Below are 144,179 nucleotides of genomic sequence, written 5' to 3' on the forward strand. Positions count from 1 at the left end.
ATTTAATGACCTGGGCAGATTTCGTCACCTTGTTGGGAAATTAATTTATCTCACTATTACTCGACCTGATATTTCATATGCAGTTAGTGTTGTAAGTCAATTCATGGGAGCTCCTAGAATGCCACATTGGATTGTTGTTCTTCGGATTATCCGATATCTCAAGCAAGCTCCAGGTTTTGGGTTACTATACAAATCAAATGGTCATCTCAGGGTGGAAGGTTTTATAGATGCTGACTGGGCTGGTTCTCCTTCAGATAGGAGATCTACTGCAGGCTACTGTACATTTGTAGGAGGAAATCTTGTTACATGGAAAAGTAAAAAGCAAACGGTGGTAGCTCGATTTAATGCTGAAGCTGAGTATAGGGCAATGGCCCATACCACTAGTGAGTTGACATGGATACAACATTTTCTAAAAGAACTTGGGTTGACAGTTGAAGCTCCTACTCCATTGTTCTGTGATAACCAAGCAGCTGTTCACATTGCATCGAATCCTGTGTTTCATGAGAGGACCAAACATATTGAGGTTGATTGTCACTTTGTTCGGGAAAAACTATTAAGTGGGAGCATCTTTACTCCATTTGTGAAGTCTGAAGATCAACTAGCTGATATGTTTACTAAAGCACTGGGTCATAACCGGTTAAGGACTCTCTATTTCAAGCTGGGATTATTTGATATATAACTCTAGCTTGAGGGGGAGTGTTAGAATGTTTATTTCCTCCATAATATTGGGTCCTTATGTAATTACCCATAGTAGTTAGGCTTATTATGTAATTAAGCAATATTGTGTAATTAGGGTGTATAACCCTTGTTCTTTATACAAGCCTCACAAGAGAAGGCTGAATAGAATACACAGAATATACATTACTCTCTCTCCCTCTATCTCTCATGAATTTGAACAGATGATAAGCATGATATGCAGGTTTAAGTGTGAGAAAAACCACTTTGATGGAATAATACTAAGTGCACCTCATATTGACAAGACCAACACTTGGTATTGGCATATTTAACTGGAACTAACAAAGGTTCTCAATCATGCTGATAACAATGAACAACTTAAAATAGAAAGAGTAAGCATATCTGTCATGCAAAAAACGGGGCCAGGTCAAAATGTTCTCTAATTGAAGTTAGTTAAGAATGTCCCATTACAAGATTTTTAGATATTTTAGAGCACGTCATTCTCAACCTTAACATCTCCAAGTACAACTTACTATATTTGAGAAACATACCAGTTCAAGAGTTATCTTTGATTTTTAGCGGTCTCAAATAATGTTTAGAAAATTTTGATCAATCTGAAAACTAATAGTTCCCCGTTGTACATCCCATATATGTCTGCTCCTAATTCATTCCATCTGACCAAAAAGTAGAATTCCTGACAATTGCCTAGAATTAGTAGAATGGGAGTAGAATGCAAAAGCATAAATCACTTAACAGAAGCATAAACCAGTTCAGCTTGGTATATATGATAAGACACCCATTTGCCGAACATTTCCCTCATTTCTTTCAATCTGGTGACAAGCTTCATCAACAAACTGCAATAAAGTTCACTACTTGATCAGGTAAAAGTTATTATTACAATAAGAATGCAAATGGCTGTAAATCGTTCAAGATAAAGGGTAACTCCTGACTGAACTGCATAGAAATTATACATTCTAGGTTATGAAGCAAGTTAAGGACAAATCCTGCTGCATGAGCTTTCTGACCAGAAATATAGCGTTCTGTAATCCCATGCATCGATATGTAGCGCAAAGGATCAATCTTGTATGCCCAGTCCACCACAACATAGAAGTCTTCCTAAAATTTAAATGAATAAATAATTGATGAACAGCCAAATACATTGCTGCTAAGCAACATTTGAAAATTTTAGAATGCAAAAAGAAATTGTTGCTGAAAAATCTAAATAAATGAGGCAAATATTAGGGGGGAGGGGAAAAGCAAAAATTAACACGAGTATAGTTAGAAACAACAGATATGATAACATGCGGTTGGACTGAAAGTATGGCATTCCATAATATAATAGAATGGGAAAATAGGATTCAAGTAGCCATCCTCAAATAGTTGAGAAAAGCCTTTGTTAAGTGTAACAAACCATATACATGAATAACTAACAATTCCTTCCATATAAAAACCTCAGTTCAATCCCAAGTTCAAACCAAAACACTGAAAAATAGTATGTATTCTTTCCAATTTTAAAGCAAGATAGATGATAGAATAGGTGTTACCAAGCTAATTGGTTCTAAACCAATGTGACCCTGCTTGTGCTGGCTCAACTATAGGTTGATACTGGTTGAACCTATCTACATTACAAAGTTGTCATCAAGTGGATGGTGATGCCAGAGAGTCTGAAGACAGTTTCTTCAGATGGTCAAGTGCACCAAACTCCAGCAACCTGACAATTTAACCATTAAGGTTTCATGAAGTCTACTCTAATCCAAGACATTAATAACATGAACAGAAAAAAAACAAAAACAAAAAAAAGTAACTGCAAGTCAATTATATAGAGGTTTATTGTCCTCAGACCTCCCGCGTAGAAGCAAGAAAATTGTGGCTCTAAATTAAGACTTGATTCAGAAAATTACATAATCACAATAAAATTACAAGATATATATTATATATTACCTGTATCCCGTCAAGCAAATCATGAAGTCAATCAACCTCTGCAGAATTTTTACCTATAAAATTAAATAAGCAGTGCTAAATCAACATTTAGTGGGATGAATAAGATCATGACATTTGGAAAAAAGAATTACAGTACCCCTATCATTCTCATCCATGTCCATGATGCCCAAATCATCATCATTGGCATCATTGTCACCATTGGCACGACCTCCTTGTGGGACAAGTGCAGGTACTTCAAAGCACATGAAATGAGCTAAAAGAGAACTCTGCAATTTGAGCAATCAAAGAACAAAAGCTTCAATACAAGAAGAAAACGTATCATTGAGATTTTTAAATTAATAAAGAAAAAGAAGAAGAGTAGATAATTAGGGTTTCAACCTTTTCTCCAAGGATAATTATTGTAAGCATTTTGGCATAGGCCTCTGAAACTATAGAAGTGTCTCCAAAATCAAGACGCAAAATTCGGCAACAATTTCATTGTGGACGAGAGTAATCGGTCCAATATAAAAACTAAAGAAGAGAAAAATCAAGACCTAGAGCGAGAAAAAAGGAAAAGAAAGACCTAGAAACAGAAAGAAAATTAAAGAAAATAAAAGAAAATTATCTTGTTCGACCGTGATTGTGAGCACGTTTCAAGTGGTCGATTAGATCTGGGTCACGTCACTAGCGAACCGTAATTTGCAGAACTCACAAATAAGCTCCATTTTCCGCTTGATGAGATAGCAAACCTTTAGTGTTGTAAAACGCCTTAGTACAGAGATTACAGAAGACTTCCCTAATTTTCGCCATGATCGCAGAGCTCTGCAGTTTGCTCTCTCTCAGAACCAAGGTGAATGGTTTTGCGCGGGCAAAATAATTTTAGGGATGTTTGGCTGCTCAGATATTGGGGCTGGGATCGTGTGCTGCAGGCCTCCTCTTGTGCCCTGCTCAGTTAAACCAAACCGCAGCGTTTGTTTTTATGAAACTTGCTGGTGTCGGTATGTTTCGATTATTGTATGATTTTTACTACAATTGCACTATTGTTGTATTATGTGGCTCAAAAATTGCCAACTCAAAGTTTTACATCACCAATGACTTCATCAGCAACTTGGCAGCCAAGGAGTGTGATAACCAAGTCTCCATGCGTGGTCACCAAGTAGCCTTAGTACTTGATCAGCAAGCTGTGGTGCCAGCTCCATACGTGATCGGCAAGTGTGGTTGTTGATTTTTGGTTATAAACAGTCTATGCTCTCCGTGGTGCTGAAGTATCTGAAATCAATTGAGTGAGTGTATCAATATCATTTGGAGTGAGAGACAATGGGCATATTTGGATTTTGGGTGTGAGCCACTTTGCCTTGTATCTCTTTATTTCTAAAGTGAAATATTATTTTGTCTTCTCCCCGTGCACGTAGGCATAGCCGAATCACGTGAATCCTTATCTTCTTTTGTGTGTGTGCCTATTTTATTTTCTTGTCATTAATTTTCTCTTGTTCTCATAACTCCTATTCAATCCTTATTTCATAACAAACTAGTATCAGAGCTTGGGTTTGTGTATTGTGTACAAATATTGTTCACGTGTACGGTACTATTCACTGGTACTGTTCATGCATACGGTATTGTTAACAAATACTATTCGGGTACTGTTCATAAATTCGATACTATTCACTGAGAAATTTTTTGGGGAGTTTTTTGAGATGTCGACCAGATACGAAATTGAGAAATTTGATGGCAAGATTAGCTTTAGTCTTTAGCGTATTAAAATGCAGACCCTGCTGACTCAGCAAGGTCTAAAGAAGGTATTGTTCAAAAAAGACAAGTTGCCAACAACTATGTCTAATGAAGACAAGGATAAGGTCGATGAAAAGGCGCGTAGTGCGATTATTTTGAATCTAGCTGATGAGATGTTACGTGAAGTTACTGATGAAGACACAGCGGCAAAGTTGTGGCTGAAATTAGAGAGTTTGAATATAATGAAGTCTCTCACCAACAAACTACACTTGAAACAAAGACTCTACACCCTTCATATGAATGAAGGTATACCTCTTAAGGAGCGTGTTGATAATTTTAATTCTATTATTATGGAAAAATACTGATATTAAAATTGATGACGAGGATCAAACCCTTATTTTGTTGTGTTCTTTTCCTCTTTCCTATGAGCATTTTGTTACTACATTTCTTTATGGAAAAGACACTATTAGTATGGAGGATATTAATCCTCATTAAACTCTCAGAAGTTAATGAAAAAGGTGTCTGGGAATATTGGAGATGAACAGGCGAATGGTCTATTTGTAAGAGGCAAAAATGAGATAAAGAGTTCTAGTAGTAGGGGCAAATATAGATTTCATAAAAATATAGAATGTTATTACTGTTACGAGATAGGGAACATCATCAAGCACCGTCCCAAACTAAAGGCAAAGAATGGGAATAGCAAAGAGAAGGTTCAAGAAGCAGCTTTTGTGGCAACTGCTATAACGAGTGATTCAGAAAGTGACGAATATGTTCTTGTGACAACCTTGTGTTCAGGTATGTCATTTAAAGATAGGTGGATTCTTGATTCTGGTTTTTCCGTTCATATATATCCCAGTAAGGATTCTTTTTTTTCCTATAAAGAGGTGAAAGGTGGTTCGATTTTGACAGTGGACAGGAGAGCTTTTAAAATTTTGAGAATTGGAACAATTAAGATCAAGACGCACAATGGGTTGGTGAGAACATTGTCAGATGTGCGACATGTACCGGATCTAAAGATGAATCTTATTTCAGTAGGTGTGCTAGACTCCAAAGGTTACAAGGTTGTAATAGAGGGTAAAGTAATGATAGTCGTGATGGATTCTCTTATGGTGATACAGGGCACCAAGGTGAAAATTTTGTATCTTCTCCAAGGGAATACAGTAACAGGTGGAGCTGCTATAGGATTTTCTACAGTTCACAGAAATCTACATTCAGGCCTTGGCAAAGGAAGAGTTAGAAAGAGGAGTGATGATCCTAGTTCTCAAAATGGTTGTGAGGGGACTACACAACATGGTGGGAGAATGAAATCCATTTTCAGATGGCAACCAAAATTATAGCAGTCCTTACAGGGAGGCAGACCTATGAGGACAGGTGTGATATTGACTTGCAATAGTCTTGGTGGCAATGATATAGTCCATTCGAGTGTCATTAAAATATGTATGAGGCAAGTAGTTGGTCACAATAGAGATGCGAGGAAAAGTCAACGACGTCCTATTCACCACAAGGTTAAAAATATGACTTTTCATTACCAACCAGTGGTTTGTGAGCGGTTGGAGAAGGTTGCTGAATGAGATGTCAAACTTAGAATTTCTGAAGGTGTTTTTGGTAAGCATTTAGAGTTTGACATAAATCCTGGAGGTATGCTTGTGGCTGCCCAAGACATGTATAGGTTGAAGAATGAGAGCCCAAGGGTTAAGTTTGAGGATGACTCAAACTTAACTAAAATTCTTAATTAATTTGTTTTGTAGAAAAGATAGGTTGTTTGGCAGAGATACAGTGGCTCATTTGGAATTTTTAGCTAAGGTGGAGATTTGTTGTATTATGTGGCTCAAAAATTGCCAACTCTAAGTTGTACATCATCAATAACTTTATAGTAACTTTGCAACCAAGGAGTGTGATCACCAAGTCTCCATGTGTGGTCACCAAGTAGCCTTAGTACTTGATTAGCAAGTTGTGGTGCCAGCTCCATACGTGATCAGTAAGTGTGGTTGTTGATTTTTGGCTATAAATAGCCTGTGCTCTCTATGGTACTGAAGTATCTGAAATTAGTTGAGTAAGTGTATCAATATCATTTGGAGTGAGGGGCCTTGGGTGTATTTGGGTTTTGGGTGTGAGCCACTTTTCCTTGTATCGCTTTATTTCTATAGTTAAATATTGTTCTGTCTCTCCCCATGGACGTAAGCATAGCCGAATCATGTAAATCCTTGTCTCCTTTTGTGTATGTGCCTATTTTATTTTCTTGTCATTAATTTTCTTTTGTTCTCATAACTCCTATTCAATCCTTATTTCATAACAACTATTAATACTGCGTTGTGCAAAAATGGAATGGAATGTAAGTGGGAATAGAATAGAATGAGAATGTAATAGAAAAATAAAATGGTTTGGCTGTAAATATAAAATGTGTAGGAATGAAATGATAATAACCATTCTAGTGTTTAACTGGACTAATTTAAAATTTAGAATGTAATATATTTTAAATTGAGTTCTCCAAAATATCACTCTTAGTAACAAACAAAATAAATTAACAAAATGACATTCTTCTATAATTTTTTTTTTTTTAAAAAAAATGGTGGCAGTGGTAGTGGCGGATAGTTATAACAACCCAAACTCGGCCAAAGGTCTAGATCACTAACCGGGCCATGACCCGATTCGGGAACACCTAAGGGTACAATGATCTTTTTGACTATTAAAGTGTACTATAGGTCATAGTAATGCTATAATAGTCGTTGCTAATCAATATGAGTCACTTGCGGGTGAACGAATCGACTTTAACCCCAAACCGGTCCAATTAAGGTTATAAGGGTACTCTAGTCTTTTTGGACCGTGCAGCGCATCAAAGGCCTCGAAATAGTCTTCTAAGTCATAAATAAACGTTTGGGGTCACTTAAAAAGGTGGGAAAACATTTTGAATCAAAGTTGTTTGTTTTAGAGCTAAAAAGGGTAAAAATGACATTTTAAACCAACTACCTCGCATTCGGACACGACCACGGTGTTTTGTGCATCCTATAGGTCATATAAGACCCACACTGTGAAGCTCGGAAGGATCGAAGAAGGTAAAAAAAAAATAATAGGTGGGATTCAATAACGAGCACTCGTCCACCCCCTTCAAGAGCTCGTGGGACATGCAAGGCGCCCCCCGTGCACACGCTGTGGCATGCCCCAATACTGGACAAGTGTTCATCCGCCCAAGTCGAGCACTCGACGCTACCCAAAAAATGGGCTCTTGCCCCTTTTTGCCTCCGAAGGTAATTTCAAACCACCTTTTGGTCATTTGACTTTCAACGCCCTGTCCTAACTCACAACATGTAAAAGTAGCCATTCATTGACATTAAATGTAATGACCCGGTCATTTTCCTTCTTTTCCTTTTCTCTGATTTTTACGGATATTTTTTTCCCGTTGATCTTTTCTTTTCTGAGTTTGGTTTCTCGTCACTTAGTGTTATCTTGAGTACTCGGGGATAGTTTTCGAGACTCTTTTCTTTGGATTGACAACTTCCTTTAGGGACCGAGTCATTTCCATATTTTCACTTTTTAGACACTATTCACTTTTCATCATTTTCCCTATTCTGTCTTTTCCTCGTTTGTCACTTTGTTGGCATAGCCTCACTTTTTATGTTCGAAGTTGGTTTTTGACTTTACGTATCTTCATTCTAAGTGGTTTTCACGAAATACGTATCTTTACTTTTGCAGAAAAGTACTCTAGTTGCTCCCGGAGTTTATAGGGGCATGGATGCATAATTCTTCAGAAACATTTTCTTTTCTTGGGATATTTTTCGTAAATATCTGTTGAAAATATTTTATTTCGGGAGTTTTTAAGAAAATATTTTTGGAAGATATTTTCATTCTAGGTCATTAGTGCAGTTATCACTTTTTATAAGGGCCATTGTGCAATTAATGAATGTTATTCCAAAAATGCCTTGTTTTGAGCCTGGATTCTCGTACGGGATTCATTTTCACTTTTTTTCGAATCACGTACTCTTAGAATTTCCTTCTGGTCGTTTCCCCAGTCTAAGGGTTTTTTACCCCAGTTGCCGCCAAACTTGTTTGGGGCATATCTCTCTGCTCGAGACTCAGTTTTTGACGTCGTTTCTTTTGTTTTTCATCTTTTCTCATTTGGGTTCTTTTTTGTTCAAGGAGTTTTGTCGTATGAGCGCGTCTGCGCGAATTCCACTTTTCTAGACCCGACGAGGCCCGTTCAGGGCACTTTTTGAGTTTTTCTATAAATAGGGGGTCTTAGAAAGAAAAATCAGATTTTTCTCTCTCTTTCTCCTCTCTCTTGGCCGGATTCCATGGCAGCCATGGGCTTCCAGCTTCTCTTTCCTCTTTTGAGCCTCCTCCCCTTAGTGAAAAGCCGTAGTGCCTTAATATTTTATGTTCGCCTTGGCGAGGCCTTCGATTCCACCGATTAGAATCTCGTTTTGGCCATTTTTTAAGTTCGAGTTTGAAGTCAAGTTGTGTTTTTGGTATGGCTTCCTTGGGGTTTATTGTTCACCGTGCTGTCCCCGACAAAACCCCGAAGTATCGTCGGATTCGGAGCGGTTTCATTTTAGTGGCTTTTGAGATTTTCATCTCAAATTGAGGTAAGGGATGTCTTTGGTTTATATTAATGTTATATTGATTGTTTTGGAAGCTTATACAACTTGTATGCATGCTTTAGTTCAAATTCTAGAATTTAATTTAATTATTTTCTATGTTTAAGATTTAATTCTCATGATGGTATTCAATTTAGAATTAAATGATGGCATACTAGTAAATTAAGCTTTAGTATGTTTGTTAACATATATTAAATTGGGATTATTTGAATAAGAATTGTAACTTTTATTTAATAATTTTCTTTTGTGAAAGTTTAATTCCCATAGTCGTACCTTGCATGGAATTAACTTGTGATATGTTTTTAAATTAAGTCTTGATATGTTCTTTAACATACTTTAATTTGAGAGCATTTAGATGAGTTTGAAAATCAAGAGATTTTAATTAAAAGAATTAATTAAAATCTATTTAATGGTTCCATTGGCCTAATTAAGATTTTGAATGAATATATGTAATGACCATGCTATGTTGTTTAACATATATTAATTGGGAACCATTTAATTGAGATTTGAAACCTAGAGAAATTAATTAGTTATTTAATTAATTTTCATTTCTATTGCATTACTGATTTAATCATGTGTTGACATTGGTAGTATGTTTAAAGCATGATTTTAGGCTTGTAATGGATTCATGAGTTATGTTTTCAATTTTGAATTATATTGTTATAGCATGTAACGAATTGCACACTGAAGATTCGACATGTAATTTAGAGTATGAGTTATGTGGTTATAACCTACTTATGGATGGAAGGTAGTTTCATGCGTTATTCAAATTCGTGTATAAGTTGTTAAACTTATTTGTTTTAGAGTCACTTGGGACATTGTTACGTTGAGATGGTTAGAGTTCGGCTCTAGTATGGGGACAAGAGTCCTCTAAGTTATTAGTGCGCACGGGGTGGTATTCCCAGCGGGTTAGTGCTTGGAATAACCATTTAGATCTTGGCTTTATCCTAAATTTGATGTCCAAGTATTCCACTATTTGTTTTTGCATTCAATTCCAAGTTGACAACCAATGTTTAATTATGACTTGTGGTTTTGGTTATTGGCGATTTAATGTTGTTAAGTACATTTAGGCATTATAATTTTTAATGAATCATTGCAAACTTTGATGTTGTTAAGTACATTTATGTTAAAATGTTCAAATATAGCTTAGGAATGATCATATAGATTCATTTAGAACATAGACGTTAGGTAGCATGACCTACTTTAATTGTTTTCGCATTCAATTCCAAGTTGACAACCAATGTTTAATTGTGACTTATGGTTTTGGTTATTGGCGATTTAATGTTTTTAAGTACATCTATGCATTATGATTTGTAAAGAATCATCGCATGTTTATAATGTTGTTAAGTACATTTATACATTTTGATTTTAATGAATCATCGCAGTTTTAATGTTATTAAGTACATTTAGGCATTATGATTTTTAATGAATCATTACAAACCTTGATATTGTTAAGTATATTTATATTAAAATGTTCAAATGTAGCTTAGGAATGATTCTATAGATTCATTTGGAACATAGACGTTAAGTGGCATGACCCACTTTAATTGTTTTCGCATTTTAGATTTCAAGTTGATAACTTTGAGAATTTATGTCTTGTTACTTTGTATAACATGCTTCTATGTTATTTAAATTGCATGAATGATGTGATTTATACTACAAATGATCTAAGGTAGCTTAGGATGCTCCCTGAGTCTTACCTTTGACATAGATGTTAGGTGGCATGACCTTCTGAATTATTTTATGTTAATGTAATAACGCTGTATAACGTTAGTTCTTTGCATACTTATCTCCTACGAGTAGTTTTATGTTACTCACCCTAAAGTTACTATTGACATTTTTCAGGTACAGGAATCCAGGTTGAGATTCTCATTATGCTTGGATGATTTGTGGACTTGAAGGTTTCCATTCTTGTAAAGATTGGCTTGAAATGCCACTTGTAGCCTTTTATGTCAAAATGTGTATATTTGATTTTAAACATGTAATGTGTGCATAAGCATACCTTTTGACATTCATTTTATGTGTATGTATAACATGAGGCCAAGGGCCATAAATTTTAAAGCTCACAAGTATGTTTTAAACTTGTTTTGGATCATTGGGAATGCATGCATAGCCTTAAGATTAGCCTTAAACTTGCTTCTATTTTGTCGTTCTGCAAATTTAGTTTGCTGTTTCGTCATTCGGCTATTTTGGTTCTCTGTTTTGTCATTCGATAGTTAGAACGCTTAACTCTTCTGTTAAAACGCCTGACCATGCCTAACCATGCAAGTCCGAATGCTTGAACCTTTTGTCAGAATGCCTGACCATGTAGGTCAGAACGTCTGACCTTGATGAGTGCCGAACAAGTGCTCAGCCTTTATAAGTGCCGAACCGGTGCTCAGCCTTGATGAGTGCTGAACCAATGCTCAGCCTTGATGAGTGTCGAACGAGTGCTCGGCACTGAAGAGTGCTAAACGGGCGCTCGGTGCTTTGGCTTTGGATAAACGCTCGCCATGCCTCAGAACCTTTCCTTCTTTCCATTTTGATTACTTTTGCTTCCGTATTTCGAATCCGTTAACGGGTCATCTTTTGGGTCATCACTGACGCACCGAGTTGTAAAACTTGGGCCGTCACATTAAACATCAATATAAATGTTATATGGTCATTTATACCTAAGTCATTAAAAATGTAATGACCCGGTCATTTTTCTTCATTTCTTTTTTCACCATTTTTACGGATTAATTTTTTTCGTTGAAATTTCCTTTCGCATAACCTAACTCTTCATACTCGGAGTTGGTTTTTGACTTCACGTACTTCCATCTTATTGGTTTCCTTGAAAGGTATAACTTTACTTTTGGAGAAAATCTCACCAGTCGTTTCTTTTTCCCGTAGGGGTGTGGATGAAAAGATTCTTCAGAAACATTTTCGTTTCTTGCAGTGTTTTTCATAAATATCTTTTCAAGATATTTTGATTTAGGGTTTTCTAAGAAAATATCTTTTGGAAGATATTTTCATTTGAGTCACTTACGTAGTTATCCTTTTGTGTAGGGGCATTTGTGCAATTAATAAAAGTTAATTGCTAAGTGTTTCCTTGGGGCTTAAACCCTCGTACAGGATTCATTTTCGCATTTCATCGAGTCGTGTACTCTTAGAATTGTCTTGCAATCGATGATAAGCGCTGAAAAGTGCGTATTTAAACCCCTTAAACTTAAGCATTCTAGTACCTTTATCTATCTTACTTTACCGTTTTAGATTGATTTCGTATTATTTCTATTTTCAGACACTTATCCCAAAAATAAGCTACTCAGCCAAATAAGAGCAGAAATGAAGCAATTCTAGGAAAAATCAAAAAAAGGAGCCAAGTGGAAGCAAAAGGGAAAAAAAGGTAGAAATCGACATCTTCGATCGATCTCAGATCAAAGTTCGATCGATCCAACATGATCGATCTCAGCACTTCAAGATGGATCAGAGTCATGATGACATTTTCAGAGATCTCAAAAGTTTGATCGATCCAACATTATTTTTCGATCGATCGAACTGTTTTGTCCTTATCCAAATGATTGATCTTATCTAGTTGTACCACCCTACCAACCACTTTTGTCCTTTTCCAAAAAATATCTTCAAAATATCTCAGATTTGTCTTTATCCAAAAAGCGCCACCAATGAAGATCGATCCAACCTAAGTTCGATGGATCTCAGCCATGTTCAATCGATCCAAGTCCAAGGTTCGATCGATCGAACTTCCACTAGTGCGAAAAAGTTAAATTTTCAGCTCATTGAAAGTTGTCATTTATCCAATCATTAGGGAATATTGTGTGCACGACCCCAGCTCATTTTTGGGTGTCAATATCATATCATATCATCTCTTGGAGAGCAAGCTTAGAGGAGGAGGAGGCTAGTGACACCATTGGAGTTCTTCATCAACAAGGAGCAAATTTCTTCCATGGAGTTAGTCCTTGAGGGTTGGAGTAACATCACCATGAGTGGCTAGACATCCTCTTGGGGCTAAAGTTAGCCCCAAACATGCTTTCTATATCTTAATCTTGTGTATTATTGGGGGATTAGTGTTGTAATTAATGTTTTGACACTTTGATATATATAGATCTTGATCGTTCAATGATTTATGTGGTTAAATACTTTCAATTGATCATTTCATTCTATCAATATGTCATATATGCTAGAATAGATGTTCATGTGCTTGTCTCTATTTCTTATGTTATTGATGCATGTCTATGTGTATTAATGCTATAGATCTAGAGATTGTCAAAACATTGTGCTTAAAAGAATGCTCTTATGATTTTCTAGATGGTCCATGCTCATTTCTTGATGGATTGTGCCTCTCCCTTAGCTTAATTAGTTTAATTTCATGTCATTAGCTTAATTGTAGTGTAGTGGTAGCATAGTTGTGAGATGGGAGGACAATTCATGCTTATTGTTTGATGTTCTATACTTTTGAATGCAAGTAGCATATGTCTCTAACCTTGTGGTGTATTTGGCTTGTGAGCTTAATGAAAGGATTAATGACTTGCTAGATATGTTGTGCTTTTCACATGCCATTTAGACAATATATACTTAATTGCTAGATATATTATGTTTTTCACATGTTGATTAGACAATGTATGCTTAATTGGTCACCCTTACTAATTGAATCAACCAAACGCACACACACATCAATACTGCAACACATATTACCCTCATTAGTCACTAGTTAAAGGTGTAGAAAAACTTTGTTTGGTGGTGACCTCTAAACCCCAAGAACTCTCTCTCTCTTACTTACTCTTTGTTGCATTCAATTATTTAGTTTAATTTGCCCTCTAGTTTAATTAACTAACCAACCATTTGTTTGATCACTCGACCTACTAACCCTAATTGTGATTTCATAAGCTAGGACAACTCCAATCCTTTGAGACGATCCCTACTCACCCTAACTATATTCTTAGTGAAGGTGGTAGTGGCTTCTATAAATGTAAAACTTGGCCCTCGCCTTAATGCACACTCTTTAAGTTTGATGGTACTGCGATAGACCAGTCAGTCGATCTCCTCAGTTTGAGGGTTTTTGGCCCCAGTTAGCGCCAAATTTGTTTGGGGTATATCTCTCTGCTCGGGACTCGATTTTTGACGCCATTTCTTCCGTGGTTCATTTTTTCTCATTTCAATTATTTTTCATTCACAGTGTTTTACCATCTGAGCGCGTCTTCTCAAATTCTACTTTTTCGGACCCGTTTGGGGCACTTTTAGGGTTTTTCTATAAATTGGGGGTTCTAAAATGAAAAATTAGAATTTCTCATCTCTTTCCCCTCTCTTGGCCAGATTCCTTGGGCTGCCACCTTCTCTCTCCTCCTTTAGACCCTTTCCTTTTAGCGAAATGTTATGATGCCTTAGTGTTTATCGCAGGCCATGGCAATGCGGTCCTTTCCCCCTTATGAGAAACCATTTACGATAATTTTTTGAGTTCGGATTTGAAGCCAAGTTAAGATTTTGGTATGACTTCCTTGGGGTTTAATGTTCACCATATTGTCCCCGACAAAACACCGAAGTATCGTCGAATTTGGGATGGTTTCCATTTGGTGGCTTTTGAGATTTTCTTCTCAAATTGAGGTAGGAGATGTCTTAGGTTTATATTAATGTTATATAGATTATTTTATAAGCTTATACAACTTGTATGCATGCCTTTGTATTAATCCTAGAATTTAATTTAATTATTTTCTTTGTATAGGATTTAATTCTCATTGATGTGTGTAGCTTAGAATTAAATTGTGGCATACTATTAAATTAGGTCTTGATATGTTTATTAACATATATTAAATTAGGAGCATTTGAATAAGAATTGCAACTTTTATTTACTAATTATCTTTTATGAAAGTTTAATTCACATAGTTATAAGAAGCATAAAATCAATTTGTAATGTGATATTAAAATAGGCCTTGGTATGTTCTTTAACCTATGTTAAATTGAGAGCATTGGGATAAGTTAAGAAATCTAGATATTTCAAATTAAATAAATTAATTAAAATCTATTTAATGGTTCCATTGATTTGATTGAGTTTTTAACTTGATAATTGTAATGCCTAGGACTCGTTCACTAGTATTTACCAATTTGGGGGCCATTTGGAGTTACTTTAGAATCTAGAGATTTAATTACCATATTTTAATTAAATCCTATATTATTTTTTCAATGACTTAATTTAGTTTTTGAGTTGGTTTATGTAATGATCTTACTATGTTGTTTAACATACATTAATTAGGGATTGTTTGGATGAGATTATGTTTTCAATGTTGAAATGATATTGTTATAGCGTGTAACGAATCACACATTGAAGATTCGACATTGTGAAGGCCATTGTAGACTTGAAACTCTAGGACATGGTTTATGTGGATTCAACTTTACTTGTGCCCAAAAATTGATTCATATGCATTATTTGAGTTTGTATAAGTTTAGTCTAACTTATTGATTTTTGCTTAAGTTTTGAACTTATTAATTTTGGAAGGCTTGTTAGGACAATTTCATGTGATGGCTAGAGTTTGGCTCTAGTACGGCGACAAGAGTTTCCTTAGTCATATGGAGTGCGCACCAGGTAGTACCTTGTGAGTTGTGAATTCCCAGAATAACTTGTAGACGCGCATACTAGGTAGTTCCTTGTGGGTTGTAGCGGCCCAGAATAACTTGCTTGGTCAGTAACCAAGTATCTTAGTCCTTCCACTATCTGACTTTGACATTAAATTCCAAGTAGCTAATCATGGATTACTTGTAGCTTATGAATTGGTGCTTACTTGTGCATTTAGATCTCATTTAGCATACTTGAAACTGTATACTTGCTTCATGTAATTGGATCTCATTTAGCATACTTGAACTTATAGTCTTGTTGGTGTATTTAAACTTTATCTTGTATACTTACGCCTTATATGTTCGTTTTGTGTAATCGAATTTTATTTAGTATACTTGTGTCGTGTATACTTGTCTTATGCGTAATTCATTTAGTTTAGTGTACTTGTGCTTATATACTTGATTTACAAGTTTTTCATGCTAGTTGTATAATTGTGTAAATATGCTCAGACATTGCATAACTTGTTTTAATATGGTTTAGAAACATGTAAATGTATGTTTGTATATCGTATATCATGTTTTAATATTGTTTAGTATAATTGAGTATGTATACTTGTATGCCGTACTTTATTTCAATTGTATGAGTAGCTTGAGATGATCCCTTAGTCCCACCTTTGACATAGACGTTAGGTGGCATGACCTTTGAATTATTTCACGTTAATGTAAAAACCTTGTAAAAAGTTAGGTCTATGTATGCTCATTTCATATAAGTAACTTGTTTACTCACCCCAAAGTTATCGGGCTATTTTTAAATACGGATGCCTTGGTTCGGGATGCATAATATCCCTAGGTCGTCTCGTTGGATTGAAGTTCTTTTAAATGTATTCTTGTTTACATGCAAGTGTTAGCATGTTTGAGTTTCACTTTTAAAGTTATAATGCATAGTTAGGTCAAAATGTCAATTTTACCTTGAAACTTGTAATGTGTGCCTAAGCACACTTTTTGACACTCATTTTATGTATATGATATGTGGCCAAGGGCCAAATTTCATTTGAAATCCATGTATACTCATAAATGTAGAAAATTGTCTTTAATGTGAATAATATGAAAAAATAGGGTTTTAGCATGTCATTTTTGCACCGGAGCGTGCATTGTATATGAAATTCATCCTTTGGCATTCATTTACTATATATAAGGTGTGGCCAAAGGCCAAGCACCATTTTGTTTTAGGTTTTACGTTTTAGTTTCGAATATTACATTTTTGGGCTAAAATAGGAAATTTCGAGTCTTTAAGGGTTCATTTCCAAATCGGGTAGCGTATAGTGTGCACGAGCACTTCCACTAGGACTCATTTAATATGCATGAAGTGTGGCCAAGGGCCAAATGGTCATTTGATTGCATTTAAGTCCGGTTCTTGCATTGTTTGTCTTTAAAGGGTAATTTTTCTGCTTTGGGGTTTGGATTGGTCAAATTTTGCATCAGTGGTATTTTTAAACCGTGGATCATTGTAGCACATTCTAATAGGTAATTTACATCTACGTGCATAATTATTTTCAAGAAAAACCCTTTCCTTGGTGATTTGAGCCTCCAATAGACTCATTTTAAAATTTTCTTGCACAATCCTATTTAAGAGCATTTTGGGGTTTTTCTTCGAGAAATAAATTCCAGTTTTGACCATTATATAGAAAATGTGATTTTAGGGGGGGTTTCTTCACGGCATTTTTCTAGAAAATGTCGTCTCGGTCTCAGAAATCCCGATTCCATTTCAATTTTCTGTTTTCTTCATTTTTTTCCAAGAAATTCTATTGCAGCATACTCCTGGCCTAAAGTAGTCGACTCGGTTATTAAAGGAGCCGACTCTTTCTTCAACTGAGCCAACTCGGTTCACAAGGGAGTCTAATTGGTTCATCTAGGCATCATTTTCTGCATTTTTGTTGCTCTTGGCCTAAGGGAGCCAACTCAGTTATCAACTGAGCCGACTCTTTTTGGCTGCCATTATGACCTATTTTCAAATGGTCATAACTTGCTCATAGTGTGATGTGCATGACTTGCTCTAGTTATACTCACAATACTTCCAATTGTCCTCTTAGACAAGTTTTTCTGAATGAGTATCAAGAACAAGTCAATGCCACTTTCATTCATCTGGGAAGTAATCTAAATTCTAACTCCTACAATTCCGGATGGAGTGATCCTAACTTTTCTTGGAGAAATCAAGGAGGAGGTATCATTCCTCCTCTTCATAAAAATTCCCAAGAAAAGTATATGCCTCTCCACCTCCGAAATGCAAAGTCTCAAGCATACCTCTCTCCATCTTATCCTCCTCTAAATGTGAATCAATACTCCAATTCTCAATCTTCAAATCGTCAATCTTACTCTCATCCACCTCAAGAGCCTCCTAGAAATTCCACTTTTGAGGACAAGGTTTTAGAAGCTTTGGGTGATCTTCAAAAAAGAAATCAAATGTTTTATTCACATTCTCAATCAATTGCAAAGCTTGAAGTCCAAATAGGGCAAATGGCTCAATCAATGAAAGGGAAAGGGCCTATTCATCCCAATCTTAACCAAAAGACATACTCCATTTCCACCTTAAGGAGTGGGAGAAAAATTGATAACAAAGTTGAGAGACCTAGTGAAATTAGTGTTCCAGTGTAACCAAGTGTTAGCCCATTTACCATTCCCAATTCCATTCCTACTTCACTAGAGACAAATGGTCACATTAAGGAGTAAATTCCATCATCACCATCTTCCTCACATGTAGAGAAGCCTTATGAGCCAAAAGCTCCATTTCCTCAAGCTTTAAACTCTACTCCATTTACAAGGCAAGAAGGAAAAATCCATGACATGATGGAAGCTTTTAAACAAGTTAAAATAAACCTTCCTCTTCTTGATGCTATTCAAAAAATTCCACCATATGCCAAGTTCTTGAAGGACTTGTGTACTCAAAAGAGGAAGAACAAGGGACCTGTGATACCCCTAGATTTTATAATACGGGTTGGCCAGGCCCATGCCCGAATACCCGAGGATATCAAAAACAAATGGCAATAATCGAACACAAAATACAAATATGATAAATAGGAATAAATAAAATTGCTGAAAGAAACTAAAACGATAAACCATTAACGAAATCCTCAAAATAAATTCTTATAAATAAATTCTTCTGAAACTAATAATCCTCTAACTTGTACAACTCGGGAATCCATACTCTGTGGACCCTTGGAAAATCAAAACTAAACAAATGACAAACATAACTATCTACATCAGAAAACTGAAACATAAAGAAAACTTCTAAGTAAATAATCCGGAAAAGTGAAGTAGTCGATCCCTGCTCAGCACGAACAATTCCTACTCCTAATAAATACCTGAAAAATAATGGTGGGTCAGGCCCACGAACAAGTTTTGCTCTAACTACAATCCAAGGAGAGACCCAATGCGCAGATACATCCTAGATAACTCAATAATAGCTAAATAGTCCATATATGTATAAATACACACTATAGGACGCTCGCTGGTCCATAAGTCTGTCTCAACCTGAATAGAAGGTAACATGCAAATCACACATCACATGGGCATATATACCTAGACCTACCAGGGAACAACATTTATGTCCAGTTATCCATCCTAGGCGATATACGCACCCTAACCATGATCTTGAGACTCAAACTCATATCACGGTACCATAATCATATATATATAATCCATCTAAAATAAGGTATGTCATTCAACTGTTTATTGACCTGACATATATATAAGTAAGACTTAACTTTTATAGTTAATCCATTTCTTATTTCATAATAAGTATGACTTAGTATTTTGAACTAATCCGTCCCTAGTATGCCACCGTCCCATACCGGTGCATACAATTTACAATTCACAAATCAAATAATTGATAAATTTAATCATCAATTTAAGTAGGACTTAACTTTTATAATTAATCCATTTCTTATTTATGAATAGGTAGGACTTAGTATTTTGAACTAATTCATCCTCAGTATGCCACCGTCCCATACCGGTGCATACAATCCACAAACTCCATTAATTGATAAACAGATATAAATATTTCATCAATTAAAATCCAAAGCTTACGCATAATAAAAATCTAATATACATAAGATCATATCATACATCTAATTCAAGATTTAGAAATCATGTCATAGTTATTTAAATCGCTGAAATAATATTAGGCAATTTAATCCTCCATGTCCACTAACAGCATACAAACTTATTTAAACTTCCATACTGTTCAAATCAATAGCATATAGATAAACAGTATGCATCACATGATCCTAATATGTCACGAAAATAATTTAGAATCCCATTTACCAACCCAAAACAGTCCTGAAATCTTAAAAAAATATCAAAACCTTGCTAAAAATTAAGTTCTAGTAAGTAACTATATAAGAGAGCTTGCTCTCAAAAATGAGAAAGCAAGCTCCCACACAAGGGAGCCGACTCCCCAACCTTGGGAGCCAACTCTGTGACCTAGGGAGCCGGCTCCCTAATTCCATGGAGCCGGCTCTCTCTCTCACTGAGAGCAGTGGACAAAAATATTTAGGGAGCCGGCTCTAACCCCTTGGGAACCGGTTCTGTCCCTGTTTCCTGTCGTCATTTTCATCTCTGACAATGTTTAATAACCCTTTATAATGTTTTGTTTAAGTTCCTAGAGGTCCAACAATGTCCCGTATCATCCAGAATAACACATAAACTAAGTATGCATCAATACAAGATGTAACATATAATATGAAACAATTTGATCAACAATTAAATTTTTAATTAATCAACACATAGAATACAGTTTAAAACCTTAATTAACATGCATACTAAATCATAATTAATATCCGTTTAGTTCCTAGAGACTACCTAGGCATGCACAGAACATAGGTCAAAGGAAAAGAGTAAGAAATAGAACTTGCCTCTAGGTTTGGAAGTGAAACCTTTAACTGTCCTCTGTCTAGACTTTTCGGCGACCTCTGATTGTCGTCAAATCATTTATTGCCCTAGGTTCAACCCATGAGCAAGCCTCAATAGCCTCCCCTTAGTTCAGCCCCTTTTTCCCAGCCAAACCCTAATTCTTCCTCTTAGTTTTCTCTCAAACCTCTATGTAATTCTCTCTGCCTCCACTGCTCCGTGAATAGGGTTCTAAACCCTTGGCAGATACATAAGGTTATATTTATATAAGCTTATTAAAACCCTAATCCTATTCAAAACCTACGTTTAATAAGTCGGCTAATCATAAAATAAAATAAAAATATAATTACATATACATATATAACCCTATACGTGCTAACCTAATATATACATATAATTTATAATTATATATATATATATAACCTATTAACATAATATTACTATTATTATCATACAAATAAATAATTAATAATAATAATATTCTATCCTCCTAAACATATATACTCAACTATATATACAACCAATCCTGTATGGATAATCATCCGTACCCATACTCAACCTCTATTCAAGTAGTCTATGAGACCTACTGTTGGTCCATTACTACTATCCAAATCCATCATTTTTAAAGTAAAAATAAAATAAAAACATATATTTAAATAAGCAACTAAAATTACATTTAAATCAACACATCATCTTTTAACAAGTAAACTCAAACAATAATTAATTTAAAACTTAAGCACACACTTATAATTAAACAAGTAATTCATTTAAACATATAACATGAAGCCACATAAACACATAGCCACGTAAACAATTAAAAATGCACAAGAAATAAAAATTTAAATTCCAGTTATATCCTTTTGAAAACTAGGGGTATTACAGGACCAAGCCCTAAGAAAGTGCTTCTCATGGAGCAAGTGAGCTCCATCATTAAGCTTAACACCCCACCTAAGTTTAAAGACCCTGGCGCTCCAACCATCTCTTGTACCATAGGGAACCATGAGGTCCATAGGACTCTTCTTGACTTAGGGGCTAGCGTTAACATTATTCCTTACTCCGTGTATCTTCAATAAGGTTTGGGAAACCTTAAGCCAACTTCTGTAATTATTCAACTTGCCGATAGGTCTATAAAACAACCAAGGGGAATTGTTGAGGATATCCTCATCAAAGTTGACAAATCCTATTTCTCGATTAATTTTGTTGTGCTTGACACTAAGTCGGTTCCCAATCCTACCACTTACATTCCCATAATCTTAGGAAGACCATTCCTTGCCACCGCTAATGCGACAATCAATTGTAGGTCCGGTATTATGGACATCTCTTTTGGCAATATGATGGTTAAGCTTAATGTGTTCAACACGGGCCAACATTCCATCAAGCAAGGCAAGTGTTTCCTTGTGGATGTTGTGGATGAAATTGTTGAAGAAGTCATTCCTTCCATTCCTTCCGAAGATCCTCTTGAGGTATGCCTCTCTCACTTCAATATGGACGCATTTGACATTGAAAGCTCCATATATGAAGTGAATTCTCTAATGAACTATATGGCCATCTTAGACTTCCTGCCATGGAAAAACTCAAAAGAACCTCTTCCTCCAATCGCAAGTACTCTTTCTTATCAAGAAGAGGAAGAAGTGGCAATTCCGCCAATGGCCAATCCAATTTATAAGGACATTCCTTGTAATATTGAGCATGAAGTCATTGAGGCGACCTTAGTGAATGAGGAGAAAGTGATCAATGTGGAAATTGACAAAAAGGATGAAGAGATTGAGTTTCCTAATAATTCAACCGAGTCTTTGAAAAACATTGCCTTGCCAAGTGTAAGGCCGCTCATTATGGACTTTATTTTCAAGACCGTGGATGAAAGGTAACAAATTGCATCTTCCATTATTTCTTTTCAAATCATTCTTTTGGGAGATGTATTTATTGTTGTGAGAGAAGATCCATTGGGGAAAATAGATAAAAGGATCAATGAGGATATTTCATATCCGGTTTTTTATTCTTTCAACTAGTGAGTCGCCCACTGTCTTGCTAGAGAGGTTAAACACTAGTTTTTCGTAGAATTTTTAGACTCTACTCCTCCCTCATTTCTCTTTATTTTATTTCTTGCGTCGTCTAGATAGTCCTATTGATGTTACATTGAGCTTCGTTTCAAAATTTTCATGCATTTAAAAAAAAAAAAAAAATTCAAGTAGTATTCTGTTTTGCTAAAGAAGTTAAAGTTAGCCCATTTGATTTTTGATTTTGTAAGTTGTATATACTATTTCTTTTTATTTGATTATTTAAAAAAAAAAATCAAAAATATGTTTCACCGTTATGCCCTTCTGCATAGTTATGCATGTTTTCATCTTTTACAAAGGGTTTGATCTCATATCTCTTTATATCTTGTTCTATATTGTTTTGGAGTGTATGCTTTGCTTATCCATTTGATATTTGATGTGAGTTGCTAGTGTGGCTTTTCCAGAAGGTTTTTGCATCCAAGTTTGGGGGAGACCTCTTTCATAATGGATCATTGCTGGGCATCATCGACTTTTGCCATCACTGTATACTCTTTTCATTTCTTTCATTGTTCTCATTGCACATTGAGGACAATGTGCAGTTTAAGTTTGGGGGTAAGGTAGTCTTGTTGCATTCTACTTTAAGTTGAGCTTTAAATGCATGATTGAGATTTGAGATTTATTTGATAATGATTTTGAACTTTTGAAGCATAGTGCCTTTGAAAATCAAGTTGTTAGAGTCTAATACTTTCTGTATGCTCTAGGATGCCATTTAAGGGTAAATTTTAGTTTTTGATATCATGTTTGCTCTTGTGGTACATATCATCTTGTTTATTGTAAATGCTTTAAGAGTTGATTTTATAATTCTACACTTGTACTTGCGCACACTAGCACTCTATTTGTGGGGTACATGTTTAGTTGATTAATGTTTTGGTTATATCACAATTGAGCTAGTAGACTTTGAAAGCTTTCATTCTTGACAAATGACCTTGTATGCTAAATAACAAACCCTTTACAAAGTAATCGGGATTCGTGCCTCATTAAGCACTGAACTCTTGCATGAAAAATGGAGGGCCATCACAAAAAGAACAAGGAAAAGATGAAAAGAAAAGAAAAGTGAGTGCTTGTCACCAATATGGGAAAGCAGGAAATGATAGGATGAGAGTCATTTTGATTTGTAGCCTAGTTGATTTGAGCTTGTAAGTCCTTAGGGGTGTCTCTACACCTAATGCCCTAAAACCTTCCGGTTTGGGAGTCATTGACCTAACGTTTGTTAATGGATCTTCTAGAGAGCTTAAAAGATCACTACATTGCACGATACTCTTATCTTAGATCCCATAAAAAAATAGAGAAAAAGTAAAACAAAGAGAGCATGCTACAAATAAATTGAATAACAAGGTTCATTCAATGTCTTGATGATTGGTACTATATTTGTGTGCTAGTTTGAGGGTAAAGCTATGACCATTTCATTGATTTGCTAAGATAACAACATATTTTGATGCCGGTTCACTCAAAAAGGATGATAGAATTGATTCAATTTGCATGATTAGCTTATTTGATGTGTGGAGGACCATATTTGCTTACATGATGTTGAAATGTTAAGAATAGCTTAGAAATGACAGAAATTTGCATACTTGAAATACTCTACTATCAACACTTGTTTGATATGTGTCGTTACTTCTCAAGTAAGAAAGAGCTGTTGATGTTTATGGGTACCATTTCTGGAAACCGTCACAAGACTTCACTCGTCCACTAGGAGTAACCTAGGGGTTTAAAAGGCTTGTTGCATATGCTAAATGCAACCGTGATCCTTACGAAAGTGGTGTTATCTTTATTTGCTTTATTAGTTCATAGTTGTATATATGTTTGTTTCATTTTCATACTGTAGTTTATTGCTAGGGACTAGCAATATCTAAGTTTGGAGTAGTGATAAGTGCTTAAATGTTACACATTTCAGCACCCAAGCTAGGGTATTTCAGTCTTTGCATTTATATTATTTTCATGTTTTAGTCCTAATTTATGTTTATTATGTGTATTTCAGGATAATAAAGTTTAAACGGGTTTAAATCGATTCATTAACGTATTTTTGGAGACAAGCAGAAAGTTCCAGAACACATCAGGACAAATTCAAAAGGGAAGCAAGAAAATGCAGCTAGCAGACACTGCATTGCGTCCGAATGCCAGATCCTGCGTTCGATCGCAAGCCTTTTATACACCGCGTCCGGACGCTAAGCTTCTGGCAGCAGTTTTAGTTACGAGTTTGACCTATTTTTATGGCTACGGGTTTTAACCTTTTGGGTTGATTTTTTGTAACCTATGGGCTTTATTAGGTTTTGTATTAAAGGGAAAATAAGCCCATTATTTTTAGGGTTAGTTTTTATTATTTTAAAAGGGAGTTTTTATTTATTTATTATTAAGTTTTATATTGGGGAATCAATATATTGTTCTCTCTGGAAAAAGGCGAAAGAGGAGAATAGAAGAAGAACAGGCTAGGGTTTTGAAAAAACTCAGAGATGAAGGGCCAAAAGATGGAGATGAAGCTTGTTGACACCATGATCCTCTCCTCCATAAGCTAGTTCTTCACTTAGGGCTTGGATGAGCCCTAAGTTCATGTAACCTAAACCTTTGTATTTCTTTTCTTGGGGAATTATTATGTTGTAATTAAATGTATGGTCTTGTGATTTATTTATATATGCATGCTTGATTTGATAAACTAGGGATTGTATTGATGAATTCTTCCATTGAAATCTCTAAGTTGATTGTATGTTTATATATGATTAATTAGGGATTTTATTCTTCATTAGATGATTAAAAATTAATTCTTTCATTATATATGTAATTTGCATGTCTATGTGTGATTACTTTAGAATTATATTCTACACTAGATACTTCTTATAATTGTGTTTAGTGATGGCCATAGCATGATACTTATTTGATACAATTGTCAATTAATTTTATGGATAAAGACTTAATCTTGATGGGCTGTTCTACAAATTAGCTTACTTGTCATTAGTTAATTATAGTTAAGTAGGCAATTTGTGCTTGATTATATTAATCCATACTTCTAATTACAATTAATATTATCCTCTTGATTGATGTGTGCTCTTATCGGATACATTTGTGAACGTGTATGGTGGGTTATGACGTAGTCTTGAATGGGTTCTATAGTTTAGTTTAAATGTCATTAGGTAGACAATTCATTCTTGATGTTGATAATCTATGCTTATAATTGTGATTTGTGATGATAATGTGACCACATCTATGATTACACTAATAATTTCCCCATTAATTGAAAGCATATGGTTAATTACATGAGCTTAGTGGTGAATCCTAACCCTAAGACTCTCTTCCTATCTCTTTAATTCTTAGTTTAATTTAGTTTAATTTATTTGCATTGTCATTTCCATTTCCATGCTTTCAATTGAATTATAGCTTAATCACTTCACCGAAATCTTTTTCGCTCAACTCTCTTTCTCTCTTTTACAATCTAATTAACTTTAAAACCAAGTTTAATCCCAACACGTGTTCAATCCCTTAGGAACGATCTCTTCTCACTGCATAAAATAATTTTTATTATTTATATATAAATATTTCCAACATTGGTGCCTCATGAAACATCAGGTCTCAGGATCTGGGAATACAAAAATTCAAAGAAACACAGATGTTTCCTTTATGAGGCACACCTCAAGAACTGCCATATAGTACTCTTGCCACTACATTTCATCTCACTTTTGATGTAGCAAACAATCAAGGCACCTTGATTGCACTTTTCAGTAGATCAGACACCAAATATGTGGTATTTCCAAGTTTAAGTTTTATATTAAGGAAAGGTTGGAGAGCTAGATTACATTATATAAGATAATTTTATTATAAAGCAATGTTTCAAGTGTTTCCAACCTTGTTTTAATGGAATATTATTAGGAAAAAGACATGCACTTTCATTTTACCAAAATAATAAATAAAAAATTAATGAATTTGATCTCAGATCATATATTATGACCATAAAAAAAAATATGAAACGCAACCACAAATATATACATATATATATATATATATATATATATTAAGTCTCACTAACATGATCTTACATTTTAATATAACTCACAAATGGAGGAGATGAAAATAGATTTGTTTAAAAGAAAAAGAACTAAACAAACTAGATTGGACCAAAAGACACTCAAGAAATTACTTCAGTACTCAATTTCCTAAATAGTTGGCATTACCCAAATTGAAGGCGGCATATGCTTATGTGAAGGATCAAGAATATAATACGTCCCAAAGCTTCCATTCTCTATATTGAAGATACCAATGTCGCAGTGCCTATGTGGGGGGTGAAATTTAATGTCAATATAATCATCCGTGTAGTATATGGAATTGGGTTGGCACCCAAACCATTTGGAAGCTGAAACACAAATTGAATGGTTATCTCCCAAAAACAAAGTGTCTCCATCCAAGCTTTTCATTTCAACCTGCTTAGGCCAACCATTTTCATTAGTTTTCTGTAAAAGCACCTTTAAAACCTTAAACTCAGAAGTTGTATGCTGTAAATCATTTTCATCATAATCTATAAACCTTTGCACAAGAAGTAAATCCTCGTTAGATGATTCGACAAGATACGTTCATTCAGAGCACACATTAGTCACAGGTACAATTACCTTCACTTGGGGAGCCATACTCTCCTCAACCCTTGTATTGAGATCAACCATTATGATTCTACTGCAGTAATCAACTGTAAAAATTTAGCCTTTATAATATATGACATCAAAGATGAGTTTAAATTCTTTATCTATGTAAGTCCAAGCTTTGTCTCCTAGCTGAATGAATGCCAAATTTTGGTAATCACCAAAGACAGCGCTAATTATATAATCATTAGGAGACAAAATAAGATTAGCAAACAATGTAGCCTTAATAAACCCAACCTCAATAGGCAAATGAGCTCTATATTTTGAGCGGTCCATAATTAGATGAAGCTCAATGGTAGCACCAAAGAATGGGTTAATTAGGGTTAAGCCAAAGGATTCTTCTACATTAAAAAAACCAACCACGTGATAAACCGCAAAGCCTCTTTTTGTAAGGTACCTGTAACTGAAAAACATATAATTTATTATGAGTGATGTTGTATAAGCTACGTCTTTCTTCGCTATTATCTTCAGTAGGGACCATCAAGAATGGAACTTGTTTACAATATTTATTTTCAAAGAATTCAACTTTCTTCTCCATTGCCATATAGTACTATGGTTTGCAAACAGCACCAACGCGAACATAGTCAGGAAGCAAAACCAAGTTGTCCAAAATCATATCTAATAAGTGATTCGAAAACTGTAATACCTTGATATTTTAAAGGATTTATTAATTGGAATTAATTACTTTTATTTTATTTTTAAATGATTTGTTTGATTTAGTTGAGATTAATTGCTTTTATTTTTTAAATGATTTTTTTATTTAATTGAGTGCTTATATTAATTGTCTTATTTTAATTTGATTATATTTCGTAATTATATTTGTTGAATTGATATGGTGTTTTGTTTTGTGGAATGCTATGATTGAATTGTTTACTTGATTTGTGTGTATTTAAGCTTGTGTGAATTGTTTGTTAATTATTTGTAATTTATTAGATTTATTTTAATTGTTTTATTTTAATTGGATTGGGCTTAAGAAGAGTGGGACCAATGGATGTAGTCTTGGGCTTAAAGGAAGCCTTGTTGGGTTAATTAATAAGGGCCCATGGTTATAAAGATATTTAAATAATTATTTTTGCATAATTAAATATATATATATATATAAATATATATAATTATATGTATATATATATAATTAATTAATAATTATTATGGAAGAAAAAATATATATATATATATATATTTATGATATATATATATATATATATATATATATGTATATAATTTAATTACTTAAGGATTAGCATGGAAGGAAATATGCATATATATATTATATAATTTATGTGTATATATATTATTTAAGATAATTATGTTTTTTTTTATTTAGTAGTCCTAGTAGGAATAGGATTTGAATTTTAATGTGTATAAATATACACATAGGGCTTTAGGGTTAAAAGTTTACATGTTAGAAAATAAGAAAGGTAGAGAGAGAGAAGAAGAAAAGAAGGCTGAGAAGGAGAAGGCCGAATCTGAGAACATGGATGTTGGGATTGGAAGAAACAATCAAAGCTTAAAGCATCAGTTTCGTTTCAAAACCTTCAGGCGAGTTCTTCTCTAACTTTCCTCTTAGAACTCATGAGGATTTCACCTTAAGTATCAATGTTTAGATTAATTTTATTTGCTTAAAATTGTGGTTAGATCGGAATAATTAAAAACATAAATTATTATATTTGATTTGTGGATTATTGGATTTTAATTGTATATATAAGTGTTGTATATACTTTAAAATCAATTTATAAGTTAATCTATGACCCAATAGGGTTATTTAGGGTTTATAGAATTTCTGGTAATTTTCTGTAATTTTCTAGAATTTTTCTAGTATTTTTCTATATTTTTAGGAATTTATTAGTTTTATTTTTTCCCTATATTTACTGGAAAATTATTTATATATATATTGTTTATATTATATACAATATATATTATATGAACTGGAGCGACGAGCGTACTGTTTTCTACGCCTCAATAGGGGGTGCTATCCAGTGTGGTTATGTGCAAGAGAAGATAGTGCACTTGCAGATCTACACCATTAAATAATTTTAATGAAGGTGGATTGATCTAGTGTTGGCGGTTCCATGGAGATTCGGTGTGCCACAGATCTGAGCCATAGATGTGGCTTGATCAAAGAGGATTTGATTTGGTGCAGTGCAATTGCATGGAGGACCATGTAGCTGCGAGAAAAGATTTAGTGCAACGTGCACCATCAGAGTTGATGCAGCGATAAATCAGAGTACGCCACATGTCGTCTTTAATCCGGTGCAGTCGCGCTCACATTAGCGATTGAGCTCAACCTATTATTCTGCTTATTTTGTTACTCGAAATTTAAACGGTCATAACTCAGTCTTTTTAGATCGCAATTGGGTCATTCTTGAGCTCAAATTTAAGGATTTTTCATCCTCTTTCCAATGGTGCCAATTTCATTATCAGATTCCCATTCTACTAGGAGATATTTACATTTTAGTAAGACGGTCTTGGAAAACTATTTAAACCGAGATGGAGTATTTATGGGAAACCATTTATGACGATATTTAGTAGCATTTAATTTGCATAAATATAATTAAATTAATATATTGGTGATGGAAGGAGGTATATATTTATATATACATATTTATTTATATATGTATATATCTGGTTTAATTAGTTTATGAGTTGTATGGATGGACATCTATATATATATATATATATATATATATATATATAATTATTGATATATATGTATATATGATTTTAAATAATCAAGAATTATTAAGAAATGTTATACACACATATATATATTAAATAATATATGTGTATATGTATATATTATTAAAATGATGATTATTATTATTCTTATTTGATATATTTGGATAGGCTGGTTTTTAAATTAGTGATATGCTTATAATCTGCATGAGATGCTTATGTATGAATTAACTATCGTTGAGTCTAAAATTGGTACATGGTTGAATTGTAGGCATAGATGAGTTGTCATAGGCGTAAATATATTTCCTAAGTATTTGTATGAATAAAATACATACGAGCATGAATGAGTTGCTAGTTTAAAAGTATAAATATATATGTTTGTTCAGGCATAGTTAAATTGCCAATGTATAAATAAATATACATACATAGAGGCATGGTTGAATTTTCAATGTATAAATAAATATATTTGTGAAGGCACAGTTGAATAGCTAATATATAAATAAATATATTTAAAATGGTATGGTTGATTTGCCAAAGCGTAATTAAATTGTTATATGTTAGATAATTAAAATTTCATCTATAGTTATTGTATGTGTAAGTTGGATTAGGATTATATATTCTTATATTAGAATAATCTAGTACTTACAAGTTAATTATTTATTTTATTATATTAATAAAATAATATTGGTGGAGACATGGATGATTTGTCAAAACTTGGATATTGAATATGTGATTTAAATAATTACAATTATTATTAGGGATGGAATTAAATGTATTATTCCATTAATTATGTTTTATTATTTAAATGGTTTAATAATCATTTAGGGTGGAATTAAGGTTTAAGGAACTTTTCTTTAAAAGAAATAGTGTATTAGTTTAGGTATGATTAATATTTAATCATTGTTTATGAGTTTTGAAAATTAATGAACCTAGTAATAGATGTGGTTTTTGTATTATATATAATTATTTATATATGCATATCATTGTATTTTAAAGATAAAAACTTCATAGGTTTGATTTTGGTCAGAGATCATCTCTTTATTGGTTTTCAGACGCTTGGTATAGAGAACTTACTCGTGGGTTTAACCCACAATTTATTTTTCAGGTTATTAGAAGTTCCAGTCTCGAGGTTGAGGATCCGTAGCTGGGAGACTGTCATTTATCTACTCATCTTGTTTACTTTTAAGTATATTATTTTTTATTAGATAATGTTTTTAGGGATCATTGAATTACGGGATTCCCGAGTTGTAACTATTGGAGAATTATTAATGGATTTATTATTTAATAGATTTTCCTTTAGCGAGTTATTTATTCTTTTTATTTTCTTTTTGTAATATGTGCTTGTTTGAAATACTTTAATTGTTTTGATATCCCCTAGTTTTGTGCGCGGACTTGATCAATTCGTGTTTCGAAATTAGGGAGTATCACAGAAGCCATGCCCAATTTGACTCCAACTCCGCTAATGAGCCCATAATTGCAATGTAAACAAATCAAAGAATCCAAATAATCAATTAATTGGCAAAAAAAATTGAACTTCATAATCTTAAACTTATGATGGCAACTGAAAAGAGATGAAAGTTTAATCAAAACAAAGAGCAAAACTTCTGAACTAAAAATTGAACGAAGCATTTACCTACAAAAACAAAATTTTCGCCTCTTGTTTTAGATATATAATTTTAATTATTTCTCTCATATTATATATCTATGCATTAGTTTGTTCTGGATTGTACTAGTCTACCAGATGAAGTGGAATGAATTTAAAAAGCTCGGCTCTTCACATCTTCAATACGAATCGAATTGAGAAAACCTACTGGAAAATAATTCTAACATTCTAGGGCACTTTCAGATTCCACGGCTCTTGTTGTTTGAGAAAACTCACCTTAAAAGAATTATCATATTTTAGGGTTCTTAGTTTCACAACACATCAATGACAAATAGATTGACCATACATTATCACCCAGATTCAAGATAAAAATATAGAAATTTATTTAAAACGTATAGCAGCGTCTGTCAACTTATATAAATAAAGAGAGATTAATATATCTATATAGATGAATTTATTCAAGAAAACATGATAGAATTATTATTGTATATAAATAGTATATGAATATGAATAATCACAACTCACCTGAAAGGTCTGCAATAATCTTTGACGATGTAGAGCAATAAGTAGGGAGAATCAAACTAAACAAAGTGATTCGATATTATGATCGGCCCAAGTGACCTATTTATAAACACACGTCTAAGGATAATTCTTTCCTAATCAGAAAGCTATTTCCTAATATAACAAGGATGATGTAACGACCCGAACTGGGGGTCCGTATCGCTACCGGGTCCTTAACCAAACCCGATAACACACTAGGGGTAAAATGATCATTTTACAATATGAAAGGATAATTTATCTTTAAAATAGTGAAATGAAATTTAAAACAATCATTCTAGTCATTCCATGATGTTTAAAGAGGTTTTACGGTTATTAGATATGATTTCCCAAAAGCGCCCTTACTCGGTTTAAGGGAAATTCCAACACTGTTCTGCTAAAACAACCATACCTCTCAACATTAATGGAATTTGAAGATGAGGTTGGTCTCATTAGAAAGCTAACTCAAAATCTTTGAACATGGACTCAACAATAACCTATTTCAGTTTAGAATGAAAAAGTTATGACCAAACAAAGTCAAGTGATCCAAGCTGACAAAATTGTGAAGGCCAAAAAGTCCACTGGAGGACTTGAACCGGTTCCCAAAACTTAGTACCGGTTCCAGATAGGCAGAATGCCCAAACATGAACCAATTACACCCTTGAACCGGTTCCAGATGGCCAGAACCTTGAAAATGCCCAGAAAAGCCTAAAACTAAGTACTTGTGCATATGGACACCCCATTGGCCCCTTGGTGACCCTATTTGTAATATTATCGATTTTTCCTATTTTCTTTTTTTCTAGATTATTTTAATCCTTGCCACGTTTTGTGTGCCACGCGGGCCTCGATGGGCGTTTTGGTCATTTTTTTTAGCTGAGGGTTTTAGAAGTGCATTTTTGATCATTTTAAGTCAATTAGAAGTGACGGTATCATTTTTAAAATTTTTAGGAAGTCGGGACGACTTCCGAATTCGGGAACTTCTCCCTGTTTTGTCATTTTAAGAAAGGGGCATAATGGACTTTTCTCACATATATGTATACATCTATATCTATATATTAGAGGTAGATATTTATGGGACAAAGGAGACAATGTATGGTTTGAAGAAGGACAAGATTGTAACTTTGCACAAAATTAGAAATCAACCAAAAGTTGACCCATAGCAAACCAATGACCATAAGTTGAGATTTTTATCATACCATCACCTTTCCTCCTCCCCATTTTTGTGCATCACCCCCTCTCTCTCTATCACTTTCTTTATCTCTCTATATTCATACACAAACACACATTTATGTCTTCTAAAGAAAAAGCTTTGATTTGGAGAGTTTAAGGTTGATTTTGAAGGAGAGGAAGAAGGGAGGTTGCAGAGCTTGGAGAGGCCTTCCATTTGGCACCCATATTGCTAGTGTTTGGAGAATTTCAAAGCTAGGGCTTGCTAAGGCCTTGTTTGGTTTGATATCTTGAGGTAGGGGAAGTCTAAATTATGAATTCCTATGATTTTAGTGAGATTCTATGTATTTTCTTACATGAAAATCTTGATATTGTGAAGCATGCTTAGTTTGTAGCTTTTTGGCTGTGATTTCAAGCATGAGATAGTGTAGATTTAATTGTTGTGGATTGAGAACATGATGGTTTCTTGTATTTGTGCCAAGCATGCTATTTTTTATGAGAAAATGTGAAAGTATGAATTATGTGACTAATTTTTATGCTTGGGTGTTTGATATGATAATCAAGATGTAAATAATGACTTGTATATTGATAAATGGTAGTATGATATGCATATTTTTGGCATGAGGTGAAATGAGAAGGTGAAGGTTTTATGTGGGATAAAAGGTTAAGAAGTGAGATGAAGGATGGTGTTTTAAGTTAAGGTGGTGGTTAAGAAGGTTTTAGTGATGTTAGGTTGGAAAGGAAGAAGAGAATATTTGCATTTTATGTTTGATGATATGGTTTGTGAATTTGTGAAATTCATATATGATTCATATGACTCATAATCCTATGATCCCTTTTCTTTGATTTCCCTTTCTTTGGTTGCAGCTTACGGGATTTTTAGGAATGTAAACTTTAGGCTTTTTTTACTGAGTTGTTGAGCTCACCCTATTATTATTAACATTTTTTAGGAATTCAGAAGTGAGCCGGTGAATGCTGTACATCCATGGATTGATGTAGCTATGATTTCATCTCATTTTTATTAAAGTTATGTGGTTTTCACCATGGAGGCCTCATTTTCTATATGTAATTCTTTACAAATTGAATAAAAACGGGATTTATATAATTTGATTTTTAAACAATGTATTGGACTCGTATTTAGTTTAATGGAAGGCATGGTAGTTTAATAATGTCGTACACAGTAATAAAATTCATGATTTGGGAGAGGTTTTAAATTTAATTAAGGTCATCAATGGACCTAAGGAGTGCCCACATGTATGTGTTTCAGTTTTAGGCCTTTCTGGGTAAAATTTTTAGGTTCTGGACTTGGGGAACCGGTATGTGATTCTGGAATCGGTTTAAGGGTGTTTTTGGTTTACATTGTGACATTCTGTCCATGTGGAATCGGTACCAAGATTGGGAGCCGGTTTCAGCCCTCCAGTGTATGTTTTTGCCATGAGAGTGTATTAGCTTCGGCTGCCTGACCTTGTTTGGTCATAACTTCTTCGTTCCAAAATCAAATAGGGTCATTCTTGAATCCATTTTCAAAGATTTTGAGTTAGATTTCCAATTAGACCAACCTAATCTTCATATTCCATTCATGTTGAGAGTTATGATTGTTTTAGTGCAATAGTGTCAGAATTTCCCTTGAACCAAGTAAGGGTACTTTTGGGAAATCATATCCAATGACCGTAGAACCTCATCAAACATCATGGAATGACTAGAATGGTTATTTTAAACTTCATTTGACTAGTTTAAAAGCAAATTACCCTCTCATATTGTAAAATGACCATTTTACTCCTAGTGTGTCTTCGGGTTTGGTTAAGGACTCAGTTAACGATTCGGACCCCCGGTTCGGGTTGTTACAAATTTGGTATCAGAGTTTTAAGTTCAGAAACCTAAGGACGACATGTAGGGTTGACCTAGAAGAGTTAGAATTGGGTTTGACAACATTAAGTGCTTATGTAGTTATTACTTTTTGGTTTAAAAGCATGACTTATTGTTATGTGCTTATGTGCTTAAATGTTACTATGTTTAGTATATATCTATGTGTCCATTACTCTTTGTGTTTATTAATTGTTGAATGTAAAAGCATGATCAACTGTTTAATGTTAAATGTATATGTGCAACTAATTATATGATTAAATTTGTTTAAAGCATGCTTGATTTGTTTCGTGGTTAATTTCTAGTTGTTTACTGTTAATGAAAACATGCTTAATTGATTACGTACCTAGTGGTTAAGTGTTTACTATTTATGAAAGCACAAATTATAGGATGTGATAACTTTTATTTGAGCACGATAGTTATGATCCTGTTTTGGGAAGTAGTTGTACGTTAGGTTTATGTTGTGGTTATTCATCCACTAAGGAGTGGATGTATGCATGACTAGTTGTTTCATTGTTAACGAGTTTGAGGTTTCATGGTAGTGTTGTGTTGGGTTACGAAGGGTTCTGACCCACGTATGTGAGGAGCTTAATCATTCCTATGTCTCTAAAGATTTTAGTTCTTATCGAACGAATAGTGTGATCACCGTAGCTTATGTATCCTTGTTTTGATCGTTTAGTTGCTTTTGTAGTACCGCGCTTAAAGACTACATGAAGTGATGGATCCGGATGAAGTTGGGGAGCGAGTAGGTGAAGGGCCATCCCAACCAGAAAGGGTTTTAATGGGACAGGGCCGAAATAGAGAGGTGGATGATAATCCACAAGTACCGGTGGACGATGTTTAATTAGCAAGGGTTGTAGCCTCAGCCTTTCAGAATTTAGCAAGTACTATAACTCCTCAAGTGGTACCACGACTGGCTGTTTAGCCACAGGAGATAGAAATGGAGCGGAGTCTTCGGTATCTTATTCAGTTTAATAAACTCATGAAAGTAACATTTGAGGGAGGCCCAGACCCGTTAGTTGCTAACGAATGGCTTGATGAAGTTGAAAAGCATCGTAGGGCAATAACCGTACCCGATGATCGGTTAAAGATCACCTTAGCCTCGTATAAGTTTGTTAGCGATGCGGTGGTATGGTGGAAGACCATGACCAGCGCACACGATATTGACAGTATGAGTTGGGATGCATTCAAAAGTCTTTTCTTTGATAAGTATTTTCTACAGACTAAGAGACAGGAATTGAGGACGCAGTTTGATGGACTTGAACAAAGTGATATGTCAGTAACAGAGTATGAGAATAAGTTCACTTCTCTTTCACGTTTCGCTACGGATGTGTTAGGGAATATAATACCCCTAATTTTAAAAGAATAGTCCTGGTATTTTAATTAATTATTTAATTTCATTTTTATTAATTTTAAAAGGATAGTCTTGGTATTTTAATTAATTATTTAATTTATTTTTATTGGTTTAATTGTTTAATTACTTGTTTGTTTGAATTAATTGAATTAATTATTATTATTTGACTTACTTGAATTAATTGATTAAATTGTTTTGTTTTATTATTATTTGTTTTTAATTGAATTATTGTAATTTTTTAATTATTTAAATAAGTTAATTGGATTTAATTAGGATTGTATTATTCTGTTATGTTTCACGTTGTGGCCGACTACAATTTAACTTAGGGTTTTCAATCTCTTATTCTAAGTGGACTAGGGTTTTTAGAGACGCATATATACATATATATATATATATATATATATATATATATATAATTTCTGTCTAGGGTTTACGACATAAACCACGAACAGAGAGTATTGAGAGGCAGAGAGGGAAATTTGAGAGATACACAGAGAGGTTCAAGGAGGACGGGACGGAGTGCTTCTGGATTGAACCAAGAGCAACAGGGGAGTGGAATGATAGTCTAGGAAGTGGTCGGAAAACTTGAGACAGAGGTTTAAGATTTCTAAACTGAAATCAGAGGCAAGTCTCTATTCTATCTCTTCCCCTTAAACCTGTGTTCTGTGCATGCCTAGGTAGACTCCAGGGGTTTAATTAATGCTAAAACATATCTGTGATACATGTTTAAACTAATTTTTGCTTCGTTGAATTGAACTGGTTTGAGAAATCTGAAAGCTTTTAATTGTAACTTATTGTCTTTAAGTTTAAGCTTGGTTTAATGATACCGTTGATGCATGTCGGTGTCTTATAAATATTCTGGGACATTAATTAAACACTGGAACATGTATTAAAAGTTTTACAGAGGGCCTGGGTATCGCCGGGGGCGAGGAAGACGAAGCAAAAAATGCAGAACGGCTTCAGGAGTGAGAAAGCAGGCTCCCAAAAGGAGGGAGCCAGCTCCCTCATCAATGGAGCCAGCTCCAAGGGGTGTGGAGCCAGCTCCTAGCTTCATAGAGCCTGCTCCCAAAGTTAGGGAGCCAGCTCCCATGCCAATGGAGCAGGCTCTCAAGTTGTGAGAGCCTGCTCTCGCCCCAAATTACGTTTTAACTATTTTTAGGGCATTGTTTGGACTGCGCAGGGTGTTTTTACTTGGTTTAAATTGTTTTAAATGATATTTATGATTTCTATAAACCTATAAAACAATGGGGAAACATTAATTCATAACTGGACTAAGGAATAGAGTAAGGTGAATATGAGGAAAAACCTGTAGGTTGTGCACTGTTTTGATTAATAAACTTACTTACTGGAACTTGGAGGTTATTTTATTTATGATTTAATACTGTTAATCATATTTTGATAAAGTTATAAGTATAGTGGATCACCTAAAATTAACTAGGCTTGGTTTGGAAAAAATTGATATTTCTTTGCTATTAACTGTATCAATTTCTGGATAGTTTGGAGAATGTAAATGCTTAGATTTACCTTAGCAATTTACATAGTTGGAACATGATTTTTAGGTTCTGTAATGAATGCCTAATATCGTTACATATGTATTAATTTATATTAATGCATATTTTGGAGAAAGGTTGATGAATATATAGTGTTGTTTTGTTAACTATGCTATTTGGAGAATTGTATGTACCAGTATAGGATCGTGGCATACTAGGGATGGATTAGTTCAAACACTAAGTCCTACCTATTCTGAATTGAAGTACAGATAACCATAAAGGTTAAGTCCTACTCATATTTGTGTCATGTCAATAAAATAATTGAATAACCTACTTTGGTTTCTGGATTGATTGTAATACATATATCAGGCCATTATACCAGATGGATGATATTGTGTATTAGGAGTATACAGATTTTATATATTTATATTATGATGCCATGATATGAGCTTGAGTCTCAGGATCATAGTTAGGATACGTAGATTGCCTAGGATAGATAACTGGACAGTAGTTGTTGTTCCCTGGTAGGTCTAGTTACACATGACCACGTTACGTGCGATTTGCATGGTATCTCTACTCAAGCTGAGACGGACCTATTGGGCTAGTGGGTGTCTTATAATATGTACTTATATATATATGGACTACTCTAGTTATTGTTAAGCTATCTAGGATGTATCTGCGTATCGGGTTTCTGTATGGGCTGTTGTAGGATAGGACTTGCATGTGGGCCTGACCTACTCTCTTATTTTTCAGGTGCTTATCAGTTCCCGGGTTAGAGCTTGGTTGTATAGAACAGATACAGACACTCATTCCTCCGACTACGTAGGACTACATTCTATATTTAGCTTTGGATTTTGATTATAGTTATTTCCTTTTTAGTTTGAGATATTTGATAGGGGTCCACTAGATGGATTCCCAAGTTGTTAAATTAATGGAGGTTTTGGATTATTGGATTTTAACATTAATACTTTGAGGATGTTAATTAATTAGAATTCTTTTTAGCTTATTATTTTATTCTTATTTCATATTTGTATTTTGTGCTTATTTACATATTAATTGTCCGGTATCCCTCGGATCTGTGCTCGGACTTGATCACCTGTGGCTCTAAAATCGAGGGGTATCATAGTTGGTATCAGAGCACTCTAGGTTTAGTGTCTCTAGGATTCTATCGTATAAGACTTCCGCGTAGCGTAGTCTATTATTTAGAGCTTAAGTTTAGGATTTGTTGTATTCTTTTGCGGTTCGGTTTAATCGTACTGATGTCTGTCTTTCTGTGTTAACAGAATGGTTAATGCTAGAACCAGAAGGAACAATCAGTGACGAAGGGAAGCGGCCTGTAGGCAATTTCAGGATAATGATGGTCAGTTCTATAGAGAGTAGAAGGACATTCAGCAGACTTAGGATTAGGGCAGAGATCCAAAGTATCCTCCTCATATCAATGACCTTATTGCTCGGGCTATAGAAGTAGGGATAACAGCTACACTTCAGAATCTACCACATGTTCAGCAGGCACCGATACCAGTACTAGTGGTTCCAACTGATTCTTAGGAGAAGGCCAGGGGTTCTTTCACAAAGGGAGCCCACCTGAGTTTACAGGCTCCACCAATGCGAAAACAGCTCATCAGTAGAAAAAGGATATCGAGTAACATCTTCGATTGGTTCAGTGCACAAAGGTTCAAAAGCAGATGCTTGCTACATTCAAACTGGTCAGAGATACACTTTAATGGTGGGAGTCAGCTACCACCATAGAGGAGAGGACTTCATTGACCTATGATCAGTTCAGTGCTCGCTTTGATGAGAAGTACTTCCCTTATGCAGTCAGGGCAGCTATGAAGACGGAGTTCCTTAATTTGCAACAGGGGAACATGACAGTGGCAGAGTATGAGCAGCAGTTCACGCGTTTGTCTCTTTTTGCTCTAGAGGAGGTGGATACAGATGAAAAGAAGTGTAATTGTTTCGTTAAGGGACTCATGTGGTCTATTAAACGATCTATTACCAGTTGTCTGGCTTATACTACATATGCTCAAGTGGTAGACACTGTTTTACAGTAGTATCAGTTGACTGTGGACTTCAGACAGGCTAAGGGGGAGAAGCGGGGAGACAAAGACTCTGCTAATCAGTTAATAGAGAAAGGAAATGGCAATGGACACCGACAGAATGACAAGGGTAAATTCTAGGGACAATAGCCTTGGAAGAAGCATAAGGGTGGTTCATATGCTCACAAAAATGGGGCACTTATTCAAAGGCAGTAGAATGGGAGACCACAGGCAGGACAGTGTCAGCCACAGGCTAATCGATAGAGGAAGCCATTTGGTACTTTTCAGGGGAGTTGCTACACTTGTGGAGAGTATGGTCATACCTCCAGGCACTGTCCTAAAGTAAGACAGGGACATGGATAGTATGTGCAGTAGGGAGAGAGGGCACCGGTATCTTTACCCGCTCCACAAGTTCCACGGATTCAGGGACAGACATATCCGACTTTACCAGCGCCGTCGCAATCTCAGGGACAGGCACCGTAGCAGTTGCATTACGACAGGATTTTCAACCCTATGCCACAGGACGTTCAGGCACCTCAAGCTGTTGAGGGTATGTTTCTTATTCATCGTTCAAAAGGTCATGTTTTATTTGATACGGATGTTATACACTCATTTGTAGCTAGATCTTTTGTTACTTTATTTGGGATGACGACGCGGGTATGCAATAGACCTCAGGGAATTTGACACCTTTAGACGATACTGCCATTTTACATGAGAGTGATGGGCCTATGACACTAGATATTTGTAAACTCAGATTCTTAGCCAATCTTTTGGTCCTAGACATGCACACTTATGACGTGATACTTGGGATGGATTGGTTATTTCATTACCATGCCCAAGTTAATTATTATGATAGGTCTATTTACCATCCCTGGTCAGGATTTGTACGTTGTTGCTATGCCATGTTCTAACAGGGTTACTAGCACTTATTTATTCCATATGGAGGAGGAAATGGAGGAGGGGACTACTGTATCATTGGATAATATACCAGTTATACAGGACTTTTTGGATGTATTTCAGGAGATTCCAGGGTTACCACCTAGTCGCGAGATAGACTTTGTGATTGACTTAGCTCTGGGCACTACGCCTATTGCTAGGGAACCATACAGGATGGCACCAGTGGAGATGCGAGAGCTGAGGGATTAGATTTAGCAATTACTCAGCCAAGGTTTTATTCGTATGAGTACTTCACCCTGGGGAGCACCGGTTCTGTTTGTAAAGAAGAAGGATGGTTCGCTTCGCCTGTGTATAGATTACAGGGAATTGAACAAAGTTACTATTCATAACAAGTATCATTTGCCCAGGATTGATGATCTTTTTGATCAGTTGAAGGGAGCTACATACTTCTCTAAGATTGATCTTCGTTCTGGATATCATCAACTTCGTGTTTGGGAGTAGGATGTTCTGAGGACAGTGTTTCTCACTAGATATGGTTCTTATGAGTTTCGTATCATGCCTTTCGGACTGACTAATGTACCTGCGATTTTCATGGATTTAATGAACAGAGTCTTCAGGGCTTATTTAGATCAATTTGTCGTTGTCTTCATAGATGACATTTTAATTTATTCAAAATCAGAAGACGATCATGTTAGACATCTTCGCATAGTCTTGCAGACGCTTCGTGAGCACCAGTTATATGCCAAGTTCAAGAAGTGTGAATTTTGGCAGTGGGAGGTGAAGTTTCTAAGTCACGTGGTGTCAGAAAGAGAAATAGCGGTAGATCTAACCAAGGTTTCAGCAGTGGTAGAGTGGAGACAGCCTATTTCACCTACCGAGATTCAGAGTTTTCTCAGATTGGCAGGATATTATCGTAGGTTCATCCAGGGGTTCTCAAAGATAGCGGGGCCACTCACTCATCTGACTAAAGTGTGGGATGAACATTGTCAGAAAGCTTTTGATGAGCTAAAGCGCAAGTTAACTTTTACACCTGTTTTGTCTACTACACAGAGCGGGATTAAGTATTTTGTCTACACAGATACTTCATTGCAAAGTCTTGGGCGTGTTTTAATGCAGGAGAAGTGACTGATTTCGTATGGGTCTCGTAAGCTTAAGACTCATGAGCTTAATTATCCAACACATGATTTGGAGTTAACAGCTGTGGTCTTTGCCTTACGCATTTTGAGGCATTATCTGTTGGGAAAATCCTTCAGATTATTTAGTGATCACAAGAGTTTGCAGTACTTGTTCACTCAGCGGGAGCTGAATATGAGACAGCGTCAATGGTTAAAGTTTGTAAAAGACTATTAATTCTCTATACAGTATCATCCAGGGAAAGCGAATGTGGTGGCCGATGCACTCAGTTGCCGACCTATTGGTAGTCTTTTTGCTCTATTCACTACTGAATGGAATGCTTTGAAGACGGTGGATGAGTTATCGAATGCTTTCATGGCTTGTATGGTAGTTACACCTTCTATCATTCATAAGGTTTTAAAGGTACAACTCACGGATCAGCAGTGCATTGACAAAATTGTAGGGATAACTTCTGATGAGGTCCCATTTTATTATGTTAGGACTGATGGAGGTTTGAGGTACAAAGGACGTTTAGTGGTACCTTCTGCTGATGATTTGAGGAAGGATGTGATGACAGAGACTCGTCATTCTGAGTTTTCTGTTCATCCAGGAGGTGACAAGATGTATCAGGTTATGAAGCGGCAATTTTGGTGGGCAGGTATGAAAAAGGACATTGCTATTTTTGTTTCTCAGTGTAATACTTGTCAGATGGTCAAAATTGACCATCAGCGACCGCCAGGAGCTCTACAGCCACTACCTATACTGGAGTGGAAATGGGAAAACATTTCTATTGATTTTGTCGAGGGATTGCTTAATTTTTCTAAGGATCACAATTCCATTTGGGTCATCGTGGATAGGTTGACTAAATCAGCTCATTTCTTGCCTATTCGCACTAACTTCACTTCAGAGCAGTTGGCGAGACTTTACATTTCAGAGATTATGAAGTTGCATGACATTCCATTGTCTATTATATCAGACAGGAATTTGAGCTTTGTGTTAGGATTTTGGAAGAGTTTTTAGCAGGCTTTGGGTACATAATTGCATCTTAGCACTGCTTATCATCCTCAGACTGATAGACAGACTGAGAGGGTTAATCAGATCATGGCGGATATGCTTCGTTCGTGTGTTCTTGATTTCAAGGGCCACTAGGAGAATTATTTGCCACTGGTGGAGTTTGCATATAACAATAGTTTCCAGAAGATTATTGGTATGGCCCCATTTGAGGCATTGTACGGCCTACCGTGTCGATCGCCTGTTTGTTGGATGGAGGTTGGCAAGAGCAGATTCTTGGTTCCTGAGTTCATTAAGGATACTTCTGAAAAAATTGCTCTTATTAGGGATCGCATGCGCACTGCCCAGAGTAGGCAGAACAGTTATGCAGATCGTCATACTCGTGCTTTGGAGTTTCAGGTTGGAGATCAAGTTCTACTCAAAGTGTCTCCTATGAAAGGTGTAATGCGTTTTGGGAAGAAAGGGAAGTTATCACTGAGGTTCGTTGGTCCATTCATAATTACGGATCGAGTTGGCGCTGTAGCTTATCGGTTGGCACTTCTAGATAATTTGGATCTCGTACACAATGTGTTCTATGTTTCCATGTTGCGGAAATTTCTGCGAGATGAAGATTGGTATCAGCATATCGATGTTGGGGTGATTGAGTTACAACCGGATGCCACATATTTGGAGCTACCGTGTCGAATTGTCGACCGACGGGATCAAATCCTTCGTAATAAGGTTATTCCTTTGGTGTGTGTTCAGTGGAGTCATCACAATGAGGTTGAGTCTACTTGGGAACGGGAGGATGTCATTCGCTCGCAGTTTCCTGAAATATTGGAAGAAGGTAAGAGCGAATTCCGAGGATGGAATTCATTTTGTTAGAGGGGAAGAATGTAATACCCATAATTTTAAAAGGATAGTCCTGGTATTTTAATAAATTATTTAATTTAATTTTTACTAATTTAAAATAATAGTCCTGATATTTTTATTAATTATTTAATTTAATTTTTATTGGTTTAATTGTTTAATTGCTTGTTTGTTTGAATTAATTGTTATTATTTGACTTACTTGAATTAATTGATTAAATTGTTTTCTTTTATTATTATTTGTTTTTAATTGAATTATTGTAATTGTTTAATTATTTAAATAAGTTAATTGGATTTAATTAGGATTGTATTATTCTGTTATGTTTCACGTTGTGGCCGACTAGAATTTAACGTAGGGTTTTCAATCTCTAATTTTAAGTGGACTAGGGTTTTAAGAGACGCCTATATATATATATATATGTGATATCTATCTAGGGTTTACGACATAAACCACGAATAGAGAGTATTAAGAGGCAGAGAGGGAAATTTGAGAGATACACAGAGAGGTTCAAGGAGGACGGGACGGAGTGCTTCTGGATTGAACCAAGAGCAACAGGGGAGTGGAACGACAGTCTAGGAAGTGGTCGGAAAACTTAGAGACGGAGGTTTAAGATTTCTAAATTGAAATCAGACGCAAGTCTCTATTCTATCTCTTCCCCTTAAACCTATGTTCTATGCATGCCTAGGTAGACTCCAGGGATTTAATTAATGCTAAAACATATCTGTGATGCATGTTTAAACTAATTTTAGCTTCGTTGAATTGAACTGGTCTGAGAAATCTGAAAGCTTTTAATTGTAACTTACTGTCTTTAAGTTTAAGCTTGGTTTAATGATACCGTTGATGCATGTCGATGTCTTATAAATATTCTGGGACATTGATTAAACAGTGGAACATGTATTAAAAGTTTTACAGAGGGCCTGGGTATCACCGGAGGCGAGGAAGACGAAGCAGAAAACGCAAAACGGCTTCAGGGAGTGAGAAAGCAGGCTCCCAAAAGGAGGGAGCCAGCTTCCTCATCAATGGAGCGGGCTCCAAGGGGTGTGGAGTCCGCTCCTAGCTTCATAGAGCCTGCTCCCAAAGTTAAGGAGCCGGCTCCCATCCCAATGGAGTAGGCTCTCGCCCCAAATTATGTTTTAACTATTTTTAGGGCGTTGTTTGGACTCTGCAGGGTGTTTCTACTTGGTTGAAATTTTTTTAAATGATGTATATGATTTTTATAAACCTATAAAACAATGGGGAAACATTAATTCATAATTGGACTAAGGAATAGAACAAGGTGAATGTGAGGAAAGACTTGTAGGTTGTGCACTTTTTGATTAATAAACTTATTTACTGGAACTTGGAGGTTATTTTATTTATGGTTTAATACTGTTAATCATATTTAGACAGAGTTATAAGTATAGTGGATCACCTGAAATTAACTAGGCTTGGTTTGGAATAAATTGATATTTGTTTGCTATTAACTATATCAATTTTTGGAGAGTTTGGAGAATGTAAATGCTTAGATTTACTTTAGCAACTTACAAGTTGGAACATGATTTTTAGGTTCTATAATAAATGCCTAATATCATTACATATGTATTAATTTATATTGATGCATATTTTGAAGAAAGGTTGATGAATATATAGTGTTGTTTTATTAAATATGCTATTTGGAAGATTGTATGCACCGGTATAGGACGGTGACATACTAGGGATGGATTAGTTCAAACACTAAGTCCTACCTATTCTAGATTGAAGTATGGATAACCATAAAGGTTAAGTCCTACTCATATTTGTGTCATGTCAATAAAATAATTGAATGACCTACTTTGGTTTCTGGATGGATTGTAATACATATATCAGGCCACTATACCAGATAGATGATATTGTGTATTAAGAGTATACGGATTTTATATATCTATGTTATGGTGCCATAATATGAGCTTGAGTCTCAGGATCATGGTTAGGGTGCGTATATCGCCTAGGATGGATAACTGGACTATAGTTGCTGTTCCCTGGTAGGTCTAGGTACACATGACCATGTTACGTGCGATTTGCATGGTACCTCTACTCAGGCTGAGACAAACCTATTGGGCTAGTGGGTGTCCTATAGTGTGTACTTATACATTTATGGACTACTCTAGTTATTGTTGAGCTATCTAGGATGTATCTGCGTATCGGGTTTCTGTATGGGTCGTAGTAGGATAGGACTTGCATGTGGGCCTAACCTATTCTCTTATTTTTCATGTGCTCGTCAGTTCCAGGGTTAGAGCTTGGTCGTGCAGAGCAGATACAGACACTCATTCTTTCGACTACGTAGGACTGCTTTCTGTATTTAGCTTTGGATTTTGATTATAGTTATTTCCTTTTCAGTTTGAGATATTTGATAGGGGTCCATTAGATGCCGAGTTGTTAAATTAATGAGGTTTTGGATTATTGGATTTTAACATTAATACTTTGAGAATGTTATTTAATTAGAATTCTTTTCAGCTTATTATTTTATTCTTATTTCATATTTGTATTCTATGCTTATTTACATATTGATTGTCTGGTATCCCTCAGATTTGTGCTCGGACTTGATCACCCGTGGCTCTAGAATCAAGGGGTATCCCAGGGAACGAGGAGGAGAAAACATGGCATTTTGTGTACGGCCTAAATCGTTCTATTAGGCTGGGGGTGACACTTTTGGGATTAAAGAGTTATTCTGAAGCGGAGGCAGAAGCCAAAGATTGGCAAGAAAGGAATGGTATTGTGGGTTCTCAGAAACGAGGTATGAGTATGGGTACTTCTTCCGGGAACTAGGACAGGAAGAGGCACATTGGTGCTTCATTATTTTCTTAGGAGCAGCGGACAGTATATGCTACTCCTACTATTGGTGGGTCTTCAGGGTTCTCTAGGGCAAGTATGGTGTGTTACCATTGTAGATAGCCAGAACACCGCAAGGTGGAGTGTCATTTTGATAAACCTAGTTCCGGAGTTTGTTTTCGGTGTGGTCAGCAAAGTCACATGCAGAGGGATTGTCCACAGAAGAAATGAGACATCACTGTGATTGATTCTTGATGTAACGGGAGATACCTGTGAGATTGGGCAGATGCCTGTGCACTATTGTACTAGATGTAACTGGGGTTACTTGTGAGTTTTGTAATGGGGGGTTACCTGTGACTGTGTCGTAATAGGGGATGCATGTGAGTCGTGTTAGTTGGAATGGGGGATGCATGTGAGCCGGCTTGTGTTGTAACGAAGGATACCTATTGTAATACCCCTAATTTTAAAATGATAGTCTCGGCATTTTTTATTTTGGTTTTATTGCATTTTTGTTTAACTAATTGATTGTTTGTTAATTTGTTTGGTTATTTTTTTATTAATGTTATTTGATTGTTTAATTGTGTATTTAATTGCATTTTTGTTTAAGTGGTTGTTTAATTGCATTAATTGTGTTTTTATTTTCTTTAATAGAATAATTGTAGTTTTATTTTTCTTTATTGAAAATTACTTGTTTTAATTGGATTAAATTTGTGTAATAGTTATAATGTTAAAATTTAGGTTTTATTCTTTTAGAAATCACGTATGGGCAGATTCAGGTTCTGTCTCTTATTGTAGTAGACTTAGGTTTTGTCTAAAGCCTATATATATAGAAAAGTATACGTCTGCTAGGGTTAGAAAAACCCTATTCACGTATCAGAGAAATAGAGAGAAACAGAGAGGTTGTGAGAAAAATAGAGCAATTTGGTAAGGGTTTTGGCTGTGGATTAAAAGTCGGACCTAAGAGAAGGGAAGGCTGAGCAGTAGGAGGTTGAGTTAACAGTAAATGAACGTCGTCGAAAAGCTTAGGAAGATGACGACAAGGTTTTAATTCCAAAACTGCAAAGGCAAGTTCTATTCTGTTTCTCTCCCCTTGGCCTGTGTTCTGTGCATACCTAGATGATCTCTAGGAATTTAATGGGACGTTAATTGAATCTTGCATGTGTAATATATGTCAAATTGATCATCTGTATGTGTTTAATTTTGTCTGAAATAATTCTTGCAAGTTTGGTGTTCGTCGTTTGTTTTTTTAAAAGCATAATAAATTGGTACTGTTTTAATTCTTACTATCGTAAATAAAGGACTGGGATGATACTGGATATATATTAGACTATTTAAATCAGTATTAATGAAGAACAGAAAGGTTGGAAGAGGCCGGAGACGAAGTAGACGGTCAAAGCCAATCCGGGCTCTCAGAGAGGGAGAGAGCCAGCTCCATGGAAGAGGGAACCGGCTACCTCAAAGTACAGAGCTGGTTCTATGGGGTTCAGAGCTGGTTCCCACCCCTTTAGAGCCAGCTCCAAGAGGAATGGAGCTGGCTCCATGCTTTAGGGAGCCTGCTTCCAAGTTCTGAGAGCAGGCTCTATCATGTTTGCGCGTTCTAGAATATTTAACGGGTATTGTTTGAGCGCTTGGTTCTTCTCGATCAGTTTTGAGACTTCACTTAGGGTTTTAATATTTAACTCAGGTGTTATTAAGACCTCTAATTGCATAAGTTACCCCGTTATATTAATTGAATGAACAGTATGAAATAAAACAACTTTGCATGCTGTTAACGGTTGGAGGGAAATTAATTGCTTAGTTTTAATTTGGTGATTTAACGGATAATAGCATGATTTTAAATCTTGTTTTGATGCATGGTTAGGGTCATTTATTTATCAGATTTGACCTATGCATACTCTGGATTTTAATTGCTGAAATATTTGTCGTTTTTTTACAATTACATGAGCTAAGGATTGGATTTAATTGCTGAAATATTATACACTATTCTGTAATTACCTGGATTATGGTCTCGGACTTTAGTTGCTGAACTTCTTTTTATGTTCTGTAGTTTACATGGTTTTAGACTTAAATTACTGAACTGTTACGTAGGTTCTGTAATTTACATGGAAGATAACCTGGATTTTAATTGAGGAATTAATAGCTTATATTCTATCAATTATATGGATTAATGTGTTGAATTTTAATTGCTAAATTAATATATTAAATTCTGTCAATTATCTGGATATTGTGGATTATATGCACCGGTATGAGACGGTAGTATACTAGGGATGGTTTAGCTCAAAAAGCTAAGACCTACCCTATTAGAATAAAGGAATGGATTGTAAAAATTGAATCCTACTTATATTTAGGTCAAATTAACTAAGTAAGTTGAGTGATCACATGGATTAACTGTTGTTTGTAGTTAGGTCAGATCAACTGAATAAGTTGAGTGACTAACTGGATTATAAATCTTATGTCAGATCAACAAAGAATTGAATGATATACTCTGGTTTTGGATGGAGTTTAAATATATGATTGAGTCTCATAGTTGATGGTTAGGGCGCGTATATGCAGTGGATGCGTAACTGGCTATGATAGGTTGATGTGTACCCTGTTAGGTTTAGGTAGTCATGTCCACCTTTGGGTGCGTTTTTGCATGTTGCCTTCTATTCAGGTTGAGACCCCTTTGTAGTCCAGTGAATGTCCCTTAGTGTGGATATATATATACTTATGGACTAGATAGATATTGTGAGATATCTAGGATGTATTTGCATATCGGGTCACTGTATGAATTGCAGTTAGAATAGAACTTGTTCGTGGGCCTGACCCACTCTTATATTTTTCAGGTATCGGATGGTTCCAGTCTTAGGGCTTGATCGGGCTGAGTAAAGACGGTCATTCACTCTACTGACGACGTAGGATTTCATTCCATGTTTTAGATTTGGATTTTATCTTCAGTCGTTTACTTTTCATTTGGGATTTTGTTAAGGGATCCACTAGATGGATTCCCGAGTTGTACTCTTGGAGGTTTTGGAGAGTTAGATTATTTTTAATCTTTAACTTTGGAGGATTTTATATTTAATAATTCTTTCAGCTTTATTATTTATTTTCTTAAATTTTTTTGTATTCCTGCTTGTTTATATATTAATTGTCTGATACTCCCTTGGATTTGGGCTTGGGCTTGATCAACCTATGTCTTGGATCCGAGGGGTATCACACCTACGAGTAGTGTCGGTTGTAACGGAGGATACCTGTGAGTCAGTTTGTATTGTAACGGGGGACACCTATGAGTTGTGTTGCATGGTTGTCTGTGAGTCGTGTTGCATGGTTGTCTGTAAGTCATGTTGCATGGTTGTTTATGAGTCGTGTTGTATAGTTATCTGGGAGTCGTGTCGTATTGTCATATGCGCGTCTTGTCATATTGTTGCTAGTGCGTCATGTCGTGTTGTAACGGGTGCTACCTATGAGTTGTGTTATGTTGTAATGGGGGATACCTGTGAGTCTGGTGTAGTAACGGGGGTTACCTGTGACTGTGTAATGGGGGATACCTGTGAGTTCTGTAACGGGGGAATACCTGTGAGATTGGGTGTGACAGGAGATGCCTGCACACTGTTGTTCTGGTAACAGGGGCTACCCGTGAGTTTGGACAGATGCCTATGTACTTTGTGCAGTGTCGGGTTCATCTGTGCTAGGATGGTGGATATATCCCGTAGTGTGGTTTCGGATTGGAGTGATACTGATGGTTGTTAATGTGTGAGCCCTTGGGGCAGGATATAAATCGAGATGTTTTGTATGGATTCTATGTTGCAATGTGGTACTGGTTGCGACCATTATGTATTAAAGCAATGACGTATTTGTATGACTATGTGTGTATTCACAGACAGTTGTATTAGAGAATGATGTGTATTTTATGAGTAGTTGAACTCTTATGTGTTGGTTTTATTGATAAATTGATGGCAAAATAGTTATTAGCCATGTTACTCTAAAAGTTAATGATAAGGTTGTTTAGTGTCACATAATTGTTTCTATGAATGGAAGGTCTAGATTACCGCTTGTTAGGTTCTTTTTTAGGCAGGATAAGATGCAATGTCCTAGGATTTGTTGTCTAGCCCTGGCATTTCTGGAAGGGGCACTGTTCTCTTTTACGTATGGATGTTGGGTGTACGAGTTACAAATCAGGCTGTTTCGCCTCTGTCAGGGGTGGAGCCAGGATTCTATGGTAGGGGGGACCAAAACTATTAGCAATATTACCAACTAATATACAACTATTTTAAGCCAAAAACTTTCTATTATAAATAACGTTCATACAAAAATATATCTAGTCAAACTTTAGCCAATTTGTTTAGAAAAACAAAAAAAATTAGCTATATCTAGTCAAATATGACATAGATATGAACAAAAATAAACCAAACATACCAAATATCTACTACAAAAGCTGAGCTCGACGATGTTTCAAAGAACAAAAATCATCTATTATCGAATCTGAACTAAAAGTCTCAGCAATTTCTTTTTCAATATTGATACTCAAGTAATCAGCAAGAAACTCGTCCTCCATCTTGTTGCGAAGTTTGGTTTTGACATTTTTTCATAGTTGAAAATGCCCTTTCCGTTGGAAATTGGAAGAGTCAAGACAAGATGAATCAATCTATCAATCAAATAATACACATCTAATTTCTTTGTTTCCACTAATCCTCTACATAGTTCAAAAATTATTGTCATATTTCAGAAATATGGATGGCGAGGTACTTCAATCTCATAATGTTGCAATTGAAATCTCAACATAATCCTCTCTTGGTTTGTGAAATCTTGAGAATAAAAATTATTAGCAAGCTTGCAAATGTCATTAATTTTCAATAACTTGTAACCATCTCTAGGATCCAACACTGAACTTAGGACAATTAGTTCCACTGCCTTTTCGCTAAATCTGTTATTCAACTCGTGCAATTGTGAATCAATTGTGCCATTGAATATATTAATCCAATAGTGGTGCTCAAGTGTAATATTTTCTTGTGGGTGACGTGGTCGACCCTTACCTTTTGTATAAGGAGCACTCATATCAGGCACATCTATTTTATGACGCTCACAAAAATAATTTAACAGCCCTAAGTAGGTTATTCTATCCATCTTCTCTCAATTTTAGAATGATGTTTTTAGTAGTCAAAAACAAATGCATAGCATTTAGGATGTCTTGAGATTTTTGTTGCAAAGCTTCGCAAAGGATAATACTTGCTCCTATAATATCTTTCAACAAACGTAAAACAAACACAAACTCAAATGATGTAATAATATCAAAAGCAGAATCAACATCCCCCCATTGGAAGCAAGTGGATCCATCTTTAAAGATACTTCGAAGAACTGAACATGTAAAACCAAACAACCTGATCAAGCTACAAATAGAATCAAAATGAGAGCTTCAACGAGTATTTCCAGGTCGTTACAAGGTACCAATCTGATTAGCTCCTCTACCAATCTCAATTTCATTAAAAACTATCAAATGGGCAATTTCAGCAGCTTGAGCAGATTGTAATTCATCATTTCGTTTGCAAGAAGCTCCAATGATATTGATAATGAAGTTCAACTTTGAAAAGAATTGATGGATAGGGATAACTTCTCTAGATGATGCAACTAATGTTAGTTATAGTCAGTGAGCCAAATAATGCACATAATATGCATAAGGGCAATTATTAAGAAATAATGTTTGCAAGCCATTCCATGCTCTGCGCATATTGCTAGCACCATCATAACCTTGACCTCGAAGATCCTGAACACTAAGATTATAATGCGAGAGAACTGCAAAAAGCGCATTTTTCAAAGTTAATGAAGTTGTATCTTTAACATGCACAATATCAAAGAAACGCTCTTGTAAAAAACCATCTCTGTCAATAAATCTTAGAACAAGAGCCATTTGTTCTCTCTTAGATTCATTACTTGCTTCATTAACAAGAATACAAAACTTGGCATTTCCAATATCTTTACGAATCTTACTTCTCACTTTTCTAGCAAGAACATGCAAAATTTCCTTTTGAATTTGTGGTGAGGTATACTTGGCATTTTTTTGGAGCATTTTCTAGAACAAGTTTAGCAACATCATCATTATATGTTGCCAAAATCTTTACCATTTCAATGAAATTGCCCCTATTTCTTGATTCAGGGCATTCATCATGCCCTCTAAAAGCACAAGCTTGAAATGTAAGCCACCGAACCACATCAACTGAAGTTTTTAGTCTTAATCAGTTATTTGAAATTTGTTATAAATTTTGTTTTTCCATCACTTTATCAATATGACAAGGTTGATACATTAAATCTTTGCACGATCTCTCGGCAATGTTGTGACGTGAACAAGGACCTTCTCCAATATGATTTAAGAAAGCACAATTCTTTCCAACGTTAACTTTCTTCCAATTTTGAAATCCTTCAAGGGTGAATGCATTGGTTCCGGGATGCCCCGTTGGTTTCTTTCCAAGAAGAAAGCAAGGTAAACAAAATGCAGCATCCTTTGTAAGAGAATACTCTAACCAAGAACGAAATAATTTGAACCAAGATGATTGAAACCGACAGAGATGTGTTGTCGATCCAAAATGAGAATACTCTTAAAGAATAATTTGGTATAGTTTTGCATTGATATAAGCTCGACAAATTTCATCTTATTGGTCAATTGGATATTCCCATATTTGACGACGCAATCCCGGATCACGTTCTAAAATGGAAGAATCAACCTATGTATGTTCAACTCGAGGATATTTTGGAGGATATGGGTTCTCAAGAACTGAAACATTAAGATTAGAAGTGGAAGGTACATCATCATTTGATTTATCGATGTTTTTTCTTTTAAAGAACGTGTCAATAGTTTTTGGTGGCTTGCCCATTGTATAACACTATACCTAGGCCTACACTTCCAAAGTAACCAATTGACCTGAAAATTAATCTAACAATTAGTTATTTTAAAAATCTTTTTATCAAACTTCCCTAACAAACACAAGAATGATTTAAGCTAAAATTTAAATCACTTTTAATTAAACAATTAAAATTTTAATTTATAAACAAAAAAATATAATTAATAGTCAAGTAAAAACTGAAACACAACATGTCTAATATTGTAATAACATTATTACTATCAATCTTTCATTTTTTTCAATTATCCATTAATAGTATAATTGTATAAAGAGAAAAATTCAGAAGTGGTACCTGATTCAGCGGTCCTTTACAACAATATTCTCTAACCACCAATATATGAGTAAGAGTGTAAGACTTCAATTGAACCAATCCTTCCAAGTTTCCAACTACACAATTAAGTAAGCATTACAGCATTAGAATAAATGTTGATTTTTTTTAATATATATATATATATATATATATATATATATATACATACATACATGTACGGAATTCAAGACTGTAACTTATTCTTTACTCACATTTGATTTCAAGAGTCCGAGATTTTATGATTTTGCAATTAAATTAATGAACCATGATAGACTTAAGTCACTTGATTATTTATAGTTCATAGACTCATAGTTTTAAAATTTTAGAAACACTGCAAAAATTGAAGTATTGGGGGGAAATTGGAAAATATAAATTCAAAAATGACAAAATGAAATTTTGTTTAATAATTTTAATTGATTGATAATATTACATTGTTACATAACTAATAATTTATATTACCATTAGAAATAATGCATAGAATAGTATTTGAAAAAAAATAATTAGGGTTTTCAATAATAAAAAATGCTGAAAAGATTAAAGTTAAAACAAAAATAGAGGGGAAATTAATAACTTACATATTCTGATATTTAGTTACTTTAATTGATCTATTGATGAATTGTTGACGGTTGATGGATCAAAGATTCAAGTCTTTCAAGATGAGTTGCAAACTTGCCGCTGCTGCCTTTTTTTTCCACTTCCTCTTGTATTTGTTCTCTACTTTTCATGGTCTCTCTCTATTTGACTCTTCTTATCTTTCAAGATGAGTAAAAAGTTGTTTCATTTCATGCTTTTATCTTTCCATTATAAAAATGAAGCTTATTATTTGATTCCCGATATATGCTACATCAATCATTATCAGCTTATATATATATATATATTTATATATTTATATATATCATATATGTATATTAAATTTGTAAAGTCAACATTTTCTTTTTTTTGGTGGGACCGTGGGGGGGCCAAATATAGAATTACCTATGCTCCTTTTTTTCTAAGCCTTATTCAACATACACTAATTTTTTTTTCTTTTTTTTGGGGGGGGGGGGGGGGGGGGGGGGGGCATGGCACCCCCGCTCCACCTCTGGCCTCCGTATAGTTCATCTTTCTTAGTATTTCATATAGTTGCTCTCCTTTCGTTTTGTTTCGGTCCTTGCAAGGACATTATTGCCTGTAAGTTTCATATCTCCACATAAGGTGTTGTGCGTGTTAGCGAATGGAAGGTGTGATACCCTTCGGATCCGAGACACGGGTTGATCAGGCCCAGGCCCAAATCCGAGGGAATATCAAACAATTAATATTTTATAATGAACACGGAATACAAAATAAATTAAGAAATAAAATTAAAGCTGGAAGGAACTAAAAATAGAATCCGCAAAATATTATAATTATTAAAATCCATCAAACCCAAACTCCAAAACTCCATCAGTTTACAACTTGGGAATCCATCTTTAGTGGACTCCTATTAAACATCCAAACGGAAGATAGAACAACTGTAATAAACGTCCAGAAATAAAACTATAGAGAGAGCCCTACATCGTTGGAAGAGTGAATAGAGACCTCTGCTCAGCACGAACACGTCTAAGCCTGGAACTGTTGTGTACCTGAAAAATAGAAGTGGGTCAGGCCCACGCGCAAGTTCTATACTACTACAATCCAAATAGAGGCCCGATATGCATGTACATCCTAAACAATTCAACAATAGCTAATAGTCCGTAAATATATATATAGTCACACTAAATGACTCTCACTGGACTACAGGCCGGTCTCAACCTGAATAGAGGTAACATGCTAAAACGCACACGAAGTGGGCATATGTACCTATACCTAAATAGGGTACACCTCCAACCATCGTAGCCAACTACACATCCCGATGCATATACGCTCCCTAGCCATCGGTCCTGAGGCTCAAGCTCATACCGAGGCACCATAACAGTACATATATAAAATCCATCCAAAATCCCTGGTATTGCCGCTCAACAAGTAGTTGCCATGACAATACAAATCCACGGGACTTAACTTTTAGTTAATCCCATCCTTATTCCAAGTAGGTGGGTAATGGTATTGTTTTAAAAACCAAACCCATCCTTAGTATGCCACCGTCCCATACCGGTGCCTACTTTCCAATCCTCCAGTAGTCAATAATACCAATAAATCAAGTATATATCAACTAAATTCCAACATCCAACATTCAATGTTAGCAGTGATAAAATAAGTATTGATAGACAGGGTCACAACAACAACATATACATGCCCAATTTAAGTTATTCCCTTTAGTCTGATATAAAGACAGAATTAATTAAAACTTCCATTTAACACCTTACAAATGACATACAGATATGTAGGGTATGTATCACAAAATCCTAACCTCCATAGTTGATACTAACTGTGATAATGTAAGCATCAAAATAATATTCACAGTATGTATGTAGATATGCTCAAATTATAGTGTTCCACAAAACCGATCTAGTGTTAAACTCAAATCCTCCTAGTATTTAAGTTCCAACAGTTGCTATTATAGAAGTTAAGATAGCTATCATCTAGACCCATCCTTCCAATAATTTATACTAGCAGTGGTAAGGAAAAACGTGAACCACAGAACCACAAAGTATCCACAAACATGCTTAGTCTAGGTTGAACAAGCATACAACACTACTGTAACTACCAGTTTCATAGCAAAACAGATATCATTTTAGTTTGGTTTAATCTTCATTAATCCTGAAATCATTTAAGAGTGCAAAGAGTATGAAGCCTAAGGGAAAGAGTAAGGATAGAATCTTGCCTCAGAAACTTTTGTTCAAAGTTTCAACGTCGTCTTCTTAAAAATCCCGGCGAGTTCCAAAACCCGGTTACTGTTCACGGGTACGAAACACTATTCCCGAACTCAAAATCTGATCACCACTGTTCAAATTGTGCGACACTGAGTCATAAACCTATCCTCCAATTTTCAGCTCGATCGGACCACAGAAGAAGCGGAATCGGATGTTTGATGAAATCTGGGCAGAATGGAAAAAACCTGTGCGACCCAGTTACTGTTCACGAGTACGAATCACTGTTCCTGAAGTCAAACTCTGATCTCCACCGTTCAGATTGTGCGTCACTGAGTCGTGAACCTCTCCTCCAAAATTCAGCTCGATCGGACCACGGACGAAGTAGAATCAGATGTTTGATGAAATCTGGGCAGAATGGAAAAAACCTGTGCGACCCAGTTACTGTTCATGAGTACGAATCACTGTTCCCGAGGTCAAACTCTGATCTTCACCGTTCAGATTGTGTGTCACTGAGTCACGAACCTCTCTTCCAAAATTCAGCTCGATCGGACCATTGACGAAGCGGGATCGGATGTTTGATGAAATCTGGGCAGAATGAAAAAAAACCTGTGCGACGCAGTTACTGTTCACGAGTACGAATCACTGTTCCCGAGGTCAAACTCTGATATACACCGTTCAGATTGTGCGTCACTGAGTTGTCAACCTCTCCTCTAAAATTTAGCTCGATCGGACCACGGACGAAGTGGGATCGGAGCTTTGATCAAACCTTGGCAGAATGTGAAAAATTGCGTTTTTCCTTCTCCACTTCCACAAAATGTGTGATTTGTTTAAAAAAACCCTACACAGACATCTACCTTATACTTATATAGTTCTCCTAAACCCTAGGTTCATTTAAGTCCAACTCACAATCCTAACCGGCCCATCCAATTAACGTAGAAACCTACGACGGCTATAATATAAAACCCTAATTGATACTGTAATTAAAACCCTAGTTAGATGTATTTACCTAGTTACCCTATTCACCATTAAATACTTAACAAATAATCTAATTGAACAAAATAATAATTAGTAAACCCAATTAAACCAAATAAGACACACATAAAATAAGACACACATAGAATAATTAAACCAATTACACTTAAACCATTAATGCCAATTAAATAATTAAAATACTAACAAGTAATTCCAAGCAAATAACTAAACCAATTACACTTAAACCATTAATGCCAATTAAATAATTAAAACACTAATAAGTAATTCCAATCAAATAACTAAACCAATTACACTTAAACTATTAATGCCAATTAAATAATTAAAACACTAACAAGTAATTCTAATCAAATAACGAAAAATAAATATCATTTAAATAAAGTAAATCACCACAAAAGGAATCAATTAAGCACCTAATAAAAAAAAATAATGACACATAATCAAATAAAATGCACTTAAATAATAAATTAAATACCATTAAATACCAGGAATATCCTTTTTAAAATTAGGGGTATTATAGAAGGACTTTATAAAGTTCCCTCTTTTATTAGGGATCCCAAGTGGCGGTTTGATCTTGATCGTTCGACTTACCTCCACGGTAGGAGGTGAAGTCTTTGGTTTTGTACGATTCATTCCGAGAGGTCGTGACCGATGCAACGTTAGATGCGACTTATTGACCGCTTTGTACATTTTCTTAGGGTCTTGGAGCTAGCAGTGGCGCCTAGTATCTGTGATTTAACTCCTGTGTTGAGAATGGTTAGACCGTGTGTCTAGAGTAGACATAGAGATTGATGTGTGTGTGCGCTTAAGGATTAGACCTGAGGATAAGAACGACGTCGGTGTCACTACAACAAATTTGGTCTTTGGCGACAAAAACTATAGCGACAAGGTGAATTTGTCGCAATAAAATGACCTTTCGTAGCAAAAAGTAACTTTGCCGCCTTAAGCTAACTTTACTCGACAAAAACCAAATTTGTCACAAAAAGTTGTCGCAATGTCTACCCCGGGAATTTCCTCAAGTCCCACCATATGGTGGGAAAGGGTATGGCGACAAAATTGATTTTAATGACAAATATATTATCGCAACTAATTACAATATAGTGACAAATATAACTTTGTCGCGATTAACTAACTTTTAGTGACAAATATAGCTTTGTCACAATTGATAACATTTTAACGACAAAACTTGTTGTTGCTACAAACAAACTTTTAGTAACAAATGATGCATTGTCGCAAAAGGTTGAGTTATTGTGACAAATATAGCTTTGTCACAATTGGTGACATTTTAACGACAAAAATTGTTGTCACTACAAACATCCTTCTAGTAACAAATGATGCATTGTTGCTAAAGGTTGAGTTATTGTGACAAATATAGCTTTGTCACAATTGATGGCATTTTAACGACAAAAATCATTATCGCCACAAATAACCTTCTAGTGACAAATGATGTATTGTCGCAAAAGATTGAGTTATTGTGACAAATATAACTTTGTCACAATTGATGGCATTTTAACAACAAAAATCATTGTCGCTACAAATAACCTTCTAGTAACAAATGATGTATTGTCGCAAAAGGTTGAGTTATTGTGACAAATATAGCTTTGTCACAATTGATGGCATTTTAACGACAAAAGTTGTTGTCGCTACAAACAACCTCCTAGTGACAAATGATGCATTGTCGCAAAAGGTTGAGTTATTGTGACAAATATAGCTTTGTCACAATTGGTGACATTTTAACGACAAAAATTGTTGTCGCTACAAACAACCTTCTAGTGACAAATGATGCATTGTCGCAAAAGGTTAAGTTATTGTGACAAATATAGCTTTGTCACAATTGATGGCATTTTAACGACAAAAATTGTTGTCGCTACAAACAACATTTTAGTGACAAAGATGCGTTGTCGCAAAAGGTTGAGTTATTGTGACAAATATAGCTTTGTCACAATTGATGGCATTTGAACGACAAAAATTGTTATCGCTACAAACAACCTTCTAGTGACAAATGATTCATTGTCGCAAAAGATTAAGTTATTGTGACAAATTTAGCTTTGTCACAATTGATGGTATTTTAGCGACAAAAATTGTTGTCGCTACAAACAACCTTGTAGTGACAAATGATGCATTGTCGCAAAAGATTGAGTTATTGTGACAAAACTCACTTTGTCACAATTAATAGACTTTTAGTGACAAATTATTTGTCGCCAATTTCTATCTTTTACCAACAAAAGATATTTCGTCACAAAAGAATAAATTCTTGTCACAAATTAGCTTTCTGTCACCATATACTTGTTTGAGAAATAATAAAAAAAATTAAAACTTATCATAAGGTATATTTTTAATATAAAAAAGTGTGTGTATATATAAAAATATATGGTAAAGTGCAAAAAACTCTCTAAACTATACTTGAATTTGCAAATAACCCCCTTGAATTATATTTTGTGCCTAATACCACCTATTGCCAAAAATGCCCCAATGTTCTAATAATAAGTTAATCATTTTATAAAATGGTAGTTATAAATATTTTTTTTAATGATAAATTAATTCTAATAATAAAGTTAAGGGGTAATTTGTATAATTCATATTTAAATTTAAATAAGAGAATATATATATATATATATAATATACAATTTGTTCAGGGTTTGAGGTCCTTTAAGATCAAACTCGACCAAATCGAACAGTTAAGTTGTATATATGTATATGTATCAAATTATATATATAATATGGAGTAATATAATTCTATAGTGGCTAAATATTGTTAGTTAATTTTCTGAGCTAAGATGTTAATTTCTTGTTGAATTAGTAGTTCTAAAAATGTATTAGGCTATTAGCAATTCTAAAGGTATTCACTAATTCACTTCAATTACGAATATGTTAGCAGAATAATGAATTAGAAGTTTTGAATATATTAGCGGTACTTTTGAATGTTGATGCGACTTTGGTATATACCACAAAAATGTGTTATATTTGATATGTCAAATGTGTATCAACTTTTACATTTGTAAAAGCCACTTAACACGTATATGTAAGTATAGTGAGAAGGGATCGTCCACTAGGATATATGACTTAGAATCTAACTTGACATAGTGAACGTGAGATTGAAAGAAAGTTTGTTTGTTTGATTAAACTAATGTTGAATTAAATGAACATGCAATAGAATACATTTATTTACCTATTTAATTAGATTTCCTTTTTAATAAAAAGAAATCTAATTAGAAAATTATATATTTAAAGAAAATAAAATAATTTCTATAAAACTCTACCACAAATTACTTATTTCTATAAACTCTACCACAAATTCCCTATTTTATTTTCTATAAAACTCTATCACATATAACCTGTATTTATCTATTTATTATGAGTTTTTTTTTTTTAATAAAAGGATATCTAATTAGACAATAATATATTTAAAGAAAGTAAAATAATTTCTATAAAACTCTGCCATAAAAAAATATTTATTAATTGATGTAAAAAAAGTTTTTATAAAACTCTAACACAAATTAGCTATTTATCTATTTTATTAGACAAGAATATATTTAAAGAAAATAAAATAATTTCTATAAAACTCTATCACAAATTACATATTTCTATAAAACTCTACCACAAATTACCATTCTGACACAAATTATCTATTTATCTATTTATTAGACAAGAATACATTTATATGAGTTTTTTTTTAAATAAAAGGATATCTTATTAGACAAGGATATATTTAATAAAAATAAAATAATTTATATAAAACTCCACCACAAAAAAAAAAATTATAAATTAAAACCGTAAAGATACAGTTTTGTTTGCTAATGGTTTGGTTCGGTAATATTTCTAAATTTTTAAAACCGTAAAGATACGATTTTGTCACGGTTTGAGATCCTTTAGGACCGAACTAGACCGAATCGTTTTGTTTTATATATATATATATATATATGTGTGTGTGTGTGTGTGTGTGTGTGTTAAATCATAGTATATAAAAATATAATATTATCCTACAATCCAAATCACTTAGAAGTTTGTAGTAACTATCAATCCTATGGTCCACTCTTAATTGTCTCAAGTCTTATCAATTTATTAGATGATTCTTTATATATATATATATATAGTTGCTGAATTTTGAATTGTGGTTGATTGTTTGTTGTTGATTAATTAGTAATTATAAATGTATTAGGTTATTAGTAATTATGAATTTATTTGCTTCAGTTCCAAAAGTAATAGAGAATATGAATTGAAATTTCTGAATATATTAATAGTTCTGAATGTGTTAGATGCGGGATAAAAAAATACAACTCAAAACCAATAGACATAACATATTCAATGTGAACCATTCCAACCTATTGCACTGAGTGTGTCTGGTAATAAATAAACACATATAAATGGTTGTGTCCATTGATGAAGAGACACATATAAATATAATTTTACCGAGCCATTTTTAATTTGGTTTGAACCATTTGGTTTGAGCTGCACCAATTTTTATCATTTTATAGTATAGATGCATTTTTTGAGTCAGAGGAGGTTCTCCGTATCCACGAGTTTATAGTGCTGCTACGGGTGGATGTAAACCGTTGTATCTTGGGAGACAAGCACCATAGAGTCCGTTAGCCCATGCGAGGCGTAAATTGTCTTTAGGACATAGTATTCAATACTAGCCTTTATCCAGGTTATTTATTTATTATTATTATTTTATTGCTTTAATTTGCATGTTTAATTAAATGTCTAGTTACATATATAATTAATTAGTTTTTAGCATATTAATAATTATCTCATGACATATTAGTATAAAATTAGTTATAACTTAAATGTCATTCCAAATATATATTTTACAACAAAACTTTTTCATGATTTTTGCAAGTAATATTAACTAGAAAAAATTACCATCAAGTCCAAATTTTCACATTGAAAAACAAACGTCTCTTAAAATTTATTTTTAGGACAACTAAGTCCTACTTTGAGATTGTTTTTTTCATTTAAGTCCAAAATGACTAAATCTTCCATTTATACCTATACAAATTAGATCTACTCTTGCTAAATTAGATATGTATTTAGACTCAAACTTTCATACATATTCTTAGACATAAAATTTGAATAAAAATAAAATAAAATAAATTTTTGGACTTAAATGAGTAAATCTTCCATTTATACCTATACAAATTAGATCTACTCTTGCTAAATTAGATATGCATTTAGACTCAAACTTTCATACATATCCTTAGACATAAAATTTGAATAAAAAGAAAATAAAATAAATTTTATTGGGTATTTTATAGAATAAATTTGAAATGACAATTATAAAAATAAAAAAATTTGCTATTTTATTTTATAAATAGAAGAATACTAATGTTTTTTTTTTATTAAATTAAGAACAAATCTATTTTAGACTTAAATGGAAAAAAAACTCAAAACTAGGATTTGTTAGTACTAAAGAATATTTTTTCGGAATTTACTTGTCTTTCAATGAAAAAAGTACTGTATAATTTATTTAAATATTTATTTTAAAAATATGTGTAACAAACAATATTCTGATGGGCCGCTAAAATTTTCAACCTATTTTGAATTTTCGCGTTAGGCTTTTGTTAATTTATTTCTTCCCACCAAAACAAATGGCGCGCCTTCCAGCTCCAGGTATTTAATTATTATTATACCCTAATTATATGTGAGTGTAACGTCACTATTTCAAGACCATTTTCCTTTTCTAAAACTCCTCTTTCTCATCGACGTCTTCAAACGCCCAAACCTTCCTATCGTACAAATCTGTCAGCTTCAAACCCCTCAAATCCTTCCTCTCGCCAACCGATCGACTAGCCAAATCTGCCCCCTCTGTGAGTCCAAATTTTTTCAGTTTTCTCAACTTATCTAGCGTCCGCATCGTCTTCATCCTGCCGTCGTTGACATTGATCCAGCCAAGGTCATGCCGTCTTCGTCCGATTGAGGTATTCTTTTTTCATTATTCAAAAACCCTTTTTTATTTTCTAAACGCTTCCTCTATGCGCTATTAGAGACTATATATGTGTGTCTAGGTTAGGCTCATTAAACAAAGAATTTGAACTTCGCCTAATCTTGACAAATTTTCTTTGTATTTCAATGTTCCAAATCTTGTTTTATGCTTTTTAATATATATATATATATATTGTAGGTGCAAAATTTCGCTCAACCAATAATGACTGAGAAAAATAAAACAACTCACTCAAAAACAATAAAAATAAATAAGAACAATGTATAGAGAAGTGTCGAATTGCTTGATCCTTTATTGGAGGTCTTAGCCTCTATTTATATACAAAAGATTGCAAAATTATGGTAGGACTCGCGTTGCTTGCCCTCCAATTCTTTCTATATAACCATTCTTTTCTAATAGAGTTCTTTCCATTGTCGAATCTTCCATACATAGAAATTGCCTTGTATAGAACTTCCTATCCGAATTTTCCTTCTACAGTAAATCCTTCAAATGGTAGGATTTGCGCATTCTTGGGCTGAATATATTTTGATCCGGCTGGGCTTGGGTAACAGGCCGGATGTTAAATACTCATACGCTGGGCTGACGACAAGCTAGGCTGATGACTTCTTGATTCGGCCTTGATGGAAGTTGGAGGATAACTAACAATGGTCTTGGGCTGTAAATACCCTCAATTTGGGCTTGAGCATGATGGGCCTTATATGTCCTTGGAATGTAGATATGGGTAGTGGTGACGTGTGCGCTTCTTATTGGAGGGAGTTTTTTTCCCTCCACACTTTGCCCCAAATTCCATTTTTAATTGAGTGACGGCTCCTATTAAAGAGGGAATTGAAACCGGTTTTTACTTTACTTCAGAAACGGTTCGTGGTCTTTCATTATTAATCCGTCACACAAGACTTTGCAAGAGTTACATTTGCCCTCGCTGCACTTCTGCGTCCTTCATTCCATCGCTTCCATCGCTTTGTCAGGTTAGTTTCGCATCTTTTTCTTCAATCTTTCATTATGAGTACTTCATCTACTCCCGAATGTGTAGACCTTGGCGATTCTAAATCCACACCTTCATCTTCCCCCATTCGCATTAGGGCTCCCCCTCCTAGGGTTTCTACAGATCGCCCTTCGTTGAATCCATCAGGTACTTCCCCTCTTCCAACCGAAACATCCACCTCAGGCTCTGATTACGTTCTTACCCATGAAGAGAAGAAAGCAATCATCTCTATTCGCCGCATCAAATTCTCTATTGCTTCGGTAATGGAAGAATTTGATGTTCCTGAAGGAGTAAACATTGCAGAATATCCCGAGAGTGCCGATTTCACCTCCGGCGAGGGAATTGAGGAGGATGAGTTGCTTCTTTTGGTAGGGCACCTTAACGCCCTCCGATTCCCTCTTCATCCCTTCTATCAGTTAGTTTTCAATAAGCTAGGTCTTGCCCCCCTTCAAGTAAATCCCAATTTCTTTCGCATCCTTTCGGCGTTGTTGGTGCGCCGGAAATTAGAGGCTCTGGATTTGACCCTTGCCGACCTTCTGCTTACTTACAATATATCTAAACATGGGACCGAGCCTGGTCACTTCTTTTTTACCTCTCCCCTTCATCAAAGGATATGCACGAACCTTCCTTCATTCGAGAAGAAATGGAAAGAAAGGATGGTTGTAGTTAAAGGAAAATGGTTTGTGTCCCAATCAATTGCGCTTCCCATTTCGCGCAAATTCGGGAAATTAGGTATAGAATATTTAACCTCCATTCATACCAAGTGTTCTGGCTGTTTTCCTTGCCAAGTCTTAATATTTCGCCGTATTTATGAATTTCTTGGTGTTTTTTCAGCTACATTCCCAGCCTCCGCAGCAAGGAACAGACTTTCTTTTCTTGAGGAACGAGTCTGGAGTGACCCCTCGCCTATCGAGGACCTGCTAACTTCCTCCAACCTCAAGGACATTGCTTCCAGTGCCGTTGCTGCAGACCTCATGGATTTGGCTTTACCATCCTTTGATAGTTTCCCTATGACCGAGGAGGAGATACGGCGGGCTAAGGCTTTAAAAAAGAAAGCCGGAGACGCCTAACCCTTGGTCGTCATTGGCTCAACTGAGGATGAGGTGGAGGTTGAGGAACCACCATTGAAGAAATCTCGCCTCAACCCCTCTTCCTCTGGCAAGGGCAAAGTCCCCTCTAAAAGCAGAGGGAAAAAAACTGGAGAGGCCGAACCTGAAGATGAAGTCAGGGCCTTTGTTCTTGCTGAGACTGGGGCTCCTTGGACTCCTTCCTTCACCAGGGCTGACAAGTCAGTCCTACACTCAGGGGATTCTGTGGTTACAGACCCTTCAGCTGCACTGGCGGTGGCTCGAGGAATGTGGCTCCCAAAGGACGAGGAAGCCATCAGCCAAATGGGGTTGGAGCAACTACTCCCCTCTGCCCCAGTCCGGGCCATAGAGGTTCGCATTGCACCTTCAGAATTATATTACTCTTACTTGCTTGTGTTTCTATTTGTGCTTATATTTGCTTCCCTGTTAAATAGAGTCTATACCACACCATGGCCCTCTGCGCCACTGCTGAAGCTCAATCCCTCTCCATCAAGAAGTTGGAGAAGGATCTTGACAATGCAGAGAAGAGAGCCACTACTGCCTCTACCAATCTGAAGATAGCTTCTAAAGCCAAGGATGCGTATAAGAGGCAGTTGTCAGCCTCTGAGGCTAAGGTGGATTCTCTTCAGGCCGAGGTTCAACGCCTGATCGAGGCTCTTACTACTTGCTTCAAGGTGGGGAAGCAAATGCAGGGGCGCTACTCCTGTCTGGCGCACCTGGCTAGTGCTAAAGCGTTCCGGTCTGGCTATAATCAGGGTTCAGGCCCTAAGACGACGGATCCGGACGCCTTTGACAAGCAGGTGGGGGTGCACTTCCCATACGATGAAGGGCCAGAGGCTTTGGAAGTTGAAATTCGCTTTGCCGAGATGGTGAAGGCACACCTGAAGGGTACTCCTAGCTCCCCTGCGCCTGCGGCTACCTCAAGTCATAATGTAGTGGATGCTTTTGAATCTACTCCCTTCGATCCAAAGAGGAAGTAGAACTATGTATTTTGTTTTTATGAACAGCCTGTTTTGGGATAATGAATATAACTTTTCATTTTAGGCTTGCTTGACTTGTTTTTACTGTATGTTCTTGATACTGTTCATATTTCTCTGATTTAACTGTTAAATGAACCCTCCTCGCCTTCTACTTGCCTTCAGTAGACGTATACATACTCTTTCCTTCTCATGTGTTCCTGATGTGGGGTGGAATATGATGAACTTATGACATATCCGCATACACAAGGTATTAAACACTTGGAGTCCGGAGGAAAGAGTTCTGATCTGAGTATCAGACGTCTAAAGCGAATTACTCCTGGGCACTGAGTGTGGAGGAATATTGCTGAATAGGATACTTAGGGTCCGAAGCTGTCTCGGATACTCAGGATCCGAGGCGAATTATTCCTCGGCACTGAGTGTGGAGGACTAGTGCTGAATAGGACACTTAGGGTCCGAAGCTGTCTCGGATACTCAGGATCCGAGGCGAGGAGTATTGCTGAATAGGACACTTAGGGTCCGAAGCTGTCTCGGATACTCAGGATCCGAGGCAAATTATACATTCCTTGGCATGGAGCCGGAGGGGGGTTTTGCCGAGCCGAACACTTAGGGTCCGAGGCGAATGACTTACTCTCCGGCGCTGAGCCTGAGGGGAGGTTTAAATGAATCACTCCCCGGCGCTGAGCCAGAGGGGAGGTTTTGCCGAGCCGGACACTTAGGGTCCGAGGCGAGAGAACTACTCCCCGACGCTGAGCCTGAGGGGAGGTTGTGCCGAACCGGACACTTAAGGTCCGAGGCGAATGGATTACTCCCCGGCACTGAGCCTGAGGGGAGGTTTATCTCATATTTTTCCTCAAATCACTTATTATGAGGCCGAAGACTCAAAAATGATAGGAGGCCAAGAAAGCGAGTAACAGTGGCTGTGAAGTTCTCCATTTGTTGACTTTAGAGACCTGCCTCCACTGATAATCCCTTCTTGGCAGCCAAATGTTATGGACCACGCATATATGAACCGCATTTCTTTTCTATTTCTATCCGATGTGGGACATAGACTAAATGTTGTCAAAAAAGTCGGTGTAAGGAATGCCTCTGGTATTGAGCCTGACAGCCTTAAATACCAGTGGGCCCTCCTTACACCGTAATTAACTATTTGAATATTCCCATATATAACAAAATATGGCACATACTATTTCGTCGATGTGGGATAGCTTGTGTTGTGTAAGCATGCTGGGCCATAATTCATGTGTTTTGTGTCTTGTGTGCATGTTGGTTTTTGTGTTTGTGTTTTTGTTCTTTTTGTGTAAAAATCATTGTAAATGCTTTGCTTCTAACGCATAGTGCGACTTGGCATGCGCATAAAAGTTGCGTAATCATAGAGTTCGTATGCCCCCATTTTTATAAAAAGAAACAAAAATAGAGGAGAGTTGTATTGAATATAGAAGCAAAATAAAGAAAAGTTTGGTTGACTGTGGACATATTCAGCCTTATTTGTGAAAAACTTGTAACAAAATTGACAAACTTAACTAATGAAAATACCTTTTCAGGTGTATTGCGTTCCAAGGACGCGCAATGGGACGTCCGCCATCTTCGGCCAAACGATATGCTCCTTTCCCCACTACTCCGGTAACTTTGTAGGGTCCGGTCCAATTAGGTTCCAGTTTCTTTACATGAGCTGTCTCCTGCTTCAAAACCCAATCGCCTACCACAAAACTCCTGAACCTGACGCGTTTGTTATAACTGTTACACACCTGTTGTTGGTATGCCGCGAGTCGAATTGCTGCTGCATCTCTCCTTTCGTCCACCAAATCAAGGCTATGTTTGAGTTGTTGCTCGTTGTTCCGTTCCAGTACCAAGGATGTCCGAAGGGTTGGGATTATGGACTCAGTGGGAATGACAACTTCGGATCCATATGCCATAGCAAATGGGCTTTCTCCCGTGGGTCGTCTTGGAGTGGTTCGATAGGCCCAAAGCACTTGAGGGAGATTCTCGTACCACTTTGTCTTCAATTTCTCCAATTTTTTCTTTAAGCACCCGAATATCGTGCGATTAGTTATTTCAGCTTGCCCATTGCCTTGTGGATGACTAACTGCAGCCAACTTTTGCAAGATTCCATGTTCGCTAAAGAATTTCCTTGTACTTCTGTTATCGAGGTTCTTACCATTGTCCATTACGATAACTTTTGGTACCCCAAACCGGCAAATAATGTTGCTCCAAATGAAATGCTTTACTTCTTCGTGGGTGATGCTAGAGAAGGCTTCAGCTTCCACCCACTTGGTGAAGTAATCCGTAGCTAGAAGCACATGCTCCTTTTTGTCCATGGTTTTGGGCAATGGTCCTACTATATCAATCCCCCATTGGGCGAACGGCCATGGATTAGCCATGGCGTGCAAACCCTCGGCAGGTTGGTGCTTTAATGGACCATGGCGCTGACACTTGTCACATCGTCTTGAGTATTCCTCGGTATTCCGAGCCAAGTATGGCCAGAAATAACCTTGGGTTAGAATTTTGTGTGCAAGGGATCTTCCTCCGGAGTGGTTTCCACAATCTCCTTCATGAACTTGTTTTAGAATTGTGAGAGCCTCAGTAGGGGTTACACACTTGAGATAGGGGCCGGAGAATGACCTTCGATACAACTGGTTATTGATGATGGAGTACTTAGCCGCGGTAAGCCTAAGCTTCCTTGCCTCAGCTTTTTGATTCGGGAGAACCCCTTCCTTGAGGTAGGCTTCGATTGGATCAATCCAGCAGGGCTCACGTGGTACTTCCGGGATCACCATCACCTCTTGCTGGGGATTAATGCTAGGTCCTTCGAGAACATCGATTGGAACAGGCCGAATCAATTCTGCATCTGAAGATGATGCGGCTGCGGCCAATCGATCTGCTTCGGCATTTTCATCTCGTGGTACCTGATGGAACTCGATTTGATCGAATTCTCGGATAGCACTCTCTACAGCATCTTTGTACGACTTCATACATTTCTCCTTGGGAGAATATTGCCCTGTCACTTGATTGATCACAAGCTGTGAGTCACTAAAAACTTTTAAACATCGTACCTGTAGCTGTTTAGCTAGCCGAAGTCCGGCGAGCATTGCCTCATACTCGGCCTCGTTATTAGTAGATGGGAAATCTAGCAAAATTGACTACTGCAGCTTGGTACCCTCGGGTGTTGTGATGTCAATACCGGCCCCTGCCCTTTTCCGGTTGGACGAGCCATCAACTCGCAACTCCCAGTATGGCTCTGGAAGTGTCGGTTCCTCAGGTTGATCTTCGTACTCTAGTAGGAAATCCGCTACCGACTGCCCCTTGTGAGATACCTTCGGTGCATAGGTGATGTCAAAAGAGCTAAGTTCAATAGCCCATTTTGTGATTCGACCAGACAGGTCTGGTTTAGCTAGGATAGCCCGTATAGGGAAACTTGTAAGTACCACTATGCTGTGAGACTCAAAGTAATGTCGAAGTTTCCTCTTGGCATAAATTAACGCCAGGATTACCTTTTCTGTCTTGCTGTACCATGTCTCGGCATCCGTCATCATTTTGCTTGTGTAAAAGATTGGGTGCTGAACCTTGTCTTCTTCTTTGATCAACACTGCACTTATTGCTACAGCCGATACTGCCAGGTACAGGATGAGAGTGTCTCCGGGCGTTGGAGCAGAAAGGATTGGGGGTTTTGTCATGTAGCTTTTCAATTGATTGAGAGCTTCCTGCTGCTGAGGTCCTCACATATCTTTGTTTTTGGATCGAATAGCATCAAAGAAAGGTTTATACTTATCAGATAATCGGGATATGAACCGGCTGAGAGCCGCAATTCGGCCGGTTAGAACTTGCACTTCCCTGCGGGTTTTCGGCTCCTGGTTCTGTATGAGTGCCTTTGCCTGAGCTGGGCTTACTTCTATTCCTCTTTTATTTACGACGTGCCCAAGGAACTGTCCTGACGAAACGGCGAAGGAGCACTTGGTGGGGTTCAGCTTCATATTGTATCTCTTGAGAGTATCAAAGACCTCCTGGAGGTGCTTCGGGTGGTCCTCTTTCCGTATACTTTTAACCACCATATCATCGATATAGGCTTCAACTGTATCACCCAGCAGATTACTGAAGATTTTATTGACAAGTCGCTGGTAGGTGGCTCCGGCATTCTTTAGACCGAAGGGCATCACTCCGTAGCAGTAAGTGCCCGTTTCTGTGATGAAAGCAGTTTTCTCCTCATCTTCAGGATTCATGGGAATCTGATTATAGCCGGAGTATGCGTCGAGGAATGTGAGCCTTTCATAACCCGTCGTGGCATCCACCATTTGATCAATCTTGGGCAGAGGAAAGCTATCTTTTGGGCAAGCTTTGTTAAGGTTGGTATAATCTACGCATACCCTCCATTTCCCATTCTTCTTTTGAACGACTACTACATTTGAGAGCCATTATGGGTATTGCACCTCTCGAATGAATCCTGCTTGTAACAGTTTATTTACCTCCTCGGCTATTATGCGATTCCGTTCAGGTGCGAATCGTCGGTGCCTTTGCTTGACTGGCCTGAATTCTGGGTTAACCCTCAGACTATGGCATGAGACTGTAGGATTGATCCCCACCATATCCGAGTGATCCCAGGCAAAGACATCCGAATTGCACCGAATAACCCCGATCAATGCTCCTTTCTCTTCGGCTGTGCAAGATGAGCCAATGTAGGTGATCTTCTGAGGGTCTCCGAGGACTACCTCTATAGCTTCGAGGGACTCCTCGGTAGGCGCTTCAGCTTCAGATTTTTCCTCTGCCCTGAGATACTTGGGCAGAGGATACTGTAACTGCTATTTGATTGCATCTTTGGGACTCGCCTCTGACTGAGGTGATTTCGACACTTTCTTTGCTTCGTGTAGCGTTAGCATGTAACATTCTTTGGCAGCAACCTGGTCTCCCCAGAGGTCGATGACCTCCCTGCCATCCGGGGATAAACACCTCATTACTTGATGAAGTGTAGAAGGGACTCCGTTCATATGATGGATCCAACCTCTTCCCATAATGAGGTTATAAGATGGATGAATCTCTGTCACGACGAAGTTTTCCTTCAGAGTTCTCTTTGCTGCAGTAACGGAGAGATCGATCACCCCAAGCGGATTCACCTTAGTACCATCAAATCCCATTAGGGGGCCGGAAGTTGGCCTGATGGATGACAGTGAAATCCCCAACTGATCAAAAGCTGTTTTTGTAATGATGTTGGTGCTACTTCCCAGATCTATCAGCACTCTCCTGATCATGTAATTCGCTACCAGGAGGCTGATGACCAAGGGGTCCTCATGTGGGCGTTGGACTCTAGAAAGATCGTTGTTACCGAATCCAATGTTGATACTGCCTGGTGCAACCGTGTTTACCGAAGACAACCTTCGTAACTTATGAGCCTCTCGCAGCCTGGATCTGTACAACTCTTCAGACTCTTCATCATCCTTCGACCTTCCATGAATAGCATGGATAACCTTTACCTGACTGCCCTCTACCCGTCGAGGGTTAACCTCCTGAGGTTTTACATGCTCCTTCGTGGCGAGATACTCCACCAATTCTCCTCTTACTATCATGCTTTCTACCTGTCGCTGTAGGGACCTGCAGTCATTGGTGGTAGGCCCATAATCTCTATGGTAGGCACAATGTTTGTTTTTGTCCCTCTGCTCCAAGGGTTGTTTCATGGGCTGAGGAGTCGCGAACCTCGTCTTATTCTCTTGGAATAGGCGCGCCAAGGTAGTACGAAGAGGGGTAAGCCTGTCCTCTGTCCTTCGCCTTTTCTCAGACGCTTGGGTGGCTTGTGTGGCGGTATGAGGAACCTTTTGCATCCTTGTGCTCGCAGCTTTCTCTCGAGACTTGTTTTCCACTGTGGCGAGGGTAGCGTGCTACGCACGGTGAGCTATGTTTTCCTCCAATCGAATGTAGATTTGTGCCCTAGCATTCAAAGTTTGCATATCCGGGGGGGAGGGGGGGGGGAATATTTGACCAAGGATGTGTGAAACTTGGTTCCCTGGATCATTGCCAACTTAAATGTTTCGATTGTCGTGGCAGGATGGCAATCTGCTATCTCCGAGGCCTCCATGTTAAATCTGGATAAAAAATCTTGCAGAGTTTCTCCCTTCCTTTGCCTTATGGTAAAAAGGCTGGCTATACTTTTCTTCTGCTTCTTATTTCCGTAATACTGGGCTAAGAACATAGTGCACAAGGTCTCATAGTCAGGGATAGACTTGTGTGGCCTATTCCTGAACCATTCTAACGCTGCTCCGGTTAAACTGGTAGGAAAAACCTTACACATCCACGGATCGTTATGATCGTCCAATGCCATCTTTTGCGCATAATGATCAAGATGCCGAGAAGGGTCGCCTGCCCCATCGAACTGGGTGAAGGATGGCATAGTGAACTTCTTCGGCCTCTCCACAAGGTACACCTCGTCAGTAAAGGGGGTCTTGACCAAGGAGTTCTTGTGCTCTCTAGCCATCTCGGCTGGTGTCTGGACTCTCAAGAGCTTTTTTTCATCGAATGCATCTTGTACACGTGCGCCATCTGGAACGCCATTGGACCATACCGTAAGCCTATGGCTGGACTCGGCCTGTTCGTCCTGTGTGCGATGCGGGAGATTATCCGAAGCAACCGCCTCGGACCTCGTCCCTTGCTTTTGCTGTGCCTCACTAGGTCAAGCCCCGTTGGGTGGTGTCTCGTTGGCTGGAGGCTCGTGAACCGGAGGTAAATTCCGGGTGGGAGGTGGTGCCGCAGCATCGCCTGGTGGTGGTTGTGGTGTTAGCCTGGCCATGGCCATGTGCAGCGTATGAGTCTGCTGCTGAAGCGCAGCTATCTGGGCGACACTCGTATCGTTTGCTTGCCGGAGTGTCTCAAATTGGTGCAAGAACTCTTCTCGCATCTTTTGCATCAGTTCTATCTGTTGATTCATTACTAAATCTCCGTTTGACATTCCAGACACGACTAAAAGATTTAATTTGAAGAACAAGTGGGAGTATATTTATATACGCTTCCCACAGACGGCGCCAAAGTGTAGGTGCAAAATTTCGCTTAACCAATAATGACTGAGAAAAATAAAACAACTCACTCAAAAACAATAAAAATAAATAAGAACAATGTATAGAGAAGTGTGGAATTGCTTGATCCTTTATTGGAGGTCTTAGCCTCTATTTATATACAAAAGATTGCAAAATTATGGTAGGACTCGCGTTGCTTGCCCTCCAATTCTTTCTATATAACCATTCTTTTCTAATAGAGTTCTTTCCATTGTCGAATCTTCCATACATAGAAATTGCCTTGTACAGAACTTCCTATCCGAATTTTCCTTCTACAGTAAATCCTTCAAATGGTAGGATTTGCGCATTCTTGGGCTGAATATATTTTGATCCGGCTGGGCTTGGGTAACAGGCCGGATGTTAAATACTCATACGTTGGGCTGACGACAAGCTGGGCTGATGACTTCTTGATTCGGCCTTGATGGAAGTTGGAGGATAACTAACAATGGTCTTGGGCTGTAAATACCCTCAATTTGGGCTTGAGCATGATGGGCCTTATATGTCCTTGGAATGTAGATATGGGTAGTGGTGACGTGTGCGCTTCTTATTGGAGGGAGTTTTTTTCCCTCCACATATATATATATATATATATATATATATATATAAAATTCTGAATATATCTACAAATCTTAGGGTTTTTAATTTCAATATTTTTTTTCAGATTTGCAATTTACTGAAGATTTGCCTATAGGTGTACGATTTTCATCATTCAAATGTATTATTTCTCTCTTTATATTATAACTTCTGAATTCATTAGGTTTGGTTGATCTATTTATTGTTTCTATTTATTTTTTATTTTTTATTTTATATGTATGAACTTATCTCAACTAGTAAAATTGAAAAATCTGCTATTTTAGCTGGGTTCAAGAAAATCTGCTATAAATTTCCGAATTTCACGTCTAATGCTTATAAATTTATGGATTCGTGAGGCACATACAATACAGGATTATGTTCCTTTGCATACATTTCTCTGTTCATACCAACATGATTATGTTCCTTTGCATTTGCGTTTTTGTCTGACGAATTAAATTGCTGTATTACAGGATTCAAGATGTTAAAGTCCCACAGAATGGCCAAACCCGAGAACAGTTCTTATACTTGATGAAATGTGAAAATGTGTGCCAATCTAGGATGGTTTAGCTGTTCGTCTTGAGGTATTTTCTTCCGCATCAGACAAATTGATGTTTTCTGTTCTTGTTATTCAGGGTGACTATTGTTTCTGTCTTGTTTTCTTTTTCACAATTACCAACCTCAATGATTATTTTGCTTAAATGGTTGTTCAATTGAATTCGAGAGGTGAAATTTATTTCTCACATTGTTCCCATAAAATTGTACTTATAGAAACTGCTCTTGGCTACTAAAATATATGCAGTTTTTCCTGGTTGGACAGGATTACAACATTGTTAAAACATGATCATTACAAAGACTTTGATGTGAAAAGGATTGAGAAAAACAATTCTATCTATTTCACAAGACAATTTTGAATATACTATCTTATTTATCTTTGGTTGCTGTAGACATTAAAAATCTGCTCAATCGAACCATCAAAGTTGTCCTTAATTGGAAGTGTTGAATTATTCTTCCCTCCCTATTTAGCTATATTAACTTCAACATTCCTGTTTATCAAGTATCACACTGAGCATTGACTTGTCTTGGAAGAGTAGGAGTTCTTCTTTAAATGATAAAAAAAAGGACTAAAATTCATAAATAATGAAGTGTCAAAAGCTGGTTGTGCATAAAATAATAAATAAAGAAAGAAAAAGCTAACTGAACAGTGTCCTGTTTAGCAACATTTGGTGAGGATAATATTGAAGCTATATTTTAATGACTGATTTGTTATTAAATTAACCTAATTATATGTAGATATATTGTACCAAGCATAGATGCAAATCTGTTATATTGGATAGATTCATGTTTATTAATTTAATAGAAGTGGAGAATCTTTAGTAAGTTCTTTAAGGAGAAAATTTAGGAAATGTACAGGTTTTTGCTAGTGGATATAAATAGTTTAAAGGACAATCACTACTAGAAATGATTCTCTCTATCTATTAAGAATTATCAAATTTAAATTTTGAAGATTCAACTTTAATTATATCCAACATTCATATGAAAAAATGGAAGTTCAATGCCTGTCTAAGTACTCTGTTCATGTCCCTTAGTGCATCCAGAGACATAAATTAAGATTTAGTCTAGCACTTCCCTTAGGAAGATATCACAACAGATATTTATTTGTTAATAAGGCACTTTAATTGTAATTACAAGGGACATTAATTTTTCTCCAATGAATAATAGACGAACTCATATTTTAAAGGCACATCTGATTGTAATATCACAATAACTAACTGGTCTTAAATTAAAACAATTATAAGAAATATTTAATGGTAGTTATCTAATTTCTCTTTATATTTTTGTTTTTGGGTGTTGTCCTTAACCCCATCTCTCTTTTTAAGAATATTGCATTAGATACATGGTTATTTGTTAAGAACTAGAAGCGTTAGCAGTTGGTGTAAAATATCAGAATAACGCATATGATGGTACTGCTGAGAAAGATATCATTGAAGAATTTAGAAAAGATAATTCACAAATGGAAGATCCTGATTTAGGGAATAAGTTTATTGAACGAGAATCAAAACAAAATTGCGAAAATGGAGGAAATTTTGTTCGCATTACCAAGGTCACGGTTTGCCGGTGGCCGTGAATGACGTGGGTTAGATAACCGGCGAGGAGGCTTTAAGTAATTGTGGTGGTGGACTTGGACATTTTCTGGTACTCAATGGTGGTCGTGGGTGGGATAACCAGTGAGGTTTTTTATTTAAAACATCAATTTTGGATGAATCATGAATAATTTTTAAGAACCAGAACAGTTAAAAAAGAAAAAAGAAAAAGAAAAAGGCATGAATTTACTTGAACAATCTTAGGCTTATGTACAAGGACCATTTGTAAGCCAAAACCCAAGATCATACCACTAAATATTGCAAAAATGTTTTGAATGCGGAAGTTTTTATAATGTGATCTTAAAGAGAATTAGTCATGGCAATATAATCTACAGAATACCAGACTATAAGATTTTATATGGCGATCATTTCTTTTTATCTTAGTAACCAATTGACTCTTGTATATTAAAGTTTCTCATTATTTTTTTCTCTTGGCTTTTGCAATTGTCATATGCACTCAAGTCATTTTCAGGATGTTTATTTATTTGTAAAGATTTGGCAAATTCAAAAATCTAACCCTAGCTTGTCCATTAATATTCTTATATACACTATAAAGTCCTGTTGTTCAACTCTTCATTTGTCTATAAATTGCTTGATATGATAAGAAAAGCCAAGTCACTTAATTTCGAAGGAAAATCTTATTCTCATTATGATATCAAGTTTTCTAAAATAGTTTTTAAAAAAATTATTTCAATGTTCAAATTCTAATCTCATTTTTTCTTTTTCTTATTCTTATTTATTTTAATTTTTTTGCAGGTTTCACATTGATTGCAATCTAGCTCCCCTTATGGATTCAGAATTCTTTTGGCATTTTGATATGTATGCGATTAGCATTGTGTAATATTAGATTCAGATATTAGCATTTTGATATATGTTGGAATTATCATTTTAGATTTTGGATGATTTGCACATTTTAATTTCTAAATTCTTAATGGAATGTGTTTTATATTCTATGATTGATTATCAAATATATTTATTTTGAGTGAGATGTTTGGATCTTAGTTTAGATTGTTTAGTCTATTAATATTTTAATTTAAGTTACAGGTTCCAAATTTTATGTTTCAAATAGGTGAAAACAAAATTATATTATTGTATTTGTTATAGGACATGTTATTCTGTTATAAGAAAATAGCTTATAGTGACAATAATTTTGTCATAACATGGTAAATATATTGTGACAAGATTTTGTCACAATAAAACAGTTTATAGTGATATTATTGTGACAAAATATTTTGTCACAATATAGAACATATATTGTGACAAAAGATTTTGTCATAATAAAATAACTTATAGGGACAATATTTTTGTCGCAACATGGTATGTTTATTGCGACAAAACATTTTGTCACAATAAAGCTGCTTATAACGATAATATTTTGGTTACAATATGGTATATTTAATGCAACAAAATATTTTGTCACAATAAAGCAGCTTATAATGACAAGATTTTTGTCACAACATGGTATATTTATTGCGACAAAACATTTTGTCACAATAAAGTAGCTTATAGCGACAATATTTTTGTCGCAAGATGGTACTTTTATTGTGACCAAACATTTTGTCACAATAAAGCAGCTTATAGCGACAATTATTGTCATAAAAGAGTACACAAATAGTGACAAAAATTCTTTTCGTCACAAAAGAGTGATGAATAGCGACAAATTTCATAAGTTTTGGAGGTTATAAGGCGACAATTTTTGAATATTTTACGACAAATGTTTTGTCACAATTTTTACTCATTTTGTGACGAAAAGTAATTTGTCACAATATATCATGCCTCTAGCGAAAAATCAAAATTTGTCACGAAAAACATATTGTGACCGGCTTCTAGCGACGAGCTGGCGATAAAATTTTTTTTGTCGCGATAATCTTTTCGCGACAAAATATGGACTTTTAGCGACAAACTCTTTTGTCACCAAAGACCAAATTAATTGTAGTGTGTTGAGGTCAGATCGACGATGAGAATGGCCTGGCCAACCATTTCTCTGAGTCAATCTTTCCTTAACATAATATTGGGTCAAAGGTCAATGATAATTGATTTTAGTATGTTTAGTGACAGTCGGAGTACGGTGTTGTGCGTTGCGTACGTGTGGTAGTATAATCCCATTTTAGAGTGAGTCTCGCTTGGGATTGATGGTATTCTTTGTACTTGTTCAGGTCACTTGTCGTGGATGGTGGTGTACTCGGTAAGGGACTACGTGTCTAAGGAGTTCAATTGTTGGATCAGTTGATCCTTGAACTATGTTGATGGGTTGTTTTCTGGGTACCTGATGGTACATTTGACAGGTTAGATGGTTTTCTCGTTTTCAATTGTAGGTGTTCAGCTATGATATAGCTATTAAAGGTAGAGTCACCAGAGATGGTTTTAAAGAGTATCCTTGGGATCGCGAGTGAACTCGCATGCTGGTTCGTCGAGCAGTTTTGTAACCATTGTTCTTATTAGCCTTAGGGTGTTTAGCGCGGATGGTGTGAAGCACTGCTAGTTGAACCTACCTCGAATAGGGTCCAACAATGTCTGGTGGGATGTCTCATGTGGACCGTGTTAGTGCGATTTTATGTATCAAATTGGCTTTGACCCAGGTTGACTGTTTTCTCTTGAGCTCACGTGCGGGAGTGGATGATTGAGTGTTGTGACGACTTAGATCAAAGGATTCTTTTTGTGATGCATGTCTTCGTGTGGGTTAACTGAAGCCGTTGTTTGTGGATTTAGTACCAACTAATGGTATGTGCTGGTTAGAAAGATGGCAATCCTAATGGTTTTCAATGGTCAGGACTCAGTGGAGTCACGGAGTTGGTTGGGGGCTTGTGCCTCGTGTGCTTCGCATGTGGCGGTAGAGAATTTTGTTCGACATAGGGTGTACCCTTATGCCCAGTTAGTATTATGGGGGAAAGGTTGCGTGTGACTGTGGTTGCTGTTCGGTTATTGTTGCGCTAGGTCATTAGCACAGGGTGGCGAGTGACGCAGGATGTGAGACTCTTCTTGTTGTGATTCTGAGGTATAGCGTGTTGCCTGGGGTACTCGAAAACATACTTCGTTTTTGTATCTTTTCGTCTTTCTCTTCTGAGGTGGGTTGATTTCGGGGACGAAATCTTTTAAAGTTAGGGAGATTGTAATGTTACCGATTTTTCTTATTTTTTTTTTTTTTGGGAATTTATTTTATTTTTCTGGATTATTTTAATTCTTGCCTCGTTTTGTATGCCATGCGGGCCCCGAGGGGTGTTTTGGTCAGTTTTTGGAACCGAGGGTTTTAAAAGTGTATTTTTGATCATTTTAAGTTTATTAGAAGTGACGGTATCATTTTTAAAATTTTTGGGAAGTCAAGACGATTTTCGAACTCAGAAACTTCTCCCGGTTTTGTCATTTTAAGAAAGGGGCATAATGGACTTTTCTCACATATATGTATACATCTATATCTATATATTAGAGGTATATATTTATGGGAGAAAGGAGACAATGTATGGTTTGAAAAAGGGCAAGATTGTAACTTTGCACAAAATTAGAAATCAACTAAAAGTTGACACATGACAAACCAATGACCATAAGTTGAGATTTTTATCATACCATCACCTTTCCTCCTCCCTATTTTCGTGCATCACCCCCTCTCTCTCTATCACTTTCTCCATCTCTGTCTATATTCATACATAAGCACACATTTATGTCTTCTAAAGAAAAAGCTTTGATTTGGAGAGTTTAAGGTGGACTTTGAAGGAGATAAAGAAGGGAGGTTGGAGAGCTTGGAAAGGCCTTCCATTTGGCACCCATATTGCTAGGGTTTGGAGAATTTCAAAGCTAGGGCTTGCTAAGGCCTTGTTTGGTTTGCTATCTTGGAGTAGGGGAAGTCTAAATTACGAATTCCTATGATTTTAGTGAGATTCTATGTATTTTCTTACATGAAAATCTTGATATTGTGAAGCATGCTTAGCTTGTAGCTTTTTGGTTGTGATGTTAAGCATGAGATAGTGTAGATTTAATTGTTGTGGATTGAGAACATGATGGTTTCTTGTATTTGTGCCAAGTATGCTATTTTTTATGAGAAAATGTGAAACTATGAATTATGTGATTAATTTTTATGTTTGGGTGTTTGATATGATAATCATGATGTAAATAATAACTTGTATATTGATAAATGGTAGTATGATATGCATATTTTTGGCATGGGGTGAAATGAGAGGGTGAAGGTTTGATGTGGGAGAAAAGGTTAGGAAGTGGATGAAGGATGGTGTTGTAAGTTAAAGTGGTGGTTAAGAAGGTTTTAGTGAGGTTAGGTTGGAAAGGAAGAAGAGAATATTTGAATTTCATGTTTAATGGTATGGTTTGTGAATTTGTGAAATTCATGTATGATTGATATGACTCATAATCCCATGATCCATTTTTTTTTATTTCCCTTTCTTTGGTTGCGGCTCACGGGATTTTTAGGAATGTACTTTAGACTTTTTCGACTGAGTTGTTAAGCTCACCCTATTATTATTAACATTTTTCAGGAATTCGGAGGTGAGCCGGTGAATGATGTACATCCATGAATATTGATGTAGTTATGATTTCATCTCATTTTTATTAAAGTTATGTGGTTTTGGCCATGGAGGCCTCATTTTCTGTTGTAATTCTTTAGAAATTGTATAAAAACAGGATTTGTACAATTCGATTTTTAAACGATGTATTGGACTCGTATTTAATTTAATGGAAGGCAGGGTAGTTTAATTATGTCATACACACTAAATAAATTCATGATTTGGGACAGGTTTTAAATTTAATTAAGGTCATTAATGGACCTAAGGAGTGCCCACATATATGTGTTTCAGTTTTAGGCCTTTCTGGGTAAAATTTTTAGGTTTTGCACTTGGGGAACTAGTACGTGATTCTAGAACTAGTTCAAGGGTGTTTTTGGTTCGCATTATGACATTCTATCCATGTGGAATAGGTACCAAGGTTGGGAACCGGTTCCAGCCCTCCAGTGTATGTTTTTGCCATGATAGTGTATCAGCTTCGGCTGCTTGACTTTGTTTGGTCATAACTTTTTCGTTCCAAACCCAAATAGGGTCATTCTTGAGTCCATTTTCAAGGATTTTGAGTTAGATTTCCAATGAGACCAACCTCATATTCAAATTCCATTCATGTTGAGAGTTTTGATTATTTTAGTAGAATAGTGTCAGAATTTCTCTTGAACTGGTAAGGGTACTTTTGGGAAATCTTATCCAAAGACTGTAGAACCTCATCAAACATCATGAAATGACTAGAATGCTTATTTTAAACTTCATTTGACTACTTTAAAAGCAAATTACCATTTTAAATTGTAAAATGACTATTTTACCCCTAGTGCGTCGTCGAGTTTGGTTAAGAATCCGGTTAGCGATTCAGACTCCCGGTTTGGGTCATTACACTATTCCAAGCCCAAACCTATCCCAAATCATGTATCTAATAGTGTAAAACATGAATAGACAACATATATTGAATTATACAAAAAATGTGTTTGATACACCAGTTTAAGTCAAAATGAGTCCCATCACATTGAAATACTTAATTTTATAAGTCATTTTTCATTTCAAATTCTCAATATATAAACATAAGTTCGTTACATGCCTTAAAGATCCTTACAAAATAATTCAAGTTACTACAAAATAACATAGTTTCAATTACAATCACTGAATATACAAAGTTATATAAAATGGGACTCGGTTACAAAAGCTGACAAAATATATCTTCTAAATCCTGTCTAAGCCTGAGGTGGAACATCATCCGCTACTTCCCTTCCAAAACCTAAAAAATGTTAATGATAAAGGGATGAGCCAGCTGTTCAATAGGAGGTGCCTAAGACACACTTTTTGTGACCCCGTGAATCTAACTAAAGAATAGGAAAAAGAAAATCGGGATCATGCCATTTTCGGGAAAAATATAATCACAATATCAACAACAATAACCCAAGTCATAAATTAACCATGCCATGTTATGGAATGCAATGTAATACAATTTTGCTCCCCATTTCCAAAACCCCATTTTCAAATTGTTAGTGTAACCTGTCCCATGGCAACTCCATGGCGGCACGAGAGAAGGGTTGGCTAACTATCCCTGACCCATGGCAACTCCATGGCATCATTTGGGGCCAAAGTAACTCAACCACACTAGGACAGTCTCCCTATATCCCTCTAGGTCGCACTAACGCCACGGACCCTATGCAACTCCTAAGCGACCGGGTTTTTTTGCAAACCTTTCATCAAAAACTTTTCCTCGAAGCCATTTTCTTTCCAAGGCAATTTTCCCATATCTTGTCGAATGATAATGCATGAATGATTCATGTTTTTCATGCCATGTCAATATTAAAATCTTACACATCATAACGACATCAAGCTTGTATAAAAAAAATTAACTAGTACATAACCATTCACAAAATCAACCTCAAATTCATAGGACATAGCATATTAGGCATACTAATTCAACTTTAGCATGTCATTTCATACAATTCAAATAGGCAATACACATATGCTCAATTATCACATGATATATAATTATCATATTAAATACACAAAACCCATATAAACATAAACAATTTTCATGAAATTAAAACATGCTATAGTTAAATTTTAAGGAGAAAATTCACTAAAATCAAAGAATGTGGGTATTAGAGACCCCTACCTCCATAGAGCAAGCCAAACAAGCCCTAAGGCCTCCTAAATTTGAAATTATTCCAAACTCTAGAAACCATGGTCTCAAATGAAAGCTCTCACCAAGTAAAACAACTCACTCTTCTATAGCTTTACCAAATTCATACTCTAAACCTCCCAAAGTAGAGTTTGAAATATAGAAGATGTAAATGTGTGTAGATATAGAAAGAGAATGAGAAAGGTTAAAGGGAGAGAGAGCTTGGCCGAAAATATGAAGAAGAATGAGGTGTAGGCTTGGTCTTGCAAATACATGTGTGGCCTTTCTTGTGCCACTTGTCACCATCCTATGATTACTAACTTTTTGTCAAGTTACCATCATGTCCTTGCCCTTCCTCTACAATTCCAACCTTGTCCCACAAAATATATTTCTAATATGAAGATACACACACACACACACACACACACACACATATATGCTAGTGAAAAGTCCATAATGACCTTAAGGCAAAACGAGGCAACCGAGAGGGGCTTCCGAATTTGGAAGTCGTCCTGATTCCCAGAAAATTCTAGAAATGACTTTGTTAACTTTAATTGACTTAAAATAATTAAAAATGAACCTTTAAAACCCTCAGCTCAACAAAATGATTAAAACGGCCCTCAGGACCAACGTGGCACGCAAAATGAGGTAAGACGAAAATACCCTTAAAAAATTAGAAAAATTTCAAAAAATGGAAAATGATGAAAATCAAGATCATTACAATCTACCATTCTTAAATAGATTTCATCCTCAAAATCTACCTTCCTTAAAGAGAGAGGCCCACAGCCACACACCTTTCCGAGAACACCTCACAAAACTGTAAGACTAAGAACTCACAGACCTTATTGCTTTTGATAACGAATGCCAATAAGCGAATACACACCACCGCCACTAACTATACAATGCTCATCACCTTATAAGGGTACTCATCACTCATAACATCATACACAAAACCCGCTGGATTCTACTTAAAACCAACGTTGGTCCCCTTTACACAGCTACACAAGGCTTCGGAGCCCGAAAGAAGAAAGTTCATCAGACCACCGAATCTGACAACATCTAATCTCAGCTCATCTCCTAAAGAACACACAAGCCCCCAAACGAGGAACCCCGTTCATCTCACAATCAAGCTCAAGCTCAAATCTATACATCCCTATTAGACCAAGCACCCGTTATCCACCGCATAGCTACACCATCGCATAATCACTTCGGCGACTAGTAACTGCATTATACGAAAATCATCATACTAAGTAACTTCAAGATGACTAATCAATAGATTTCCCAACAACTACATAATCATGAACCACCAGAATAATGAAACGTATTATTTTGTACCCAAGACACAAATTCTCAAGACAAGATCTTTAACGATCAAATAATCGAACCACAACCTTTATCGGACACTTGGTCTTACCTAGCACACTTCGTCACCCGAGACAAACCATCTGAATCCACACTATCACGCTGACACATCATGCAATACTGTACTCTCACCGTTCTTGACAAATCGAAACAATTAATGACCTTTGACTTGACATCGTGCTAAAGAGGGACTGATTTAAGAGAAATGGTTGGCCAAGCCATTCTTATCATCAATCTGGTCTCAACGCAGACGTTGTTCCTAACCTCAACTCCAAACCTCAAACACAATTTCACACAGTCCACAAGACAACCATGAGAACCATTCCTTGTCTATCCATCGCTCTATATAACCTCAACAACTATACAGTCCTATATATATTCTCAAAATCCCAATCATTCCTCAATCATACAACTCGTAAAGAGCCAAAAGCAATACGACATCAAAGACCACAATCATCGACTAGCCTAAAACCTTTCTAATCCGTTCCTAACAATCTATACTAGAGATTAACTCCATGATATCATCCAATCCAATTCTTGTCTCATTAAAATACTTTATAAGGCTATCTCATGTCTGAAGTCTCAAAACTAAAGTCAATCATTCTTATTATTCCTTAATGGAATCACACATTCACTTTCTCAAATCACAAAATTCTAAGGCGACACTGACACTTATCCTCAAGACACTGCTTGAATCAAATACCTATAAAAATATCCAAATGCATGACTTACATCACATCACTAATCATCCTCGAACTCCCAGTTCACGGCGCATCCCCTAGCCATCACCGCTAGTACTAGACACTGGAAACATTCAATCTCTATTCGATAACTTGTGCCTTACACATCACCTGTCAAGACCACTCCCAGAACAAGCACTACAAAAACCAAAGACTCCACCCCCTTCATGGGAGTGAGTCAACCCATTCCACCTCAACCCTTCAAGGTGACACTCCCCCGAACACCATGCATACAAGACCCATGACCTCAGTCACAATAACCTACTGACTCGTCAAAAGGGAAAAAAAAAAGTGCCTATATGGTAACATCGCTCTCACTAGCTCTAAAGATTAAACCCTCCACAATCGCCTCAACTAGCGCATAATCTTATCATATATCCGACAAGACATAACAAACAACTCATAGTTCCTAATCCTTCCTTGGACCATACCTTAAACTATTCCACTCATCAGCACTAAATATCACACCATAACACCTTTATTGCCACTAATTCCAAGCAACAGCTTAAACCTATCATCCCACCGGACCATCAAGCCACTACCAAAGGATTCTTCCTCAAACATCCTTAAGATAACACCAGCATAATAAGAGAATAAGCATTACTCTCGATACTCCTCGCAACGACCACTACTTATCACTAGAAAAGAACCTCCATAAAGCAATGCCATGCCGGCAAATCCCCAAAGGAAAAATAAGCACAAAAACCAAAATGCTTATTACTCGTTTAACCTTCAAATACTTTCTCTCTGGCTCGGTTAGCATTTTGCTGACATAGAAAACTGGGAACTGCTTACCTTCTTCACATCGTATCAGAACACCACTAGTTACAATGTTGGAAACTCTAAGGTACAGGAAAAGCTTCTCACCTAGTTTTGGGGCAGTCAAGACTGGTGGGTTTCGCATATACTCTTTCAACTTTGTCAGTGTTTGCCTCTGCTCATCCCCCCAGGATTGTTTTCTGTGACTTCTTATTGTATCAAAGAATGGCTTGCATCGGTCTGATAACTTAGAGATTAATCGACTTAGTGCCGCTATGCGTCCGGTGAGAGATTGGACTTCCTTGACAGTGCTTAGTTCTGCATTTTTTAGTAAAGCTTCCACTTGGGCTGGGCTGATTTCAATCCCTTTGTTGTTGACCACGTGGCTAAGGAATTGCCCGGATCCCACGCCGAACGAGCACTTGGTTGGGTTTAGCCTCATTCCATACATTTTCAGTACATCGAACACCTCTTGCAAATGTTGCAACTAATGGTCCTTTTATTTACTCTTCACTGCCATGTCATCGATGTAAGCTTCAACAGTCTTGTCCATTTGATTCTTGTAATAGTAGGTCCCTCGTTCAGTGACAAAAGAGGTCTTTTCCTCATCGTTCGGATCCATTGGGATTTGATTGTAACCTGAATAGGCATCTAGAAAGGTTAATTGTTCATACCCCGTTGTAACATCCACCATTTGATCAATCTTTGGAAGAGGAAAGCTATCCTTCGGGCAGACTTTATTCAGATTGGTGAAGTCAATGCAAACCTTCCACTTTCTATTCATCTTTTGCACTACAACCACGTTCGATAGCCAGATCGGGTACTGAACCTCTCTAATGAACCCAGCCTCTAAAAATCTATCAACTTCATCCGCAATGATCTGGTTGCGCTCCGGGGCGAACCTTCTTTGCTTCTGCCGTACAGGTTTAACGTTCGGATATACATGAAGGGAATGACAAGAGACTGAGAGGTCGATTCCCGGCATGTCAGAATGGCTCGAAGCGAACACATCCACGTTCTGGGAAAAGAAATCAATCAACTGGCGTTTCTCTTCTTTACCAAGCCCTGAACCTATTTTTGTGGTTCGGTCTGGCCTCAAATGATTAATTTGAACATCAGCTAGAGGTTCCTCGGTCAACACCGGAGGCTCTTCCTCCCCATTCGTGCTGGGAGGAGGCTTCTGTAGTTGCTATTGTGGGCTATCAGATCGAATGGGAGTTTTTTCCTTCCCTACGGCTTTCAGAGTCACCGAGTAACATTCCTTTGCTGCAACCTGGTCCCCATAGATATCAATCACCTTATTTCTATCCGGACTCAGACATCTCATCACTTGGTGCAGGGTCGATGGGACTCCCTGGACTCTATGAATCCATCCTTTCCCCATCGGCAGATTATAAGATGGGTAAATCTCCATTACCACAAAGCTTTCGAAAAGTTCTCTCTCGGCAGCTTGAACAAGCAATTCTACTGTGCCGATCGGTTCGACTCGCTTTCCATCGAATCCTAACAATGGATTCCCAGTATATTTAAGTGCCTTTGGCTTAATTTCTAGCCGATCGAAGGTGACCCTTGGCATGACATTCGCATTGCTCCCTGGATTAATTAGCACCCCTCGTACTAACCACTCCGCCACTATCAAACTAACAATCAAAGGTCTTCATGAGGAATCTGAACTTACAACAGGTCTATTTTGTCAAACCTTATCTACGTTAATGCACTCTGCTGGTGTAGAGTGTTGACACTGCCTATTCGCCTCTTTATTTGCACTTGGCGGAGGCGCGTTTGGAGCAATTCTTTAGATTCTGTTGTCTGTTCAGGTCGGCCATGAATTACATTTATAATCTGAATGGGCTGAGCGTTATGGTGATTCGAATTTTGATTTCTCTTAACTTGCTAAGCTGGTCGATTCTGGTCTTGCGCTGGCCCTTGAACATATCTTGTAAATTCTCCCCTTGCGATCATCATCTCCACTTGCCTCCTTAAGTTCCTGCATTTATTAGTCTAGTGACCAAAATCACTATGAAAAACACAATGTTTAGATTGATCTCTCTATTCGAGAGGTTGTCTAATTGGTAAGGGGGGACGAAACTTATCTGTGTTTTTTTGGTACAACCTTACCAAAGTGACTTTGAGTGGAGTAAACGACTACTCCTCTCGGGGCCTTTTCTCTGCCTTCCAGGAGGTCTGACACTGCGGAGCTTGCTTTTGCCGAATCTTGGCTTTGGACTTCTCCTCTGTGGAGATAATAGATGTCTTCCTTGCATTAGTTGTTTCTTCTTCTTCCAAACGCACGAAACTGTCAGCTCTCTCATTCAGCTCATCCATGGTCTTTGGTGTATTCACCACCAGACTTGTGTGGATTGGTGTCCCTCGGTTCATTGCTAACTTGAATGCTTGAACTGCTGTTGATGGATGACACTCCATAACCATACTCTTGATAAGGTTAAACCTGGTGAGAAAAGCCTAGAGTCATTCATCTTTATGCTGCTTCATTGTAAATAGGCTTGACACATCTTTAGCCGGGCATTTATTTCCATAGTATTGGCTGATAAACTTATCATACAAGTCTTGGAAGCTAGCGATTGAACCTTGAGTCAGATTCTTGAACCAGTTGAGGGCTGGCCCTGACAAGCTTGTAGGGAAGCATTTGCACATCAAAGGGTCATTGTTTGTATTCAAAGCCATTTTCAACTGAATGTGGTCAATGTGATTGATCGGATCGGTCGTTCCATCGAACAAAATGAATACTGGCATGGAAAATTTCCTCGAATTCAGAGCGTTCAGGATTTCATTACTGAACGGTGATGCAGCCGTTCTTGCGGAGGAACGGAGTGCTTCATTCTCCCTTGAAAACCGTGGTGGAATCCTTGGATCTGCAGATCTTCCTTCTGAACTCCTGTAATCATACATCGCCATTGAAGGCTGGTAGGGTGGATCAAATGATCTATCATCTGTGAATTCCTTATGCCACGGCGATGGAGCTCCATGATGGCCAAACTCCATTGCTTCATCACATCGTAACCTTCCCTGAGTTGGATCAAAAGCGGTGGCTTCTTCTCGCATGATCCGTATGTGGATCTAAGTTGATAGATCCTTTTCGCTCCTCCACCTGACGGACATTTGGAGGTAAATCGTTTGGCACAATCTCCTCGTGATGAAGATCCATACGATTGTTTCCTTCCAGATCATTGTGATGAGCAGCACTGGATGGCACAACTCCCTCTCCTACTGGAGGTGGCCTTGGAAGAGCAGGAGCCTCACGACGCTCTATTCCAACTCGCAATTCTGCATTCTCTCTTTTTAGTGATTCGATTACACTCATCAATTCATCGAGCTTCGACTGCTGGCCATTATCCAATGGATTTGAGCTCTCACCTCTGATCATCATTCCTGATTGGAGCAAAGTCATTAACCACAATTTTCCGGACAAATTTCAGTTTCGCTAATGCAATCACACTAGATCTAGACTTGAATTGGCTGAATTCTAACCTTACAAGACCAGATCTGAATCTCTTCCATCGTGGACCTGTCAAATCTAACTCTAGCAAACAAAATACAATCCCATAGATCGATTGAACATGAACAAACCAGAACTACGTAGATCGAATGCAAATCTCTTCAAAATCAACCAGAATCAAAATTCAGCAAGACGAACAATGAATCACTCACGATCCTGATTCACTTTTCAGAGATCAAGCTTCTTCCTCATGAATCACTTTTGACCTATCATAAATCAGTCTTCTTCGTTTCCTACAGACAGCGCCATTGAAAATGCAAGAAATTCCTTTTTCTATTTTGACAGAGTAACTATGCACTTCAAGGATTTTTTCCTCTTCTTTTCCCTCTATTTTCAGCCTATTTAAATGTTGTTGCCTGCTTTTTAGAAGCTTCTCACCTAACTATTGGTGTTGGGCCTCCTCCTGGGCTTCTTGAGCTACGGGTCTAATTCCGTTTAGTGGATCCTCAGTTGTTTCTTCAATTTTGGGCCTGTTTTGTTGAGAGCCTGGTTCGGATCTAGGTTAACTATCAGGCCCATTGCTCTTCATGTGGACTGTACCTGGCTCGAGCCATTTTTGGTATCCTCACCTACTGATATATATATTGCGAGAATTCTTTTTCTAATCAGAAAGCTATTTCATTTCCTAAACAAGAAGGATGAGTCGATCAGAAAGCTATTTCCTTTCCTAATACAAGAAGGATGAGTTGAGGGGTTTTATTTCCTCCTCTCGTCAACCGTTTATACGAAGCCCTAATATAATATGAAAAATTACAACTACAAGAACTTTTGAAGTTTAATTGACAAATATATGAAGTCAAAGTCACCTAAATGCAAAGCAAACATTGTAGAAAAAACACTTTGCATATGTATGTATTCTTTTCGATGGGACAACTTTGAACAATATTCAGATTAAATAATTAATTAAAATAATATTTAATTTAATTAGGCATTACCTATGGCCTAGTCAGTAGAGTTATGGTCTATAGGATTAGGCATCAAACCTATATATTGGATCGAATTGAATTAGGCATCAAACTTAATCCGTTCGGGTCATAACGGGTTATAATTTTTTGAATCTGCCACCAATCCGTGGCAAGACCTAATCCGATCTAATTTAATTTGTGAGATATCAGATTAGATTGGATCAATTACATGGATTAGACTTTTTCGAATAGCTCAATATTACTAATTTTAATCATGGTTCGCAGACTAAAATTTTAATTTATTAACATTAGTTCATGTAGTTAAATGATCACTAACTAATTTTAACTTAGTCTGATTTTTATAAACATAAACAAATTTCATTATACACTGAAATGATTCAATAAACTAATGAAAATTAAGAAAGAGTAAATTAGGTGGGTGGTCCCATCTTTAGGGTTAGAAGTTACAATGTAATAAATAAAAGACTAAAATGTACATATTATTAATATATATATATATATATATATATATATATATATAATTTTTTATCCCAATCTGATCAGTAAACTATATAGATTCAATTTTCTTTATTCGCCACTGTTTCGTGAGTCAAAGAATCTGATCTGATGTGCACGAATCAAATTAGATTGGATTTGTGTGTTATTTCTAAAGGGGGAAAAAAAAAATTTAACATAACTAAATTTTTATTTCTCAATCGCTACTTCACAATCCTAACGGCTAGGATCAACTACAAGGTCACAAGTAGACTAGAGTAATGCTAATAAAATTCTAGATTTGTATCTCCAATAAGATGTGGCCCTAATTTAAAAGATGGATATGTCCTCAATTTTAATAAATAATACACTTTCTCTCTCTTTTTGTTAAACTATAACATATTTAAGTTATAGTTAAATTAAGAAAGCATGCGTAGATGATTCCAATCATATATATATATGTATATAGTCGCGTTCAATTATTTCCTGGTGAGCATAGAGTAGTATACTCACTTTTAATCCTGACCTTAGAATCAAATCTTACAGTAATTAATTAATCAGGGTTTCCTTAAGGCAATTGCTTATTTTTTTATTACCATTATATATTATTAATAGGAAATGACAAAACTAGACATGTTTTTAACAGAAACAAATTAAAACCAAATTGGTTAGGATTTTCTTTTATACGAATTCCATCCCATCCGAATTCTCAAAGCATACCAATTAAAAATAAAAAAAATTAATTATTTTTTTTTCGATAATTTAAAAAAATCAATCATTTCCAATTCCTTTCATTCATATCCGTTCAGCCAGGGAATTCTCAAAGTATACTAGTTGAAAAATTAACGCACAATCGTCCTCTTTTCAACCTTACAATTAATTTATGTCTGTCAAACAACTACTTACTAAATAATCCAATTACAAAGGAATGTTGTACTCTCAAAATATGTTTATTTGTATGTGTCTACATAAAAATGAATTCAAAGACAAACAAAATCATCAAATCATATAACCCAATATATAATATGAAAGAAAAAGGGAATGGACCACTTCCACCACCTACCCTAGCATTGCCGCCACCTCTACCGCCACTACCGCTGCCACCTCCACCACCATTGCCGCCGCTACCACCGCCGCCGGTGGTGGTGGAGGTGGCGGGGTAGGTGGTGGTGGCGGCGGTGGAGGTGGTGATGGAGGTGGAATGCGTCGTGGCAATTAAAAGTTAATGGGATTGGAAATTTCATTATTTTTATTTTTTTTTCAGATGTGCTTGCCTTCTATGTTTTAACCTCCTATCATCAAAAGAATTGGAAATAATTAAATTTTTATTTTTAATTTAAGAATTCGGATGGGAAGGAATTCGTATAAAAGAAAATCCTAACCAGTTTGGTTTTAATTTGTTTCCATTAAAAACATGTCTACTTTTGTCATTTCCTATTAATAATATATAATGGTAATAAAAAAAAAGAAGCAAATGCCTTAAATATAAAAAGAAAACACTGATTAATTAATTACAGAATAATTAGATTCTAAGGTCAGGATTAAAAGTAAGTACTACTCTATGTCACCAAGGAGATATATATATTTTCTTTCCAATTTTACGTTTCTCTATCTAATTTTATGTTTCTCTCTCTACTTTTATTTTTTGTTATATATATGTGTGTGTATAAATATATATATATATATATATATATATATATATATATATATATTCTCATCTGCACTCTCAACTTTATAATTATGATAAACATGAAGTTGATTATCTATTAATCAAATTATTCAAACATATAGATTATTGAGAAAATTAGGGTTTTTACCTAAGTCAAATAATTCGCTCAAATCATTGGCTCTCCATCGCTCCACATGCGAATTGGCGTTTTGAAAGCAAATTCGTCAAAAATTCACGCTCTCATGTTTTTGAATTCGCGAATTCATAATTTTGAATTCGCAAATTCAATTTAAGAATTCACTAGTTTTTAAAGTTCAATTCGACGAATTGTGTAAGGTAAAATCATGTATTTTGTTCAAGAATTCGACGACTTTTGACAATAAATTCATGAATTTAGTGTGAATCTTGAGAAATTTTGATTTTACCCCCAACTTAAATAGACCAAATAAGGTTAATTATGTCAAAAAGTAATCAATTTAATTTAATTAAGTAAATTCTGTCCTTTATCGGTAAAAATCAAATAATATAACAATATACTTAATATTTAATAATACTTATTTATTAGTAAAGAAATAAATGAATGAATAACTTTTCATATTCTGATTGTGATTTCTTAATTTTCTCTCTGCTATTAAGTGTTGGGTTCGTGATTCTTGAACTTCTTTCACTAATAATTGACTCTTGATTCACTCCTATAGTCTTATTCTCGTTCCATTATTTCATATTCTCTCTGCTATTTCATATACTTTTCATATACTTTTGAACATTATTATTTTAAAGACAATGATTGTCATCTTGAGAGTTTAAAGCAGGTTAAATGTATAAAAGATAATGTTTTTGAACATTGCTTTTTCTATTATGCCCTACTCACTGTTATGTTTTTATTTTTATAAAGCAGCTTGTTTGATTGTCATGTTTGTTAATTTATGCAATTTTATAAAGCAGCTTGTTTGGTTGTAATGGACTCATATTTGATTCACTATTTTGTCTTTTTAATTACATGAAATTTATTTAAAACATATATTTACTATTATAAATTAATATTTTATATATTTATAATGCGACGCTCCTGCTCTAAGATTTTTTGGGATATGCCACTCTCCCGCTCCCGCTTTCGTTCCTGCTCTATGTGACTTAGGTTCTTACTTTTTTCTATAAATATTTAATGATGGTAGTCATTGTCTTGGATCATGTGTAACCTTGGAATTATGAGTCGAGCTCGGTGTCGATGAGTCGAGTGGTCTCGCGACCACTATCCATGTGGGTTTTTGGGATACTTTGTATGGTTGTGTAAGGTGTGTTAGATGTCAGATCCAACCCTAGTGTGGGATCCAATAGCCTTTAAGGTGATGTGTCATACGAGGAGTACTTGGATGGGACGTTGAGCATTAGGTTGCTAGTGTCCTTGGGAATTTTTTAACGTGTCCTTTGAGGAGGATTGGTTGGAGCCTCTTCTCTTAAGGAGGGTAAATTTTGATAGTGAAATTGTAATAACCCAGTCATTTCCTTCATTTCCTTTTTCCTCAGAATTTTACAGATGAATTTTTTTCGTTAAAATTTCTTTTATGAGTTCAGTTTCTCATCGCTTAGTGTGGTATCGAGTGCTCGGAAATGATTTCTGAGACTTTTTCCTTTGGATTGACAACTTCCTTTGAGGACCGAGTCATTTCCACAATTTTCGTTTTTCGAGACTATTCACTTTTTTTGTCCTTATTCCTATTTTGTCTTTTCCCTGTTTGTCACTTTGTTGGCAAAACCTCACTTCTTATGCCCAGAGTTGGTTTTTGACTTCACGTATCTTCATTCTAAGTGGTTTCCATGAAATACGTATCTTTACTTTTGCAAGAAAGTACTCTGGTTGCTCCCGGTGTCCATAAGGGCATGGATGCAAAGTTCTCTGGAATTATTTTCTTTTCTTGGGGTGTTTTTCATAAATATATTTTGGAGATATTTTATTTCAGGGGTTTTTAAGAAATATTTTTGGAAGATATTTTCATTCTGGGTCATTAGTGCAGTTTTCACTTTTTGGAGGTGTCATTATGTAATTAATGAAAGTTATTGCAAAAATGCCTTATTTTGAGCCTAGATCCTTGTACGGGATTCATTTTCACTTTTCGTCGATTCATGTACTCATAGAATTCCGTTCTAGTCATTTTTCTCCAGTTTCAGAGTTTTTGACCCCGGTTGCCGCTGAACTTGTTTGGGGCATAACTTTCTGCTCGGAACTCGGTTTCCGATGCTGTTTCTTCCGTTGTTCATATTTTCTCATTTTGAATCTTTTTTGTTCATAGAGTTCCATCATTTGAGCACGTCTGCTCAAATTTCACTTTTCCGGACCCGGCGAGGCCCGTTCGGGGCACTTTTTGAGATTTCTATAAAAGGGGGTGAGATATTTTATTTTTTCATCTTCCCCACTCTCTTGCATGACCTGAAGCTTCCATGGCAGCCCAAGGGAGGCTTCCACCTTCTCTCTCCTCATTTGAGCTTCATTTCTTTGTCAGAACATAATAGGGCATTTGCGTTTTGTGTTATTGTTGACTACGCGCTTCTTTCACCCTTATTAGAACTCGTTTTTGGCCAAATTTTGAGTTCGGGTTTTAAGTCAAGTTGTGATTTTGATGGGGCTTCTTGTGGGTTCATGTAGATCGTGTTGTCCCCGACAAAACCCTTCGGTATCGTCGGATTTGGAGCACTTTTTTTTCGGTGGACTTTTGAGATTTTCATCTCAAATTAAGGTAGGGGATGTTTTAGGGTTATATTGATGTTGTATTGATTGTTATATGAGCATATAAAATTTGTGAGCATGCCTTGTTCAAGTTATAGAATTTGATTTAATTATTTTCTTTATTTAATATTTAATTCTCATGATGGTAGGCAACTTAGAATTATATTATGGCATGCTAGAAATTTAGGCCTTGGTATGGTGGTTGATATATATTAAATTGGGATTATTTGAATAAGAATTGCAAATTTTATTTAATATTCATCTTTTATTAAAGTTTAATTCACCTAGTTGTATCAAGTATGGAATCAATTTGTAATGTGATATTAAAGTCGGCCTTGGTGAGTTCTTTAACATATATTAAATTGAGGACATTTAGATATGTTTGAAAATCTAGAGAAAATTAATTAATTAGCTTAATTAATTTTATTTTTAAGTGTTGTAGTCACTTAAATTGATTTTAGGTATAGTATATGTGAAGACTATGCTATGTCCTTTAACATATATTAATTTGAGTTTATTTGGGGTTAATATGAAATCTAGAGACTTTTCATGTTAGGTTGAAAATCCCTTTTAATGTAGTGAAATTAATTACCTTGTGAGCATATTACTAATTGGATGTAGAATTAGTACTTGGTGCCTCTTAAAATGGTAATTGGACTTAACATGATATAGAATATCATTGATTTATAAAGCTTGTTGAAATATATCTTGTGTATGTATATAGCTTGTTAGAATATTACAATTGTTTACCTCGAAAGTTTGTTACTAAATTGAAGCTTATTTAGTACTTGTGACTTAAGATGGTAATGTGATTCAATTGTTGTAAAAATATTCTTGCTTTGTGTATAATTGTATATTGGAGACTTGACATGTCATATGCTATTTAGACTTGAATCTTAGGACATGGTTTGTGTGGATTCAACCTTATTTGTGCATGAAAGATGGTTTTATGCATTATTGATTTTGATATAAGTTTGGTCTAACTTATTGATTTTGGTATAAGTTTTGAACTTATTGATTTTGGGAAGCTTATAAGGACATATTTCACGTGATGGCTAGGGTTTGGCTCTAGTATGGAGACAAGAGTCTTCTAAGTCATAAGTGCGCATTAGGTATTACCTTGTGGGTTATAATTGCCCGGAATAACTTATACATGTGCGCACTCGGTAGTGCCTTGTGGGTCGTAATTGCCCGGAAACACTTGCTTGGTCTAGCGACCGCATGTCCTAGTCTTTCCACTATTTGATTTCACATGCAATTTCAACTTGTTAATCATAGATTACTTGTAGCTTGAGAATTGATGTTTGCTTTGGATATTTGAATCCTATTTAGTATACTTGAACTTGTATACTTACTTTGTGAGTTTAAATTTCATTTAGTATGCTTGTGCCGTGTATACTTGTTTTGGGCGTATCTCTTTTAGCTTAGTATACTTATGTTCGTATACTTGATTTACGAGATTTTCATATAAAATGTATACTTGTGTACATATGGTTAGACATTGCATGACTTGTCTTAATATGGTTTAGTATATGTGACGACCCTAGATTTTTCAACCCAGTGTGTCCTTTGATGAACCAAAAGAATGACCCGATAATGGATTCGAAATGCGGAAACGAAGGAAACTAAGTGGCCACTAGAGATGTACGTCATCCCTAAGGCATCAAAATGACTCCCCATGGCATGATCAAATTGTATTATATGCTATTGTGTGATGATGTGAACATACACGTAAGTGTAAAATGGTATTTTAAACATGCTACAATGGCCCATGGCCTTATTACAACTCATTTACAACATTTGACAATTCAGACCTCCAAGTTAGAAAAATTACATTTCATAGACAAATCATGAACATGCTAACACTTGCATGTGAACAAGAATGTTTCTAAAGAAGCTCAACTCAGCAAATCACCCAAGCAATTGCAATCTCCAATCTTGTATCCTGTACCTGAAATATGCCCCAGTATCGTAGGGGTGAGTAACATAAAGCTACTCGTAAGAAATGAGCATGCATCGACCTACGTTTTACAAGTGTACATGATTTAATCATTGTGGTTCATTCCACCTAACGTCTATGTCAAAGGTGAGACTTAGGGAACATCCTAACTACCTAAGATCATTTCTAGCATAAAACACATCCTTTATGCAATTTCAACAATACAAGAGAATGCTACACATAGCAACAAGATATAACATGCTTACACAAAGCAACTAGTTAGAAACATGCTTACACAAAGCAACCAGATAGAAACATGCTTACACAAAGCAACTAGATATAGATTCTCAAAGTTATCAACTTGAAATCTAAATGCTAAATCAACTAAATATAGCAATTTAGTATGGATATACTTAACAACATCAAATCGCCAATAGCCAAAACCACAGTCACAATATAAACATGATTGATAACTTGGAATTGAATGCGAAAACAAATAGTGGAAGACTTGGACATCACGTCTCGGACTAAACCAAGAACAAATTGGTTATTCCGGGAATTAACCCGCTGGGAAGACCACCCTAGTGCGCACTATCTCAATTAGGGAGAACTCATACCTCCCGCACTAAAGTCGAACTTTAGTCATATCACAGTAACAATGTCCCAAGACTCCAAAATAATCAAATAAGTTCACAACTTATACGTAATTTATATAATGCACTAAGTCACCTTCCATGCACAAGTAGATTGTATCCACACAACACATGCTCTAAATCCCCAACTACTATAGGATGACAATGTCGAATCTTCAAAGTGCGATTCGTTACACACTATAACAATATAATCCAATATTGAAAACATAAACTCATAAATTCATTATAAGTCAAAAGTCATGCTTTAAATATACTATCAATGTCAAATACATGAGTTAATCAATAATACCATAGAAACGGAATTTAATCTATAAACTAATTAAATTCCTTAGGTTTCAAATCTCAATTAAATGGCCTCCAATTACTACATGATAAACAATATAGCATGGTCATTACATACACCACATCAAAACTCGATTAGGCTATAAGAACAATAAAGTGGAATTTAATTAAATCATGATAATCAAATCCCTAACTTCTAAAACAATATCAAATGGTTTCAAATTAACATATGCTAGAACATAAGTCATAGTTATCACAAATATCAAGTTAAACACTTAATTAGGCCAATGGAACCCTTAATTAGATTTTAATTAAACTCTCTAGATTTTCATACTTGTCCAAATGCTCTCAAATTAAAGTATGTTAAACAACATGTCAAGACATAATTTAAAAGCATATCACAAGTCAATTTCATGCAAGGTACGGCTATGGGATTTAATCTTTCACAAAAGATAAATATTAAATAAAATATGCAATTTTTGTTCAATCAATACCAATTTAATATATGTTAACAAACATATTAAAATATGATTTTCTAGCATGCCACAATTCAAATCAAAGTTATATATCATCATGAATTTTAAATCTTATACAAAGAAATAAAAATTACTAACTTTCTAAATTTGATACAAGGCATACATATAAGTTGTATAATCATGAGAAACACTCAATACAACACATATAAATCCTAAAACATTTCCTATCTCAATTGGAATGAAAATCCCAATTACCACCGAAATGAAATCGCCCTAAATTTTTGGTCCGCAAGACAGATATTTCAGCTTGTTACCTTCAACTTGGGAAATTCATAAAAAATTCAATTCTAATCCAAATTGAATGAATCCAAAGCCCAATGAAAGTTTAAGCACTGTAATTTGATAATATCAATTTAGATTAACAAAATATTTTCCCAATTGAAACAGTTTTTACCCACAACTTTGAAACAAATTCTGCCCAGAAAACACATTTTCAGCCTATAGCTTCCAACTTTGAAAATTCATGAAAAATTTATTTAATATCCAAATTAGGGAAACCTAATTTATTTTGGAAGTAAACATATGAGAGTGTAAAACGAAAAATTAAAGCCATGATCCAATGTCAAAAGGTTAGTGAAATAAATTATCTAAAAATATATTTTCCAGCTGCAATAAAAACATGGACAGCAGATAGTCTCGGATTTTAAAAAAAAATTAGAAATGCTCTAAAATTGTGAAAAAATTCTGAGTAGTGTAAAATCCATAGAGAAAGTTTCAGTAAAAATTTCAAGGTAATTGAAGCACCACAGCTCCGTATAAAAATTTCAAGGTAATTGAAGCACCACAGCTTCATATAAAAATTCATTTCCGGACCGGATAAGAAAAGATTTAAATTTTCAGCAACTAGCTTGCAACTTCAAAAATTCATAACTAATCCATTTTAATGAAACCAAAACTAAATGGAAGCTAATTGATTATATTTTCATGTTATATATTTATTTCAAGTTAAAACAGTTTAAGGGCAGAATACAAGTCCTTCTCTTCTATGCATGTAACACACTCAATAATAACATAAAAATGCTTCAAAATAATAGATCAATACCTCACTAGAGAATTGAATCCCTAGATACCAAAGCAAAACTAAGAGTTAGGCTAGATCCTTCAAGGGTTTTGAAGAGGAGGATGAGGGGAACAAAAAGTATTCCAAGCTTTATGGTCTAAAGTAAGTGGAAGGGCCTCAAAGATCAAGGTCAATGCTTAAAGCTTCAAGCTTCATCCATAGAGGCTAGGGTTTTGTAGTGAGGAAGAAAGAGATGAAATGTGAAAATGTATGAGTGGAGGAAGTAGAAATCTTCCACTCACTATGTGATCCTACACCATGGTCAACACACACATCTATGGTCAATTGCACAAAAACCCTCCTTTAAAACTATAATGCCAAAGTGGCCCAAAGATATTTACAAGACTAAATTGTGAACCTACACCTGTCACCAATCCATGGCTCATTCCTAGGCTTAATCCCACACCTACACTTGTCAACCATCCAACCCAACAAGTGCACCAATCCTAGGCCAACAAGTGGGTGAATCCTCACTCTCCAAATGTCATCATCTAATGCATCAAAGTGTTTCCACACAAATGTCAACAAGTGGATCAATGAGAGTGTGACACTTGTCAGACTTTTCAAAAATTGCAAAAAGGTCCTTTTTGAAAATATCTTTCAAATTTATTTGCAAAATGGTCCCAAGATGAAAAATAATTACTTTATTTAATACGCCTTTATGAAGGAAGTAAGCAATCAACATGATTTTCTAGAAAAGTAAAGATACCACTATCATGGAAATCAAATATCATGAATGCATGCAAAACCGGAATCAAATCCGAGCACAAAAAGTAAGGTTGTGAAAGAAAAAAAGATAAACAAGAAAAAGACAAAATGTGAATAGTGTTCGGAAAAATAAAATATGGAAATGACACAATCTCCAAAGGAAGTTGTCAATCCAAGGAAAAGAGTTTCGGAAATCATTCCAGAGCACTCGAGACGACATCAAGTGATGAAAAACTGAATCCAAAAAGGAAAAGACAACGGAAAAAAATTATCCGTGAAAATCCGGGTTATTACAACCTTCCCACCTTAAAGGGATTTCGTCCCCGAAATCTAGCCCTAACCAACAAAAAGCGAAACCAGGATAACTACAGAGTACATCTCCGAGTATCTCACACAACACGCCACACTAGTGACCTCAAAGCTGAAAGGAACACACAAACCAGTGTCATTTGCACCCACGTGCTCATGATAAGACGACTTCTCAAAGGAAAAGTGACCACATGGCCACACGATAAGTCTAAACTTACACATAGAACCCAAGGTCAAACAAAAGAATGGAAAACAACAACCGTAAGCATTTCTCCTGATGAACCTCCAAACCGATCAATAAACAACCACCAATTGAACTCCAAGATCATCATAGATCAAATCAAAGTACCGAACAAAGACGACATGGTAGTACGAATAGCAACCAGAACCCACCCACGACGTACTCAAATGTGTGGTAGCAATGACAGTGCTTAGTGCTGGCCTACACTTACTCATTAGTAAGGTAGCATCGACGGCAACTAGTACTCGCCCACAACACACAACTTCGTACGGTAGTATGACAGTATAAGGCACTAAACCTGCCCCCCACTAGGTCTACCCATGAAACCTCTCGATACCAATGACATCAATGTCACAAAACGATCATAGCCAAAAGCAATATGGGAACCAGGCATCTGTGAGAGTTAGAATATGGTCCAAAGATGTTCCGGACCATCTCGGCCAATCCCAAACTCTGACAACAATGTCATAGGAACCATTATGCTTAAGGCCTCAAATCCTCAATACAACAAAACCGACTACTCTAATGTCTCAAAATGCTACTACCAACAACATCAATTGAGAATCCAAAGCCTGAGAAGTGAATCAAGACCTCCAAAAATTAAAATGGAACTCACCACAAGACATTCCATCGAAAGTCCTACATTTCTCCCTGAAACTAATCAACTACATGACCAATCACCATGATCAAACATCAGATCCACAACCTTATCACGGATAACTAAATCATCAAAATACAAGTCCACTAAGTGGCACTCACATTAAATTGCTAACAACCAAGGTCACAAAATGAATCTCTCAAAACCGTGCTTGGCATCACCAAGCTAAATCAAAATTCCTCAATTTCAATCCAAAAACCATCACTGGAACAACAATTCCTCAAAACTACGCCTAGTCATAACTAGGACGAGAAAACTCCTCAACAAGCTATATCTAACAGTGATCCTCCAAAACTTTTCCTAAGAGTTAACCACATCAAGGCCTCCAAAATGAAAACAAGTCTCCGAAAGATATTCTCAAAAGTGCATCGAGCTCACCTCACGAATCAAACAAATCCTCAATGATATGGACATAAGTCCCCAAAAAAGAATCTCACATCAATCAACTCACTTTGAGCACCACAACCGCTAACAACCACGGTAGGAACTTCCCAAGGGAAGACACGAAAGAAAGGGGACCACTAGTCCTAAAAAGGACAACACCACGACTCCATCTCTAAAATGAAAGACAACAAGGTCAAAGACTTCACCCCCTACATGGAAGTAAGTCGACCAAAATCTATCAAATCCTTACCAAGGACTCAAGACAACAACGATGATCCTTATGGACCAACCAACCCCAAAACAGTGCACAACGCAATGGAGGGAAGAGACTCACTCCTTGTGAAGTCCCTAACACAAACCAACACAAAACCATTATGGAAACCCGCATACAGACTACGTGCGACCAAGAGAAATAAATGGGAAAACCAAACTTGGAAGTCATGCATATGACAAGGAATGCAACTACCAGAAAGAAAATCTACTCACTTAGATGAAAATCAAAAGCACATGTTGCACGTCTCCACATAAACGCAAAAGTATGTCATTAAAGCGCAGTAACAACATGGCATCTCAAAGCATATAAGAAAGGCATGCTATCGCCACACAACAAGAAGGCAAATGTGGATAGACCTCCACCTACTCATGTATCACAATATCATAAATCATACTACTAACATGGTAGTAAATGAAACTGCAGAAAACAAAAGTGATGCAACACTGAACACTATGGACATCGTGTCCTAGAGTGCCTAGGTAAAAAGGAAGGACCAGTCCTAGCCATACACTAACTCTAAAAACCAATGCAACAACAACCTGTCTCAAAACAAACGTAAGCCCTTACCACAATGGTAAGACACTTACAATCCATCTCTGAATCTAAGGGTGACACTACAAGTGACACTAACAATGCAATGCTTTCTTTACCCGAAACATCTATCAATCGACTTGATCCTAAAAGTGTCATCGCGCAAGGAGAACTTAAAGAAAATGGCAACTATAGCCATACCAACAACAACCAAATCAATCACCACGAATGATCTCCAAAACAACCCTCATCATCACCGATCAAAGGACAACGCCTATCAAAACAAAACCAACACTGATTCCATCCGAACTGCGCTTGTAGCTAGCCAGCACGGTAGCATGACAGTGCCATGCACCTGCCCACAAACGTACCCGCCCACGAAAAATGCAAGTTCTAGTGAAATATTCCTGGACAATCAAGGATCCTAAGAGGTCCATAACTTCATAATGGCCCAAAACCAACAAATCCACCACTACAGTAACACCAAATGACTCATCTCACAAGAGCCTAAACAAAAGGTGACCATCTACCTACCTCAAAACCAATACTTGGTCAACAATAACCTATATTACCACGAAACTGTGACTACAATCACCATCAACCTCAACTTGTGCCTCAATGACCAATCCCATGTCATGCCAAATATGCAACACAATTATGCATATATAATTCGAATCTAGCATACATCACATGTCATACTCTTTATATTACAATAAAACAATGTTAAACAAACGGCATACAACATGTAGCACGTAAGCACATAAACATGTTATCAACCAAAACATGTTATCACAAAGCATATAAACACATAGAGCATGGCAACAAAAGCATGATATGCACCCAAAACCCATCGTCCTAAGGTTTTCGAACCTAGGAGCTCTGATACCACCTGTAACGACTCTAGATTTTTCAACCCAGTGTGTCCTGTGATGAACCAAAAGAATGACCCGATAACGGATCCGAAATGCAAAAATGTAGGAAACTAAGTGGCCACTAGAGATGTACGTCATCCCTAAGGCATCAAAATGACTCCCCATAGCATGATCAAATTGCATTATATGCTATTATGTGATGATGTGAACATACACGCAAGTGTAAAATGGTATTTTAAACATGCTACAATGGCCCATGGTCTTATTAAAACTCATTTACAACATTTGACATGTCAGACCTCCAAGTTAGAAAAATTACATTTCATAGACAAATCATGAACATGCTAACACTTGCATGTGAACAAGAATGTTTCTAAAGAAGCTCAACTCAGCAAATCACCCAAACAATTGCAATCTCTAATCTTGTATACTAACGACTCAGGGAGCATCCTAGCTACCTAAGATCATTTCTAGCATAAAACACATCCTTTATGCAATTTCAACAACACAAGAGCATGCTACACATAGCAACAAGATATAACATGCTTACACAAAGCAACTAGTTAGAAACATGCTTACATAAAGCAACCAGATAGAAACATGCTTACACAAAGCAACTAGATATAGATTCTCAAAGTTATTAACTTGAAATCTAAATGCTAAATCAACTAAATATAGCAATTTAGTATGGATGTACTTAACAACATCAAATCGCCAATAGCCAAAACCACAGTCACAATATAAACCTGATTGATAACTTGGAATTGAATGCGAAAACAAATAGTGGAAAACTTGGACATCACGTCTCTGACTAAACCAAGAATAAATTGGTTATTCTGGGCATTAACCTGCTGGGAAGACCACCCTAGTGCGCACTATCTCAATTGGGGAGAACTCATACCTCCCGCACTAAAGTCGAACTTTAGCCATATCATTGTAACAATGTTCCAAGACTCCAAAATAATCCAATAAGTTCATAACTTATACGTAATTTATATAATGTACTAAGTCACCTTCCATGCACAAGTAGATTGTATCCACACAACACATGCTCTAAATCCACAACTACTATAGGATGACAATGTCGAATCTTCAAAGTGCGGTTCGTTACACGCTATAACAATATAATCCAATATTAAAAACAAAAAAATTATAAATTCCTTATAAGTCAAAAGTCATGATGTAAACATACTATCAATGTCAAATACATGAGTTAATCAATAATACCATAGAAACGGAATTTAATCTATAAACTAATTAAATTCCCTAGGTTTCAAATCTCAATGAAATGGCCTCCAATTAATACATGATAAACAATATAGCATGGTCATTACATACACCACATCAAAACTCGATTAGGCCATAAGAACAATAAAGTAGAATTTAATTAAATCATGATAATCAAATCCCTAACTTCTAAAACAACATCAAATGGTTTCAAATTAACATATGCTAGAACATAAGTTATAGTTATCACAAATATCAAGTTAAACACTTAATTAGGCCAATGGAACCCTTAATTAGATTTTAATTAATCATTTTAATTAAAATCTCTAGATTTTCATACTTGTCCAAATGCTCTCAAATTAAAGTATGTTAAACAACATGCCAAGACATAATTTAAAAGCATATCACAAGTCAATTCCATGCAAGGTACGGCTATGGGATTTAATCTTTCACAAAAGATAAATATTAAATGAAATATGCAATTTTTGTTCAATAAATACCAATTTAATATATGTTAACAAATATATTAAAATATGATTTTTTTGCATGCCACAATTCAAATCAAAGTTATATATAATCATGAATTTTAAATCTTATACAAAGAAATAAAAATTACCAACTTTCTAAATTTGATATAAGGCATACATATAAGTTGTATAATCATGAGAAACACTCAATACAACACATATAAATCCTAAAACATTTCTTACCTCAATTGGAATGAAAATCCCAATTACCACCGATATGAAATCGCCTTAAATTTTTGGTCCGCAAGACAGATATTTCAGCTTGTTACCTTCAATTTGGGAAATTCATAAAAAATTCAATTCTAATCCAAATTGAATGAATCCAAAGCCCAATGAAAGCTTAAGCACTGTAATTTGATAATATCAATTTAGTTTAACAAAATATTTTCCCAATTGAAACAGTTTTGACCCACAACTCTGAAACAAATTCTGCCCAGAAAACACATTTTCAGCCTATAGCTTCCAACTTTGAAAATTCATGAAAAATTTATTTGACATCCAAATTGGGCAAACCTAATTTATTTTGGAAGTAAGCATATGAGAGTGTAAAACTGAAAATTTAAGCCATGATCCAATGTCAAAAGGTTAGTGAAATAAATTATGTAAAAAAATGTTTTCCAACTGCAATAAAAACATGGAAAGCAGATAGTCACGGATTTTTAAAAAAATTGAGAAATGATCTAAAATCGTGAACAAATTTTGAGTAGTGTAAAATCTATGGAGAAAGTTTCAGTAAAAATTTTAAGGTAATTGAAGCACCACAGCTCCATATAAAAATTCGTTTCCGGACCGGATAAGAAAAGATCCAAATTTTCAGCAACTAGCTTGCAACTTCAAAAATTCATAACTAATTCATTTTAATGAAACCAAAACTAAATGGAAGCTAATTGATTATATTTTCATGTTATATATTTAATTTGACAAAATTTATTTCAAGTTAAAATAGTTTAAGGGGCAGAATACAAGTCCTTCTCTTCTATGCATGTAAAACACTCAATGATGACATAAAAATACTTCAAAATAATAGATCAATACCTCACTAGAGAATTGAATCCCTAGATACCAAAGCAAAATTAAGAGTTACGCTAGATCCTTCAAGGGTTTTGAAGAGGAGGATAAGGGGAACAAAAAGTATTCCAAGCTTTATGGTCTAAAGTAAGTGGAAGGGCCTCAAAGATCAAGGTCAATGCTTAAAGTTTCAAGCTTCATCCATAGAGGCTAGGGTTTTGTGGTGAGGAAGAAAGAGATGAAATGTGAAAATGTGTGAGTGGAGGAAATAGAAACTCTCCACTCACTATGTGATCCTACACCATGGTCAACACACACATCTATGGTCAATTGCACAAAAACCCTCCTTTAAAACCATAATCCCAAAGTGACCCAAAGATATTCGCAAGACTAAATTGTGAACCTACACTTGTCACCAATCCATGACTCACTCCTAGGCTTAATCCCACACCTACACTTGTCAATCATCCAAGCCAACAAGTGCACCAATCCTAGGGCAACAAGTGGGTGAATCCTCATCCTCCAAATGTCATCATCCAATGCATCAAAGTGTTTCCACACAAATGTCAACAAGTGGACCAATGAGAGTGTGACACTTGTCAGACTTTTCAAAAATTGCAAAAAGGTCCTTTTTGAAAATATTTTCCAAATTTAATTACAAAATGGTCCCCAAGATGAAAAATAATTACTTTATTTAATTACACTAAAACCCCAAAAGTGAAGAAGAATTACACTAAAGTATGCATTAATACCCCTTTATGAAGGAAATAAGCAATCAACATGCTTTTCTAGAAAAGTAAAAATGACACTATCATGGAAATCAAATATCATGAATGCATGCAAAATCGGAATCAAATCCGGGCACAAAAAGTGAGGTTGTGAAAGGAAAAAGGATAAACAAGAAAAAGATAAAATGTGAATAGTGTTCGGAAAAATAAAATATGGAAATGACACAATCCCTAAAGCTAGTTGTCAATCCAAGGAAAAGAGTCTCGGAAATCATTCCAGAGCACTCGAGACGGCATCAAGTGATGAAAAACCGAACCCAAAAAAGAAAAGACAACGGAAAAAAATTATCCGTGAAAATCCGGGTTGTTACAACCTTCCCACCTTAAAAGGATTTCGTCCCCGAAATCCAGCCCCAACCAACAAAAAGCGAAACCAGGATAACTACAGAGTACATCACCGAGTATCCCACACAACACGCCACACTAGTGACCTCAAAGCTGAAAGGAACACACAAACTAGTGTCATTTGCACCCACGTGCTCATGACAAGACGACCTCTTAAAGGAAAAGTGACCACATGGCCACACGATAAGTCTAAACTTACACACAGGACCCAAGGTCAAACAAAAGAATGGAAAACAACAACCGTAAGCATTCCTCCTGATGAACCTCCAAACCGATCCATAAACAACCACCAATTGAACTCCAAGATCATCACAGATCAAATCAAAGTACCGAACAAAGACGACATGGCAGTACGAATAGCGACCAGAACCCGCCCACGACGTACTCAAATGTGTGGTAGCAATGACAGTGCTTAGTGCTGGCCCACACTTACTCGTCAGTAAGGTAGCATCGACGGCAACTAGTACTCGCCCACAACACACAACTTCGTACGGTAGTATGACAGTATAAGGCACTAATTCATAACCTGTCCCCCACTAGGTCTACCCATGAAACCTCTCAATACCAATGACATCAATGTCACAAAACGATCATAACCAAAAGCAATATGGGAACTAGGTATCTGTGAGAGTTAGAATATGGTCCAAAGATGTTCCGGACCATCTCAGCCAATCCCAAACTCTGACAACAATGTCATAGGCACCATTATGCTTAAGGCCTCAAATCCTCAATACAACAAAACCGACTACTCTAATGTCTCAAAATGCTACTACCAACAACATCAATCGAGAATCCAAAGCCTGAGAAGTGAATCAAGACCTCCAAAAATTAAAACGGAACTCACCACAAGACATTCCATCGAAAGTCCTACATTTCTCCCTAAAACAGATCAATTACATGACCAATCACCATGATCAAACATCAAATCCACAACCTTATCACGGATAACTAAGTCATCAAAATACAAGTCCACTAAGTGGCACTCACATCAAAATGCCAACAACCAAGGTCACCAAATGAATCTCTCAAAACCGTGCTTGGCATCACCAAGCTAAATCAAAATTCCTCAATTTCAATCCAAGAACCATCACTGGAACAACAATTCCTCAAAACTACGCCTAGTCATAACTAGGACGAGAAAACTCCTCAACAAGCCATATCTAACAGTGATCCTCCAAAACTTTTCCTAAGAGTCAACCACATCAAGGCCTCCAAAATGAAAACAAGTCTCCGAAAGATATTCTCAAAAGTGCATCGAGCTCACCTCACGAATCAAACAAATCCTCAATGATTTGGACATAAGTCCCCAAAAAAGAATCTCACATCAATCAACTTACTTTGAGCACCACAACCGTCAACAACCACGGTAGGAACTCCCCAAGGGAAGACACGAAAGAAAGGGGACCATTAGTCCTAAAAAGGATAACACCACGACTCCATCTCTAAAATGGAAGACAACAAGGTCAAAGACTTCACCCCCTACATGGAATTAAATCGACCAAAATCTATCAAATCCTCACCAAGGACTCAAGACAACAACGATGATCCTCATGGACCAACCAACCCCAAAACAGTGCGCAACGCAACGGAGGGAAGAGACTCACTCTTTGTGAAGTCCCTAACACAAACCAACACAAAACCATTGTGGAAACCCGCATACAGACTACGTGCAACCAAGGGAAACGAATGGGAAAACCAAACCTGGAAGTCATGCATATGACAAGGAATACAACTACCAGAAAGAAAATCTACTCACTTAGATGAAAATCAAAAGCACATGTTACACGTCTCCACATAAACACAAAAGCATGTCATTAAAGCGCAGTAGCAACATGGCATCTCGAAGCATATAAGAAAGGCATGCTATCGCCACACAACAAGAAGGCAAATGTGGATAGACCTCCACATACTCATGTATCACAATATCATAAATCATACTACTAATATGGTAGAAAATGAAACTGCAGAAAACAAAAGTGATGCAACAATGAACCCTATGGACATCGTGTCCTAGAGTGCCTAGGTAAAAAGGAAGGACCAGTCCTAGCCATACACTGACTCTAAAAACCAATGCAATAATAACCTGTCTTAAAACAAACGTGAGCCCTTACCACAATGGTAAGACACTTACAATCCATCTCTGAATCTAAGGGTAACACTACAAGTGACACTAACAATGCAATGCTCTCTTTACCTGAAGCATCTATCAATCGACTTGATCCCAAAACCGTCATCGCACAAGGAGAACTCAAAGAAAATGACAACTATAGCCATACCAACAACAACCAAATCAATCACCACGAATGATCTCCAAAACAATCATCATCATCACTGATCAAAGGACAACGCCTATCAAAACAAAACCAACACTGATTCCATCCGAACTGCGCTTGTAGCTAGCCAGCACGGTAGCATGACAGTGCCATGCACCTGCCCACAAACGTACTCGCCCACGAAAAATGCAAGTTCTAGTGAAATATTACTGGATAATCAAGGATCCTAAGAGGTCCATAACCTCATAATGGCCCAAAACCAACAAATCGACCACTACGGTAACGCCAAATGACTCATCTCACAAGAGCCTAAACAAAAGGTGACCATCCACCTACCTCAAAACCAATACTAGGTCGACAATAACCTATACTACCACGAAACTGTGACTACAATCACCATCAACCTCAACTCGTGCCTCAATGACCATTCCCATGTCATGCCAAATATGCAACACAATTATGCATATACAATTCTAATCTAGCATACGTCACATGTCATACTCTTTATATTACAATAAAACAATGCTAAACAAACGGCATACAACATGTAGCCCGTAAACACATAAACATATTATCACAAAGCATATAAATACATAGAGCATGGCAACAAAAGCATGATATGCACCCAAAACCCATCGTCTTAAGGTTTTCGAACCTAGGAGCTCTGATACCACCTGTGACGACCCTAGATTTTTCAACCCAGTGTGTCTTGTGATGAACTAAAAGAATGACCTGATAACGGATCCAAAATACGGAAATGTAGGAAAGTAAGTGGCCACTAGAGATGTACGTCATCCCTAAGGCATCAAAATAACTCCCCATGGCGTGATCAAATTGCATTATATGTTATTGTGTGATGATGTGAACATACACGCAAGTGTAAAATGGTATTTTAAACATGCTACAATGGCCCATGGCCTTATTAAAACTCATTTACAACATTTGACATGTCAGACCTCCAAGTTAGAAAAATTACATTTCATAGACAAATCATGAACATGCTAACACTTGCATGTGAACAAGAATGTTTCTAAAGAAGCTCAACTCAGCAAATCACCCAAACAATTGCAATCTCCAATCTTGTATCCTGTACCTGAAATATGCCCCAGTATCGTAGGGGTGAGTAACATAAAGCTACTCGTAGGAAATGAGCATGCATCGACCTACGTTTTATAAGTGTACATGATTTAATCATTGTGGTTCATTCCACCTAACGTCTATGTCAAATGTGAGACTCAGGGAGCATCCTAGCTACCTAAGATCATTTCTAGCATAAAACACATCCTTTATGCAATTTCAACAACACAAGAGCATGCTACACATAGCAACAAGATATAACATGCTTACACAAAGCAACTAGTTAGAAACATGCTTACACAAAGCAACCAGATAGAAACATGCTTACACAAAGCAACTAGATATAGATTCTCAAAGTTATCAACTTGAAATCTAAATGCTAAATCAACTAAATATAGCAATTTAGTATGGATGTACTTAACAACATCAAATCGCCAATAGCCAAAACTACAGCCACAATATAAACATGATTGATAACTTAGAATTGAATGCGAAAATAAAAAATGGAAGACTTGGACATCACGTCTCGGACTAAACCAAGAACAAATTGGTTATTCTGGGCATTAACCCGCTGGGAAGACCACCCTAGTGCGCACTATCTCAATTGGGGAAAACTCATACCTCCCGCACTAAAGCCGAACTTTAGCCATATCATAGTAACAATGTCTTAAGACTCCAAAATAATCAAATAAGTTCACAACTTATACGTAATTTATATAATGCACTAAGTCACCTTCCATGCACAAGTAGATTGTATCCACACAACACATGCTCTAAATCCACAACTATTATAGGATGACAATGTCGAATCTTCAAAGTGCGATTCGTTACACGCTATAACAATATAATCCAATATTGAAAACATAAACTCATAAATTCATTATAAGTCAAAAGTCATGCTTTAAACATACTATCAATGTCAAATACATGAGTTAATCAATAATACCATAAAAACGGAATTTAATCTATAAACTAATTAAATTCCCAAGGTTTCAAATCTCAATCAAATGGCCTCCAATTAATACATGATAAACAATATAGCATGGTCAATACATACACCACATCAAAACTCGATTAGGCCATAAGAACAATAAAGTAGAATTTAATTAAATCATGATAATCAAATCCATAACTTCTAAAACAACATCAAATGGTTCCAAATTAACATATGCTAGAACATAAGTCATAGTTATCACAAATATGAAGTTAAACATTTAATTAGGCCAATAAAACCCTTAATTAGATTTTAATTAATCATTTTAATTAAAAACTCTAGATTTTCATACTTGTTCAAATGCTCTCAAATTAAAGTATGTTAAACAACATGCTAAGACATAATTTAAAAGCATATCACAATTCAATTTCATGCAAGGTACGGCCATGAGATTTAATCTTTCACAAAAGGTAAATATTAAATAAAATATGCAATTTTTATTCAATCAATACCAATTTAATATATGTTAACAAACATATTAAAACATGATTTTCTAGCATGCCACAGTTCAAATAAAAGTTATATATCATTATGAATTTTAAATCTTATACAAGGAAATAAAAATTACCAACTTTCTAAATTTGATACAAGGCATACATATAAGTTGTATAATCATGAGAAACACTCAATACAACACATATAAATCCTAAAACATTTCCTACCTCAATTGGAATGAAAATCCCAATTACCACCAAAATGAAATCGTCCTAAATTTTTGGTCCGCAAGACAGATATTTCAGCTTGTTACCTGCAACTTGGGAAATTCATAAAAAATTCAATTCTAATCCTAATTGAATGAATCTAAAGCCTAATGAAATCTTAAACACTTTAATTTGATAATATCAATTTAGTTTAACAAAATATTTTCTTAATTAAAACAGTTTTGACCCACAACTTTGAAACAAATTCTGCCCAGAAAACACATTTTCAGCCTGTAGCTTCCAACTTTGAAAATTCATGAAAAATTCATTTGACATCCAAATTGGGAAAACCTAATTTATTTGGGAAGTAAACATATGAGAGTGTAAAACTGGAAATTTAAGCCATGATCCAATGTCAAAAGGGTAGTGAAATAAATCATCTAAAAATATGTTTTCCAACTGCAATAAAAACATGGACAGCAGATAGTCTTGGATTTTAAAAAAAATTTAGAAATGCTCTAAAATCGTGAAAAAATTCCGAGTAGTGTAAAATTCATGGGGAAAGTTTTAGTAAAAAGTTCAAAGTAATTAAAGCACCATAGCTCTATATAAAAATTCATTTCCGGACCGGATAACAAAAGATTTAAATTTCCAGCAAATAGCTTGCAATTTCAAAAATTCATAACTAATTCATTTTAAATCCAAATTACATGAAACCAAAACTAAATGGAAGCTAATTGATTATATTTTCATGTTATATATTTAATTTGACAAGATTTATTTCAAGTTAAAACAGTTTAAGGGCAGAATACAAGTCCTTCTCTTTTATGCATGTAAAACACTCAATAATGACATAAAAATACTTCAAAATAATAGATCAATACCTCACTAGAGAATTGAGTCCCTAGATACCAAAGAAAACTAGGAGTTAGGCTAGATCCTTCAAGGGTTTTGAAGAGGAGGATGTGGGGAACAAAAAGTATTCCAAGCTTTATGGTCTAAAGTAAGTGGAAGGGCCTCAAAGATCAAGGTCAATGCCTAAAGCTTCAAGCTTCATCTATGGAGGCTATGGTTTTGTGGTGAGGAAGAAAGAGATGAAATGTGAAAATGTATGAGTGGAGGAAATAGAAATCCTCCACTCACTATGTGATCCTACACCATGGTCAACACACACATTTATGGTCAATTGCAGAAAAACCCTCCTTTAAAATCATAATCCCAAAGTGGCCCAAAGATATTTGCAAAACTAAATTGTGAACCTACACTCGTCACCAATCCATGGCTCCTTCCTAGGCTTAATCCCACACCTACACTTGTCAACCATCCAAGCCAACAAGTGCACCAATCTTAGGCCAACAAGTGGGTGAATCCTCATCCTCCAAATGTCATCATTCAATGCATCAAAGTGTTTCCACACAAATGTCAACAAGTGGACCAATGAGAGTGTGACACTTGTCACACTTTTTAAAAATTGCAAAAAGGTCATTTTTGAAAATATCTTCCAAATTTAATTACAAAATGGTCCCCAAGATAAAAAAATAATTACTTTATTTAATTACACTAAAACCCCACAAGTTAAGAAGAATTACACTAAAGTATGCATTAATGCCCCTTTATGAAGGAAGTAAGCAATCAACATACTTTTCTAGAAAAGTAAAAATACCACTATTATGGAAATCAAATATCATGAATGCATGCAAAACCGGAATCAAATCCGAGCACAAAAAGTGAGGTTGTAAAAGGAAAAAGGATAAACGAGAAAAAGACAAAATGTGAATAGTGTTTAGAAAAATAAAATATGAAAATGACACAATCCCCAAAGGAAGTTGTCAATCCAAGGAAAAGAGTCTCGAAAATCATTCCAGAGCACTCGAGACGACATCAAGTGATGAAAAACCGAACCCAAAAAGGAAAATACAACGGAAAAAATTATCCGTGAAAATCCAGGTTATTACAGTATACTTGAAAATATATGCTTGTATGTTGTGTAGCATGTTTTAACAATACTTAGTATACTTGAGCATGTATCCTTGTGTGCCGTTGTTCACTTTAAATTGCATGAGTAGCTTAGGATGATTCCTGAGTCTCACTTGACATAGACGTTAGGTGGCATGAGCCTCTTTAACATGTTTCACCTTAAGGTGATATAATTGTAAAATGATAGGTTGATGCATGTTCATCTCCTACGAGTAGCTTTATGTTACTCACCCACATAGTGGGGACATTTTTCAGGTACCGGGATCAAGATTCGGATTCATATCATGCTTGGATGATTTGTAGACTTGAAGTTCTCATTTCTTGTAAATGTTAGCTTGAAATGCCATTTATAACTTTATATGTTAAAATGTGTAAATTTGATTCTATTTTTGTAATATGTACATAAGTATACTCTTTACAATATATTTGACATGTATGAGATGAGGCCGGAAGCCAATGACATGTATCTTGCTTTCTATGCACTTTCGTTTTCAAGGCTTAATATGAAAATGTTGAAAAATGCTTAGACATTGTGTCATAACTTTTGCATCGAGTGTGGGAATTTCATTTTTTATTCTTTTGTTGGGTCTCATTAATCATGTATGAAGTGTAGCCAAGGGCCAAACGGTAATTTGAAATTATTTGTTAATTTTGGTTTTCAAAATTTTCAATTCTTGTGCATTTTCGCCTTTTTGGCCGTTGGGGGGTCGGATTTTGCATCGAGTCTTCTCGGGAGCCTTGGACCATTCCTGCGCACTTACAAACACTAAATACACTTGCGTGCACATTCGTTTCAACCTAGAAATGCATTTAGGGCCAAATGCATACTTGGTGCAAAGTTGTATTTTTTTGAGTTTTTGACCCCTTACTGAGTTAGGGGCATTTTACAATGAGTTTTTTTTGAATTCCCTCATAAGTCACTTAGAAAACTCAATTTTGAGGGGGGTTTCTTCTTTTTGTTTTTGCAAAAAAATTCATCTAGGCCTCCAAATTCAGCCTTTGTTCTAGAATTTTCTGAAAAAAAAACCACACAGCAACTTTATGGGCTGTTGCCAGCCATGGTGCACCCAGCGCGCGGGCGGCGTGCATGGGCGCGCGCATGGGCGTGCACATGGGGCTGTCATGGCCCTTCGTTGGGCCGCCGCGACGTCAATTCTTTTTTTGGGCTTTTCTCCCTCGTCCGGACTCCGATTCAAGTGAATTTTTTTTTGAACTTGATTAATTTTTCGTCGTCTATCCAACGGTGTGCTCGGTTACACCAGAATATTTCTGAATAATTACCAGTTTTCCCTTAAAGCTTTAAGTGTCCATTTTTCATCGTCATGTCGTTTCTCCTTCGTCCGGACTCCGAATTATTTAATTCTTGAGTCCATCTTCATTAGTTTTTCATTATCCTTCCAGTGGTGTGCTTGGTGGCACCCAAATTTATAGTTTTTAGAAATGACTATTTTGCCCCTAGGGGCTTATTTGTCATATTTTTGATCTTTTGCTTCCGTATCAGTTCTTGTTGAGTTCCACGACCTCATGGAAGGTCACTTTGACTTCTTAGAGTCTTATGTTCTGTTTTTACTTTTGCATATCAGATCCGTTATCGGGTCAATCTTCGGTTCATCACAGGACACGTTGGCCTAAAAACCATGGTCGTCATAGGTGGTATCTGAGTTCCTAGGTTCGAAAACCTTAGGACGATGGGTTTTGGGTGCATATCATGCTTGTGCTACCATGCTCTCTGTGTTTAGTTGCTTCTTGATAACTTGTTTACGTGCTTATGTGGATATATGTTTAGAAGTTTACCTTAACTATCACAGCATGATACATATGCTTGTTTACCTTAGTACATTGTATATACTTGTAGATCTTAGCATGTTATATGTGCTTGTCTGCCTTAGCATATAGTATATGTTTGTCGGCTTCTGTATATTGTATATGCTTATTTGTTTTAGCATATTGACTTATGCTTGTCTACTTTAGCGTATTGCATGCACTTGTTATTCTTAGTATGATAGTATGATGCATACATTGACATGCCTTATATGACCTTACTACTTGTGTGATTATGTAGTCTATTGCTATGTTACATGTCAACTGCTTATTTTTATGTCTTGTTTAGGCATTGTGGGTTGTTCCAGTTTGGTTGGTTGAGATTGATGCTAGGGCATTATCTCTTGGGGTTTTTTGGTGACCTTGATGTGATGACGTCATTGGGATCTTGTTTCTAAAGCCACGGGACGACGAGTCTGATTGACTCGAGTCCTTCCTTGGGGATTGGAAGTTTTGTCTTCGTAGGCCTTAACGGCGAGGTTCCCGTGCCCTTTCTTCTTAGAGTGATGGTTGGAGATTTGATAGGTGCGTTGACCTAGGATTCTTCTTGTCTTACCTTGGACAGCTCTTACGAGCTAAGGTTGGGGTGTGAATGGTTACGCGTAATTAATTGCATTGGTGCAATTAATTATTTTCCCTCGTCCTTGGAGACTTGGAATTTTGTATGGATAGGATCTTGTAGAGTTCTCATCGAACTCATTGGCATCTTGGGTTGAGTTCTCTCGTTGGTGTCTCGTAATGGTTAGTATTGGGACTATCCATTACACCGTTGTTTGTTTTGTGTGGCGTTAGGATTCCACCTCGTGTTTTGGCCAGTCTTGGGAAAGACTTGTAGACTCTTTGTTTTGGGAACCTTAGTATTCATTCTAGGAGATGATTCACTTCCTTGCTGTGAGGGATTAGACTCATCCGGGTTTTGGGATTCACTTTAGTGAGTTTGTTCTTTTGAGAGGCATTTCATCCCTTTTTGCTTGTGATTTTGCAGGATTGTTATTTGCATAGTCATTCCTACATGTTTATATGCCTTGTTGTTTTGTGCATGCCTTAGAAATATGTTAGGGGATGTGACTATTTGGTAGTTATGTGATGATATAGGTGATGTGTTTTCATTTACTATATCTACTTGTCATGCTAGCGTTATAGGTGATGTGTAGCGTGTCTCTGATGCTTGACCCCTATGTGATAGGTAGCATACTTAATTGCCCTTGTACACTATGTGTTTAGTTGTTTGGTGCATGGATTTTCATTACGTTTAGTATATTTGTACCTAGTATGCTTGTACATTGCTTATTTCATTTCGTTTTGGTTTAGTATACTTGAGCCGTATACTTATCTACCATGGATTTAGTACTTCTTAGTATACTTGTAGAGTGTATACTTGTGCATATACATATATTGTATTTCCATTTTGATATTTCTTAGTATACTTGTGAATGTATACTTGTATAGATATATATATGTTTCATGACTAATTGCCTAATTAGTTCATTTCTTTTATTATTCCTGTACTATACTTGGAGTTGTATAACCTTGGTTGTCGGGATTGTGTGTGTGAGCTTGATCCGATGTCTTGATTCTTAGGCGTAGCCTTGTAGTAGGTCAGCTTTAGCATGACGTGGAGGATTTTGGGTGCATTGTCTTGTTGGGAGTCATTGTGACTAAGGCGATGATGATGTTGCTTGATTTGTAAAGTCCGATCCATTGGCTTGAAGACATAGACTTGTCAGGCTTTGGATTCGTGACTGGTGTGGTTGATAATAGTGTTTTGAGACTTGTGGTTGTCAGTTTTTTTTAGTATTGAGGATTTAAGGCCTTAAGCGTAGTGGTGCCTATGACATTGTTGTTAGGGTTTTGGATTGGTCAGAATGGTCCGGCCGGACATTTTGGACCATATTGCAACTCTCACACAATGCTTGATTTTCCGTGGTGCTTTTGGTAATGATTGTTTGACATTTATGTCATTTGTATCGATAGGTTTCATGGGTGAGCTTGTTGGGGGCAGGTGATGAATTAGGGTTTTATACTGTCATGCTACCGTACAGGTTGTGTGTGGGCGAGTGCTAGTTGCCGTCGATGCTACCTTGCATTACCTAGCTAGTAATGTGAGTGTGGGCGGGCACTTAACACTGTGGATGCTACCACACATTGGGTACGTTGTGGGCGGGTTCTAGTCAGTATTCGTGCTGCCATGTTACTTCCGGTTATGTTCCTTGTTTAGTTATGTAGTTGCCTTGATCTCTTTTGGGTGGTTGACATTGAGTTAGTATGTCAATTCGTTGGAGAGGTGTCTCACTATTCGCGGTTTCGTGTCTTTTCGTTGATTTTGAGACCTTTGGAGTTGTCCTTAGGTACTTTATGATCTGTTCTTCGTGTGACCTTGTGTACGGTCCTTCTTCTGTTCTTCTAAGAATGTTCCTGCTTTCGGGGATGAAATCTCTTTAAGGAGGGTAGGTTATAATGACCCGGTCATTTCCTTTCTTTCCTTTCTCCTCAGAATTTTACGGATGAATTTTTTTCGTTGAAATTTCTTTTCTGAGTTCAGTTTCTCGTCGTTTAGTGTCATCTCGAGTGCTCAAAAATGGTTTCTGAGACTCTTTCCTTTGAATTGACAACTTCCTTTAAGAACCGAGTCATTTCCACAATTTTCATTTTTCGACACTATTCACTTTTTTTGTCCTTATTCCTATTTCGTCTCTTCCCTGTTTGTCACTTTATTGGCAAAACCTCACTTCTTGTGCTCGGAGTTGGTTTTTGACTTCACGTATCTTCATTCTAAGTGGTTTCCACGAAATACGTATCTTTACTTTTGCAAGAAAGTACTCTGGTTGCTCCCGGTGTCTATAGGAGCATAGATGCAAAGTTCTTTGGAATTATTTTCTTTTCTTGGGGTGTTTTTCATAAATATCTTTTGAATATATTTTATTTCAGGGGTTTTTAAGAAAATATTTTTGGAAGATATTTTCATTCTGGGTCATTAGTGTAGTTTTCACTTTTTGGAGGAGTCATTGTGCAATTAGTGAAAGTTATTGCAAAAATGTCTCATTTTGAGCCTGGATCCTTGTACGGGATTCATTTTCACTTTTCGTTGAGTCGTGTACTCATAGAATTCCGTTCTGGTCGTTTTTCTCCAGTTTCAGAGTTATTGACCCCGGTTGTCGCCAAACTTGTTCAGGGCATAACTTTCTGCTCGGGACTCGATTTCCGATGTTGTTTCTTCCGTTATACATATTTTCTCATTTTAAATCTTTTTCATTCATAGAGTTCTATCATTTGAGCGCGTCTGTTCAAATTTCACTTTTCCGGACCCGACGGGGCCCGTTCGGGACACTTTTTGAGATTTCTATAAAAGGGGGATGAAATATTTTATTTTTTCATCTTCCCCACTCTCTTGCACGACTTGAAGCTTCCATGGCAGCCCAAGGGAGGCTGCCACCTTCTCTCTCCTCATTTGAACTTCATTTCTTTGTCAGAACATAGTAGGGCCTTTGCGTTTTGTGTTCGTGTTAACTATGCGCTTCTTTCACCCTTATTAGAACCCGTTTTTGGCCAAATTTTGAGTTCGGGTTTTAAGTCAAGTTATGATTTTGATGGGGCTTCTTGTGGGTTCATGTAGATCGTGTTGTCCCCGACAAAACCCTTCGGTATCGTCGGATTCGGAGCACTTTTTTTTTCGATGGGCTTTTGAGATTTTCATCTCAAATTAAGGTAGGGGATGTTTTAGGGTTATATTGATGTTGTATTGATTGTTATATGAGCATATACAACTTGTGAGCATGCCTTGTTCAAGTTATAGAATTTGATTTAATTATTTTCTTTGATTAATATTTAATTTTCATGATGCTAGGCAACTTAGAATTATATTATGGCATACTAGAAATTTAGGCCTTGGTATGGTGGTTGATATATATTAAATTGGGATTATTTGAATAAGAATTGCAAATTTTATTTAATATTTATCTTTTATGAAAGTTTAATTCACCTAGTTGTATCAAGCATGGAATCAACTTGTAATGTGATATTAAAGTAGGCCTTGGTGAGTTTTTTAACATATATTAAATTGAGGACATTTAGATATGTTTGAAAATCTAGAGAAAATTAATTAATTAGCTTAATTAATTTTATTTTTAAGTGTTGTAGTCACTTAAATTGATTTTGGGTATAGTATATGTGAAGACTATATTATGTCTTTTAACATATATTAATTTGAGTTTATTTGGGGTTAATATGAAATCTAGAGACTTTTCATATTAGGTTGAAAATCCCTTTTAATGTAGTGAAATTAATTACCTTGTGAGCATATTACTAATTGGATGTAGAATTAGTACTTGGGGCCTCTTAAAATGGTAATTGGACTTAACATGATATAGAATATCATTGACTTGTAAAGCTTGTTTAAATATATCTTGTGTAGGTATATAGCTTGTTAGAATATTACAATTGTTTACCTCGAAAGTTTGTTACTAAATTGAAGCTTATTTAAGACTTGTGACTTAGGATAATAATGTGATTCAATTGTTGTAAAAATATTCTTGCTTTGTGTATAATTGCATATTGGAGACTTGACATGTCATATGCTATTTAGACTTGAATCCTAGGACATGGCTTGTGTAGATTTAACCTTATTTGTGCATGGAAGATGGTTTTATGCATTATTGATTTTGATATAAGTTTGGTCTAACTTATTGATTTTGGTATAAGTTTTGAACTTATTGATTTTGGGAAGCTTGTAAGGACATATTTCACGTGATGGCTAGGGTTTGGCTCTAGTACGGAGACAAGAGTCTTCTAAGTCATAAGTGCGCACTAGGTAGTACCTTATGGGTCGTAATTGCCCGAAATAACTTATGCATGTGGGCACTAGGTAGTGCCTTGTGGGTCGTAATTGCCCGGAAACACTTGCTTGGTCTAGCGACCGCATGTCCTAATCTTCCACTATTTGATTTCGTATGCAATTTCAAGTTGTTAATCATGGATTACTTGTAGCTTGAGAATTGATGCTTGCTTTGGATATTTGAATCCTATTTAGTATACTTGAACTTGTATACTTGCTCCGTAAGTTTAAATTTCATTTAGTATGCTTGTGCCGTGTATACTTGTTTTGGGCGTATCTCTTTTAGCTTAGTATACTTGTGTTCGTATACTTGATTTACGAGATTTCCATATAAAATGTATACTTGTATACATATGTTTAGATATTGCATGACTTGTCTTAATATGGTTTAGTATATTTGATAATGTATGCTTGTATGTTGTGTAGCATGTTTTAACAATGTTTAGTATACTTGAGCATGTATCCTTGTGTGCCGTTGTTTACTTTAAATTGCATGAGTAGCTTAGGATGATCCCTGAGTCTCACTTGACATAGACGTTAAGTGGCATGAGCCCCTTTAACATGTTTCACCTTAAGGTGATATAATTGTAAATTGTTAGGCCGATGCATGTTCATCTCCTACGAGTAGCTTTATGTTACTCACCCACGTAGTGGGGATATTTTTCAGGTACCGGGATTAAGATTCGGGATTCATATCATGCTTGGATGATTTGTAGACTTAAAGTTCTCATTTCTTATAAATATTGGCTTGAAATGCCATTTATAGCTTTATATGTCAAAATGTGTAAATTTGATTCTATTTTTGTAATGTGTACATAAGTACACTCTTTACAATGTATTTGACATGTATGAGATGAGGCCGGAAGCCAATGACATGTATCTTGCTTTCTATGCACTTTTGTTTTCAAGGCTTAATATGAAAATGTTGAAAAATGCTTAGACATTGTGTCATAACTTTTGCATCGGGCGTGGGAATTTCATTTTTTATTCTTTTGTAAGGTCTCATTAATCATGTATGAAGTGTGGCCAAGGGCCAAACGGTAATTTGAAATCATTTGTTAATTTTGGTTTTTAAATTTCCCAATTCTTGTGCATTTTCGCCTTTTTGGCCGTTGGGCGGTCGAATTTTGTATCGGGTCTTCTCGAGAGCTGCGGACCATTCTCGCGCGCTTAAAAACACTAAATATACTTGCGTGCATATTCGTTTCAACCTAGAAATGCATTTAGGGCCAAATGCACACTTGGTGCAAAGTTGCATTTTTTTGAGTTTTTGACCCCTTACTGAGCTAGGGGCATTTTGGGCATTTTTCAGTGAGTTTTTTTTTTTTAAAATTCTCTTACATATCACGTAGAAAATTCAATTTTGAGGGGGGTTTCTTCTTTGTGTTTTTGCAAAAAAATTCATCTAAGCCTCCAAATTCAGCCTCTGTTCTGGAATTTTCTGAAAAAAAAACCACACAGTAGCTTTATGGGCTGCTGCCAGCCACGGTGCACGCGCGCTACGTGCATGGGTGCACGCATGGGCGTGCGCATGGGGCTGTCATGGCCCCTCATCGGGCTGCCGCGACGTCAATTCTTCTTTTGGGCTTTTCTCCTTTGTCCGGACTCCGATTCAAGTGAATTTTTTTTGAACTTGATTAATTTTTCGTCGTCTATCCAACGGTGTGCTCGGTTACACCCGGATATTTTTGGATAATTACCTATTTGCCCTTAAAGCTTTAAGTGTCCATTTTTCGTCGTCATGCCGTTTCTCCTTCGTCTGGATTCCGAATCATGCGATTCTTAAGTCAATCTTAATTAGTTTTTCATTGTCCTTCCAGCGGTGTACTCGGTGGTACCCGAATCTACAATTTTGAGAAATGACTATTTTGCCCCTGGGGGCTTATTTGTCATATTTTTAATCTTTTGCTTCCGCATCAATTCTTGTTGAGTTCCACGACCTCATGGAAGGTCACTTTGACTTCTTAGAGTCTTATGTTTTGTTTTCGCTTCCGCATATCAGATCCATTATTGGGTCAATCTTCGGTTCATCACATGATACGCTGGCCTAAAAACCAGGGTCGTCACAGAAATCTTTTAAGAAGGGTAGATTGTAGTGTCCTAAATTTTTTTCGGATATTTTTTATTTTATATTCTTTTTCCACGGCGCCTCGTTTTGCATGTCGAGCATTGATTAGCGTGCCGAGTGGAACTCGGTGTTTATTTTGGGCAATTCTGAGTTTAGAACTCTTACAAATGCATTTCGAGCCATCTTCCCATTTTTCGAAATTTTGAACCAAAAGGTCTCGTGTGGGCCCCACACCCGAATTTTTCGCGCTCGGAATTATTTTTCGGGTCCATTTGCACTTCATGATTATTGTTTAGTGAATATATCTATGGGTATATGTGTTTATAAGTGCAATTATAGCATTTTGTGGTGTATATATGCATAAAGTGGACAAATTAGTCATTTGAAGGGTCAAAGTGGGACCTAGGGTTGACCAAGCCATTAAATATAACCTTATATTCTATTTTTGGGCTGATTCTTCTCCTCCTTCATCCATGGCCTTCCCCCCTCTCTCTCTAACTCTTAAAACTTGTATTTTACAAGCTTCAAGCCTTGATTTCTTTCCTTTGTACTTAGATTTGATTTTGTATAAAAGGCAAAGTTGTAGAGCTCGACTAGATTGTGCTTTGATTTGATCAAAGCAAAATTTCAATTTGGAGGACTTGGGAAATTTAGGAATTGGGGCTTTTGCATTCTTTGAGGTAGAGTTATCTAGTTAGTGTAGTCCAATAAGTGCTTTGGAAGCCATGACCAATCAGACTTTGACTCCAATAATGAGCCTATATTCATAAGCAATACCAAAACAGTGTAACCAAGTCAAAGAATCGAAATGATTAATTAATTGAAAAAAAAAAATTTGGAACAGAATTCATAATCCTAATCTAATGATTTTAAAAAAAAAAAGGGTACGAAAACCCAAATTGAGAGCTACAGTAACTTAAATTTATTGTTATCTATTTGAGAAATGCTAAATCATTACCAAACAAGAATGCTAAACATCACCAAAGTCCAACCACGTGTATAATTTTATTTTTTTCCCTTTCTTCTTTTTGGGAAAGAGAAAGCTACTAAAGAGAGATGAAAGCCTAATCAAAACTCACTATTTTTGATTTGCTGATTAAAAATGACATGTTAATTTATTATTGGTCCATGTCAATAGTCAGTGTATTGTAAATCTTCGTTAGTGAGGAACTAAATATTGTCCAATAATTAAATGACAAAAGAAAAAGATACACTTAAAAGAAAACGAATAGTAGAAATTTTTTTTTGACATTTTTGCATTAATTATGTCTAAACTGCATAGTAATTGAGAAGGAAATAATTCCATCTCACTAATATGCACAAGCAGCAAAATATATATAAGAAAACATGTTAGAAATACAACATACCTCAAGAGTCCTTAATAATCTTTGACGATGTAAACCAATAGAGCAATGAGTAAAGAGAATCAAATCAAAACAAAGTGATGAGATATTATGATGCCCTAGTGACCTATATATATTACATGAATAGTGACAATTCTTTCCTAATAAGAAAGTTATTTCCTAATACAACAAGGAGTCCAGGGTTCCATATATAATATATGAGAATTAAAAAATAAAAATAAAGGATAAATCTAAAAATTGAAGTAAATGAAAAAAAAAAAAAAAACATAACATTTATAAGGGTAAACAACTAGAACCAGCTCCCCTTGGCCTAATTAAAAATAGAGTAATGCTATTGCGAGGTCGCTCGCGTCAGAACACTCACAAGCTCCCCCATTTCAGCCGTAGGATCTAGCAATTCTTGAGATTTGAAGTGAAGACATCTCTCAAATAAACGCTGTTTGGGAATAAAATAAATAAATATATACTAGACCACTCGTTATGGTTAGGCCACCATGCCTACCCTGGGTCCAAACTCGGACGCCCTTTGGGTCAGCGCTTGGCGTGACACCGAATTAAGGACTGGGTCCAACTCTCATACCAACTGTAACGGGTAAACGCTTGCCCATTTACTCAAAAGCTTAAGCTATTTGGTATTGGCACATACCCACCATTTATACGTACTTCAACTTCCATCCAAATCCGATATAGGACAAGTCCTATTTGTAACACTTAATCTCAGCCTAAAAAAAAAAAAAAACTGGCTTTGCCACTGTAATACCCCTAATTTTAAAAAGATAGTCTCAGTATTTATGTATTTATTTTAATTACATTTTTAATTATTTAATTGATTATTTGATTAATTGCTTATGTGTTGAATTGAATTAAGTGTTATTTGATTATTTGGATTATGTATCTATGTGTTATTTGTTTAATTAGATTATGTGCTTAAATGGTGTTTTGATTAATTGTAATTAATTGTAAATTAAATGATTAAATGTTTTATTTTATTTTATTTTATGGTTATGCTTAGTAGTAATGGGCTAACCAATTAGGTCCCATGGACTACTTGATAGGAGGTTTGATGGGTATAGATAATTACCCATGGAAAGTTGTATATGTATATATATAGATATATATGTATATACATATATAAAAAGGGAAAGTAATTTATTAATTACTTTTATGATAATTTTAGTATTAATATTTAATTTGATGTATATGTTTTATTTTTAAATGATAAGGATATACATAGATTTTATACGTGTTATATTTTGAGTTACCTTTTAATATTATGGTAACTTAAGTATTATTAAATAATTTGTTAATAAATAATGGGATGTATATAATTTATTTATTTAATAAGGATATACATAAATTATAGATGTAACATATTTTACGTTACCTTTTTAATATTTTAATTTTAATTTTTTTTTTTTAAGTTAACTTTGATTGGAAAAAGGATTAGGGTTATTTTATTTAGCCTATAAATATCTAGCTATGGGTTATAAAAGGGGGTTAGAAATATATCACATAATATATTATAGAGAGAGAGAGTTAGAGAGAGAAGGAGGAAAAGGAAGGAAGGAGGAGAAAACCCTTTAGAGAAGAAGATCAAAAAAGAAAAGTTTAACTTTTGATCCGAAAGTTTAAGGCAAATTCTTCTTCTATCTCTTTCCCTTTAATTTGTATTTCTATACATGCTTAGGAAATTCCAAGATTTATTAAACGCATAAAATTAAATAATTATGCATGTTTAATTGAATTAGAACATAGGTTTATGAAATTGGTTGATATCTGTTCTTGTATTATGAATTGATAAATTCATAGATTTGATCTAGTTTCCTTATGAATTTTTATATGTTTAAATGATGTTTTTCATATATGAGGATTAATGGAATGTAGAAACATACCTAGGATTTCTTAAACAATAAAAAAATTGAATTCACAGTAGGGTTTCTAGGTTGAATCGTGTAACAGTACTCAATCCATCGTTACAGTGCTCGAGCCTTAGAAGCAAAGCTAAAGCTATAGGAGAAAAGCTCGAGTTATTGATGTAAAGCTTGAGCCATGGATCGAAAGCTTGAGCTATTGAAGAAAAGCTCGAGCTATGATTAAGAAGCTCGAGCCTTGAAAGGAAAGCTCGAGCCATAGGTGAAAAACTCGAGCCTTGAATGTAAAGCTTGAGCCTGGGATGTAAAGCTCGAGCAATGGACAGGAAGCTCAAGCTTTGGACAGGGTGCTTGAGCATTTAGGATAAAAGCTCGAGCCTTCCTTGGAGAAGTTTCAAAAACATCGTAGTATTACTTCTTGTTGATTTTGGAAGGGTGTTAAACATTAAATAGGGACTAGGTATGGGTTTAAATAAATTTAAATAGACTCGATCATAATGATGCTTGCTATTTGAATGTTTTAAACAAACGAATGGATTTAATCTTTTAAATTTCTCTATCAATTAGGATTAAATGTGTAGGATGAATTGGATATGGAGAATGCTTATTTGACAGTATAATAAAATATCATCATGTATAAGATTCAGTTTGTGTAGGACATATGATATAGGAAGCTTGAATAAATAATAAGTTGTTCTTATTTTGATATAATATGATATCATATTATTATGGTTATTTATGGATTATTTGATGTATTTCCTTAAATGTTACATCAATTGTTAGATTGTGTGGTTTAATGCACCGGTATGGGACGGTAGCATTCTAGGGACGGATTAACCAAAGAAGTTAAGTCCTACCTATTTTGTATAAGGGAATGGATTAACTAAAATGTTAAGTCCTAATTATATTGAAGTCTGGTCAGCTGAACAAGTTGAATGACTTATAGAGAATTACTTATAGAGGATTAATTTTTACTGGATTATATATATTTAATTATGGTGCCATGATATGAGCTTGAGTCTCAGGATCAGTGGTTAGGGCACATATATCGCCAGGGATGTGTAGCTGGATATAGTGTAGTTGTGTGCCCCGGTAGGTCTAGGTACTCATGCCCACTATATGTGCGTTTTACATGTTGCCTACTATTCAGGTTGAGGCAACCCTATAGTCTAGTGAGGTTTCTTTAGTGTGTATTTATATATATATACGGACTACTAGTTATTGTTGGATTGACTAGGATGTATACGTGTATCGAATCTCTACTTGAACTCTAGTAGAGTAGAACTTGTTTGTGGGCCTGACCCACCATTATTTTTCAGGTGTTCATCAGGAGTAGAGGTTGTTCGTGCTGAGCAGGGATCAGTCTACTTTATTCTCCCGATTCTACTTAGGAGATTTGTTTATGTTTCAGCTTTCAGTTTTGGTTTTCCAAGGGTCCACATAGTATGGATTCCCGAGTTGTATATTTTGGAGGATCAGTTGTATCAGAAGAGTTTATCAATTAATGAAAATTTATTCTGAGGTTTTATTATTGGATTATCCTTTTAGTTTCTTTTCAGCATTTTTATTTATTCTTTTGTACTTTGTGTTAATTTATTGACGATTTGTTTTCGATATCTTCGGGTATTCGGGCGTGGGCCTGGCCAACCTGCATTCGAAAATCCGAGGGTATCACAACCATCTCAGTCTAGTTGTGGGCGTTTATCCATTTATCCAAAAGTTTAAGCTATTTGGGTAGTGCTGCATAGCTACCCATTTATACCCCTTTTTATATTCCAACCGGATCTGATATGGAACAAGTAGCCTTTGTAACATTTTTCCCCACCCGAACTCGCAACGCCCTTGTTGTGGTTAGGCCACCCTGCTTACCGGGGTGGGTAAACCAGGATGCCTCCGGGTTAGCGCTTGGCGTGACACCGGATCAAGAATTGGATCTGATTCTGATATCAACTGTAACGGGTGGATGCTTGCTTATTTACTAAAAACTTAAGTTATTGGGTAGTGCTGCATACCCACCTATTTATACCACTTTTACTTTCTATACGGATCCGATGTGGGACAAGTACCCTTTGTAACACTAGTCTAATAACTGGCTATACAGAGTGTAGAATATCCCTTGCTGGCTGATTGTTATAAGGGTACTTGTCCCACATCGGATTCGAATAGGAAGTGGAATGAGTATAAATAGGTAGGTATGTTACACTACCCAACAGTTTAAATTTTTAGATAAATGAATAAGCACCTACCGTTACAGTTGGTATCAAAGTCACACCCAGTCATTGATCCAATGTTATGCCAAGCGCACTGCTGGAGGCGTCCAGGTAAGCCCACCCAGATAGGGAGGGTGGCCCAACCACAACGAGGATGCTACGAGTTCGGGTTGAAGAAGAAGAAGAAGAATATTTAGGTTGGTTCCCCAAAGTTCCTGCCATTACTCAGGTACACGATACACACAAAGAAATTCAGAAAACATAAATTATTTCAATGCTGAAGATCGATAATACTCAATGGTTCCCGTTTTTCTCTACATCATATACAGAGTATTAAAGAAACTAAATTAATGGCTTACACATCTTGATGAAAATTTTCTTAATTAATTTGGTCTTATAGGATCAATTCATATTTAGGCAAAGCTGGTGGTTCCTATCACATCACTGGAAAAAACAAAAATTACTTTCGAACCTCTCTCCAAATCTTCGAGCTAGCTAGCTACATCACACCACGGAACCCAACGGAATCCAGAAGTACTGCTTTGATTTGTTCAGGCAGCACGTCATGGCCTTCCCCATATTGCTGTATAGCAACAAAGACTCCATCTATAAATCTCACTCTATAAAACCTAAAACTATTAAACCCATTACAAAAGAAAATTAGAAAATAAAACATGCCTTTCCTTTGTCATAATTCGTGATAACTGTGAAACAAGAGTTACGCGGGGTGCGGATTTGAAGAAGGTCAAGTGTTCATGATACACAACACTCCGAGATAATAAGAACAATGCTCTAAAAAGGTTGAGAGGTAGTGAGAATAGTTAGGAAGGGTTTTGGAAGGTTCGGAACAAGTTTTTACATTCTGTCCATCTTGAACTGGTTCAAGATTTAACAAACAGGTTCAACATCATCAGAATTGCAAAATTTCAACACTGGTTATCTTGAACCAGTTCAAGAGGGTTGAACCGGTTCAAGAAGTCCTGGATGCATCAGGTTTCCAAGTTTCCTTCTTTTGATGTTTTCTTTTTTATCCTAGCTTCCTTCTAAGTCCTATGCACGAAATTTATCATATTTTCTGAGGGATTAGGACTTTCAAAACTCTATATAAACCATGTCATATACATTGGTTTGTTCATGGCTTTAGGGAAAATCAATTATATATTTTGAGAAAGCTTTTAGAGAGAGAAAATTACATAAAATCAAATCTGATTATTTTAAATTTATTTTTCAGAGCACACATATATATTCATGATTGATTTAGTTGTGTTGTTCTCTATCTCATTGAAATTGGAGCTGTATTGAAAATTCAGAGATTCCAGATGATCAGCAGGATTTAATTCTTCTACAGTCGAGTTCAGATCTTGAAGAATAGAAGTAAACGCAGTCACACTTTGAAAGGGTTGGAGCATTCGAGGAGTGTTGTTTGATCTACCTGCTACTCTTCTATAAATATCAAGTATAAGCCTGGAACAAGTTGCTGTTGGACAGGGAGTCGCAAAGCCAGAGGATCGTTAGCGGTTATGTGGTGTAGAACGATAGGGTGTGAGCCAGAGTCAAAGTTCGGTATACTTTGTTTCAAACATAGTGGATTGGTTTACTTTGGACTGCACAGTCCACGAGATTTATTCCATAACAGTTGATGTATTTTATCAACAGGGGTTTCCTCACTAAAATCTTGGTGCGATCTCTCTAACTCTAACTTGCTTTACTTTACATATATTTATGATTGTGGATGTTTAAATTGATCATATAATTTAATGAATCATAAATTGAGCAAGTTGACTTAATAATCAGATCTAGGTCATTAAAGGAATTAATCACAATTAAAATCAACTGTTTGTTTCCGCACCTCGCGTAACTCTTGTTTCACAATTTGGTATCAAAGCTCGTTACTCGATATACAGAGTATATCATATTTGTTGATTTATTGTTGATTTTTGCATCACGTCTGAAAATTCATCTGTTGATGCTTTACCTCCTATTTTTGATTCTATCACAAGTATACAAATTGAGTGGTCCAAGTTTAAAAAGGATTTTGAAAATCTATTAGAGAAATTGAATCGTGCAGAACTTGATATAGATATTTATAAGTTAGAAGTTTCTGTCTCTAATAAGAATTTGGAAGAATTTGGCCATAAGAATTTGAATCTTCTTCATAAAATTGATTTTCTGGAAAAGGAGCTTAAGAAGATAAATTTGTTTAATAAATCACTGGAACTTAAAATTGATAATTTGTGTAATGAATTTGTTAAATCAAAACAGTCTTTTCAGAGAGTTGATATTGACACTTGCAAAATTGATAAGTTGAAAGGAGTGGTTGAGAATATAAGGAGTTACAAAGATTTGGCATCAACTTTAAAGGATTTGTATTCTCAAAAATCAAAAGATATTTTTGTAAAAGTTGAAACCAAGCCTTGTGTTATTTCTAATTCTTCTAAACTTATTTCAACATGTCATTTTTGTGGTGAACATGGACATATCAACTATAAGTGTCAGAAAAGAAAAATTAAACTAGGAACGAAATTAAAAATCTAGAGAGTTCAAATTTGAGGAAGAAGAGGATTAGGACTGTTAAACCTTGTGACACTTTGCCTAGAACAATAAGGAAATCATTGCATAATGAATCTAAAATTGTTTGGGTAAAGAAAGAGTATTTTAAGTGTCTTGCCATGCACACTGCACTTAGAGCACTTGGTCCATGTGGTTGGTATTTTCATAGTGGTTGCTCTAGGCATATGACAGGGGATAGAACATTGTTTACCACTTTTAAGGAATGCTCAGTTGGTACTGTTACTTTTGGTGATGGTAAGGCTTCTACTGTAAGTGGTAAAGGTAATATCAAATTTCTAGAAATTAGGGAGTTAAAAAATGTTATATATGTTAAAGGTTTAGCTGCTAATCTGTTGAGTATTAGTCAAATCTGTGATGAGGAATTTCAAGTCAATTTTATTCAACAATGGTGTTTTGTAACTAATGAAAAATATGAATGCATCTTGAAAGGAACTAGAACTTCTGATAATTGCTATGTTATGTTTTCAGATCCTTCATTAATGTGTTTTTCTGTAGTTACCGATGAGGCAGTTTTATGGCATAAAAGGCTTAGACATGTGAATTTTAATGATTTATTGAATTTGTCTAACAATGATCTTGTTCGAAGTTTGCCTAAATTGAAGATACCTAAGAATGAAATATGTGGTCCATGTCAGTTAGGAAAACAAACTAGAGTGTCACATAAGAGACTTATTCATAAAGTCACTTCTCGACTTTTAGAATTGATTCATATGGATTTGATGGGTCGCATAACACCTAATAGCATTGGTGGAAAAAGATATATGCTTGTTATGGTTGATGATTTTTTTAGATTTACTTTTGTTGCATATTTGAGAGAAAAATCTAATACTTTTGTGAATTTCAGGTCTATTTGCCAACTTATTCAAAATGAGAAGGGATATCGAATTAATCGGATTAAGAGCGACAATGGAGGTGACTTCGAACCTAAGGAGTTTATTGAATATTGTGATAAGAATGGCATTAAGCATGAATTTTCAGCACCTAAAACACTACAACAGAATGGTGTAGTGGAAAGGAAAAATAGGACTATCGCAGGAATGGCTCGTACTATGCTTCAGGAGAATAAGATTGCAAGTCACTTTTGGGCTAAATCGGTACGTACTGCTTGTCTTATCCTAAATAGAGTTTATCTTAAGCCTGGAACTAACAACACTTCATATGAATTGTGATATAATAGAAAGCCTACTGTTAAATACTTTAGAATCTTTAGAAGTAAATGTTATATCCTTAGAGATAGGGAACACTTGGGAAAAATTGATTCTAGAAGTGATGAAGCTGTGTTGTTGGGTTATTCACAAACAAGTCGGGCTTATAAGGTTTTTAATCTTAGAACCAGAATGGTCATGGAGTCTATAAATGTGGTTTTTGATGATACAAAATCTAAGATAACCTCGTCTCAACTTAATGAAGAAGAAACTAATTTTGAAATTGCAGGAGAAACAAAAGAACCTATAATTCATGAGGAAGAAAGAGTTGAGAATTTAGGTGGAGAAGGTGAAAAGGTTGAAGAAGATGAGGATGGGGAATTAGAGGTCACCACTGATGAACCTATAGGAATTCCTGCACCATCTTTAGATATTCCCACATCTAGCAGTTCTAGAGTTAGATTGAGTCATCCAATTGACAATGTGATAGGTCTATGGGATAAGCATGGTACTAGAAGTACAGTCCGTGATGATATAGGACACTCATGCATTCTAGATGATATAGTACACTCATGTCACATGGCTCAGTTTAAACCTAAGAATGTTGATGAAACTCTTCAAAATTCTGATTGGCTTGTGGCTATGTAAGAAGAATTGCTTCAATTTGTGAACTAAATCACTCATGAATATATATGTGTGCTCTCAAAAATAAATTCAGAATAATCAGATTTGATTTTCTGAATTTTTCTCCCTCTAATGGCTTTCTCAAAATATATAATTGATTTTCCCTAAAGTCATAAATAAACTAATGTTTATGACATGGTTTATATAGAGTTTTGAAAGTCCTAATCCCTCATAAAATATGATAAATTTCGTGCATAGGACTTGGAAGGAAGTTGGGATCAAAAAGGAAACATCAAAAGAAGGAAACTTAGAAACCTGATGCATCCAGGACTTCTTGAACCGATTCAGCCATCTTGAACCGGTTTAAGATGGCCAATAAGGAATCCCACGGATTCTTGAATCGGTTCAAGATGATCAGTCTTGAAATTTTGCAATTCTGATGATGTTGAACCTATTCGTTAAATCTTGAACCAGTTCAAGATGGACAGAATGTAAAAACTTGTTCTGAATCTTCCAAAACCTTTCCTAACTATTATCACTACCTCTTAACCTTCTTAAAGCATTGTTCTCATTATCTCGGAGTGTAGTATATCATGAACACTTGACCTTCTTCAAATCCGCATCCGATCTTCAATATTTGAATTTTTGCATAAAATAAAAAAAAAAAAAAACTCGATCAGACTTGTTTTGACATCGAAATTAGCCAATTACAAAATATATATCTCACAATCTCCCCCTTTGGTAATTTCGTGACAAAACCCTAAAAACAATTTAGCAATCTACTTAAGCAAGAAAGTAAATTACAATAATTGTTAAAGGAAATAAAACTGCAAAAATTTTCCTGAATCTCATGAAGCTTCAACACTTGTAGCAACCTGTAATCTGCACATTAGCTCAAACACAACTACCCGTGAAGTTTAATCGAGAAAATAAATATAAGCATAAAATAGCAAAGCTAATAATGCCTGAATATCAATGCAATATAATGCAATGAACAGTGGTTCTCCCCTTCAATGCAAAAAGTTCTCCCCTTAATGCAAACAGTTTCTCTCCCCCTGAATGATAAGACTCTAAACTGATCTTCCCCTTTTTGTCACAAAATAACAAAGGAAGAAATATCCTAGAAGTAGGAAGTAACCAACCATATAAATCTTGTAAATTAAAAGCAATGAGAATGTAGACTCCACAAGATTATATGTATAAACAGAAATAACCAAGATCAATTCAATGAAGTTCCACAAACTTAGTAAATGTAGTAAAATCACCACCAAGTTCCAAAAACATATGATCTGTCAATTGTTCAGATGTCAGATAATAAATCAATAATATTACATATCCTTAGAAATTAAATAATCAACATGTGCAAAAGACATATTATTTTTTTTTATCTCTCTTTGTGCTCAATTTTTCTTTTAGCACATTGGCGGCTTTCACGCTTATGGGCAGCCAGCTCTTTCCCTTATTCCCATTTGTTTCGAGTCATGGTAACTTTTGGACAAATCTCAAAGGTAGCCTTTTCCATCTCACCTTTTTCAAAGCAGCAAATTTTTTCCTTTCTTTTTCAAAAACTTTTTCATTCCAAGCTGTTTTTCAATTTTCTTTTCTTTTCACTCTGTTGGTCTAAAACACATAAATCAAGTTTAAATTCCAAGACAATGATCAATCATATCAACATTATCTTTGACCAAAACAATGACATCAAACATAAGTAAATATATAATTAATGATTCATTTACTATACGAAATAAGTAAGCAAAACCAATTTCATCAAATCATAGCCATTGTATGCTTTCCACAGATAATCCATGTGTCATTAAACTCCTTTTGTTCAATATACTAAATTAATATGGTTTGCTTAACTTCCCAAAAACATAATCTAGACTCTCAAGATATGCATATAAATTGATCATATAATTTAATCAATCATAAATTGAGCAAGTTGACCTAATAATCAGATCTAGGTTATTAAAGGAGTTATTAATTTATGATTAATTAAATTTTATGATCAATTTAAACATCCACAATCACAAATATATGTAAAGTAAAGCAAGTTATAATTAGAGAGATTGCACTAGGATTTTAGCGAGGAAATCCCAGTTGCTAAAATACGTCAATTGTTATAGGAAAAATCTCGTGGACTATGCAATCCAAAGTAAACCAATCCACTATGTTTGAAACAAAGTATACCGAACTTTGACTCTGGCTCACACCCTATAGTTCGACACCACACCAACCGTTGACGATCCCCTGGCTTTGCGACTCCCCGTCCAATAGCAACTTGACCTCAGGCTTATGCTTGATATTTGTAGAAGAGTATCAAATAGATGAGACAACACTCCTCGAATGCTCCAACCCTTTTAAAGTGTGACTGCGTTTACTTCTGTTCTTCAAGATCTGAACTCAATTGTAGAAGAATTAAATCCTGCTGATCATTTGGAATCTCTGAATTTTCAATACAGCTCCAATTTCGATGAGATAGAGAACAACATAACTAAATCACTCATGAATATATATATGTGCTCTCAAAAATAAATTCAGAATAATCAGATTTGATTTTCTGAATTTTTTTCTCTCTAAAGGCTTTTTCAAAATATAGAATTGATTTTCCCTAAAGCCATGAATAAACCAATATGACATGGTTTATATAGAGTTTTGAAAGTCCTAATCCCTCAAAAAATATGATAAATTTCGTGCATAGGACTTGGAAGGAAGTTAAGATAAAAAAGGAAACATCAAAAGAAGGAAACTTGGAAACCTGATGCATCCAGGACTTCTTGAACCGGTTTAGCCATCTTGAACTGGTTCAAGATGGCCAGTAAGGAATCCCACGGATTCTTGAACCGGTTCAAGATGACCAGTCTTGAAATTTTGTAATTCTAATGATGTTGAACCTGTTCGTTAAATCTTGAACTAGTTCAAGATGGACAGAATGTAAAAACCTGTTCCGAACCTTCCAAAACCCTTCCTAACTGTTCTCACTACCTCTCAACCTTCTCAGAGCATTGTTCTCATTATCTCGGAGTGTAGTATATCATGAACACTTGACTTTCTTCAAATCCGCATCCGATCTTCAATATTTAAATTTTTACATAAAAAAAAAAACTCAATCGGACTTATTTTGACATCGAAATTAGACAATTATAAATTATATATCTCACAATAACCACATTGGAAAACATGCCTACAGAATCAATAATACAAACTTCTCCCTTTGTTTGTCTTTTTACTCCATTTGCAACTCAATTCTAGTTTGTTTGTCAGACAAACCTGATGGTATATACTCCTGTTTATAGTTTTAGATTTACTCATTATCATATTTCAATCAATGGCAACCTTTTTCTAATACAAAGAAAGGGGTGACCGAGAGGTAATCTCAGTCTCCATATGGTCACAGATATAGTGAAAAAGAAAAGAACAATGACGCATGCATGGGAAATCACCCAGCACAAGTTCTTAAAATTGTTCTCTACTCAAAGGTAATTTGGTCATTCATTCTGCACTTTGGATAGAAAACCAATGAGGCATAAACATCATATCAATACTTGTTATCTTTGTCTTGCCAATTGTGAATCACTGGATCACTTATTCTTCCAATGTCAGTACTCAAAGGTAATTTGGTCATTCATTCAGCACTCAATTGGGCTTTACATCCAACCTTCTTGTTGGAGAGATTTGATCCTTTGGTGCTCTTCAAACTAGAGTTCTAAGGGATTCTTGGTCTATAAATTATTGCTTTCTACTGCTGTCTATTTCCTTTGGATGGAGAGAAATAATAGAGCTTTCAGAAACTCATCCTCATCCCCAAACACTATCATCTGTCAGATTAAGAAAACAATCAGAGGGAGACTGGCTTCAATCAAGCTGAAGAAAGCAGCTGACCAGAGTAATCTTAACAGGATTGAAGACTTGCAGAAACTCTTCATGGAGGGTTGCAGCTTAGCCTATGCCCAGGCTCTTATCACTGATTAGCTGTTGTTGTTCTAAGTTGGAGATTTGTTGAGCTGACATCTGCTTAGCTTCTGTGGATAGGGTGGTTTGGATTGGTCTACATGTTAGCTTTGGTTTTGCTTCTGTATGTTGTTTGTATTTCTCCTGCCAAGCTTTAGCTTGTTAGCTTTGGTTTTCTTCTGTATGTTGCAGCTTGGTGTCCCCGGCTTTGGGGCTGATTGGTACATTCTTTCATCTTATAAAAGCTTACCTTAAAAAAAAAAAAAAAAATTGTTCTCTAGCTAGTTGTATGTATGAGCCCCGCAAATACAGTTGTGTGAAAAAGATCCAGATGCTCCGCATCAAGAGCAGATTAAATTTATATCAGTGCAACTGATTTCATATATGTTAATTTTTTTAAGGGCACGATACAATTTTCACAGAAGCAAATAGATTAATAGCATGAAAAATAATGATAAAAAGTAGGAACTTACCTCAGCTCGGAATACATCCAAAGCAAACCCATTGAGACAGCTGATGACAACTTGCTGAATATCCAGCCCAAGATTGTCTAGAGCCCTCATAATGGAGAGCAACAGTCCTGGTCTACAAGCACAAAACATGTGGATGTTGACAGCCCTGCCTTCTCTCACCCTTACCTCCACCTACAAAACGCAGAAAACTAAAAATTTAAGAGAACAAGCGAGGAGTTCTTTGGATCGTCACAAAACCCAACTTTGAGACATAAAAGAATACAAAAAAGAGATGAAGTATCCAACCATAGAACAAACATATGCTCATTCTATGATCAATATATGAGATCCATCATATATTGAGTGGCAACATCGTATGGACCAGAGTGTTGGGGGCGTTGAGACACAAACACGACACATCCATATAGCGGAAATGAGGATACTACATTGGATGATAGGAGTCAGTAAAAGAGATAAAATAAATAACAAATGTGAGGGAAATGTTACATATAGCGCCTATAAATGATAAAATTACCGAAAGTAGACTTAGGTGGTGATGATGCAACTATAAAAAGAGTTAAGAGTTGTTTGTGTAAAAGGTAAGCGACATAGAATAGAGGCCAAGTGGGATGAAGTAATTAAAAACGACTTGAAAACTCTAAATTTAAGAGAAGTCATGGTATATAATAGGAAAGAATGAAAAAAGAGAGTTCATGTGGCTGACCCATCTCTATGGGATAAAAACAACAACGATGATGACCATATACACAATAAAACCAATTTCATATGTGAAATACTCAATGTAGGGAACATTCATTGGGGGATCCAATTCATGAGCCTTCCTATATATGCATGAAAAAAATGAGCCCGTGGACCACATTATTCATCAAAGCATTAAACTACAAGTCATTCATCAGTATTGGGTTAGACAATTTACCGCCGGAGTGTTGGTAAATCACCTTCATGTAGAAAATAGCGAAACATAAAAATGTATTCCTATCAGTTTACCACCAAAAACTTAAGAATCCAAATCTGCATTAAAAAAATGTTATAATTTTAATATTGAGCACCTACACCCATAGGGCCATATTGGTTCCTTTGTTTTTAAGGTCACGAATCATGATGCTGACACCAAACTGTGACTCAATGATGCTAATAAGTTGTGACAGATTGGAAAGACATACATAAGTTATAACTAAAAATGTCCAAAGTGCATAAGCATCAATTAACACAGAAACTTAAATATGCCAAATTAAAACCTAAGGCAAAACTAGAAGACAGGAACTCATATAACAGAAACAATCAACAGGACAAAAAAAGTTTTATTTTTCCCTTTTAGGCTAAAACAAAAGGAAATAAGCATGAACTCAGCAAAGCCAGAAATTTCATATTATTTTCCAAGCAGCAAGATGAATGAAATGTACCCTTGTAGGTTGGCTTTTAGGGCTCGGTAACGAGCTTGGACATTGTTCTTCCTTGACGCGATAAGGAAGTGTGGATGGAAGTTTGTCGTAGGCGTCAGCAAAGAGCCTGCTGGGGTCGCCTCCAGTTCATTATGAAGATCGTTAATTCTTTGTAGAAGCTCCTTGAAGTACTCAATGGCATACCCAAGTATTGAAGCTCTATCCATCTACATATATAAAGAGAACAGTCATATATGTGCATTATGAATATCTCTATTCAAGTGAAGATGGTTTGACAAAGGTCTAAAAGCTCCAAAATTATGACTACAGAACTCGATGCAGTTTTTAGTTCAAGATGGTTTAAATTCTTAGTAAAGCTACAACAGATTTGCCATGAAAACGTTAATTTCTTGCTTAATAATAATAATTTCTTGGCATTTTAAAGAAAAGAAAGAAGAAAAGAAAATGATATTATAGTCTTACCTTAAGGAATTTGGGAATCTCACTGGGTGTGTTTTCCCTTTCTTCCTATTTTCCTTCATTTTGTATTAATTTCTCATAAGAAATGATTTCAACTAAATTGTAACGAATTTTACAAATAACATCAAGGAAGTTAAGGAACAGAGGAATGAAGGCTAGTGGTACTTGTGAGGGGAAATGACAAGAATAATTAGAGTATAAAAATAAATGGGAACTCATTTTTTTTTTTATAAGTGCGTGCATAAATATAGAAGGTTAATTTCTAAAGAAGATGAAGAAGAAAAAAAACACACATTATATGAAAAGAAAGACCAGCAAAAGAAGTTTTGTAATAGAAGAATTCAAAAAATTAACCATGCTGATCTTAGGGACAACAGAGCGAAGCATGTAAAGCCTATGGTTGAGCTTCTTCCTCCGATGCCTCTCAGCCATCAAATTTTTTGCTGGAAGTCCTTTCTTCTTCCCTTGTGATCTCCAACCGTAACTGTGCTGTTTGCAACTGAGTTATTTCCACCATTAATACAAATACTCCCAATCTCATCCATCTTATTATTCTCAGGAGGCTTATCAGAATCATAATTCAGACCTGAAACATCAATACTCGCTTCCTCAACTTCATCGGCCTCATTGTTTCTCTTCATCTTCTTCTCCGATTCTCCATCATCATCTCTCTTTCCCCAATTCCCATCAATCCCCATTGAAGTCGAACCCACCAAAAGCCCCAAATTCCCAAATTTGTTGGCTCCACCAGAATTCTGCCTCGACGCGGCTCTTTTCTGAAATGAGTGTGGGCTGTGCTCCAACCGGTGGTAAAACCTCAAGTGGCCTCAAAAACTTAGACCTGTTCATAATCAGAGCATCCCCGGACCCCTCGAAACCAGTCGGAGGAGCAAACGTGCCGCAAATGGCGTTGTTGTTGTCAATCATCGGCAGCAAACGGTTGGTCGGAAACTCAGAGTTGGAATTCAACTCCGGAGTGGTCATGTGAGTTTGGGAACTCAAACTATTGAAACCCATCAAAACAGGGGAATTTGAGCTCTGATTTGCAAGAAAATTAGCGTCACAGCCCAAATCGAAGCCATTGTCAAAAGGGTTGTTGCAAACAACATTAAAGAGTGAAGAGAAACAAGTGGAAAAAAACGACTGTATATGTGATGGGTTGAGGGTGAATGCCGCCTGTGACGGAGAACAGGAGGAGGACGATTCCATTGGTTGTTGTAGACACTAAAATTTTATTGCGTTTTGGTTTTGACAAATGGACCCATGAAATATGGAATATGGGGTTAATGTTTAATTAAGTTATTTAATTGGACCAAGCTTGCTCCACTTAAATTATTCAATTAGTCCAGATAATTTTTCCTAATAAAATATATTTGTAATAATTATATTTAAGGATAATTATCATAATATAATCTGCGCGGCCTAGTTATAATTTTATCTTTATCAGGAGATGACACGTGTCATCATTCTATTAATCCAAGAAGCCTATAAATAGAGGCCTGAAGGAAGAAGGAGAGTAAACAAATTCAGAATTTAGAAGTCCAGAAATCCAGAGACTTAGAAATCCAGAGACTTAGAAGTCAAAGACACAAATTCAGAATCCAAACCCAAAAACGAAGAACATCAAGCACATCCAAAGACGTATCGTTCTTCATCAAATTCCACGGTGATCAACAACAAGTACATCCAAAGACGTGCCATTCTTCATCCAAATTCCACGGTGATTCAAGATCAAGCTCGTGCAGCCCTTGGATCCAACCAACCAAAAATGAGATCGAATCAAAGGACCTTTCTTTTTATAAAGAATATTACAAAGAATTGTACTCCATCATCATCAATTAATAAGATATTGTATTTGCTCCTATTTTGTTTCATATTTGCAGACTTACAAAATTTGTGTGTACAAATTTCTGGCAAGCCCGGTGGGTTATCCTTTGCCTCTCAGCTCTTTCTCCTACCATCAAGTTTATTTTCTATTAGATTCTATGGCTCCCCCTAAAACTTAGATAGACAAAAAAGCCCAAAAGAACACCATTACTGCAAAGGTCGACGCCAAAGCCACCATGAAAAGTGGCACGAAGGCCAAAAACGCATCAAGTGATGGAAGTACCTCGGGCGGCCCTGTAACATGGAGCAAATTCCAGGCGATCGCGTTATCCAGACGTCAGCAAGACTTGGTGCAAGCTAATCCTGCGAAGCTGACGAATGTGAAAACGCAACAGTCAAGAACCTTGACGTTGTTATAGAGGAGGTTCCGCCACCAGATTCACTTCATTCTATCTCTGATGCTCACTCTGGTGTCGGTTCACCCCCAGAGTCACCATGTTAGACTTCGGAGCAATCAATTACTTCAAAGAACGTTGACTCTCAAGGCCTATCATACTCAGATGTGGTCGCTGCTATGATGACTGGAGCTGCCATGATGGAAGAACAACTATCAACTATGTCTCATGCCATTGAGAACCTCACAAAGACTGTTGAAGAAAATGACTTGCAAATCACTACACTGATGAACAAATTGGAAGTTCAAACCTTCGATGAATCACCAGTACAATCTGGGCATCCTACAGCTTCCACAGCATCGCCAATTGGGAATCGTGCAACTTTCACCACCACCGTCTGGGAATCCTATAACTTCCACAGCAATGCCGACGGAGAATCCTAATTCTACCGCTCATGGAGGACCCTAAATAGACGCCGGTGACAGAATAGGCGGCTAGTTAGAACCAGACGTCGGTGACAGAATAGGCAATTAGTCAAACCAATCATGCTTCTTTAATCTCTTCATTATCTGTCGAACAATTGCAAGATATGATAACGAATACAATCCGAGCCCAATACGGAGGCGTCTCACAGAATACTCTCATGTACTCAAAGCCCTATATAAAGAAAATCGATAGTATGAGGATACATATAGGATACCAACCTCTGAAGATTCAATAATTTGACGGAAAAGGCAACCCCAAGCAACACATTGCCTATTTTGTTGAAAATTACAACAATGCTGGAACTGATGGGGGCTTACTAGTTAAACAGTTTGTCCGCTCCCTTAAAGGAAACGCGTTCGAGTGGTATACCGACCTAAAGTCAGAATCAATTGATAGTTGGGACCAAATGGAACGAGAATTCTTGAACAGGTTCTATAGCACTCGTCGTACTGTTGGTATGATAGAATTGACTAACATGAAACAATGGAAGGATAAGCCTGTAATCGACTACATTAATCGGTGGCAAGCACTCAGTCTAGACTGCAAGGATTGATTGTCAGAAATCTCTGCTGTAGAGATGTGTATGCAGGGAATGCATTGGGGCCTTCTCTACATTCTTCAAGTCATAAAACCTCGCACATTTGAAGAATTGGCTACGCGTGCTCATGACATGGAAATCAGTATGAAATCCCATGACGAGAAAGGTCCCGTGGCCATAGAACCACACAAGGATAAGAAAGACTGGAAGAAGAGCGACAAGTTGTTAAAGAACACTGCTAAAGAATCCATGACTATCTCAACTACCCTAGTCAAGATATCTGTTAAAGATAACAAGAAAGATAATAAAAAGTCTCGCCAGTTTCAAGAGGGGGAAAAACAACGTCCTACACTAAAGGAATTAGAAAAGAAAGAATAACCATTTCTCAATTCCGATGTTCTTGGCATATTGGAATGCTTACTCAAAAGTAAAATTATAGAACTCCCTGAAAGCAAACGCCCTCAAGAGATGGGACGTGTCAACGACCCAAAATACTGCAAATATCATCGTATTATCAGTCATCCAATTGAGAAGTGTTTTATCTTCAAGTAGGTGGTGATGAATTTGGCAAAACAAGGAAAAATCTTGTTGGACATAGATGAAGTTGTAACTTCAAATCATATTACTACTACTTTGATAACCTCTGTCGTGGGAAGTGCTTGTTCCCAACCTTTAACTTCTGAGGTATATTGCACAACCATCCAGTTTGGCTCATTGGAACCAATCCCCATCTATCTTGGCCAAGGGAGTGTACTAGACGTTTCAACATATGGAAGGGTCTTTCTTTAGGATAATGAAGAAGGATAGACTCTGGCGACAAGAAAGAAACCACGGAAGCAATGAGATGACATTTTTCAGACTAGTTATTCTGACATGGGGCAAAGGAAGAAGAAACCTTAATATCGTCATAAGCAGTCTGGCTATAAAAGAAAATGGGTCAAGAAGGCACAGCCATCCAAACATGCCTCTATAAGCAAAGGAATCCAAAAGCCTATTACTTTGCAAGAGTTCTTTCTAGAAAGATATCTAGATAACGAAGTTATGATAGCTTACATTGTTTCAACTGAGAAAACGAGCCCTGATGATGAGAATAGCGAGGATCAAGATGAAGCCCAGACTATAGAGAACTATGCAAAGGATGCAGTCATCATTGAAAAGTCCGATGATGATGAAGTAGCTAGAGGTACGCTTGATTCATGTTATGCACCAATTATTTTCACTGATGAGGATCTTTAGTTGGGTTCGAAGCCGCATAATTGTCCTCTCTTCGTTTCCGGTTACATAAAAGAACAAAAAGTTACTCGAATTCTTATTGATGGTGGATCAGCAGTGAATCTCATGCCAAAATTTACGATGAAAAATCTCGGCATCACAGTCGATGAGTTATCTCATAGCTGTCTTATTATTTAAGGTTTTAACCAATGAGGACAAAGAGCTATTGGTATGATTTGGGCGGAGCTAACTATTGGCGAGCTCCAAGCTGAAACCTTATTCCATGTTATTGATGCAAAGATGTCCTACAATTTGTTGTTGAGAAGGTCTTGGATACGTAGTAATGGCGTCATTCCATCAACTCTTCATCAGTGCTTCAAATTCTACAAGAATAGCGTACAAACGGTTGTGGCAGACCATAAACCATTTACAGAAGCAGAGTCTTACTTTGCCAATGCTAAGTTTTATATCGATCCCGATACACCTTCGGAAGTGCCCATCCCAAGCCATTTGTCTACATAAGAGGTTCAATCTACAAAGACAAAGAAGCATTAAGTGATCCATTAGATGTTTCAGTGACAGACATTGTAAAGGTAGCTAAAACGCGAAGGGTCTCAATAAAAGCACATTGGACGAAACCTATTTTAAAGTATGTTCCAAAATCTCAACAACAAGAAGGGCAGTCACCTATCATCGAGATACTTGAGACCAAGGAATTTAAAGTGAAAATGTCGCAAACCAAGGAAAAAAAAG

At 36.0% G+C, this 144,179-nt stretch overlaps 2 protein-coding genes, 2 long non-coding RNA genes and 1 pseudogene across 4 annotated transcripts; 1 reads left to right on the forward strand and 4 right to left on the reverse strand.

Moving 5' to 3' along the window:
• Positions 1-843: 843 nt before the first annotated feature.
• LOC132279499 (uncharacterized) lies at positions 844-3,579 on the reverse strand. Its single transcript, XR_009471330.1, has 6 exons — positions 2,995-3,579; positions 2,753-2,882; positions 2,617-2,669; positions 2,220-2,386; positions 1,647-1,791; positions 844-1,529 (listed from the first exon to the last, which is right to left on the reverse strand). It is a non-coding gene; the product is annotated as an uncharacterized LOC132279499 (long non-coding RNA).
• Positions 3,580-62,975: 59,396 nt separating this feature from the next.
• On the forward strand, positions 62,976-77,024 carry LOC132278636 (uncharacterized). Its single transcript, XR_009471099.1, has 3 exons — positions 62,976-63,256; positions 74,401-74,511; positions 76,828-77,024. It is a non-coding gene; the product is annotated as an uncharacterized LOC132278636 (long non-coding RNA).
• An 8,244-nt stretch (positions 77,025-85,268) lies between these two features.
• LOC132277791 (uncharacterized) lies at positions 85,269-86,016 on the reverse strand. The gene is made up of 2 exons (XM_059779637.1): positions 85,457-86,016; positions 85,269-85,371 (listed from the first exon to the last, which is right to left on the reverse strand). Exons 1-2 carry the CDS (start codon positions 86,014-86,016, stop codon positions 85,269-85,271), a joined length of 663 nt encoding a protein of 220 aa, XP_059635620.1.
• A 48-nt stretch (positions 86,017-86,064) lies between these two features.
• LOC132277792 (uncharacterized) lies at positions 86,065-87,989 on the reverse strand. The gene is made up of 4 exons (XM_059779638.1): positions 87,738-87,989; positions 87,456-87,552; positions 86,839-87,068; positions 86,065-86,745 (listed from the first exon to the last, which is right to left on the reverse strand). The coding sequence occupies exons 1-4, from the start codon at positions 87,987-87,989 to the stop codon at positions 86,065-86,067; spliced, it is 1,260 nt and encodes a 419-aa protein (XP_059635621.1).
• A 40,855-nt stretch (positions 87,990-128,844) lies between these two features.
• Positions 128,845-140,177, reverse strand: LOC132279037 (transcription factor ICE1-like; annotated as a pseudogene).
• Positions 140,178-144,179: the final 4,002 nt, after the last annotated feature.

Source organism: Cornus florida, unplaced genomic scaffold (genome assembly GCF_030987335.1).
Source record: "Cornus florida cultivar Cherokee Brave unplaced genomic scaffold, ASM3098733v1 CherokeeBrave_3.0.0_Hap2_Chr10, whole genome shotgun sequence".
Lineage (NCBI taxonomy): Eukaryota > Viridiplantae > Streptophyta > Magnoliopsida > Cornales > Cornaceae > Cornus > Cornus florida.

What these genes read in the sequence shown, in the direction of transcription:
- LOC132277791 (XM_059779637.1), bottom strand. Translation starts at nt 86,016, where the DNA reads ATGTATGGAATGAGGCTAAACCCAACCAAGTGCTCGTTCGGCGTGGGA. An exon ending in CATGGCATTGCTTTATGGAG is followed by an intron (nt 85,372 to 85,456) that starts GTTCTTTTCTAG and finishes TGTTATCTTAAG; the next exon opens with GATGTTTGAGGAAGAATCCT.
- LOC132277792 (XM_059779638.1), bottom strand. Translation starts at nt 87,989, where the DNA reads ATGGAGTGTCATCCATCAACAGCAGTTCAAGCATTCAAGTTAGCAATG. An exon ending in AGTGTCAGACCTCCTGGAAG is followed by an intron (nt 87,553 to 87,737) that starts GCAGAGAAAAGG and finishes TAATAAATGCAG; the next exon opens with GAACTTAAGGAGGCAAGTGG. An exon ending in TTGATATCTATGGGGACCAG is followed by an intron (nt 86,746 to 86,838) that starts GTTGCAGCAAAG and finishes TAGCAACTACAG; the next exon opens with AAGCCTCCTCCCAGCACGAA.